At 54.1% G+C, this 121,058-nt stretch overlaps 8 protein-coding genes across 10 annotated transcripts; 4 read left to right on the top strand and 4 right to left on the bottom strand.

The window, feature by feature from the left end:
• Positions 1-998: 998 nt before the first annotated feature.
• Positions 999-2,943, top strand: LOC311161584 (fibrinogen-like protein 1-like protein; the record flags this gene model as incomplete). Its single annotated transcript, XM_084219260.1, has 3 exons — positions 999-1,056; positions 1,475-1,600; positions 2,165-2,943. The coding sequence occupies 3 exons, from the start codon at positions 999-1,001 to the stop codon at positions 2,791-2,793; spliced, it is 813 nt and encodes a 270-aa protein (XP_084075386.1). The 3' UTR covers positions 2,794-2,943.
• Positions 2,944-4,867: 1,924 nt separating this feature from the next.
• LOC311161360 (fibrinogen-like protein 1-like protein) lies at positions 4,868-8,551 on the bottom strand (the record flags this gene model as incomplete). The annotated part of the gene is given in 4 exon segments (XM_084218868.1): positions 4,868-5,866; positions 7,858-7,977; positions 8,430-8,532; positions 8,534-8,551. Coding segments are annotated over 4 exon segments (882 nt in total). The 3' UTR covers positions 4,868-5,225.
• Positions 8,552-11,879: 3,328 nt separating this feature from the next.
• Positions 11,880-18,211, top strand: LOC311161607 (fibrinogen-like protein 1-like protein). Its single transcript, XM_084219299.1, has 4 exons — positions 11,880-11,921; positions 13,177-13,320; positions 15,625-15,687; positions 17,207-18,211. The coding sequence occupies exons 1-4, from the start codon at positions 11,918-11,920 to the stop codon at positions 17,839-17,841; spliced, it is 846 nt and encodes a 281-aa protein (XP_084075425.1). The 5' UTR covers positions 11,880-11,917; the 3' UTR covers positions 17,842-18,211.
• A 1,450-nt stretch (positions 18,212-19,661) lies between these two features.
• Positions 19,662-22,032, top strand: VPS37D (VPS37D subunit of ESCRT-I; the record flags this gene model as incomplete). 2 transcript variants are annotated; one of them, XM_084219348.1, is made up of 5 exons in its annotated part: positions 19,687-19,815; positions 20,644-20,815; positions 21,324-21,406; positions 21,544-21,693; positions 21,766-22,032. In XM_084219348.1, the coding sequence occupies exons 1-5, from the start codon at positions 19,693-19,695 to the stop codon at positions 22,030-22,032; spliced, it is 795 nt and encodes a 264-aa protein (XP_084075474.1). In that variant the 5' UTR covers positions 19,687-19,692. The 2 variants fall into 2 exon arrangements, with proteins under 2 accessions (XP_084075475.1, XP_084075474.1); XM_084219349.1 differs by having other exon boundaries at positions 19,662-19,815; positions 21,544-22,032.
• A 4,486-nt stretch (positions 22,033-26,518) lies between these two features.
• Positions 26,519-29,376, bottom strand: DNAJC30 (DnaJ heat shock protein family (Hsp40) member C30). The gene has a single exon (XM_084218898.1). The coding sequence runs from the start codon at positions 29,271-29,273 to the stop codon at positions 28,653-28,655; it is 621 nt and encodes a 206-aa protein (XP_084075024.1). The 5' UTR covers positions 29,274-29,376; the 3' UTR covers positions 26,519-28,652.
• Positions 29,280-35,481, top strand: BUD23 (BUD23 rRNA methyltransferase and ribosome maturation factor). Of its 2 annotated transcripts, XM_084218896.1 has the most exons (12): positions 29,280-29,458; positions 29,692-29,729; positions 29,926-30,021; positions 30,210-30,292; positions 30,373-30,469; positions 31,480-31,576; positions 31,953-32,003; positions 32,957-33,042; positions 33,275-33,320; positions 33,857-33,915; positions 34,895-34,984; positions 35,116-35,481. In XM_084218896.1, the coding sequence occupies exons 1-12, from the start codon at positions 29,411-29,413 to the stop codon at positions 35,168-35,170; spliced, it is 846 nt and encodes a 281-aa protein (XP_084075022.1). In that variant the 5' UTR covers positions 29,280-29,410; the 3' UTR covers positions 35,171-35,481. The 2 variants fall into 2 exon arrangements, with proteins under 2 accessions (XP_084075022.1, XP_084075023.1); XM_084218897.1 differs by lacking the exon at positions 29,926-30,021.
• A 3,328-nt stretch (positions 35,482-38,809) lies between these two features.
• Positions 38,810-98,054, bottom strand: STX1A (syntaxin 1A; the record flags this gene model as incomplete). Its single annotated transcript, XM_084219121.1, has 10 exons — positions 38,810-38,887; positions 39,986-40,096; positions 41,570-41,707; positions 41,983-42,056; positions 45,755-45,863; positions 49,295-49,368; positions 52,434-52,508; positions 81,142-81,241; positions 82,382-82,459; positions 98,025-98,054. 10 exons carry the CDS (start codon positions 98,052-98,054, stop codon positions 38,810-38,812), a joined length of 867 nt encoding a protein of 288 aa, XP_084075247.1.
• A 9,116-nt stretch (positions 98,055-107,170) lies between these two features.
• MKS1 (MKS transition zone complex subunit 1) lies at positions 107,171-119,024 on the bottom strand. Its single transcript, XM_084219332.1, has 17 exons — positions 118,920-119,024; positions 118,634-118,847; positions 117,688-117,843; positions 117,195-117,292; positions 116,870-116,998; positions 116,441-116,545; positions 115,621-115,729; positions 114,715-114,771; positions 113,760-113,802; positions 113,218-113,280; positions 112,119-112,189; positions 111,401-111,464; positions 109,810-109,917; positions 109,149-109,282; positions 108,381-108,463; positions 108,193-108,290; positions 107,171-107,764 (listed from the first exon to the last, which is right to left on the bottom strand). The coding sequence occupies exons 1-17, from the start codon at positions 119,015-119,017 to the stop codon at positions 107,658-107,660; spliced, it is 1,737 nt and encodes a 578-aa protein (XP_084075458.1). The 5' UTR covers positions 119,018-119,024; the 3' UTR covers positions 107,171-107,657.
• Between the last annotated feature and the right edge of the window lie 2,034 nt (positions 119,025-121,058).

The following is a 121,058-nucleotide window of genomic DNA, read 5'->3' on the forward strand; positions in this document are numbered from 1 at the left end:
CTGGATTCAGTCTAGGGCACTGTAGCACATGGATCCACCCCAGAGAACCAAAATTTCTGCAATTGCTTTTTTTGTGCCAGTCTTAAAATAGAAATACAGAGTTCTGAAAACCTGGATTATGCTTGTGATAGAAATATTGGGTCCTTGGGCTTGCAGACATTAAAACTGGGTACTGGGCAGCATTTCCTTTTCCTGGGTGGGCATTCCAGCTGGAGCTGCAGAGCTCTCAGTGGTGGTGATGGTGCAGGGTGGGGGAGAAGGGCAGTAGCTTGACAGACTTGCTTTAGAGCTGCCTTAAATTGGCAAGAATCAATGGGAGTGGTTCAGAAACACAAAGGATGGGTCCCTTGGCTGCCCCTGACTCCAGCAAGGGCCAACACTGGAACAATGTCTGTAGCAATGTCTCCTGCTTCCCCCAGATACAGACCCCTCCAACACAACCTTCTGCCTGTGTCATGCACCCCAGAACGCACCAGCTGCTTCAAACACTGCCCCACAGCAGCTCCCCTCTCTGAGGATCTTGGGGTTGCTCTGCTGCCCCACCCAAAGCCAGGCTGGGCTGGAGTGAAGCAGATTAAACAAGAGCCCCTTGACCTGGCAGCACCAGCTGCAGTGGTGGGAGGCAGGGACAGACCTGTTTGCTCTCCACCTGGCTGGTGACTGTGGCATTCAAGTGTTTGCTGAGCAATACTCTTCAAAGTTTGCAAATATGCTGTTCCTTGGGGAAATTCCATCCAAGTCACTCAGCACTCACAGAAGAGACCATTCCAAGGATTCTTGCTGGCGCGGGAATTCTTTTCTTTGCAATCCAGAACCACAGGCACCTCCACCTCAGCTGGTGTTTTCTGCAGGCACAAAGGAAACCAACCTGATCTCTTCCAGCAGAAAAGGGAGGCAGGACCCACTCAGCCCGCCCAGAGCAGAGGGCACTACAAATCCTTCTGTGTGCCCGGCCAGTGCAGAGCTCTGCGCTCCAGAGGGCATTTCCACAGGGAGCAATGGGTGAGTACAGGGCTGGGAAGTGGGCACTCCTTGCCAGCAATGGGGAGAGCAAAGGTAGGGCAGCTCAGCAACAGGGAGAGGCTCCATGCTCTGGTTCTTGCACACTGATGGGGAGCAGTGGCACCGGTGCCCTTTAGGGGCACTGGCCACCTCTGAGCACCAGCTGCTCATGCCCTGTCTTCTGGCTCAGCCCAGCCAGGCCCCTGCTCCAGGGAGCAGGAGTGAAACTTGCCTCAGGCAGTTGTTGGCTGCTTTGACTCTGCCCAAAACTACCCCGTGTTTGACTTGTCCACTGCAGATCAAGGGGGGAAGGGAAGGTTGTGACCCTTTTTGCAAGCTTTGCAGCTTGCAGGGAGCAGCCTGATGCTGCCCAGCATGCTCAGTGCCCTCCTGCACCTCACAGGCTTGTGTTAGCTGTGGTGTTGGTGCCATGGGAGGGATGGTCACTTTTCTTCTTATCCCTTTCTACCAGCTCAGTGTCTTCTGCTCCTTGCTTCCCTGCTCGTCTTGGCTTCACCAGGCCATTCTGTGCACACACAAAGCCTCAACACCTTCAAGAAATCTCCCTCCAACACTTCGAGTGTTCTGAAGAGAACCAGTAGGTAACATCCCTTGGGCACCTGGTGTTGTGTGCATGTGTTCAGCCAGCTCTGGGTAGGGCAGGACAGTGCACTGTCCCTCGTCCTGGCCCTGCTCCAGGATGGAGGATGGTGAAGGTGTGCCCAGCACAGGCTGCAGGGCTCTCTGTGTGTTTGTGTGTCACTGTGCAGGCTGGGAAGGGTGGCTTTGTGCTTGACGGGATTATTTTTTCCCCATTCCCTTAGTCACAGGCAGGGGCTGGGTCCTCTTCACCTTCCTCCCAGCATGGCCCTGCTGTAGTGGCACAGCCCCTTTTTCAGGAGACCCAAGGGAGCCCATTGGTGCCCATATTCAGTCTCTTGGACTGATATCAGCATAGCTCAGTCAGTCTGGGGCCTTTCAATGGGGCTGACTTGTGTTGGTCTTCCCTATGGGAAAGGAACAGAGGGTTGAGGCCAACCCCTCTCTGGGCTGGGAGAGCTGGTTATCCCTCATGTGCCCTGGCCAGATGAATCTCCCTCCTGCCCAGGGTCTTGTCCTGATGCCCAGGCTTTTGTTCTATCCCCCTCTGTCCTAACCCCAGCTTGGCCCAGGGACTGCAGCGAGGTTGTGGTGGGCAGCCCCAGTGGTGTGTACATCATCCAGCCCACGGGCCTGCACCCCATCATGGTGTACTGTGAGATGAGCGGGGCAGACGGGGGCTGGACCGTCATCCAGAGGAACCGGCGGGACACGGACATCACCTGGGCCGAGTCCTGGAGCACCTACAAGCACGGCTTTGGGAATGTGCACGCTGAGTTCTGGCTGGGCACCGAGTACATCCACCAGATCACCAGGCAGAAGATCTACCAGGTCAGGTTTGTCATCTGGGACGCTGCAAACAACATGAAGTTTGCTGACTACAACCTGTTCAGCCTGGATGATGAGTCCCAGGGCTACCGGCTCAGGCTGGGAGCGCACTCGGGGACAGCAGAGGATGCCATGGATTCAGACAATCCCAGGAAAGTGCACAACAATATGAAGTTCTCCACAAAGGATCGGGATCAGGACACTTACAGAGGGAACTGTGCCTCACGCTATGGGGGTGGGTGGTGGTACTCAGCGTGTTACTCTGTGCAGCTGAATGTCAAGGGGGGGCTGACGTGGGGCAAGCTGTGCAAGGGGAACTGCAGAGCCTCAGCCATCCTCATCAAACCAACTCCATACCCCTAGACCTCCTTCCCCCTTCTGTCCACATGCAGCACATGGCCCAGCCAGTGCCCTGCTGGGGCCCATTTGATGATGAGGCCTTGGGGGTAAATAGGATTGTTCCTCTAGATCAAGAACTGCTTTGTTTTCCTCCTGTCCTGAAAAGTAGCAAAGCTCCTGGCTCTGTTTCTGGCCATTCACCTGTGGTGGGTTTTGGGGGCAATATTATTAGAGCTCATCTTTATAAACACTGCAGTATCCAAGCATATTCCTTCTGGAGAGAAGTCTGTGCTCAAAAGCCTAAAATCCTCCTGATTAGCATGGCCTTAAGCTCTTTTTGCTTTGTGGGTACAGATGTTTTCAGCAGAAAAGCATCCACCATCACTAGCTAACCTGACCTAAGCTATACTGACCCCAGGGCAGACCATGTCCACAACAAACCCCTGCTGCAGTCCGTATTCATCCTGCAGAATAAAATCACTTTCAGACCTGCACAGTGTCCTTCATTTATTTGGGAACTCCTTGCAACTGCTGCCTGTTTCCTGCCAGAAACACACGTGAGGCTTCTGGTGCAATAAGAAAAAGTTTTCAAAGGAAAATTTTTTCATGCAACTCAAGTGAGGAATTAGAGACAAAACTTTCACCCCCCCAGAAGAGGGCTGCATTCCAAAGAGGGGATCTTCCACAAAGGGAAAGTAGCATGACACAGCCAACAGCAAGCAGAGGGTATGAGGGAATCACCAGGTCAGTTGCACCCTGCCAGCCATGACCTGGAAAGCCAGGCCAGTGTCATCCTGCCTCATTAACCCTGTGAACACTGGGAGGGAACTGGGAGAGTGGAACAGTACTGCAAGGCCACACAGCACCACGTGGCTGGTCTGTCTGGGCTGGTGTGAGAGCTGAGACAGCCTGACAGGGCAGGGATCCCAGAATTTCACGATTCTGGATCAGCTTGGGTCTGTATTGGAGTGCTCTGGTGTGGTGATAACCTTGTGCACTGGGCAGCTGAGCAGTGGACATGGTACCCGTGCTGTGATGCTGAGCAGAGGGAGGATGTTTGGCTGTTGCACTGTTGTCTAGCAGTGCTGAACAGAGCAGATGTCTCACTGGCTGCACTCATAGATTCACAGAATATTCTGAGTTGGAAGGGACCCACAAGAATCATTGAGTGCAACTATTCTCTTTCCAACAGAGACCCAGGAATGCAGCTCAGCATTGCTCAGGGCTGCCTGCTGGGTGGAATGTTGTTTACCAGGAGCCCCAAGCCTTTGTCCAGCCTCTCCCCTTGTGTTAGGTTGTGCATCCAGGCTGGAGCACCAATGCCTTTCTAAACCAGCAGCCATATCTCTTAGTCCAGAAGTGCTACTGTCAGCTCAGCTCCAGCTGGGAAGCCTTTCTCAGCCAGCAGCACCCTCACATCTCCATCTTCACATGAAGCAGTGCTGCCCACCTGCAGGTGCCTCCAAGGCTGCCAGAGAATGCTCCTTGGGAACTCGACAGCTCCTCAGGAACTGCCATAGCTCTGCAGGGTGCCCTGGGACCTTGCTCACAGACTTTGGCTCCAGAGTCCCCATGTTATTCAGCATTCCAAGCCACAAACCTTCCTTGAGCTCAGCTCTCCTTCCACAGAGGGAGGAGAGGAGCTGTGGGTTCTTTTATGCCCCAAGTTTAAAATTCCCTGCATCACAAGGAACTTCATAGACACATTCCCTGTGTGCAGCAGGGAATGATGGGACTGACTGACCCACATCACTCACACCCTCAGGGAGTCCACTGCCCTCTCCACACTCCAGGTTGTGGTGGTTTCTTCTCTTTCCCAGCACAGAGAAACCACCCAGCCATGAACAGGGCCAAACTGTGAGTGAGGGTTGTGCATGATCAGGGCTTTGCTGGCCCTGTTGCCTAATTGTAGCCTTACAGCCACAGTCCAGGTTGGAACAAACCATTGAAAGGAATATTGCCAAACACAATTACTTTCCCCCAAGTCTGCCACCCTGAACAGTGGGCAGAGTGATCCCCCCACACCTGTGTGCAGGTAGACATGAGGCAGCACAGTCTGGCTCCAGGGTTTATTGCAGCTGATTCCTCCCACCATGGATAGCAGAGCTGTGGGGTGTGTGGGGCTCAGGGAGGGAGCAGGGCCTGGGCAAAGCAGGGGTCACCAACTGCAGGGGAAGGGAGCTGGCACCACGTCCCCCTCCCCAGGATGGGAGCGGGTGCACCCACCCCAAACCAGTGCCTGTGCCCCAGTGCCAGCCAGCATCATGGCACTGGACAAAGCTGCCCGTGTGCCCAGCGCTCCGGGCAATGGCTCCTGAGCCCCAGAGCTGCTGTGTTTTGGCTGGTGAGGGAACAGGAGCTGCGGGCAGAGCAGGATGTGCACTGGGACTGGCATGGGAATGGGGCACCGAGCTGGGGATGGTGGCACCCCCACACTCCCAGGGAGCTGGGCATGGTCAACACACATCTGTGGGTTTGACCAGGATGAGGGAGGATGCACAGTCACCTTTATCACAGAATCCTGGCCAGACAATGTAGTTTTTGGCATTGAGCAGGACGTTCTGGCACCTGTTGTACCACCACCCCCCGTAGCTCTTGGCGCAGTTCCCGCTGTACTGGTCCTGGTCCTTGTCGACTGTGCTGAACTTCATGTTGTCATGAATGCCCCCCTTCTTGGGGTGGTAGAGGGTCAGGTAGTCATCCCCATCTCCAGAGTGCCTGCCCAGCCTCAGGGGGTACCCGCTGGCCTCATTCTCCACTCGGAAGATGTCGTACTCGGCGTAGTGGGTGACGTTGGCTTTGTCCCGCACCACGAAGCGCACCTTGTAGGTGCCCTGCTGCGTCAGCAGGTGCAGGTACTCGGTGCCCAGCCAGTAATCGCTGTGCACGTTCCCAAAGCCATACTTGTAGGTGGTCCAGGATTGCTTCCACGTGAGCTCGGTGTCGTGGGAGTTCCTCTGCACCACGGTCCAGCCCTTGCCCTCGGTGTCCATGTCGCACCAGACCACGCGCGGCGGGGAGCGGGCGGGCTGGATCACGTACACGCCGCTGGGGCTGCCCTTACGGAGGCGGCTGCAGTCCGGGGGGAACCCTGAGGCTGCAGCAGCAAACACGGGGTGGGGGGAGAGAGAAGGTCTGCTGTTGTGTTATGATTTCAGGGTTTACCTCGGAACCTGGGGTCCCTACCCTGATAATTCCCTGCCAGGTGTGTCAGTCCCCTCTCCTTCCCCCTCCCAGCACTGTCTGTCAGTCCTGGCATTCCAGGAGGGCACTGAGTGATTGGCAGGTTCAAAGGATGCCCTCTACCCCCGGGGGGCACTGGGTCATCCAGGTGTCCTTTGTCCCTTAAGACCTCCTTCTGTGTCCCTGGCTGGTGGGATTCCTACCCCTTCCCTCCCCTCTGCCCGGGGTTAAAGGAACAGCACCCACGGGGTCAGGAGTTCTGCTGGAGCTGCTGTGGGTTCAGAGGCTGTGGGCCAGAATAAAGCTCTGGATCCAAACCCTCCATCAGAACCCACTCCTTTCCTTCCCCATCGCCTTAAAGCTTCTCCCCCAGAGGTAACCCCGAGGGGCAGACCCTGTTATGGGGGGAGGCTCCATCCCAGCACCACCAGAGCTCCTGCACGCCTGGACTTGTCTGCAAGCACCCAGCTGCAGCACCCAGCCAGCCAAAAGTGTCTGTGGGGTGAAACACCACACACCCGTGGCCAAAAGTGTCTGTGGGGTGAAACACCACACAGCCATGGCCAAAAGTGTCCCTGGGGTGAAACACCACACAGCCATGGCCAAAAGTGTCTGTGGGGTGAAACACCACACACCCAGCCAGCCAAAAGTGTCCCTGGGGTGAAACACCACACACCCATGGCCAAAAGTGTCTCTGGGATGAAACACCACACACCCAGCCAGCCAAAAGTGTCTGTGGGGTGAAACACCACACACCCATGGCCAAAAGTGTCTGTGGGGTGAAACACCACACAGCCATGGCCAAAAGTGTCTGTGGGGTGAAACACCACACACCCAGCCAGCCAAAAGTGTCCCTGGGGTGAAAACCCCAGTGCTGCTGTTTGGTTCAGCACCAAGGCCAGACAAGCTCAGGCATGTCCTGTCCAGCTATACTGGTGATATTCAAATAGTCTGTGAGTCTGTCAGGACAACAAGGAGCTTCTGAAGATCGGTGAGGACTCAGGATAAAAAGGAGTGGTTCTGTCTGTGGCTTTTCCACTGGCTCATTCTCAGGGAACCTGAAGGTTCTATAAGAACCTTCAGCCTCTGTAAGAGCTCTGGAACCTATTTCTCGTGATTTGCTGCTTCATTTGGAGCCTCTTGCCAAAGAAAGAAGGGTGAAAAAATCTCAAGGATTGCCAATTATGTCCTCAGAGTATGTCTGGCCCATATACCCTTGATATACTGAGCTGCAGCTCTTGCAGGAATCAGAAGTATCCAGATGCTCCACTGGATGAGGATATATAATGAAAATTTATGTTTTCCCTGGGGCTCATGGCATTGGATAAGAAGGCTTAGTTGTGCCTTTGTCTTATAGGGGTCTCTTCCCCCAGCTTGTTATAATTTGTCTGATCTCTCATGACTTACTAGCCAAACCAATTTGCTCTCCAATTTGTTTTTTGCTTTGTATCTGATGGGAGACAATTTGCTGTGGGTAATTCCAATTCAACCTATGAAACTCTGGGCTCTTGCAGGTACTGTAACCTTCCCTTAAAGGGAGGAAGAGGATGTTTCTGATCCAACAACAGCTAAACAAAAAGCCAGATAGCTAGGATGGTCTCTCCTGGAACTGAGCCTCTTAAACAGTTGAACATGGCACAGCAATCCTTCCAAGCTGTGGTGTTTTGGCACAGAAATCCTTCCAAGCTGGGCTGTTCTGGCAAAACCCTCTTGGTTTCAGCATGGTCCCACCAAGGGGGTGAAGGTGACTTGGCAGGAGCCAGGCTGTAAAAGCCGTGTCCCAGGGGCTGTGTGTGAGGAATTGCTGTGCTGTGCATCCCTTTGGGTGTTTGCTCACCTTCCCAGGCACAGAGCAGCCCTGAGTGTCCTGCTGTGCCCCTCTGTGCCCCCCCTACCCCTACTCACCGCTCCGGGGGCTGGCAGAGGGCGCGGCGGGGCCAGCGCTGGCGCAGAGCAGAAGCATTGCCACCACGGTGGGCAGCAGGACCAGGTCCCGCTGCAGCCAGGGTGTCCCAGCCTGGAGCCCTGGGGAGGAAAGTGCCCATCACCACGGCTCCTACTGCACTGCTCCCGAGCAGGCAGGAGGAAAGGGCCTGAAACCCAACCCCTGCGTGCTGACCGACAGCACCCCCTGCACCCTGCGCTTACTCAGCTCCTGGGGCAGGATCCCTGAGCAGCCACACGTGCCACATGCACTGCTCAAGCAGGGAAAGGACCAAGGTGAAGCTCAGGTCTCCACATTAACCTCCCTGGACAGGATGTTGGAACACATGGCACAGGCAGCCTGGGGCAGGCACAGGCCGGCACCAAGCGTGTGTGTTGTTTGGTGCTTTGCTCTGGCAGCCCTCCTGCTCCCAGGGAAACTCACAGCTGCTGTCCTGCTCATCATTCTCCGTGCCTGTGCATACTCACCCCGTGAGGTCTCATCTGAGCCCAGCAGCACCCTGGAGTGAGGTGTAGCTGAGCAGGAAACTCACCCATCGCGACACACCCGGCACAGCTGCGCGGAGCAGGAGCCCAGTGGAGAGCCTCCCATGCAGAGCTGTCCACGCTGCCTTTATAGGCACTGCACACACCCACGTGTGCTCACACTCATCATTTCTAGAGGCACAAGGAGGCACTTGCAGATTGTGGCTCAGGCAGTTTCCAGATCCCATGACGGCACAGCGGAGGGGAGGGAGACGTGTGCTTCCAGCCAGAGAGTACAGAATAACCCCCTCCATGCTGAGGAGTTTCAGTTATTGACTGTCCCTACATAAACACTACATGTGAATTGCACACTTGGAGCAAAATCCAGAGAGCTGGGATCAAAGGGAAGTGGAGAGACCCAGCTTCTTAAGGATATTACAGAAACCAGCAAAGGAGGAGAGGTCTGTGTGACCAGTCCCGAGCACGACCTTGGAAAGCTGAGGACAGGTCCTCAGGAGAGCTGCCCCCTCTCTAATTCTCCACTGGCAGGTTTTAGGATCAGTCATGGGGCTGGAGGCAGTGTCCTGCAGCCAGAGCTACAGTGTCCCCTGGCACCCCAGTCTGCATGCTCTGAGCCAGGGCTCCAGTTAACAAACAGGGCTCTGTGGGTTCCCAGTCTCACCTGTCTTTGGCCTGGTGAGTCCCTACAGATCCACCTTCAGTGCCAGAAATGTTGACCAGGAGTTTCTCTGTCTTCTGGATCAAAATGCTCTCTGGACAAATGCTTTGGGAGGGCTATTCTTCCTGCCAGAGGGTCCAGGAAGCTCCATAACCTTTCCAAGTCAAATTTAAGAAGATAAAGATGTGGCCCTTCTACCTTATTCTTCTGTGCTGGTTTCTGATCAGACTTTTTTTTCATGGCACAGCTTCACACCTGCTCTTCACAGCAGTTCAGGGTCAAGCTGAGGTTCCCACCAAACTTTCCATGCTGTGGGAATCAGTCAGTGCCACTTACAGGCCTTGATGGACAGTGGCACCCAGACCTCTCCAAGATAATGGATCCCTGGGCAGGGATTCCTGGATTGACAGCATGAGAGAAAAATAGCCTCAAGTTGCACCAGGGGAGGTTTAGATTAGATATTTGGCAAAATTTCTTCATGGAAAAGGTTGTCAAGGGTACAGGCTGCCCAGGGCAGTGGTAGAGTCACCATCCCTGGAAACATTCAAAAACCTGTGGAGGTGACACTTGAGGACGTGGTTTGTTGGTGAACACAGTGATGCTGGGTTGACAGTTGGACTCACTGATCATAGAGGTCTTTTCCAAGCAACTTAATGAATCCATGATTCTGTGGTCAGGTTCCCTCTGAGAACCCCTCAATGTCACCTCTGCTAGCTTGGTGAGAGGCTGGGAGCCAAGGAGGAGATTGAGATGAGATGAGATGAGATGAGATGAGATGAGATGAGATGAGATGAGATGAGATGAGATGAGATGAGATGAGATGAGATGAGATGGTGGTGTCTGTCCTGCCAAGTCCAAGCACAGTGGAAAGGGCTGAGTGTGGGCTCCATGTGAGGCAAACACAGCTGGATCCAGGATCCTTGATGAAGGGACACAGGGCAGAGGGCAGGGCTGGAAATGTGCTATGGCAGAGATGTGAGCAGTCCATCCAGGAAATAAACCATCCACAGAGTAAGTCTGAGATCCAGAAAAAATGGACAGAGAGAGGTCTGGAATCCCCCTTTGTGCTTCCTGTGTGCTCAGATGAGGACTGGAGCTCTAGAGCTGAGTTTAAACTCAGTTTAAACCTCATGGGCCCAGGGGGAGCTCCTGGGTGGGACAGGCCACCAGCCTCAAGGGCCACAGGAGCTGTTAACCCTGAAAGGGCAAATCCCCCCAGCTGGGCTGGCTGTGGAGGCCCAGCACTAAGATGTGAGGGCTGGGGAGGAGGTCTGCAGAGAGCTGGAGACACAGGGTATCCAAAATCAGGAGGACCTCTGGGTGCCTCTGGTTTGGCCTCAGCACCAAAACAGTGAAAGTTAAATGGGCTGTTTAGGGTCACAGCTGGGTCAGTTGTGAATGTCAGGGAATGGAGGTCCCACAACTTCTTTTCCTTTTTTATTTTTGTCTTTGAACACACTCAGGATGATTTTTTTAAATCTAATTTCCCTTCCCCTTGTGTCTGTTGGTTCTCTTCATTCCCTGTGCACCTCTAAGAAGAGTCACAGAATCACAAGGTGATGGAACAATTCAGGTTGGGAGGGACTTCTGGAGGCCCTCTGGTCCAAGCCATGCTCAAGCAAGTCCTTGTCCAGTCAAGTCTTGAGCACCTCTAAGAAGAGAAATCCCACAAAAGCAAACATTGACCAAGGCCAGGTTGGACAGGGCTTGGAGCAGCTTGGTCCAGTGGAAGGTGTCCCTGCCCGTGGCAGAAGGATGGAACAAAATGGTCTTTGAAGAAAGACCCAACACAAACCTTTCCAGGATTCTGTGTTTCTATGAAATACACTGAACAGGAGCTGGGGCCCAGGATAGAGCGGGGTGTTTGGAGAAATCCTCTCTGTGACTTTTCCCCTGCCTCCTTTGCTCATCCTGATCTTCACATGGGCTGCAGCCTCCTGTAAAAGCTGCTGGAGAAGCCCTGCTGAGGGTCCCTGCCTGTCCTTGCACAGGCACAGCAGGGTCCACGCCCAGGTGACCACCCTGCAGGGACACAGTGTGTGACAGCAGCCCTGCCTGTCCAGCCTGGGGTGGCTGCTGGGCTGCAGGAGCTCCCCTGACTGAGAACACTGCAGGCATCCATCCCAGGGAAAAGGGAGCTCTGGCATTTTCTGTAGACATCCAGGGTGTAAGTGCTCCTAGAGCAGGGAGGGGCTCAAAGTGAGACCATTTGACATCAGTGGCACTTGAGGATGCCCAGAACTCCCTTGTGATTGCTGCAAGGGCCACCATGGTGCCACCACCACAGCACCTGTTGCACAAGGGGCAGTGGGGCAGTGGCAGGGCAGGGGGGTCGGGGGCCACTGGAGTGGAACCTTGTGAAGTTCAGGGCTCAGTTTCCCAGGAACACTGGAGTGCCTCTTCCCTGAAGGGTCTGTGGGGTTCCCAGGGGCTGTTGAGCTCAATGTCAGCTCTGAAGAGAGCGATTTGCCCCTGATGTTTGATTTCCATCCGGGAGGTGAAAGTCACCTGGGTGTTTACTCACCAGTTGAGCTCTGAGGAGATGCCCCAAGAACGTCATTCCCTGGGGAAACACTGCACACTGAACTGTGGTTATTTTAAATCATTTGCTTATTGGCACCAAATTATTTGCTTTGCCTCTGCAGAAAGCTCTTCACCTGTGTGACTTCATTGCCTGAGGACTGATCACTTGATGGTGGAGAGCAAATAAGCCCTAAGGCACTGGTCCTGCTGCCAACCAGAGGACAAGTGCTGAGGTTTGGGTCTCCTGCCTCCACCCCCTCACCTGCCCAACCCTATAACTTTCAGGCTGGACACCCCTCCAGCCAGGCCAAAACCACCCAGCTGTGTGCTCCACAGGGTCCCCACAGAGACAGCATGGGTGAGTGTGGGTGGGATGGGATGGGATGGGATGGGATGGGATGGGATGGGATGGGATGGGATGGGATGGGATGGGATGGGATGGCTCTTCTGTGTGTGGCTGCAGCTCACAGGGTATCCCAGCACTTTGCTGCGGGGTCTGTCCTCCCCACACCCTGGATATCCTGATGCTGAGTCCTTGTCTGTGCCTGCTGTGCCCTGGGCTGGGAGCTGGGGCAGGAGCCTGCATGCTCTGCTGTATCCAGGTTGTACCAGTGTAGCCCTGGAGCAGCACACAGACCATTTTACAAGTTTTGTATTTACCATTCTTTGCAATTTTCAGTTCTCCAAGTTAAATACTCTAGAGTAGAAAAGGGATTTTTTAGATTTTCCTGCTGAATGTGTGATATTGAACAGGTATCCAGATCTGGAGGGCAGATGCTCAATGGCACATTGCTGTCCCCAGCAGAACACCCACAAGAGGCTGATCCTCCTTTGCATCTCCTTCCTATGCAGACTTTTCATGACCAGTCCCAGGGGAAGGGCTGGCAGTGGGGGAGCATTTCTTCCCTGGGGGCCTCAAGGAAAAATGTCTTTAAACATGTCCCTAACACAAATATATCAACACCCCCAATGTTATGTAGGAACTGAGAAGTGAATCAGGTGGAGTGAAGTGTGTTTAAAAGACTTGCTGTAAAACTGTAACCAGCACAATAGATTGGGACATCTCTGAGCATTCCCAGAATGGGGGGTTTGTCTCTAGGGTGGCTGCAATTCCACACAGGGGTTCCAGGCTGGCATCCATGATCATTTTCCTTCTCAGGCATCCCAGAGAATGGTGCCAAACCCAGGTACCCCTTGGAAATGCAATAGGTGTTGGCTCTGCTTGGTTTTGGGCAGTGAGGGGTTCACATCAGTAATCTGCCAGGTGAGCTGTGTGTGTTTTATCAGGAACAGAATTCCCCACAGGCAGGCAGCTCCACAATGTCCCACTCTTTAGGAATCAGGACAAACTTTCTGTTATTTCACACAGCTTGAATACTGCAGAAAGTGTGCTGGTCTTTCCTAGTGCTCTGAACCAGAGCAGACCAGACCAGCTGCCCACCCATGGAAATATTGAAGCAGCCACAAAACCAACATAACCACAGAAAGGGCATCATTTACCCCAGACCCACTGTAACCCTGGAGTTTTATTTTCCTGTTTTACTCTGCATGGGGTTAGTGGCTTTCCAATAGAAGAGTTCTGATCTCTTTCTTCCAATCTCTTCCCATTTCAGCTACCCAGTGCCTTTGTCTCTTGGTTTTGACCTGCTTGCTGGCCCTGGCAGCATCCTTTCCTGATGTTGACATAAGGAACTTGTACCTCCTCAATGGCACCATGGATGACATCATGAATGCTCCCCCAGAGTCCTCCCAGCTCGGTAAGTATGGCCCTGCAGCAGGGAGAGGCAAGCAAGGTCCTGATGAGTCAGATCCTACAGAGCCTTCATCCTCACCAGCCTGCCCTCACCTCTGTCACACCAAGGAAGGACTAAATACCCATCTGAGAGTGTCCTACAGGAACAAGAGTAACTTTAGGGTCCCCCTCTGCTTGCTGCCTGTCTCATCTCCTGCATGGCATGATGTTCTTCTGTCCATAAGGGACAGAAGAACAGCCCAAAGCTCAGAGCTCACAGGAGAAAGACAAATTGGCAGCAAGACCAAGCCCAGAGTCTTGTGGGCCATGTGCTCTTGCTTGGAGAAGAAGGGCTAAAGATGTTCCCTGTGTGTTTTGAGGACAAGGAGAACAGTTCTCATCTCTGGAAATCATCAGTGGAGAACTGAATTCAAGGGAGACCTCAATAGAAAGAGGAAATAAATGAAGTTAATGCAAAGAGTTTAAGCAGTGGCACTGGCACAGGGCAATCAGCCAGGCAATGGCACAGAGCAATCTACAGGTGCCAGGAGCACTGAGGAGGCCTTGAAAAAATGCTCAGGGAAAAAACAGGGGCTGGGGTGGGATGTGTAATGACAGAAAGAGCTGGTTCCCTTCCAAGGGAAGAGGAAATGTGCTTGGCAGAGAAGCTCAAGGTCCAAGTGTTTGGTTTCAGATCACCTGTCAGGAAACTGCCAGCACAGGGAGCACTGTGACTGAGACAAGAGTTCAGCAAGAGCTACAAGTCTGAGCAGAGAAAGAATGTGTGCTCTGGGCTCCACAATACTCTCAGGAACATGGTGTGATTTTGGGGTTGTCTCGTGCAGGGAGTTGGAGTTGATGACCCTTGTGGTTTCCTTCCAGCCTGGGATATTCTATGGCTTTGCTGATGTTTTCTACAGCACTGAAAACATCAGCAGCATGGATGCAAACCAGAATAGACAGGCCAGCATTCCAGAGTCTTGACTTGGAGAGGCTTCCAAAGGGATGGGGTATGAAGGCAGAAAGGAGCAGAGGCAGACTGCTTCACAACACAGCCAGGAGTGAACACTCCATGTGCCTGTAGTAAAAGTAAATGGTAGGAAAGTCCTCCAGACCATGTCCCATGAGTGTTTCCCACTCCACACAGGCTCAGGTTGCAAAGAAGGTCAAAGGGAGTCAAAAAGAGAGTCAATATCAAAACTGAGAAAGTCAGAAGTCTGGCAGGAAGAATGTGTCAGGAATGGGCTTACACAGAGTGCAAGAGGCTCAAGTCAAACACTTCACAAGGGAGGAGGTGAGACAGTGCCAGCTGAGACTGCAGGCAGGGAGCAGGTATTTGAGGATGCCCCAGCAGCAGCTGCAGGGTGAATTGTCTGTTTTAGAGAGGGGACAGGAATGGCTTTTGTGATTCCATAAGCCTGTGACTGATTCTTCTGTTTTACAGCCATCAGTGGATACAGAGATGTCCTTGCAGAAGAATTGCATTAACTCATTCTAAACCCTCCTCTCTTCCAGCAACACCCTTCAAATTCCCCTTTTTCGACACCTGTCCTGACTCCCAGCACCTGAGCCAGTTTTCCTGTGTCTGCTCTCACATTTCTTCCCCCCTCTTTAATCCCTCTTCTTCCCAAGTCCCTAACTGCTGCTGCTGCACCCTAACAACCATCTTCCCAGTGCTGCCACCACCATTAGGGGTTTTCCCCTACACAGTATGCCCAAATCCTTTCCACCAAAAAAGCATCAGCCTCACTCTAACACCATGTAAATTTCCCCAAATAACCAACTTGCTGATGTCTGAAATTGGTGAATTCCTCTGGAATTAACACCAGTAACAGAAAAATATCATCTGGAGAAGACTGAACTCTCCTAGCAGGCTTTTGACATGTCTACTCCCCACACTCACTCTGTCACGGACATATTTTCTGAAAAATCCTTTTGCCAGGATTTTTCTCCTGAGAAGCTGAGCAGCCTCAGAAAAGAAATGTAAACAATAACTGTCTGATGGCTGTGGGATGTGGTCTGGAGATGGTTTACCAACAGGTGCATCTTTGATTGGTTCCATGTGGATTGTTTTTACTTGATGATCAGTCATGGTCCAGCTGTGTCAGGACTCTGGTCAGTAACAGGATTTTATTATCATTTTTTTCTAACCTTCTGATGCCTCCTTTCTCTTTTCTTTACTATAGTTTTAGTATATAATTTTTTTTAGTATAATATATATCATAATAAATCAGCCTTCTGAAGCATGGAGTCAAGATTCCCATCTCTTCCCTCGTCCTGGGGACCCTCAAGCCTCACCACACTCACTCTGTCTCCTGTGTTAATTCAGGTGATGGTGATGGACACGTCCGGCAGGCCAGGGACCTCGCCCACCACCCGCCCGTGAGCCACGGTGAGTCTCTGCCTCTGCTGGGGGTTCCTCCACCCCTGGGCTCACCCAGAGCTCTCATAACTCTCCCATGTCTTACACCTGCACTGGCTCCTGCCAGGAATATGTTGATTTTGTGATGGGCTGCAGCTACAACCTCAGGGGACTCTGCTGCCAGCTGTGTCCTGGGCTCAGTACTTGGTGAGGTGCTTTTGCATGGGGAGTTTTCCAGATGAAGGTCCAAACTGGAAAGTGATGCTTCATCACTGGGAAGTGGTGATTAGGCATTTTCCTATTTTCACTACACAGCTGGATGTGACAGAATTACTGAGCTGGCTGGGTCACATTAGCCCCTAAGGCCAAAGATAACTCCTACCTGGGTGGGGACAGCTGGTGACAGAGCTACTGGAAGTGGAGCAAATTCCTTCCCAGCAGTGTGTAGGTGCACTCAGCTGTTTGTTGTATGAGGTGCAGACACTCTGGGGCATGGAAAAGCCATAATCAAATCCTACAAGGCAGGAAGTCTCCAAAGAGCTGCTTGGGTAAGGCCAGAGAACAACAATGGCTTTGCCCTGTTGAGGTCCCAAGGGCTGATTTATTTGTTAGAGATATGGATGTCGTGGCCACCCTCTCTCTGGGACAAAGCACCAAACCTCTGTGCTGTACCAGCAGCACTTTGTCCCCCAGATTTGCATTTGTCTGTGGTGGTGCATCATCTGCATGACACAGAAATCACTGAGGCTCAGCCCAGCCCGGATGGGGCTCCTTGGGTGACAGAGATCCTGGCTTGGTCTCACCAGACATTTTCACAGTGTGTCCCCATCAGTTTGAGTCCTGTCTTTGGAAGATGTGAAGCTCAACTCTTGTGGTATTCACAAACTCTTTGAACAGAGAGACATCATTCTCTCTCCCAGGATTGTTCCTGGTGAAGTGAGAAAGCTCAGAGAGAGAAGGGAATCAAAACAATTCTTATCTCTACTTGCTGCTCCTGCTGTTTGGCACATGTGGGATGTGTTATGGAGATTGTTCACCAAAAGGGACTTGTTAATTGGACTTTGCTGATGGTTGTTTTGATTGATGACCAACTGGATCAAAGCTGTGTCATAACTGAAGGGGTCACAGGTTTTTCTTTAGTATAGTATAGTGTAATATAGAGTATAGTAGTGAATGTAGTAGAATATAGTAGTAGTAATGTAGTAGAATATAATATAGCTTAATAAAGCATAATATAATATAGCTTAAGAAAACATAGTATAATACAATATAGCTTAATAAAGCAATTTTCAGCCTTCTGAATCATTGCAGTCAGAGCACGTTGCTCCTGTGTTGAGGGTGCCCTGATTTGATAAACTCTTACATTGATCATGGCAAGATTTTGGTTTACTCCTGTGAGCACACGGCAGGAGTGCAGCCTAGGAACGTGTGTGCAGAAGGATTCAGACACAAAAGGATTCAGACACAAAAGGATTCAGACACAAAAGGATTCAGACACAAAACACCGCCCCACTTTCCGGGGGATTTAACACCCAGCTCTTGTTTCCAGCCTCAGGGTGGCCCAAGGACTGCAGCGAGATCCCCCGTGGAAGCCACAGCGGCGTGTACATCATCCAGCCCAAGGGGCTGCACCACCTGGTGGTGTACTGCGAGATGAACGTGACCCACGGCGGCTGGACCGTCATCCAGAGGAACCAGAGGGACACCCCCGTCACCTGGGCCGAGGCCTGGAGCACCTACAAGTTCGGCTTCGGGAACGTGCGCACCGAGTACTGGCTGGGCACCGAGTACATCCACCAGATTGCCAAGCAGAAGGTCTACCAGGTCAGGTTTGTCATCCAGGACTCTGCAGACAACCTCAGCTTCGCAGACTACAACCTGTTCAGCGTGGAGGACGAGGACCACGGCTACCGGCTGAGGCTGGGCTCCTACAACGGCACAGCTGGGGATGCCATGACCTCAGACAACCCCAACAACATGCATGACAACATGAAATTCTCCACAAAGGACCAGGATCAGGACACTTACAGTAAGAACTGTGCCTACAGCTACGAGGGAGGGTGGTGGTACTCATCGTGCTACTCCGTGCGGCTGAATTACAAGGGGGGCCTGACGTGGGGCAACCTGTGCAAGGGGAACTGCAAATCCTCTCTTATCCTCATTAAACCAGCTTCATATTGTTAGTGCTTCCTCCTCCTCCTGTCCACAGTGGACACTCTGCAAGGGCTCTGCACGGCCAAAGAGTGTGAGCCTCTCTGGAGAGAGCGAGGAGCACAAGGGTAGCAGGGCTTTAATGAAATGCCACTTTACAGTCCCCCTCTCCAATTGCAGACTCCCCTCTGCTCAGCTCCATTCCCCTGTGCTTGCCAATGATTCCTTGTTGTCATGTTCATAATCAAGAATTAAAAAAACACTGATGAAATTTTTGTGGATTCCACGTGTACCTTCCCTGTAGGAGGAAAACACACAGCCCTGGAGTTACATCAGAGTTTCCTTGCTGTCTCCAGAGCTCACAGAAAGCAATTTCCATGTACTCTGAGCCTCTCTGCAGTGTTTGATAAGGCATCCAATAAACATGCTTGCTTGAGCTCATTCTTCAGTAATTACATCTCTTCTGTACCGCTGATCTTCTCCCCTGAGACCCAAGAAATCCCATGTCAGGTGCCAGGACTGGGGTCTTGAGGCTTATCATAGAATCACAGCCTTGTTTGGGTAGGAAAGGACCTTAAAACCCATCTCATTCCAAAGCCCCTGCCATGGGTAGGGACACCTTCCACTAAACCAGGTTACTCAGCCTGGAGAGAGAAAGCCTTGAGTGTTTCTCATGGATTTAAGGAAATTAAACCCAGTTACACTGTGATAAAGGCCCTGTGATCTGCACAGCATAGGGAGGGGATCCACAGAGCAGCTCCAGCATGGATTTGTGTTGGCTGGAAGAGCAGCTCTCCTGTGCCAGGGTCAGAAGCTGGAAGAGCAAGGAGACATGGCTGTTAGAGGGGTCCTGGAATTTTTCTTCTAGGCTCCTGAATCCCTGCAAACATTTAGTGACCCTGTGGCAGCAGTTCCTGGTCCCAGTGGGGCAACCTTCCTCAGGGGACAAAGAGGCTGCACAGACCCGCTGTGACAGGGTGCCCCAGGGACAGGGTGTCCCCAAGGACAGGGTGTCCCAGTGACTGACAGGGTGCCCCAGGGACAGGGTGCCCCAGGGACAGGGTGCCCCAGGGACTGACAGGGTGCCCCAGGGACTGACAGGGTGCCTTAGGGACAGAGTGTCTTAGGGACAGGGTGCCCCAGGGACAGGGTGCCCCGGTGCCCCAGGGACAGGGCATCCCACGGCTCCGACCTCTCCTGAGCCAGTGGGCAAGAGGACACCAGGCTGTCCCAGGCTGTCCCAGGGCGTGAGGAGTGAAACCGCGGTGGCGACAGGAGGGACTCGGTGTGCGGGATGTGCCCAGAGGGCTGCGGGTGCACAGCGGGGAGCACAGGGTGCTCATAGCGGGTGCAGGATGCCCAGAGCGGGGTGCAGGATCCGTGCAGCGGGAGCAGGGTGCGCACAGCCGGGAGCAGGGCGCTCTCAGAGGGTCCGGGTTGCGCGCAGTGGCTTCAGCGAGAGCAGCGCCCGTGTCCCCGGCCAGGGACGGCACGGTGCCGTGCGAGAGCGGTGCGGGAGCGATGAGGTGCGGGAGCAGTGCGGGTGCGGTGTAGGTGCGGGAGCGATGAGGTGCGGGTGCAGTGCGGTGCAGGAGCGGTGCGGTGCAGGAGCGGTGCGGTGCGGGAGCGAGGACGTGCGGGAGCGGTGCGGGAGCGAGGAGGTGCGGGAGCGGTGCGGTGCAGGAGCGGTGCGGTGCAGGAGCAGTGCGGTGCGGTGCAGGAGCGGTGCGGTGCGGGAGCGGTGCGGGCTCGCTCCGCGCTCCACTGCGGCTCCTTTAAGACCGGCGGGGGCGGCGGGCGCGAGGCGGCGCGCGCGGCTCCCGGCGGCGGGGGCGGGGGTCCCGGTGCCGGTGCCGGTGCCGATCCCGATCCCGGAGCCGGCCCATGTCCCGGCCCGCGGCGCCGCCCGGCTCCCCGCGCCGCCTCGGGGCGCTCAGCACGGCGCAGCTCCGGGCTCTGCTGCAGGACGAGCCGCGGCTGCAGCGCGCCGCCCGCCTCAGCAGGAAGGTACGGCCGGGGCCGGGGGGCCGGGGGCCGGTGTCCCGCCGCCGGCGGGGTCGAGCCGTGCGCCACTCGCTCCTCCGGGGCTGTCCCGGTGCGCAGGGCGGAGACGCCCGCGGCCCGGAGCTGGCACTGCGGGGCCGGGAACCTCCCGGCGGCTCCGGCTCCGTCGCTCGCTGCCCTCATCTTGACGCCCGTAATCCCGGGGGCTCCGGAGGAGCCGCAGAGCCACCGGCGGGGCGGGGGAGCCTCCGCCCGGGCGTCCCGACCGCGGCTGCGCGGAGCTCCCGGTGCGAAACCTCGGGCCACCAAACCCATGGCCACCAAGCCATGGCCACCAACCCATGGCCACCAAGCCCCGTCCGCTGCCCCCGCATCCCGAGATGTGCCGAGGCCCCGGCCCTTCGCCCGCCCTCCCGCCTGGTCTCGCTTTCCGCAGCCGGGATGAGCCCCGCGCTCTCCCGGCTCCGCTGCGGGAACGGGCGCGGGTTATTGTGGAATCGCTCTCGGCCCGATTCCAGCCTCTTCCCTGCGTGGCCGCGAGTGCAGACGGTGTGTGCGCAGCGAGGGGAGGGTGCGTGTCCCTTCCGTGACATCCGCGTCCTCTGCCGAGCGCTTTCCCTGCACAGGGGCCGGGCAGCCGGCGCTGAGGTTGCCGCGGTCGGGTTCAGCCAGCCTGCGTAGCCCGGCTGCAGCCGCTGCATTCCCCCGGGATGCGCCCCCTTTCCAGGCAAAGCAGAGGGATGGAGGCAGTGCCGAAAAAGAGGGTTCACCCCCGGATGGACACTGCCCCCCGCCCAGCAAGGTGCTGGATCTGACTGCTTCTGCCCACAGTTCCAGAGTCTCCAGCTGGAGCGGGAAATGTGTTTGGCTTCAAATTGCACCCAGGCCAGGGTGAATCTGTCCTTGCGCCCACGGCTGGAGGATGGGAAGGCTTCCCTGGCCATCAAGTACCAGGAGCTGCAGGAGATCCGAGAGGCGTGTTGGGACAAGCAGCAGCGCCTGGGTGAGTGGGGTGCAGCCTCTGAGCTGAGCCACATCCAGAGCAACCCCTGTTAATATGAGGGTCCACGTGGGCTCAGCATTCCTGACCCTACCCCAGGGAGATGGCTCAGCCATGAGCAGGAGTGGTGGGGGATGATGCTTCCTGTGACACAGCAAATCCTTAGGTGGGACCAGCCATGGAATCACAGAACCACTTGGGTTGGAAGGCAGCTTAAAGATCATCTCATTCCATCCTCTGCTGTGGGCAGGGACACCTTCCCTAGACCAGGCTGCTCCAAACCCAGTCCAGCCTGGCCCTGAAAAATTACAAGGATGAGGCATCCACAGCTTCTCTGGGCAGCCAGGGTGGGATGGAAGCTCTGGTGTGCAGGTGGCTCCAGGGGTGTGTTTGGGGGGAGTTCAGTGCAGGGAGTGGGGGGAGTGGATGCTTGAGGATGGGAAATTCAGCAACCCCAGCAGCAGAGGTATCCAGGGGAAGGTTGGCAGCCCCATCCCCTTGTGACACACAGAGGTTTACCTGGAGAAGTGGAGCCCACAGAGCGCCCTGGGCCAGCTCCAAGCCAAGCTTGATGCCTCCGAAGCAGAGTCAGAGGTGAGTTAGCTGAGACCCCTGTGCTGCTGTCCCTTCCTTACCAGGGCCACGGGGTGCTCTCCATGCCCTCCCATGTGCCAGCGCCTGCACCCAGGGTCCCAGGGGTGCTCCTTCTAGTCCCACTGCCCATCCCACAGGCCCAGATAAAGCAGTTCCTGTCCCAGGAGCTGCCCCTCGAGTCCTTTCTGGAGTCCTTCTGCCAGAGCCGCACACGCTCCCACGTCTGCCGGACACAGCTGGAGAAACTGCAGGAGCTGCTGCAGAAGGAGCAGGTGCAGAAGGACCAGGTGGGCAGGGACCCTGTGGGGTGCCCAGGTGCCCCAGCTAGCATGGCACCAGCCCGCCTTGCCCCCTTGCAGAGCGGAGCAGCCCCCAAAGCCTTCGATCTGTCCTACGGCTTTGTGCCTGCCGTCCTCATCCCCTCGGAGGCTGCCGTGCCCTTTCCCGTGCCGGCTGCACCTCCCAAGCACCATCTCCCAGCCCTGGCACAGCAGCCAGCATCTCCCTGCTCCGAAGTGCCCGGCCTGGGCTCTCCCCTGCGCCTCGTAGGACACGTGCCCGTGCTCAGCGCCCAGCCCGGCCGCGGGCAGCCGCAGCCCCGGGAGCAGGAGCCGCCGCACCGGTAGCAGGGCACGGTGCGGATGGCCCCGCTCCCGCCCCCCGGGCTGGGCAGCAGCACCGAGGGCAGGAGCAGGAGGGGTGGGGGGTCTGTGGGGCAGGCACACGGGGGGTCACAGAGGGATGGAGGTGCGTGGTTGGGGCAGGGGGTCCTGCATTCGGGAGGTGCTGGGGGGAGGGCTCTGCATCCACAGCAGGAGGAACGGGGGTGGGTGGCTGGTAGGGGTGTCAGTGGGCTTAGCTGGGAGGGATAGCAGGGAAAAGGCACAGGAGTACTGGGTGTGCCACATGCTTCCTAAATAAAGCCTCTTTCCATGCTCTGTGTGTGCTCTTTCCGTGCTCTGCCCTTTGCTCTGGCTATGAACAGCAGGATGAGACAGGAAAGGGTTACCAGGGGGCACTTGCCAGGCTTGGAGGTGACTGTCAGCCAAGAAGGGCTCTTGAGGACCCCCAGACCCTTCCTTTGCATTTGGCTCAGGACCTCACTTCCCTGGGGAAGCTGAGAGCTCCTGCAAGGAGCAAGGGGTGCAGAGCCTGCCATCAGTGTGTGTTTCCCTCAAGAGAGGTGCCAAGGACCAGTTTGGCCCTCCCTGCACATGGGGAAGGTGCCCAGGGTGCCTCGTGCCAGCAGCAAAGCCCTCACCCATGGAGGGTTATTCCCCATGGCCAGCTGGCCTTGCTCACAGCTTGGCAGCCACATCAGCCTGCACTGGTGCCCACCTTCCTCATCCCCCCAGGGGCCACTGTGCCCTTGGTCATTCCTCACCCACCTCCCCCATTCCAGCAGCCCTCACTGCAGTGACAGGAGGCCTGAGCTCCCAGCCTGTTCCATCCCAGGCCCTTCTGCTCCTTTGCTCAGTATCCCACAGTGGATGGTGAGTGCAGGGGGTGCTGCTCCTCATGCCCCAGGGCACAGCCTGCTTCCTCCAGCTGCAGCCTCCTGGTGCTTGTTTCCTGCTGTGGCACGTCCACTGTGCTGGATTTAGCTTTTGGCTTGGTTTCAGACTCTTCTTGTGCTCTCAGAGCCTGTCTGGCTCTTTTTCCCAACTGCCTGCCCAACTTGCATCTTGCCCCTGCTCTGTAGACTGCTTGGAAATCATCCCAAACAGCAGAAGGCCCTGGCTCAGGCTACAAACTACCCCAAAATAGAGGTCATTAGCTTGTAGTATCTGATCACCCTCCCCCACTGAGGCTACCTGGCCTTATGCCAGCCCTTAGCTCTCATTTATGGCTAATATTCCATTATTACCAGTTAAAGCAGGTTTAAAACTGGGATAAATAGGGGATCAGCCACTGTGCCTTTATTGGCATGTGAGGAGGTGGTAGTACTGGAATATCTGGAGTTTCACAAAGCACCTGCTGCTTTCCTAAGTCCCACTTTGGGCTCAGCCTGGCAATGAAAGGCCTGTTTGCCAGCCAGGCTCTGTGTTCACCTGCCTGCTCAGCCACAGGCAGTGCTGGTGGGCTGTCACTGAGGCATCAGATGGTGCATGAGCAGCAAAGCCACCCAAAAACTAGCCAGACCTCCCCAGTGCATCTACCCAGGCAGTGCCTGCCCTGCACAGCTCCCCTGGGCTGGGCAGCCCCAGGCTGGATGGGTCTGCCACCAGCTCCAGGACAAATGTCCCTGGTCCCTGGCAGCTCCTGAGTCACCCCAGTGGCCCCATGAGTGAGGACTCTCAGGGTGAGCAGCTGCCCCTGCAGCCTGGGCAAGGTGAGTGTGTCCATGAGAGCTGCAGCACTAGAAGTGACAGTCTGAGCACCAGGGGAAGCTCTGCTGCCATGGTCTGTCTGTCAGTCCACAGGAGCCCTGCAGCACCCCAGGAAGTTCAGGAAGCACTGGGCAGGCCCTGGCAACCCCATGGTCCTGCTGGGCTGGCCACCACCCCACTTCAGGGGGGACAACCTTGGGATCCTTAGGGAAGCTGCCAAGCCAGGTGAGCCCTGCCCTGGGGAGGCTCCTGCCACCCTGCAGCTGGTCCTGTCCAGTTTGGGGCACACACTGGCTGGCCCCAGTGGGGGGCTGGCAGGGGGTGCACCCTGTATCCCTACCTGCCCACTGCCACCAACAGCTCCAGGCCCTGCACAGGGACATTGGCTCACAGGCAGGGGCTGACAGTGGACAGGGTGACCCCCTGTGCCTGCCCTGTGCCCCTCCCTGCCTGTCCCTGCCCTGCAGGATGGAGTCAAGGAGGGTAAAGGTGCTGCTGCTCACCCTGGGGAGGAGGAGGAGGAGAGGGTGCCACTGGCTGTGCACCTGCCTTCATTTCTGCTGGGCCAGCCCAGCCCCCTGCCAGCTGGGGTGCAGCCAGAGCTGGGCAGGGAGCTGGGGGTGCCCCCATCCCTGGCTCCAGGCTGGATAAGGAGCAGCCCCAGCCCGGGAGAGCCAGAACAGCTGGGAGGAGAGGGGTGCCCCCCACTCCCCTGGGGAATGCCCTGAGCCACAACCCCAGGCAAAGGGGTGCCAAAGGGCTACAAACCTGGGCTAGGACCAGCCAGGGAGAGGGTGCCAGTGTGCCCCAGCTGGGGCCCCCGGAGCAGGCACAGGGCTGTTAATTGCCTATTAACAATTAACTCTATTAACCAAGCAGTGGCCTCAGGGGATGCTGCTGAAGGGAGGGGGAGCTGCCCCCACCCTCGGGTGCTGCCAACCGTAGCAGCCCTTCCCTGGGAGGGCAGAGCCACCAGCAGCAGCCCCGGGGTGCAGAGCTCTGCCCACTCAGGTGAGGCTGGGGCTGTCCCAGGGGCTGCCCCTCACCCCCATCCCTGCCAGGGAGCCCCTTCTGGGGGGAGGAGGCTGATGGCCACCGCTCACTGCTGCTCCCCAGCCTGCAGCTCCCTGCTCCTGCCCCTCACAATCAAAGATCTGCCAGCAGCCAGGTTTGACCCCTTCCTTTCCAAAGAGCAGGCCAGCTCCAGGAGGAGGCCCTGAGACCCCACACTCCCAGCACCCCAAACCTGCAGTTATGGGGGTCAGCCCATGAAAAGGGGCTGGGGCAGGAGTGGGGAGAGGGCTCTGCACTGAGCTTGGAGGGTCTCAGCACTGGGCCCATCAGGCTCCATCCAGCTGGTTTAAGTTCCCCTAGAGCCTTAGATTTCCTTAGCTTGCCACAGCATCCAATTCCCATCTGTTAACTACTCAGATTTTGGTGCTTCCCTTTGATGTCTGCTGCCAGGGATTTAGGGTGGGAATGAGCAACACCAAAACAAGACCTGAGGTGAGAAGGTGCAGGGTAGAGCAGTTCAGGCCTGGATGGGTGGGCATGGGATGATGGCTGAGACGCCACCAGCAACTCACCCTTGGACAACTGTCATCCTTTTGGTGACACACAGCTGGCAAAACCCGGTGCAAAGGACAAGAGAGCAAAGGACAAGCATCCAGCATGGACACAGACATCACTTGCAGGCAAGTGAAATGTGGAGCCACAGGGCAAAGAAGGGAGGGGTAGGATGTGCTGTAATATCTGTAAAAATAGCCCCAGTGGGCTAGAGACTGAGGAGGAAGAAATCCCTGCTGGGAACATCACACTCCTCCCAGCAAAGGCCTCGGGATGCTCATGGTGAAGTCCCCAGCTGAAACTGCCACCTCACCTGGGCCAGGAGGGGCTGTGGACAGCTCAGCTGCTGCTGCTGTCTGCTCCTGAGCTGTGCTGCAGGGACTGGACACATCCCCAAAGCAGGAAAAGGACCTGGGAGTTCACAGCTGTTCCCTGCTATGACCCTGCCGATGGCTGCCTCGCCCCAGCTGCAGGAAGGGGGGCTCCTGTTCTCACAGGAACAACCCTCTGTGTCTCAGTGTCCCCAGGGATGCATCCTGACTCCTGAGATGTAAAGGGCACAGGGAATTACTGAGCTTTATCCTCCTTTATCCCTCCTTCCATCTTTATCATATCCTTTATTTTCCAACCCTGTACACCTCACACCCCTGGCACCCTCACAGGCTGTGCTCAGTTCTCCTGGTATCTCTCCATCAAGGAAACAACTGGGAAGAACAAGAATACCATGACACTGTTGACACAAGGAGAAAAAGGGGCAGAACAGTGCTGTGCTGGGAGCTGGGAGGCAGGCTGGGCACTTGGACCAGCTCCAGCCACTTGCTGCCCAAGCTCCTGAAATCCTTCCCAGAGCAGAGAGCAGTCGGGCCTGACGAGGGCAAGGGTGACACTGCAGAGTTTAGGGCACCCTCCTCTGTGCAGGCAGCAGGGGATGGCAGAGCACAGGGGATGTCACCAAGGCACAGCCACCCCTGGGTGTCAGGCACACAGAACAGAACCTGCAGAGAGGCCACCCTGCCCTGCTGACTGCAGGCTGCCTGCCCACCCTTCCCAGCAAGGCAGACAGAGCTCCCCTCCCTGCCCTTTCTTCACTGGCTGAAGTCAGGATGTGAAACACCTGCCTGCCCCTCACCCCTGCTTTCCAGCAAGTGCAAGGAATATTTACCACCCAGGCCCACCAAAAGAAAGATGTGTCATTTTGTCACCAATTTATGGCTGGATGTCTTTAATCTTCAAGATACAGCACAGAGACCTGAGGAGGAAGAGAAGGGCCAGCAGCAGGAACTCCAAACCCCCAGTTTGGGTGGGAGCCACAGCAGTGCTCCCTAGTGCCATGGACACTGCTGGCTCTTCCAGCCTGCAATGTAATGCTTCTTGCCAAATCCTGCCCAAAAGCTACCTCTGATCTTCTGAGTGATTTGTTTACAGAATGAAGATGAGCATGAAAATGCATCAGCAGGTGCCAGAGCCACAACTCCAGAGAGTTCCCCTCTGTAGCAGGGCACACCAGGCTCCTGTGTCCCACTGTGACATCCCAGTGCTGTGATCCCAGGTGAAGGGACAGACTGGCACCCAGGGAGGATCCTGGAAAGCTCAATCTGCCCCTGGGCTGAGCTTAGCCCAAGCATGCAGCAGCCTCTAGTGAGCAGCTGGAGGTGGCACAAGGCTGCTGAGAGCAGGCAGAGAGTAACCTGAGCAATCCTGCACAAGCAGGAGAGCTGCCAAGGACCAGTTTGGCCCTCCCTGCACATGGGGAAGGTGCCCAGGGTGCCTCGTGCCAGCAGCAAAGCCCTCACCCCATGCAGGGTTATTCCCCATGGCCAGCTGGCCTTGCTCACAGCTTGGCAGCCACATCAGCCTGCACTGGTGCCCACCTTCCTCATCCCCCCAGGGGCCACTGTGCCCTTGGTCATTCCTCACCCACCTCCCCCATTCCAGCAGCCCTCACTGCAGTGACAGGAGGCCTGAGCTCCCAGCCTGTTCCACCCCAGGCCCTTCTGCTCCTTTGCTCAGTATCCCACAGTGGATGGTGAGTGCAGGGGGTGCTGCTCCCCATGCCCCAGGGCACAGCCTGCTTCCTCCAGCTGCAGCCTCCTGGTGCTTGTTTCCTGCTGTGGCATGTCCACTGTGCTGGATTTAGCTTTTGGCTTGGTTTCAGACTCTCCTTGTGCTCTCAGAGCCTGTCTGGCTCTGTGGAATTCTTTTCCTCTTGCCCAGCCTGCATCCTGCCCCTGATGTGCAGACTGCAGACAGGGTGTCCCTGCTGTGCCACTGCCCCAGGCCCTGAGCAGGATCACAGAAATGCACAGTGCAGACACAGGGAATTCACTTGTAACATTCTTGTGCTGGGACAAAACACACCCCAGGCTCTGGCTGATGGGGGAACAAGGGCTCCTGCTCACCCCACACAGTCCTTGGCACACTCAGGCCATGGCCAGGAAGCTTCTCTCCCTCCAGGCAGCAGCAGCAGCATAGCACAGGTGAACCTTCACCCAAGGAGAGAGAAAAGGTTCTGAGAGACACAATCTTCAGTTCTTAAAACACTTCAGTATTTAAACAGGCAAATACTCTTGTGCAAATGATGCTCAGACACGTGTAAGACACAGAGAATAGCACTGGGTGCTCACAGGTGCACCACATCCAAAATCCTCAGAGGGAGGGGTGGTGTGGAAGTCCTGGCAGGCCCCAGACAGGAGAGAGGACTGCAGACACCAAAGTGCTGTCACACACTGACCAGGCAATGTCCCACACTGACCAGGCCATGGGCTCAGGTTGCATTTTCAGGTCTGATTTCAGACTCCTGTACCTGCCATTCTCACAGGGTGACACAGCTGGAACACGAGGAGCTCCAGAGATGTGGTACCAGCAGCTGTGACAGCACAGGCCTGGCAGCAGCAGGAACCAGAGGCAGAGCAGGAGCAGCCCTGAACACACACAGCACCCAGCACCTCTGACAGCCTCTAACCTCTGCAGGCACCCAGCTGTGCCAAGGAGGGGGCACATCCCAGTCCAGAGTCCAGGACTGTGCAGGTAGTGTTGGCTGAGGGGGCACGTCAAGAGCCTGCAGAGCTCCTGCTCCACCCCTGCAAGGTCACCCTGAGTGGCCTGGCCCAGGCTGTGTCCCCAAAGGGCATCCAGAGGGCACATCCTGTGCCAGCCAGGGCACTGTGTGTCTGAAGGTCACAGCCCGTGAAGCCTGCTGGCCGTTCCCCGTGCCTGAAGGTCACAGCGGCAGGGTGCAATGTCACAGCCCGAACAGCAGATGCAGGGTGGGGCAGGGCACACCCCCAGCCCGCTGCCAGCCCCTGGTGACACCGCGCAGCTGCGGGGGCACCCCGGGGGCCGCCCCGCCGTCACTTGAGGCCGTAGATGAGCGCAACCCCCAGGAAGAAGAAGAGCCCGATGGAGAGATCCGAGAGAGCCCGGAGGCGTCCCTGTGCCGCGAACTCCTCCCGCCGGAGGCGCAGCTGCTCCCGCCGCGCCCGCAGCAGCTGCTCCCGCTGCAGCTGCTCCCCGTAGTGCGCGCGGTAGAAGGCGTCGAAGTCGAAGGGAGTCCGGACGGGCCCCGGGCGGGCGGCGGGGGGCGGCGGCGGGGCGGCGGCAGGCGGGCGGCCCGAGGGCCGGGGCGCGTCGCGCAGCTCGGCGGCGCTCAGCAGCCCGCGGTCGTACTTGCGGCGGAGCGCGGCGCTGCCCAGCACCCGGTACGCCTCGCTGACGGCGGCGAAGCGAGCGGCCGCGGCCGCGCTGCCGGCGTTGCGGTCGGGGTGGTAGCGGAAGGACTGCTCGTAGTACGCCGTCTTGATCTGCGCCGCCGTCGCCGTGGACGGGACGCCCAGCACCTCGTAGAGATCGCGGCGCGGCCGCGCGGCTCCAGCACCGCCCGTCTGCGCGGCCCGGGAGGGCGGCGGGGCACAGCCGGGCCGCGGGGCCGCGGGGAGGAGCGGCCGCAGCCGCCCGAGCACCGCCGGGCCCATGGCGGCCTCAGCGCCCGCCCGCCGCCATGACGAGCGCCACGGCGCGGAGCAGTGACGTTACAGACACGGACGCGGAAAAGTGACGTTGCAGACACAGCGCGGGCGCTGAGCAGTGACGTCACGCACGCAGCCGCAGCATGGCGGGCAGCGGCCGCCGGCCCGAGCACCGCGGGCCGCCCGAGCTGGTGAGCGGCGATAGAGGGGACCCGGGGGGCGCCTGGGGGCAACCGGGAACCGGGCATGCCTGGGGGGACCGGGTACGCCTGGGGGGAACCGGGCATGCCTGGGGGGCCTGGGTACGCCTGGGGGGAACCGGGAACCAGGCATGCCTGGGGGGACCGGGTACGCCTGGGGGGACCCGGGCACCGGGCATGCCTGGGGGCCGGCCCTCACCGCGCCCGCCGCTCTCTCGTTGCAGTTCTACGATGAGGCCGAGGCGCGGAAGTACACCCAGAAGTACGGCGGGACCGGCCTGCGGGTGTCGTGTGGCGGCATCGGGGGTGGGGGTTGGTCCTGGGCCCTGCCGGGAGGCCGGGGGCTCCGGCAGCGGCGGCAGTGAGGGGCAGGGTGGGATCCTGCCGTGGGCGGTGCGGGGTCCGGTCTCGCAGTGCCCCGGGATGTCGCCCGTGGCCCACGCTGTGCTGTGCCGCAGCTCCCGCGTGGTGGAGATCCAGTCGCAGATGTCGGAGCGGGCTGTGGAGCTGCTGGGGCTGCCCGAGGACCGTGCGTGCCTCCTCCTGGACGTGGGGTGAGCGGGGCTCTGCCCGGGCTGTGGCACAGCTGGGGCTGGAGGGTGCACGGGGAGGGGGTGGCCATGTCTCGGTGCCTCTTGTGGGCTGAATAGGAGGGAGGGGCTGCTGTAAGGTTGGGTGTGTGTGGCCAGCAGAGCCTCAGAGCAGCCCCGTGAGCCCAGCACTTTGCCCTTTCCCCCTCTAGCTGCGGCTCAGGGCTGAGTGGGGATTACATCTCTGAGGAGGGTCACTACTGGATTGGCATGGACATCAGCCCTGCCATGCTGGGTGAGCACAACCTCCCCTGAGACCCTCAGAGGCCCCAGGGGTGGGAGCTGGTTGCCTGAGCTGTGCTGTGTTCTGTGCAGATGTGGCTGTGGAGAGGGAGGTGGAAGGAGACCTTCTCCTTGCAGATGTGGGGCATGGCATTCCCTTCAGGCCTGGCATGTTTGATGGCTGTATCAGGTGAGTCTGTGCCTGTAGCTGAGCTCTCCTGACACCCCCAGAACTGCACAGCACCCGTGGTGCACACCTGGCAAACCACAGCTGAGAGGGACTGGCCTTGGCAGCCACTCTCTTTGCTCTGGTCACCTTGGCTCTACCACTCCAGGACACACCTCCAAAACTCTGGATGTAGAAACAGCTTGTGACAGCTGCTTCCCAGGTGATGCCTGTCCTTTTGTGCTGCTGAGCTAGGAATTTTGTTGAAGGGAAGAAAATAAAGCTGGGGATATTGTCAGGGTGGCTGAGACCTGCTCCAAGGAGGAGAACAAAGTATGAAGTGGCATAGCTTAGAGAGGTCAGTCCCTGGATCAAGGTTTGATGGTTTGATTTGGGATGAAGGGGACAGAGGAACTTACCTGCTCAGAGAACAGCTGGGAAGAGGCAAGGGCTGTCCTTTGCTGAGCCCAAAGCTCTGCTTTAAATTGCTCTCTGGGAAGGGACACACTGAGCTCTCCAGTGCTGCTCAGGAACTGTGATGCTTGGAGCAGGAGTAATGGCTTCAAGCTGAAAGGGGGAACAGTTAGGTGACATACAGAGAGGAAATTCTTCCCTGTGAGGGCGGTGAGGCCTCCTGGTTGCCCAGAGCATCTGTGGCTGCCCCATCCCTGGAAGTGTCCAAGGCCAGGCTGGACAGGGCTTGGAGCAGGCTGGGACAGTGGGAGGTGTTCCTGCCCATGGCAAGGGCTGCAACAAGCTGAGCTTTAGGGTCCTTTCCAGCCCAAAGCATTCTGTCATTCTAGATTTGAGCACTTGGACTAAAGGGGATGCTTGGTGATGCTTCTGTCCTTTAACTTATGCACCTTGTTAAGTTTTGTGAGTCTCCAGAGGGGTTTGTGTAGCTGTGAAACAGAAAGCAGAGCAACACAATTAAATAATTTCCCTGAGGCCCAGCAGGAATTCAGCTCAAAGGGAGGTGGCAAGCTCTGTGAAGGAACCAGTGGCTGTCCTGAGGGTCTCATTTTCCCTCTCAGTATTTCTGCAGTGCAGTGGCTCTGTAATGCTGACAAGAAGTCGCACAGCCCCCCCAAACGCCTCTACAGATTCTTCTCCACTCTTTACACAGCCCTGGTAAGTGCTACCCTCTACCAGCCACGTCTCTGCTGCTCCTATGGCTGTGCCTTTTAGGAGATACCTCAAGTCAGGTGGTTTTAAGTAAATGCTCTGAGGCAGAGTGGCAGGAGCAGCCACTGCCTGCCTTCCTGCCTGCTGCTGCTTCTCATCAAGGTTGGGCTTGATGGTGTTGGTCTTTTCCAAACCTAGCAGTGCATGATTCTGGGATAGCTGGTGTTCCCCCTGTGCCTCACTGGCTCTGTGGGCTGAGCAGCTCTCCTGGGAGCCTTGTCCTGGAGGTTTTGGGGAGGAGGGAGCTGTCTGGGGCTGGGATGGGTGCCCAGAAGTGTCACCTGCACTGGGGCAGGTGTGTGATCAGCTCTGTCTCCTGCAGGCCCGAGGATCCCGAGCTGTGCTGCAGCTGTACCCCGAGAACTCAGAGCAGGTACAGCCCATCACTCGGCTGGGAGGGGTGCAGGCAGAGAAATCATTTACTCTTTGGGGCTCTGAATGCATCATGTTCTTACAAGGCAGTGTCTCTGTGCCCCCTGCCACTTCTAAAGCTCTTCAGAAGCCCATAAAAATAACCTGTGAGGAGGATTCCTTGCACAGGTTCTGTTGTTTCACAGATTTATAGGAATGTGCTCTTTGTTGACAGAGTGACAAAACTATTTTTGGTCCCTTTAAAAAGGAAATAAGCTTAGAAGTTTTTCTTCTTAATTAAGTGGAAAAACATTTCATAAGATTTAAAAGACTTCACCTCAAACTTTAAAATAGCTAATTAGACAAAAGCCAAAAAGTCCTGCCTAAGCAATTTACTAGAAAAAGAACAAAGAAACTAATGGCTTTTGTGAAGTGTTTTACCATGGACAGGAGGGCCTCTTGCACCTAGCTCGGTTTTTCTCTGTAAAAAGTTTTGTTATTTTGCCTTTTATTAAAACCTTTTTGTTTCCAACACTACCACAAAAGCCATCCTGCTGATTCTATGCCTTCTAAGATAGCTGAGCTATCTTAGGTGTGAAGTAGATCTCCAAAAGCTTATGAGACCTGGCTCAAGGAAATGCACATTTCATAGATTGTCTTGGGCTGAGCCTTAAAATGAAAGTGGGGGGACAGGATGTGAGTGTGGGTTTGAAGACTGGCTTAACTCAGGTCTGGAAAATCCACCCCAGTGTCCCTCTCCTGGAGAGTCTGCTGTGCCAGCTAACTCAGCTAGACTGAGGAGCAGGGAGAGCCAGCAAAGGCAGGGAGTTGGTGTGTGGATGGGAGTGCAGAGCTCAGCAGCAGGAGGAGCAGTCCCTCTGGGGAATGCCCAGCCTGGTGTGGTGCTCCCAGGGGTCTCTTGGGCTTTCCTGGGGGATGGCTGCTCATTAACTTTGCACCTGATGCTTTTCCCAGCTGGAGCTCATCACTGCCCAAGCCATGAGAGCTGGATTTACAGGGGGAATGGTGGTGGATTACCCCAACAGTGCCAAAGCCAAGAAGTGAGTCCTGGATCTCTGTCTGTGTTTGGGGTGAAGCCTGGGCTTGGCAGTGATGATTTTTTTTTTCCTTTTGTTTTTCCCTTCCCCTGAGCTGTTCTCTCTCCCATTATATAGTTCTGGACAAGGGTTAAAGCTTACATCTGACTCTGTTATAAACCATCCCAGTCTTGCCAGGGGATGGAGACTTTCCTGCTGAATCCCATATTCATGCTCTTTATTCTTGTTCCTTCAGGTTCTTCCTCTGTCTCTTTGTTGGGACATCTGGCACATTACCAAAGGTGAGGGCCTCCATGGGGCAGCAGAGCTGCTGTCCTGGATGATGTAGAGGAGCTGTGGGCAGTGTGGGAGCCAAACAGCTCTGTGAGTGCAGATGTGACTTCATTATACATTTTCTGGCAGTCACCAAGCCCTGCTCTCAGATCACCACAGACTGGTTGGGGTTGGAAGGGACCTTACAGCTCTTCTCGTTCCACCCCCTGCCATGGCAGGGACACCTTCCACTGTCCCAGGCTGCTCCAAGCCCTGTCCAGCCTGGCCTTGGGCACTGCCAGGGATCCAGGGGCAGCCACAGCTGCTCTGGGCACCTGTGCCAGGGCCTCACTGCCCTCAGAGGGGAAAATTTCTTCCCATATCAAATCTAACCCTTCCCTCTTTAAACTGTTCTTCTGACATCTGCCTTTTTTTGCCATGATTTCTGGAAGAGCAGTTTGTCCCTCTGCTCTGGTCCTTCCCCTGCAGATCCCTGCATTCCCCTTGGTTTTGATGGGCTGTGCCTGGCCCAGAGGAGACACAACTTCCCAATTTTGCTTTCCAGGGCCTCGGTACCGAGTGTGCCAGTGAAGAGCCACACCAGGCAAAGTTCACCAATGAGAGGTATCCTGTGGGGGTGAGGCTGCAGGTTCTCCCTGCAGAGAGCCTCTGAGGGCTGAGCTTTACTGGGCACCACACTGCTGCAATGGGAGGGGAAGGACAGGGAGGACTCAGCAGCCCAGGAGAGAGCTGCTTTATCTTCCCAAGGGACATGGGGAACAAAACTAGTTAGTTCCCAGGGCTCTTCCATGGGGCTGTAGGTGCTTACCCTAGAGCTGTAGCTGAGCAGTCAGTCAGGTGTGCTTTCTGTCCAGCACTGGGCTCTCCAGCTGATGCCAGGGTGTTGCAGAGGCAATGTTTACAGGGCTCATGGTGGAGCCATGGAGGCAGGCTGCAGTGCCTGAGTCCTGGCATTCCCTTTTTTCTCCTGTCTGGGTTTTAGCTGTGGCCTGGGGGTTTCTGCTGCTGGCCCTGTCTCTTCCCACAGCAGTGGTGCAGGGAGGAGCCCCTCTTGCAGCCGTTGGGAGAGACAGAACAAAAACCAGAGGAAAGTTGTCATGGCTGCCAGGAGCTTGTGGCTGCCATGTTTTCCTGCCTCTTACATTGCTGTTCTCTGCTTGCTCAGTCTAAGGGCTGTCTGGTCTTGGAGGGCAGTAGCAGAGCTGGGAACGTTGTAGGAAGCCTGACTTTGTCTGACTTGTTTGGAGTAGAGCAGACAAGGGGGAGGTGGCTGTGCATGAGCCTGTAATGCCCTGAGACCCCAGAGTGCAGCATGGTGCTGGTGTGACACGGGGTATGGCCTGGGGGAGTTCATGGGTCAGGAGCCCTCAGCTCCAAGCCAGAGCTGGAATCAGCCTCCTCCTCCTCCAGTGTGCCTGGAGTTTGGGCACCTGCCCCAGTGCTGCCTGAGCCTCTTGCCCAGGGGTGGTGGGAGGGAAACTCACTACTTCTGTGACCCAGTTCTGGGTGACAATCCTCTGGGGCAGAGAAATGTGTCCCCACAGCTCAGTTCCTCTCCAGCTGCTGTCCCCTCTCCCCACAGGACACGGTTCAGGAATGTCAAGGGCAAGTCTGTGAAGAAAAGCCGGGACTGGATCCTGGAGAAGAAGGAGCGCAGACGCCGCCAGGGCAAGTGAGTCCAGCTGAGTCCTGCCTCAGAGGCTGTCAGTGCTGTCACCTGCCCAGCCTCCTGCCACCAACCTGCTCCCTTCCCCTGCAGGTGCCCTGCAGGTGGTGCTGAGCTGTTCCCTGCTTTTCCCACAGGGAAGTGCGGGCAGACACCAAATACACGGGGCGGAAGCGCCGTCCTCGCTTCTGAACTGCTCTGGACGCTGCTGCTGTGGAAGGTGGCACATGGGTGCCTCCAGAGAGCCTCCTGTGGATGGCACAGATGGCACCCTATGCCTGGGGACTCGCTGGGACTGGTCACTGTGGCTCTTAAAGGTACAAACTGGCTCAGGTGCTGCCGAACAGCAAAGCTTCCAGCCCTGTTTCCCTGGTGAAGGTGCAGACAGTGCTCTGGCATTGCTGCTGGGCAGTGCTCTACAGTGCCATCACTTACCTTCCTGAGTGCAGTGAGCCAGCTGAGCTCCAGGTAAGCCAGGATGTGATATCCAGTTCCTCACTAAAGAGTCAAAGAATTGGAAGTGTTTGCTGGTGTCCTGCGTCCTGCCCTTGGTGCTGGGAATATTGAGGTGGGAATAGGGTACCTCGTTCCCTGCCAGAGGATCCACACTGTCCACGTGTAGCTCCATGAGGACAAAGTTGCTCCTGACTCAAGTGTTATTCCAGTAGCTGTTTACTCCTGTTGGTGCTTGGCACCAAGCCCACCCTGTTTGCTTTAGTGCTTCCAGGATGCCGGGGCTGACTGGACCCCCCCCATCACCTCTTCCCTTCCCTTGAAACGAGGAGAGGTACCACCGAGAGCTTTACAGTTACAAATGTTTATTCTACATAAAAATTCCACAAAATGGGAAGCTGTTTTGCACCCAAAGCCTTGGGAGAAGAAAGGAATGCTAGCAGGAAGGGAAAGAGGGAAGGAGAAGAGAGGCAACATACAGTGTCATCCAGCCCAGTGAGACAGAGCAAGCCAGGGTCAAGATCCACATAGAAAACAAGGACACTTAGCTCACAGTACAGCAACAGTAGAACTCCACAGGGGGCTCGGAAAGCCTTCAAGTACATTAATTACAAAAAAAAAAAAAAAAAAAAGAAACCCAAACAAAAAAACCAATCCCCAGTTCGAGTGCAAGCTGTGCGTGCCCCACACTGCTCATGGAATACTGCATCAACACGCTCCCGGCGTGGGGAGGGCAGGTGGCACCTGGAACAGAGGTGGTGGAACCCAAAGGACAAGCGGGTGCAGGGTGGGGGCTGGAAAGAAAAGGTGAAACATCTTCCCAAAGCACAACCACACTTGGTGATTTGGTCTGTACATGCAACGACAGGTAGGTGAAAAGGAACTCAATGGGGCTTCCCGTAGTGCAGGGGTAATTATTGCACCAAAACACCCTCCCCTCACAGCGAGGACAGTGTGAGCCTGCCTGTGGGGCAGCAGTGGCAGCCTGCTCCTCGTCTCCCTGCCTTTGGAGCCCAGCACTGCTGCTGCCCACAGGATCCCAGCAAAGTGCCAGCGGCCCTGACTGGCCCCATCTGACTCCTGCTGCTGTGGGGGCTGCTGGCAGTGGTGGTGCCAACAAGGAGCAAGGGCCAAGAAGCCCCCTTGAGGCAGTTCCTGCCCTTGTGCCTTGACAGGGGTGCCACAGCCCTGATGTCAGGTGAGCTTGTGCCACTAGAGCCGCTGCCTGGAAGAAAAAAAGTCACCTTGTGCTAGCAGTTGGCATGGCTGCAGGGCAGGAGCCTGGGAGGAGGGTTTTCCTGCCTGCCCAGTGTTATTGCTTCCTGGAGGGGCCCTGGGGCTCTTGCTGGCCTGGCAGAGTAAGCATGGACGGCAGTGGCAGGGAGCTGCTGAGGGACAGAAGCATGGCCACTCCCTTTTCCTGCAGCCAGACGTGTCCCCCTGGCGCAGAGACCCTGCCTTGCCTGCCTCCTCGCCCTGCCTGCACGGTCCTGGTGCCCCAAGCCCTTCAGTGCCTGCAGGCTGCAGTGCTGGAGCTCACATCAGTGCTGTGGGACTGTGAAAGAAGGGGGCTCTGCTCTGGGCTGTTCCCATGGCTGTACCCCGAGGGGCTTGGACTGGGCAGTGTGGGGAACCAGGCTGGACCCACGTCCCAAGGGAGCTGCGTGCAGCAAGGGGCTGTGTGTGGGGACCTCAGGTGACAGGGGCAGAGAAGCCGTGTCGGGGCTGCTGCTGGGCAGGGCTGGCCCTGGGGCAGGCAGCACTCTGTGGCTGCAGCCTCTGCCTCTCCCCTGCACCCAGGGGCACCACACACAGCCAGTGCCTGAGCCACAGCACCCTGCCAGCTTGTGGAGCAGCCCTGTCCTGGTGCTGGTGGGAGCTGGAAGGTGACGCTGCCCAAGGCTGGAATGCTGGCTGCCATCAAGTGTCCCTTTTCTGCTACCAGCACCTGACAGCCAGCCCCTGTCCCAGAGTGGCAGTGAGTCCTACCTTGAGACACCTCTGTGGTGCTTTGGCATGGGCACAGGCCTGCCAGAGCCCTGGGGTCTCCAGAGGAAGGTGAGGGCAGAGCCCTGTCCCTAGCCTGAGGGAAACAGGCATTGGCAGTACCGGACCCCCCTGAGCTGTCAGTGCAGCTGCAGCTGTGTCATAGGCATGGCACAGGGCACCCAGGCTGTCCCACAGCTCCCCACTGAGCAGGTGCCTCACTGGATGGCTGGGCAGGAGGGCACGGTGCCAGGAGCAGCAGTGCCAGGAGGTGGCAAACAGGCAGCCAGGCACTGGCCTGTTCAGAGCCAGACTGGATACAGGAGGAGGCAGGCTGCTACTCCTGGCTTGCAGGGGCTGGATGCAGCAAGGGCTGCTCCTGGCACCACCACAGGAGAGAGCCCAACTGCTTCTAACCCCCAGCCATGGGTACGAAAAAGCAAGGCTGGAGCAGCCCTGCTTGCAGGTGAGTGCTGCCAGGGGCTGTGGACATCGGCAGCAGCCCCAGACCCTGGCAGGCAGAGTCCAGCCTGCAGGCAAGAGGAGCCAGGGCACCGTGTGCCAGGGCTGAGAGCACGGCCATGAGGCTGTGCTGCAGGATGAGCAGCCAGGCAAATTCACTGGCCTTGGACTCTCCGTGCCATCCTGCCCTGTCAGGCCAGCAACCAGGAGCAGCACCGGCCCCCACGTGCCCTATTCCTGTCCCCAGGCTACTGCGATGGCCCCAGGCAGCAGCTCCTTATTCCACACTGCTCCATCAGGCACCCACCAGCCTTTGGCACCCTACTGGGGTGAGGGCTCATGTAGGGAGGGGAGGAGTGGCAGGGATGGAGCCCCAGAGCCAGACACAGTCACCGGCCAGGCAGGGCTGGGCAGAGCACACCCCTGGGGAAGGGCCCCGGAGAGAAGCAGCCCGAGGGAAGGTGTTTGCAAGCACAGATGCGGCTGACAGACATGAGAGTTGGAGGTGATGGGCAAGCTGGGGAGGTTGACTGGGCACTCCCGAGGACCCCTGACCCCCATCATCCCTCCCTCCTCTGTCACTAACACACGCTGCCCATCACAGGATGAGCAGCAGCAGCGCCCACAGGCACTTCTGTCCCCCACCCAGCCGGTCCCAGCCAGCCCCCCAGGCCGGAGCAGTGATGAGAGCTCGGGGTCCCCGCCGGGGTGCCCCTTGCAGCCATCACCACGGCCGGCCCCCCGCCTGCCCCGGGGCCGGAGCTCCCTCCACACAGACGCACCGCACCGCACACACAGCGTCACAAACAACCATGCATTAAACTGAAATGCTGCTGGGAGGCTCCGGGGCTGCGCGGGTCGCTCCGGGTGGCTGCAGCCCCATGGCACGCGCGGCTCCATCCATCGCACACAGACAGTCCTGGGGGGAGGCTAGCCGAAAATGCCGCCGAAGGTGGAGGCGATGACGATGCCCAGGATCACGCAGCAGATTATGATCATGATCTTCTTCTGCTCGGGTGTCCCAGCAGCGGTGGGGAGAGAGGGGAGAGGGGATGGTGAGCGGTGGGGCAGGGTGGACACAGGTGTTCAGAACAGCAGTCTGTCTGTCCTGTTCCCCTTTGCCCGTGGTGGGCTCTGAGCAGCACCTTGGGAGGCAGAAAGGCTCTGGCAGTCCCGGGGAGGGAGGGACAGCCCTGCTCCAGCTTCTGCCCTGGGATGGCAGAGCTGAGCTGGTGGCCTTCCGGTCCTGAAGCTGATATGGGAGCAGGACAGACAGCTGGCACTGTGCTCAGACTCTGCACCAAACCATGACCTTTCCCTCTTTTTATTTTGCAAGGGCTGTGGCTCTCACAGCAGGGGTGCACCTGTCCCTTTTCCTCCCCCAAGTAGCACCCCTGCCCTACAGCTCATTGTCAGCTTTCACACAGTCTGTGCTGGGAGCTCTGCAACCCTCAGGGCCTGGGTTGCTCCCAGGGGTGTGGGGCAAAGAGGTCCCTGGGCACCTCCAAAGCTGTGCCAGGCTGCCAGGGGCAGGCAAGGAGCCAGCCAGCCCTGTGCCTGGGACGGAGGTGTCAGCAGTGCAGGCAGGGGCAGATGGGCCCCAGCCAGAGCCCTGACTTGTAGCATCCCAAGAACTCTCCCCCCTTGGTCAGTCCCCAAGCCCTCAGCCCTGGAAACATTAACTACTTAACACAGAGTCATCCCTCCCAAAGGGAAAAACAGTCTCCCCCATGGACTTGGTGTCACAACTTCCTTGGGTTTCTCCTCCCCCTGTCACTGCCTTGGTACCCCTGGTGGCCACCCCCCTACCCCTGGTGGCCAGGCCCCTCTGCCCAGCCCTTAGCTCTGCCCCCCACCCCTTCCCCTTTATAAACTGCCTGCTCCACGTGGTTCTTCCTCTTTCCCTGGGTTTGTCCTTCAGTGACAGTGTTACTCTGCTGGAATAAAACCTTGCAAAGAGCCTTTCCTGCCTCTATCGCTGAGTTGCTGAGTGGAGGATGGAGTGCACTGCCTGAATGTTAACTCAGCCTGCCTTTCGACAGGAGAGGCTTGCTGGGGACAGGGAGCAGCACCTGCCACTGCAACACCTGCATTTTAGTGACTCACCCGTCTGGCTTTGCTCTGGTACTTCACCGCCTTTTTGGTGTCGGACACAGCCCTCTCCACGTAGTCCACCGAGTGCTCCACGTTGTACTCGATGCGGTCAATCATCTCTCCCTGCAGGGGGACACAGCCCGCGCGGCGGCGCAGACCTGAGCGCCCTCCTGCCCTGCTGCTCCCTGCCTCCGGGGGCACGCTGCCCTGCCCGGCAGCCCTGCACAGAGAGAGCACCGTCAGCCGCCTGCAGGCACTGCCTGAGTCCTGCTCCGGCCCAGAGGAGCTCCGTGCACATCCCAGCACGGAGACGGGCAAGGGTGAGGGACCAGGGAGCTCCCAGCCCAGTCCTGGAGCTGAGCTGCCCATCAAAGCCCCTCCAGGACCTACACCTGCACCACACCACATGCTGCTGAAACAGGAGGCATGGCAGGGAGCAAGGACAGTGCCAGCAGCACCACGGGGGATGCCTAGGAAACACACACCAGGGACCGCCGCTCCCACCCGCACATGCACCGCACCGAGGGCTGGAGGGTCTGGAGCAAGGGCTGAAGAGCCCTCCAGGGACCCCTGCCCTGCTCTGCCCCTGCTGCAGGGGTAGGCTGGGACTGGGGGATCCTCTGGGTGTGGGGACACAGGTTGGGGTGAGCTCCTCCAGCGCTGTTCACCTCCTTTAGCCCCATCCTGACCAGCCAGGTCTGCTGCAGCTGGACAGGGCTGGCAGGAGTGGGAGGTTTGGAGCCCTGTGTCCTCCTGGATGGCATGGAGGGAATTGAGGCCACAGAGCCATGGGCTCATAGCCAGCAATGCTGCAATGCCCATTTCTCACCCTAATGCTGGGGAGCACAGGGCTGCTGAGCACTGAGCCCCACCAACTGCTCCATCTCGTGTAAAACTGCTGCTGCTTCTTCCTCCCTGTGCCATAGGGCAGAGCAGAGCTGCCAGCCCTGCTGCCTGCCTGGTGTCCTTCTATTCCCAGTGCCAGCAGCTCAGAGCAGGGCATGGAATAATGAATCCCCACATCTGTCCCCCCACTGCAGACAGGACAGGCCACCAACACCACGGTGCCCTGGTGACCCTTGGTGTCCTGCCACTGGCCATCCCAGTGCCATGCAAGCAGCAGCCATGCAGGGGCAGCCATGCAGAGCAGAGCATGCAGCACCACGGGGCCTTTACCTGCCACTGACGTCTCCTCAGGCCATGGCAGCATGGCAGGCAAGAAGGGGGGTGAGCAAAGACACAGAGCCCGTGCCTGGCTGAAGGGACTGGTGCCACGGGCTGGCAGCACAGCCCTGGCCCCCCTGAGCTCACCCAGCTGGGCCTGGTGCTCCAGGGAAGGTGAAGGAATCTCCCCCTGCATGGCAGCCCCCCAGAGCCCTCCTTCTGAGTCCCTCCCACCCCACACACACAGCACCCAGCCCTGGGAGCCCAGCTCAGCCCCACTGGGAGCCATGCTGCTCCTGGAGGTGTTATTTCCCCTCAGCACCCACCCACCCAGGCAGGGGAGCACTGTTCTGCAGCCTCCCCAGCCAGCACAGGGAGCCCCATCACCCTCCAAGCCCTCCAGGTGAGCCCTGGGCTGCACCTTTTCCCCACCTGGCTCTCCACCAGCATGGCCATGTCCATGAACATGTCGTGCAGCTCTCGGATGCTGTTCTCCAGCTTGATGATCTCACTGTGCCGTGTCTCAATCTCGTTCAGAGCCTGCTTGGTGATGTTTGAATCCATGATGATCTGCAGAGAAAACAAGGCCACTGAGCACCATGCTCAGACTGGGGGCACCGAGAGAGGGATGAGCAGGAGCTGCAGAGCCCCTCCAACCACCCCAAGGCAGGCAGTTTGCAGCAGGATGCTGGGATTCGGGCTGCTCCAGCAGACCTGAGCCCCCAGACCCCTCTGACACGGGCTGTGTCCATGACTGGCACTGAGGCCACTGTGGCAGCACAGCTAGCAGCCAGCCCTGCTGCTGGGGCCAGCTCACAGCTGTGAGCAGCTGTGGCAGAGCTTACCCCAGAGGAGAAGATGGCCGGGTTGCCGCTCTCCAGCATGTCCTCCAGCTCCTCGCTGGTGGTGGTCCTGCCAGCTGCAACCACACAACACAGGTCAGACAAGGGCCCCCTGAGCCCAACACACATCCCACAGGCTCCTCTCCCATGAGTGGAGCAGAGCAAAGCTCTCAGCCCCAGGAGCACACAGCCTCTCACAGCCTGGGGGAACACTCCTGCCCCAAAATTTGGTGAAACACTGGAAAATCCTGAGCACTGCACCTGTGCCTCCCCAGAGAGAGGTCCAGAGTACATCTGCCTCTTACTTGGCATCTCTAGCAATTAAAGTTTCTTGGGGAGAAGCAAACCCAGCCCTAAGCTGGCAGGGAGAGAAGGGTGAGAGACAGTGCCCAGGTCACTGCAGAGCCACTGCAAACTCTGGGACAGGTGAATGTGAAACCACTGAGGAGACTTCACAGCACACTCCTGGCCCTGTAATGGCCAGCTGGACAGAGTGACCATCCCCAGTGACCAGCTCCCAGGGCATGGGGCAGGAGCAGCCCTGTCAGGGTGTGGGGGAAGCTCCCAGGGAAGCCCCTGGTGCCACAGCTCAGTCCCACAGCCCAGCTGACACTGGGTGGCAGTCTGTCCAACACTGCATGCAGATGGTCTATAAATAGGGAAGGCAGCTCAGGGCTGAAGGAGTCCAATGGTCCATGGCCAAATCAGGGCTCAGCTGGGCTCTCCAGGCTGGCAGCATCCCTGCTCCCAGCAGCAGGGCTGCACAGCACCTGCAGAGCCACAGCTGGGGCTCACACTGAGGACAAGGCACCTTCCCAAGGCTGGGATGCTCTGCCTGCAGCTGGCTTTTCAGCACTAACAGACACAAATCCACACAGTTCATGGAGAGTAATGCTGTCTTGCCCAGCTGTGTGTGAGGTAACAGGTACAGCTGGCTGGCCCACCTGGCTGTCACCCAGCTCAGACAGGTCTGGCACTGCCCAGGCTGGGATCAGGATGAGGATTCAGCCACAGAACCCTGCAGGTCCTCAGAGCTGCTCCTGGGTGGGCAGGGGGATGCTGATGGTCACACAGCACAACCCCTGGCACACACAGACACAGCAGGAGAAGGGGGACAGATCCTGAGCCCCAGGGGGTGGCTACAGCTGGGGGCACTGACTCCACATCACCAGCTCTGCCACTGTCCTGCTTGCAGAGCCAGATGTGGTGGGGATGGAGAAACTTGCTGGTGCTGTGGAGCCTGCCAGAGCACTGAGCAACTGAGAAGTTCTTGCTCTCATACTCTGAAAACATGAGTGATTTACTGGCTTTGCTGTCAGAGCTACCAGCACTATCTTTGGACTCCTCAGCAGGAAAGAGAGCTGAGGATGTTGTAGAGATCTGTGCAGTCACATCCCAGCTGAGCTCTGTCCCAGAGAGCCTGTGCAGGAGCAGCTGGGGCTGAAGGCCCTGCCTGGGACACCCCAGGCCAAGCAGAGCCCATGCCCAGGCAGCACTCCTGGTAAAACCTCTCTAAGCTGCTCCTTGGGATGAGTCTTTTTGCCAGGAAATATCTTCCACTGTCTGATGGGGGAATCCAGCCCTGGCAAAGGGCTGTGCACAGGGCTGTGTCCCTCCCCAGCACAGCTCTGCACCTCTTCTGCAGCAAGGAGAAATGCACTCCTCTCCCACACTCCTCCATCCTGAAGGGAACAAGAGTCCCTTGCTCTCAGGAAGTGGGGCACCTCTCCTAGAGCACACACTGCTCCATGGGGACTCCTCAGCAGCCCTGTCCCTCTGTCAGGCACTGACAACCTGGCAGGATGGACAAGAACAACCATCTATCTCCAGAATTTAGGCAGAGCAGCAGAGCCCTCCCAAAATTCAGTAAGAAAACAAGAGGAAGGTTTCTTTCAGATCTGCATCAATCAAGGACAAGGCTGAGCCCTTCCAAGCCTCCTGTCCCAGAGGGAGGCACAGGGATACCTTAAATTCCTGCTCACATGACAAGCCACTCCTCAGCTGTCACTGCAGGGTGATGGTGGCTGGGGGGTGACTCAGGCACTGGAGCAGTGACACATCCTGCTCTACAGCAACCTGGCAAGCTCTTGTTGAGCCTCGTGTCAGTCAGCCTTCCCAGGCAGCCCTGGCAGTATCAGACATCAGAGTAATCTGAACAAAGATTAAGGTTTGCACAGCCATGTGTCCTTCCAGCCCCCCACAGAAATTCCCACAGCACCCAGATTCCCAGCACATCCCCACAGGTGTTGGGACACCAGGTTGACTCACAGATCTCCTGTCATTATTCGCAGTGAGTTGTTGGAGGAAAGAAAAAACATCCATTTGGTTCTTAGAAAAAGAAAAGGACTGAGTTCAGAGCCTTCCATTCTGAGCACAAACCCCACAACATGTCTGAAACTGAGATTATTTGGAAGAATTTCCTTTAATCTCTGCATGCCCTGCTTCCCCCTTGATTACTCCCCTAATTACTTGGTTCTTCTTTGCTGGGAGATCACCCTTTGCTCTAAAGCATCCAGGTACCACTGGCTGCCCAGAAGAACCATCAGGAGAGGGTTTTTATAGAGAGGCAGGACTGGACTGCTCCCAGGTGATGGGCTCTGGGTGACTCAGAGATCCCAGTGCCACAGCATTGCCACCTGGGTGAGTGTCACCAGCCTCAGGGGTGTCACCCTTGGCCACAACATGATGGCTGCTAAGAGCCATCAGTCCTGGGCCCAGAGGGGCAGCCCTGAGGCTCCTGCTCTCCTGTGCAAGGGAGGCCAACAGGAGCAGGGAGTGCTCCCATCTCAAGAATTCCCTTCTCTGTTTTCATGTTTGGCTTAGTTCATCCATGAAGAAGAGCACCCTGAGGAAGGACAAGCACCCACAAGAAGCAGGAATTCCCATGAGCTTCTTCAAATTAAAAAGTAGCTGCAAACACAGAAGGAATCCCTCCCCTTGTGATCCCTGTGCTCTCTCTGCACCATTTTGGGATGCAATTTGCTGGATGCACTTTGCCACTGGAACTCAACTCCCACCCCACAGGAACCATGTTCCAGCTGCTCCCAGGGGCTCTGCCCAGCTGTGGGAGTGTCCCAGATTGCAAGGCAAGAGGTATTATCCCTATTACCATCTGTGTGGCAGTTGTCTTGTGTCAAGTGAGCAGTTAGCCTTATTTCTCTGAGTGATCACAGCCACTCCTCCTCCAGGGACACATCTGCTGATAAGAGGCCACTGAATGTCCGTGCATGGCTGATAAGAACTGCAGCATCCCATTGGGAGATGTGAGCCCAGGGGGAGGAGCCAAGCATTCCTACCTGGATATAATCTGGAGATTCTGGAACACCAGCACAGCTTCTCCACTGGATTCCCAGAGGAGCAGCAGCTGCCTCTTCCCCTGGATCCTCAGAGGATTCTGCACCCTTCTCCAGGATCCCTGCTCCAGCAGAACCACCCCTGGCCCTGCAGGAGGGCTGAGCCACAATTCCAATGGCCCTGCTGGCAGCACCCTGACCCACAGGGTGTCAGGCTGTGTTCTGGCAGTGTTGGTTTAGTTTATTGCAGTGTTTATTTTATCCTTTTATTTTCTTCCCTATTAAAGAACTGTTATTTCCTGCTCCCATATCTTTGCCTGAGAGCCCCTTAATGTAAAATTCATAGCAATTCAGAGGGAGGGGGTTTACATTTTCCATTTCAGGGGAGGCTCCTGCCTTCCTTAGCAGACACCTGAGACAGGGAGCAGCTCTGGCCCACTGGGAGTGGTGAGGAGGTGGCTCCATGGGGGCAGGTTACTCACTGATCTCCAGCTGCCTCTGGATCCTGCCCTTGCAGCGCTCCCGGTAGTCGGTCTGCGTGGCGTTGTACTCCGACATCACCTCCACGAACTTGCGGGACAGCGTGGAGTGCTGGCAGGGAACACAAGGGGACAGGCAGTGACAGCCTCACTGACATCTTATGAAAAATCCTTTCCTTAGGATCTTTTCTCCTGAGAAGCTGAGAGACATCAGAAATTAAATGTAAACAATGATTGTCTGCTGCTGTGGGATGCAGCAGGTGGGTCTGGGATTGGTCTCATGTGGTTGTTTTTAATTAATGGCCAATCTCAGCCCAGCTGTCCAGGTCACTCACAAGATTTTATTATCATTCCCTTCCTTTCCTTGCTGGCCTTCTGATGAAATCCTTTCTTCTGTTCTTTCAGTATCGTTTTAATATGTGATTTTCTTTTAATATAATATATAATAAAGTAATAACTCAGCCTTCTGAAACACAGAGTCAAAATTCTCATCTCTTCCCTCATCCTGGGACCCCTGTGAACACCCCCACATGAGAGTTCCAGCAGAGGGAGAGCCCTGCCAGCCCTGTGTCTCTCTGGGAGCCCCTCAGGAACCCTGGCCAGCAGACAGCAGGGGACACTCTCTGTGCCCCGAGGGTGCTGAGGGCAGCCAGGCTGGTCGCCTCTGCAGCAGAAGAGACACCAGAGACATCAGCTCATCTCCCTCCCCCAGCACAAACCTCCCACCAACCCCTGGCAGCTCCAGAGGTGCTGGCCCAGAGCAAGGTCACAGCAGCTCCCAAGGATCTCAGCTCAAAATCCAGCAACAAGAGACACTTCTGCTGCTCCAAAGTTGTTTTTCCTAAAACCCACTTCATTCTCATTCAGCTGAAAACTATCAACATATGTTGATCTGGAGCCAAAAATAGCCTGGGTGCTGAGTGACACCCTTCCTGCTCACTAGCACACCATGCTACACCTCTATTGCTTAAGAAATTACTAAACTCAGTGTTTATTTTCTCAGATTGTTATTTTCTGTTCCTATGAGCATCCCACACGTCTACAAAATGCATTTGATTTTTGAAGGAATAGGGAGTTTTGTGCAAAATCAGCTGGAAAAAAAGCATTTCAAATGGCTTTCAGACATTACAGAAACCTACCTGAATATTCACAGCAAATAAAAAGCATTCCAAAATGCACCTTGTGATTGAACTCAATGAACAGAAAATATTAACTCAAGTTGGGAAAAGGATGGTCTGTGGTGTCTCCCTCCTGGGTATTGAGGAGACAAACCCTGCAGGAGCTCAGAGATGGGGAGCAGCCAGGTCAGAAGCCAGAGCTGCACAGTGGAGCAGTGTCACATTGCCAAGAGATCCTCCCCTGCACCAGGGAAATGCCAAGAAATGCCCAGATTGCAGAAAAACTTCCCAACTCCCTGACTGAGGGAGTTTGGGTTTTCCAGCCTGGAGAAGGGAAGGCTCTGGGGAGACCTTAAAGTCACTTCCAGAGCTGAAGGGGCTCCCAGAGAGCTGGAGAGGGACTTTGGACAAGGGCCTGGAGTGACAGCACAAGAGGGAATGGCTTCCCACTGCCAGAGGACATGGTTAGATGGGATATTGGGAAGAGATCCTTCCCCATGAAGGTGCTGAGGCCCTGGCAGAGGGTGCCCAGTGTGGAGGAATGGCTACAGGACAGAGTCACCTTCTCTTGTTAGCTGACCAAGGACTGGGAAAGTACCAAACCCAGCTAATCTGAGTTTCTGCACCTGCAACAACATTGTGTCCTTGAGCACAGCAGTAGTATGATAACAGTAATGAGGATGAGACATGAGAAGCAGAAATGTAAGTTCTCAAGAATGAGGAAGAGCTGATATTGTAGTGTAACCAATAGTTTGTTTAGCTTACAGAATATGCATAGGCTTATTACATGTTGTGTATAAATGTTTGGTGCTTATCAATAAATTTGGAGCTTGCTGATTCCCACATTGAGCATCCCAAGCAGCTGTGGCTGCCCCAGCCCTGGCAGTGCCCAAGGCCAGGCTGGATGGGGCTTGGAGCAGCCTGGTGCAGCAGAAGGTGTCCCTGCCATGGCAGGGGGTTGGACTGGATCCCCTCTGAAGGTCCCTTCCAACCCAAACCCACCCATGGCTCCAGGGTGGAGCAGAGCCCTGAATCCCACCCTCCCCAGCCCAGGATGACACCTGAGCCACAGAGCTCACCCCAGACCAACCCAAACCCTGCTCAAACCCAGCCCTGGGCTGTGCAGCTCCCAGCTGGGGCCACCTCTGGGCTTTCCCCAGACACCAGGGCACAGCACAGCCCATACCAGGGGCCACACACTGACTGCCACTGGCACCTGCACTGGGATGGCATCAGCTCCTGAGGGGCTTGGCACACAGCAGAACCCCTTGGGGTGCCCAGCACTGCTGCCAGCACACAGAAGTGTCTCCAGAGTGGGAAGGGAAGGTTTTTCTTGCACGGATCTGCTGACAGCCTGACACTGCCCAGCTGCAGCACAGCTCTGTCCACTCTGGATCCCTTCTGGAGGGAACAGAAGGGCTGCTCTGCATCAGAACCTGCTGCTCTAGCATCCCTGGGCTCTGCCATGCCCCTGCCCTAGGCACAGGTGAGCCTTTGCCCTCCCCACAGCCTTGGGGTGAGCTGGCACAGACAGCATCTCCCTGGGGCTGGGGGTGCTGGGAGCTGCATCTGCAGAGCTGCTCCACCACCACTGCAGCTGGGAGAGCAGGCTCCCTGCCTGGCTCCCCAGGCTGAGAGGAGAGAAACTACAACAGCCAGAACTCCTCCAGCAGCACTGCAGAGAATGAAGATCTCAGGACTTTTTGTGTGTGCAGAACCCCCTGTGAGAGCCACAGATCTACATCTGGACCCCAGCCCAGGGGATAAAGAGCAGCACTGGCTGCCCCTGTTGCCTTTACCCCATTAATGGTTTGCTAAAACCATTAAACAGAACAAGGCTCTGAGCTGCTTTGTGTTCACCCACATCCCCAGCAGAGAGGACACAGCGCTGCAGTGATGCAAGGACAGATTCCAGGCTGGAGCAAAGGCTGCATCCCCCCAGGTACCCTCTCACCAAAGCAGCACCAGAAAGTAGAAATTACACAGCAGGAGAACAGGGCTTCAGGCAGAGAAATCCACTCCATAGCCAAACACAGGTTGTCATCATCTTACTGCAGGGGTTCCATATCTTGTCTCCTTATCACAAAAGTGTCACATCTTCTTGGTGTTTCTCATGGGCTGCTCCTCCAAGCTCTGCCTCTTTCTTCTTCACAAACCACCCAACTGACTCCAGCTCCCCTCTCACCCAGGCACCCCACTCTTTTCTAGCACTCTTCTCCTCACTGCTCACAGCTGTGCCTGTTAAAGTCAGACCTGTTCCTGACCTTTGATAATTGGCCCAGCTGCAACTCCTCAGGGGTGAGATTACTTTCTACACTATCTGTATTTTCTTAGATTCTATCCCCCTACACTGGCCTCCTCTCCCAGCCCTTCTGGGACCCCTGAGCTGCCCCCTGCACCCTCCCCTCCCTGCTCAGAGGCTCACCTGAGTTTTCCTTATCCGCAGGTCGGCCGATGACCGGTTCAGTCCCTCCTCTTGTTCAATGCTCTGCTCGATGCCTGAAGGGCAGAAGCACACGTTAGTTTGTTGTTGTGATTTCAGGGTTTACCCCAGAACCTCGGGTCCCTACCCTGATGATTCCCTGCTAGGTGTGTCACTCACCTCTCCTTTCCCCTCCCAGCACTGTCTGTCAATCCTGGAATTCCAGGAGGGCACTGAGTGATTGGCAGGTTCAAAGGATGCCCTCTACCCCTGGGGGGCATTGGGTCATCCAGGTGTCCTTTGTCCCTTGAGACCTCCTTCTGTGTCCCTGCCTGGTGGGATTCCTACCCCTTCCCTCCCCTCTCCCCGGGGTTAAAGGAACAGCACCCACATGGTTCAGGAGTTCTGCTGGAGCTGCTGTGGGTTCAGAGGCTGTGGGCCAGAATAAAGCTCTGGATCCAAACCCTCCATCACAACCCACTCCTTTCCTTCCCCATCGCCTTAAAGCTTCTCCCCAGAGGTAACCCCGAGGAGCAGACCCTGTTATGGGGGGAGGCTCCATCCCAGCACCACCAGAGCTCCTGCACACCTGGATTTGTCTCCAAGCATCCAGCCAGCCCAAAGTGTCTGTGGGGTGAAACACCACCCAGCCATGGCCAAAAGTGTCTGTGGGGTGAAACACCACACAGCCATGGCCAAAAGTGTCTCTGGGGTGAAACAACACACAGCCATGGCCAAAAGTGTCTCTGGGGTGAAACACCACAGTGCTGCTGTTTGGTTCAGCACCAAATGCCAGACCAGCTCAGGCACGTCCTGTCTGGCTGTATTGGTGATATTCCAATAGTTTGTGCTCTTTGGAGAACAAGCACACAATCATTCAGGCTGTAAAAGATCATCAACTCCAACCTTCCACTGATTACCTCAAGCCCATGAAACCACTCTGCCAAATGCCACATGTACTCATTTCTGGAACACTTCCAGGGATGGTGACTCCACCACTTTGCCAGAGCACCTGCTCCAGTGCTCAACCAAAGGAAAGAGACTGTTTGGCAAAGGGACTGTGAAGCACTGGATCAAGGAGTGTCACTTTGATTTTTAAAGATTTTTTAAGTTTTCTGATGTTTACATTCTTGTAGCAAACTTTCTCACACACTTTCTGTAAATAACTTATTGTTTGGCATCCTGTTATGGAGGAGAAGAAATTTGATGGACTGTTGGTCATTGGAGAGGTGGCACTCTCACCCTCCAACCCACTGTCACTTTCAGAAAACTATAAATATTAAAATCAAAAAATGAACTTCCCTTTTCTTCACCTTAAAAGCAGCAGTGTGGGCACTCCTGTTGTTTTATGTCCTCTAATAACACAAGGAGCAGCTGGTACTGGGCACTTCCCAAATCCTGACCACCCTGGCAGCAAAGCCTTGCAAAGCACCTGGTGCCTGGCCTCTGGCTGTGATTTAGGGCAGCACTGTCATCCCTGGGCTGGTGAGCCAGGATTTCCACATAAAATCAATGTGGTGCTTAGGTCTGATTGCCAGGATTCAAACAAATTGGAGAGCTGCTTCCACCAGAGAGGCAGGAGGAGAAAATCCAGAGCTGAAGTGTCTCTGCAAAATACCAAACCTCAAAACTCCTCCAGGAAACCAAAAACCAGCAGTTCCTCCTGGACCCACCATGCTGGCAGGAGTGCTGAGCACCCAGGGAGCAGCACAGGGCTCTGCTCTTTTAATTAGGAAGATAATTGACATGAAAGCCTCACTGCCATGGCAGGGAGGAGCTCTGTCATGTGCCACAGTGCTGGCACAGAGCAGGACCAGCAATCCTGCCCCATCCCTGGAAGTGCCCAGGGCCAGGTTAGACAGGGCTTGCAGCAGCCTGGAGCAGTGGGAGGTGTCCCTGCCCATGCCAGGGGGTGAAATGAGATTACCTTCAAGTCCTCTCCCAACTCAAACCATGCCATCATTCCAGGATTCCATGAAACCTGCTCCTCAAGGCCAGCTCAAGCCATGCTAACTCAAAGATTTCATTTCATCAGCAGGCTGGCCAGTGTGCAGGGACACACATCCCCACCTAACCCAGCCATGTGAGCTGGTGGCATCCCTGGAGTCTGGCTGAAAATCCCATTCCCAACACTGATGTCCCTCTCAGAGCCCAGCTGTGCCCAGCACTCTCCATCCTGGAGCAGGTTCCTCCTGCAGCAGGGCTCACCCTCCAGCACAGCTCAGTGGATTTCATCAGTCCCTGGACCTCCCTCTCACAGAGCATCCCCCCCATTCCCATGGAATGGCATTGGCAAACACTGGGCATTTCTGATCACTAATAAAATCACATTTTCCCAAGAAGCTAACAATCAGAATTAGCCCCTGCATGAGTAATGTCTGGCCTGAAGTCAGTTTGCTGTCAGCAGATGTTGTTTTTGATCAGCCCTGACTGTTTTCTGTCATTGATCATGCTGGCCATGAGGCAATGTGGGACACAGCACAAGCACCAGTCATCTGCTGCTCCAGGTAAATATGGCAGCAGAGAGGCTTTTCTGGGGGCAGGAAACAGGAGCCTGCCCTGCAATCCTTCAGGCTTTCAAAGTCCCTTACAAAACACTGAGCAAAACACTTATGGAAAAGGATTTTTGTTTTTTTAAGGCCCAACCCTATCACCAGGGATCCCAGGGCCATGGAATGGATCCCCTGGACTGTAGAATAGATAAGATATTCCTGGCTCTTCTTCCTGGCTCTAGCTGAGATCATGTGTTGGAGGACAGAGGGAACATGGGAACAGAGGCACAGGTCTCCTAGCCCACACAGGGGACATGGCCACACCAGGGGTGACCTAACACAGGGCTCTGGGCAGATCTGAGTCCTCCACGACTGCCAGACTCCCACAAAACCCCGGGATTAGTGAGGGCAAATTCACAAAGGGCAGGTAAAATCATCTGGAGGGTACAGCAGGGAGGGAAGGTGATGCTGATCCCTGGGAGTATTTCCAGCCTGGGACAGGAGTGCTCCAGGCAGAGCACACAGCTCCATGCCAGGCTCTTTAGTTTAGTTCAGTGTAGTTTAGTTTAGTTTAGTTCAGTTCAGTTTAGTTTGGTTCAGTTTAGTTCAGTTTAGTCCAGTTTAATTTAGTTCAGTTGGTCACCACTCACTCTTTAGTTTGGAGCGCACTTTGTTCGCCGTCTTCTTGATGTCAGACATCAGCTCCTCCAGCTCCTCTTTCGTTTCTGGGGAGAGAGCAAAGAGCAAACGTGGATGTGCTGCAGACACCACTGAGATCTGCTGCCCTGCAGAGTGCAGAGACCAGAGCTGTGAGCACTTTAACCCCCTCACTGGAAGGATTTCCAACCCCTGACTGAAAACACTCCCAATTCCCAGACTGGGAGCGCTCCCACAATCCAGACTGGGAGCATTCCCAGAATCCAGACTGGGAAAATTTCCACCCCCAGACTGGGAGCACTCCCACAATCCAGACTGGGAACACTTGCATCCCCAGACTGGGAGCATTCCCACAATCCAGACTGGGAGCACTCCCACAATCCAGACTGGGAAAATTTCTACCCCAAGACTGGGAGCACTCCCACAATCCAGACTGGGAGCACTCCCACAATCCAGACTGGGAGCACTCCCACAATCCAGACTGGGAACACTTGCATCCCCAGACTGGGAGCATTCCCAGAATCCAGACTGGGAAAATTTCCACCCCCAGACTGGGAGCACTCCCACAATCCAGACTGGGAACACTTGCATCCCCAGACTGGGAGCATTCCCACAATCCAGACTGGGAAAATTTCCACCCCCAGACTGGGAGTACTCCCACAATCCAGACTGGGAGCATTCCCAGAATCCAGACTGGGAAAATTTCCATCCCCACACTGGGAGCACTCCCACAATCCAGACTGGGAGCATTCCCAGAATCCAGACTGGGAACACTTGCATCCCCAGGCTGGGAGCATTCCCACAATCCAGACTGGGAGAACTCCCACTGTCCAGACTGAGAACACTTGCATCCCCAGACTGGGAGCACTCCCACAATCCAGACTGAGAGCATTCCCAGAATCCAGACTGGGAAAATTTCCACCCCCAGACTGGGAGCACTCCCACAATCCAGACTGGGAGCACTTCCAACCACCCCATGCTCTATGCTGGACTCTCCTGACACTCCTGAGACCTCCAGCCGCTTCCAGCTCCGGGGCCCCAACACAAGTGCTAAATTGAGCAAGAATAAGGTCAGGTTAGCCATGGGGAGGAAATGTCAGACCATGAGGGGCTGTGGCTGCCCCTGGATCCCTGGCAGTGCCCAAGGCCAGGCTGGGTGAGGCTGGGAATGACCTGGGACAGTGGAAGGTGTCACTGCCATGGCACAGGGTGGGACCTTTCAAATTCCCTTCAAACCCAGACCATCCTGTGACTCTGTGATCACAGAGAGGTTGCTCTCCCAGAAACCAGTGTGTCCTGAAAGAAGCCAGGATTTGCAGCTGTGTTCCTCAGCAATCTGTGCTTCAGGAACTGCCAGAGCCCCTGGGGCAGAGGCACAGCCCCAAGCCCAGATCACTGGGAGCCCCCTGGGCTCTGCCAGCACAGCTCTCCCTGCCTCCACCCCAACACTCCCTCTTGATTTTGATGAGATCCAGACTGAATTAAATAAAACTTCGTTTAATAGAGCTGAGGCATATTGACTGACTCATGTCAATGGTTCTGATGCCAGCTGCCAGTCACAGGCATAATTAGAAAATCCTGATGATGGGAATGTTTTGGGGGAAGGTCCTGTCATTCTGGCAGCTATAAACATTCCCATCCCTGAGCTACAAGCTTCAGCACTATTGGGAAAAGGAGAGAAGGAACACATCTGTGAAGTCCTTCACCCCAGGATATTTGCTGGAGAAGGGGCACAAATGCAGTGGCAGGAATAGGAACAGTTTCAGTTTAAGCTCTCATTTAAGTGCCTAATTTTTTTTCCCATTCTTAAAAAAAAAACTTGTAATAATAAGAACTAAAGAAATAATAAGAAATGGTAATGTGAAGAAACTTCTTGAAAGAATTTATAGGAAATATAAAAACTTCCAATAATAGGAAAGTAATAAAAATAAGAAACTGTTATAATAAGAAATTAATAACTGTAATAATAAGGAACTGAGAATTATTTCTTAATAAAGAAATAAACCAGCCTGGTCTGAATAGCTCCCTGCAGCCATGCAGGCTGGGTAAGCAGACAAGGACCAGGAGTAGAGGAGACAACAGGAGACGAGAGGCTGCCATGGCCACAGGGATGGGCTGGGAGCTGGGATTGTTCACCTGGAAAGAGGAAAGCCAAGGGGATCCCTCCTGCTGCCTGAGACCACCCTGCAGGAGGGGGGAGAGCAGCTGGGGCCAGGTGTCCTGCTGGTCCCTGGAGGTGACATTCAGCTTCCTACAGGAGGAGGACAAGCAGTGCTGGACCAAGCTGGGGCAAGCAAGGCGCAAATTAGATATTGAAAAGAAAAACATCCATGATGGTGGTGAAATACCAGGTGCAGAGAGGCTGAGGGATGTCTGTGGGACGTCTGTGGGATGTCTGTCCTTATGGATGCTCTGCACAAGGCTGGGTGCAAGGCTGAGCACTGGACCTGCTGCAGGGGACTGGCCAAGGTCCTTCCCAGCCACATCCACCTTCAATTCCATTGAACAATTTCTGGCTGGACAGGGCTGGGAGCAGCCTGGGACAGTGGGAGGTGTTCCTGCCATGGCAGGAGGATGAGATGAGAGATGAGATGAGATATGAGATGGTCTTTAAGGTCCATTATGAGTCTGTGACACGCTGCTGTGAAGCTGCCACTGAGGACACACAGGACAAGAGCTGAGCACTCAGGGAGCCAGCAAGGGCCACAGGACCACTCTGGTGGAAGGAGGGGACAGGGGACAGGGCTGGATGCCTTCCCTCAAAACATTTCCAACTGAGCAGCATGAAGAACACTCCTTCTGGCTTGGTTTGAGTCACAGGCCGTGTGAGGATTACTTGGCGGCCTGGCAGGCACAGGCTGCCCAGACAATTATTTTCACATGCACAGTGTCTGTTTAAGTGACTCACTCAGATTATTTAACCATTCACAGCCAGGGACACACAGCCAGGGGAAGCTGAAGTACCACAACACTGCCGTGCCAGGGCCAGCATCCCTTCATGCCAGAGTGGCACTGAGGGGCACATGGGATGTGTCAGAGCATGAGCCAAGCTCCCCACATCCCATAGCTCACCCAGATTGTCCTCTCCATTCCCACTGGCACTGAGCACAGCCAGAGCAGAGATGTCCATGCCCATGGGCACGTGTCTCCAGTCTCTGCTGGGAGGGAGAAGGAGTCTTTGGTCCAAGGTCGAGTCTTACACCCCTGAGGAGCTCCAGGGCTTGCTGTGACCTGCCTGGGAGGGAGCCCAGGCAGTGCAGGGAGCAGGCAGGGGTGCAGGCAGGGGCACCAACTCTTCCTCCTCCCTCTGCCAACAGCTCATGAGGGCCCTGTCTGACAGAGAGCAGACACTCAGCCCAGGCTGGTGACACTGCAGGCAGGCAGGAGCAGGCAGGAGCAGGCAGGAATAGGCAGGAATAGGCAGGAATAGGCAGGAGCAGGCAAGAGCAGGCAGGAGCAGGCAGGAATAGGCAGGAATAGGCAGGTACAGGCAGGAGCAGGCAGGAATAGGCAGGAGCAGACAGGAATAGGCAGGAATAGGCAGGAGCAGGCAGGAATAGGCAGGAGCAGGCAGGAATAGGCAGGAATAGGCAGGAGCAGGCAGGAATAGGCAGGTACAGGCAGGAATAGGCAGGTACAGGCAGGAGCAGGAGGGAGGAACAGCACACAGGAAGGAGCAGGCAGGAGCAGGCAAAAGAGCAGCAGGAGAGCAGGCAGGTGCTGGCAGGCACAGACCTCCACCCTGCACAGGTACTGTCACTCTGTCTCTCTGGACATCATGGGGGCATTGACTTTGCTTACAAGGTGCTCAGCCTTTGACTCTTTGCTGGGACTAAGCTCAGCTCAGCAATATTCAAGTCTTTACTGACAATACCCAACTAAAATCACCAAGAAAAGTGCAATTCCAAGCTAATTCCCAGCTGGGTTACCTGGCAAAGCTGGAAGGATCTTTTTGGCAAAGATTTAGCTCTTTCAATAAAAAAATGAAAGAAGATTCTGGGAACAGTTCCTTGAACAAAATTTTAAAAAATAAATCTTTCTTGTTTATCTAGGAACTTTCATTGATGGAATGTTGGGTATTTTTTAAAGGTGAATGCAAACAGAAGCACAGGCCTGAAAGCCCCACTAGGATCTGATCTCTGGGAGCAAATAATAAGGAATCCTTCCTAGGAAGACTAGGGATTTGGCAGAAACATCTTCCAAAGTGTTTCATGGTCTTAAAGCAACGCAAATGAAATCTGCTTTAAAAGCCACTAAAGATGAGATTGGCTAGAAAGGTCCTGCACCAGAGTCAGGGCAATCCACAGGGCCAGCACAGACTGGGGATGGATGGATGGAGGGATGGATGGATGGATGGATGGATGGATGGATGGATGGATGGATGGATGGATGGATGGATGATGGATGGATGGATGGATGGATGGATGATGATGGATGGATGATGGATGGATGGATGGATGGATGGATGGATGGATGGATGGATGGATGATGGATGGATGGATGGATGGATGGATGGATGGATGGATGGATGGATGATGATGGATGGATGATGGATGGATGGATGGATGGATGGATGGATGGATGGATGGATGGATGATGGATGGATGATGGAGGGATGGATGGATGGATGATGGATGGATGGATGGATGGATGGATGGATGGATGGATGGATGGATGATGAATGGATGATGGATGGATGGATGGATGGATGGATGATGGATGGATGATGGATGGATGGATGGATGATGGATGGATGGATGGATGGATGGATGATGGATGGATGATGGATGGATGGATGGATGGATGGATGGATGGATGGATGGATGGATGGATGGATGGAGAACAGTTCTGTGGAGAAGGACTTTCTAGCTGAAGTCCCATTTGCCAAAAGAAATCTGGGACATCAGTGACCTCTGTGCAGTCCTTCAGTTCCCAAAGGCTGACATTTATTCTTGGAAACAGAGCTCAGAGTTTCACATTTCAACTTATTGATTCAAGCTGTGGAAAACAAGAACAAAAGCATCAGATGCTGACTCAACCCTTTCCTAATTTTCTAGAAATTTTTCAACTCTGACCAACACAACCATTTGCAGCAGGTGTGACAGAACAGGGAGCAGGCAGAGGGGGACAGGAGAGAACTGCTCAACCTCTGCATCCCACCCTCAGGAGGGGCACCCAAATAACACAGCAAAATTCATGCAAGAAAAGGGCTGTGGATGGCTGCTCCCACCTGCTGCAAACGTGCCCATCTGCCAGAGCTTCTCAGCCCTGCAGCACCATCCCCAAAGTTGCTCTCCTGGAGCAGTTAGCTGTCTGATGAGCAAACACTCCTTCCCTGCCCATGGCCTTCTTCTGCCTTCCCTATGGCTCTCCTCCAAGACCTTCCATTCATCCTGTTAGCTCCATGGCAGCACCACAGAAACCAATTCCCCCACTGCCTGCTCCCACTCTGCTTGGAGCCACACACAAACCCCTGGCAGCTCCAGGAGGGACACAGGGCACTTGAGATGCACTGCTGGAGCTCACATGGACCAAATCTGCCCCAGCCCTCCCACAGACACTGAGGGCACAGGTTCCAACTAAAGCTCCTCTGCTCTATTTTTGCAACACTGACTGCACTCATTGTCTTACCTTCTTCAGTTCTCCTGATCGAATCCCACTTTGAATACTCCATTATTTTACTCACAAGCAAGGTCAGTTTAATCAGTCAATAATTACCCAGCTCATTCCCTCTCTCTTTAGAATCAATGCTCTTCTACCTCCCAAACTTCCAGTGCCCTCTTGGTATGCCAGAAATTATTGGAAATCAACACTAATGGCAAAGGCACCATCTTACTCAGCTCCTGGAAAACTTCCCAATCAATACCTTCAGGCAGACTGAATCCAGCAGTGTCTATTTTTGGAATCAACTGTTTAGCAACAAACTGATTTACTGCTGGAATGTTGGAATTTAATCAGCATAAGACACATTGTGTATTTCCCAAAAAAAAAGGCAGTGCTTCCCATTTGTTTGTGTCCTTTCTGCATTATTCTCTGCATTATTTTCTTCTATTAATGCACCAAAATGGTTGAGAGGTTCTGCTCCTCTTTAAGCATCTCAAGAAAACTTCAGCTTGTCCTTCAGGCCATTGCTGGTGGGTTTTCTGGTTCCCTGTGGCTCCCAGCTCCAGTTTCTGTGACACTGGGAGAGGCTGGGAAAACATTCTCCTCCTCAGCAGGCATGGGAGAACACAGGCAAATGTAAATCCATGGCAAGGGAAACTCCAGGAGCAGGAGGTACAGAGAAGTGGTAAGAAACACTGAGGTGTGCACGGAGGATAAAATGCTTTTAATTTATTCTGTGAGCACTTGATATCAAGGAACAAGACAGGACCATCCAGACCATTGAGTGTCCCTGCTACTGAGATCTGCCCTCACAGGGTCCTTCTCCCAGGCTGTGACAAATATATTTCATATTTCATCCAAACAAATCTTTCTTCCAGGTCTGAAGAACACAAGCCAGGCTGAATTTGGGATCACAGACAAGCAATTGCAATTCTGTAGGGTTGAACTGGTCTTGTAAACAGAGATGTCTGGAGCAATTTAATTCTGTTTTGTCCCAAGCTTTAATCACAGCATCATGGACTCACAGGGTGGCTCAGGTAGGAAGTGACCTTCAAAGATCATCCAGTACAACCCACTGCCATGGGCAGGGACACCTTCCACTGGACCAGGTTGCTCCAAGCCCAGTCCAACGTGGCCTTAAACACTTCCAGGGATGGGCAAACCTCAGCTGCTCTGCACAACCTGTGCCAGCCCCTCTTGGTCTGACATTTTTCCCCCATGTCCAACCTGATTCCACCTCAGTTCAACACCACTGTGCTGTGCTGTGTCCCCAGAGCTGGGGACAGCTCCAGGGTGTCTCAGAGCAGAGGGAGAACATCCCCTCCCTCCCCTGCTGCCCTCACTGCTGAGGCTGAGCCCAGGAGACATTTGGCTTCCTGTGCTGCCAGTGCCCATGGCTAGGTCAGGTCCTGTTTGTCACTCCCCAGAATCCCCCAGTCTTTCCCTGCAGGCAGGCTGTTCTCCATCCATCCATCCATCCATCCATCCATCCATCCATCCATCCATCCATCCATCCATCCCTCCATCCATCCCTCCATCCATCCATCCATCCATCCATCCATCCCTCCATCCATCCATCCATCCATCCATCCATCCATCCATCCATCCATCCATCCATCATCCATCCATCCATCCATCATCCATCCATCCATCCATCATCCATCCCTCCATCATCCATCCATCCATCCATCATCCATCCATCATGCATCCATCCATCCATCCATCCATCCCTCCATCCATCATCCATCCATCCATCCATCATCCATCCATCCATCCATCCATCCATCCATCCATCCATCCATCATCCATCCATCCATCATCCATCCATCCATCATCCATCCATCCATCCATCATCCATCCATCCATCCATCCATCCATCCATCCATCCATCCATCCATCATCCATCCATCCATCATCCATCCATCCATCCATCCATCCATCCATCCATCCATCCATCCATCCATCATCCCTCCATCCATCCATCATCCATCCATCCATCCATCCATCCATCCATCCATCCATCCCTCCATCCATCCCTCTATCCATCCATCATCCATCCATCCATCCATCCCTCTATCCATCCATCCATCCATCCATCCATCCATCCATCCATCCATCCATCCATCCATTCCCCACTCTGTGCTGGCCCTGGGGATTGCCCCAGCCCAGGTTCAGGACCTTGTTTTTGGCCCAGCTCCCCTCCACGAGTCTCTCCTGCTTTTGGCAGCTTTATTCCTGTATTTCAGCATCCTGAGGCCTTTCACCCATCCCTCCCCAGCTCCTAGGACATGCCACAGCTCTTCCCAAAATCAGACTCAGCCCAAATTCTGGATTAAATTGTTCCAGATGAGAGAGTCTGTGCCCACGAGGGGCCCTGTGACTGAGCACCCCAAAGGATGGGGCAGGAGGAGGGAGGGCCTGATGGAGGGACTCAGCAGGGAGCAAAATCCTTCACCCCTGCACAAGGTGACACTCAGTGAGCCCACTTGGACAGACAGACACAGGGCTTTGTGCAGAAAGGAAGCCAGCTGGGGAATTGTGGAAAGGTTATTTTTAGAGTTGCATATTTCCATGATAAAGAGCAAGTATTACCTCTGGCTGAAAACTTTTTATAGCACTGGCAGAAAAAAACTGACCAGAAGTAGTCCTAACTCCCAGAGCTTCAGCTGGGAGTGCCCTTGAGATGCTGCAGTTGGTACCCAAAGCAGTGAGTGTGAAATAAAGACTCAAAATGCACCCACAAAGAATGCAGATACCTGAATGTGCTGAATCCAGATTTTTTTCCTTAAAAAACAAAACAAAAAAACAACCAACCGAACAAAACAACCCATCTAAAATAAAATCATTTAAAAAACCAACTAAAAAAAAACCTAAAACAAAAAAGAGCATTATTTATGTTTTTAAACACTGACTGAAGTGCAGGCAACCGTAATTTCATTGAAATTGTCAGGTCCCAGTGATGACAACACACAGGCAGGTCACAGCAGCTAGGAAGGGCCTTAAGGACATCCTGCAGCCACTGTCACCTGCTGTCACTGTCAGCTGCAGCCATCATCCCTGCATAGGGCTTGTCTGGCAGCTTCTTCAGACTCCACTAACTCAAGGAAATGGGATAGCCCAGAATTCCAAGTTGGAAGGAAGGTATAACCCACAGGTTCCCCTGTAAATTTGAGAGATCCAAATGACCCATTGTCAGGGAAAGGTCAAAAAGGGGGAAAAAATCCACCCCACAGTGCTGGATACTTGTTCCAGGATCTTTTCATACAGCCATGGACTTGCAGGGTGGTTTGGGTTGGAAGGGACCTTAAAACCCATCTCATTGCAATCCCCTGCCCTGGCAGGGACACCTTCCACTGTCCCAGGCTGCTCCAAGCCCCATCCAAGCTGGCCTGGAGCACTTCCAAGGATGGGGCAGCCACAGCTGCTCTGGGCACCCTGTGCCAGGGCCCCAGCACCCTCAGGTACAACATTCCCTCCTTCTGTCCAGCCCAACAGTTTCTGCAGGTGACAGCAGCAGCAAGGCAGGGTTTGGTCCATCCATCCCCACCTGCACACACAGCTCCAAGCACTGCAGAGAGCCAGCTCTGAGCCTGCAGGTGAGTTACATGTGCTGGGCCCTCCTCCATGATCCCCATCCCAAGGCTGACCCACTGCCTCCATCTTTTGCTTGTTAATTCACCAAAATCAGAAACAACTTGTTGCTGATGCAGCTCTGGGGAGGGGAACACACCTGCCACTGGCTGGGGCCCTCCCTCCCCCAGCAGGATGAACAGCTGGCAGCCTCTGACCGGTGCCACCAGCACACAGCTCTGACCAGAACCTCCCCATCCATCCATCCATCCATCCATCCATCCATCCATCCATCCATCCATCCATCATCCATCCATCCATCCATCCATCCATCCATCCATCCATCCATCCATCCATCCATCCATCCATCCATTAATCCATCCATCCATCCATCCATCCATCCATCCATCCATCCATCCATCCATCCATCCATCCATCCATCCATCCATCCATCCATCCATCCATCCATCTATCCATCCACCCTGCACCCTCCAGGTGCTGCTGGGGGGCTGTGTGCCATGGGAACTGTGTGCCACAGGGGCTGTGTGCCACGGGAGCTGTGTGCCACGGGAGCCACATGCCACGTGTGCCATGGGGGCTGTGTGCCATGGGAGCTGTGTGCCATGGGAAATGCAGAAGCCATGTGCTGTGGGAGCTACAGGAGCAGTGTGGGACAGGAGCTGTGTGTCACAAGAGCTGTGTGTCACAGGAACTGTGTGCCAGAGGAGCTGCATGCCATGGGAGATATGTGCCATGGGAGCCGTGTGCCAGGAAATGTGTGTGCCATGTGAGCCCTGTGCCATGGGAGCCCTGTGCCATGAAATGTGTGTGCCATGTGAGCCCTGTGCCAGGGCTCCCAGTGCTCTGGAGGCGTGTGGGAGCTGTGAACCATGTGAGCTGCCTCCTGAGCCATGGCAGAGCCCAGCAGAGCCCAGGAGTGCCCAGCAGAGCCTGTCAGTGCCTGTCAGTGCCCAGCAGTGCCCAGCAGAGCCTGTCAGTGCCCAGCAGAGCCTGTCAGTGCCCAGCAGAGCCCAGCAGAGCCTGTCAGTGTCCAGCAGTGCCCAGCAGTGCCTGTCAGTGTCCAGCAGTGCCCAGCAGTGCCCAGCAGAGCTGTCAGTGCCTGTCAGTGCCCAGCAGTGCCCAGCAGAGCCAAGCAGAGCCCAGCAGAGCTGTCAGTGCCCAGCAGTGCCCAGCAGAGCCAAGCAGAGCCCAGCAGAGCTGTCAGTGCCCAGCAGAGCCCAGCAGAGCTGTCAGTGCCCAGCAGAGCCCAGCAGAGCTGTCAGTGCCCAGCAGTGCCCAGCAGAGCCCAGCAGAGCCCAGCAGTGCTGTCAGTGCCCAGCAGTGCCCAGCAGTGCCCAGCAGAGCTGTCAGTGCCCGTCAGTGCCCGGCAGTGCCGACGTGCTCCCCAGCACGCTCTCGCTGCAGCTCCCTCTCCTCCTCTCCTCCTCTCCTCCCCAGCCCGGCAGCGTCACTGCTGTGTCACCGTCACTGCTGTGTCACCGTCACTGCTGTGTCACCGTCACTGCTGTGTCACCGTCACTGCTGTGTCATCATCAGCGCCTCCTCCCCAGCTCAGGAATTCACTGCAGGGAGATCTCAGCAATTCACTGCAAGGAAATCTCCGTCCAGGGGAGGAGGGGACAGGGAATCCCAAAAGCAAGCACACCACCCAACCTTGCCTTCTTCCCGCTCCCCCACCCCAGTTCTCCCCCAGTGTCCTTGCTCCTTGCAGGAGAAGTGACCTCTGACAGGGGGAGGGAGGAGGGGAAAACCCAAGCAGGTCTTTAAGGAGAATGCTGAAATCACATAACTGGAATGGACAGAAAATAACAGAGATGCTACAAATTCCTGCAGAACAATGCAAGGATGGCCTGGGCTGGATGGGAGGAGGGGGAACAGGGGGGATGCGCTGCACAGAACAACTGCCAAGGACTCACTCACCCTGCCCAACTCTTGCACAGGCAATATTTTTGTGTGCTGTCTCCTGTGTTCCCTGTGCTTCCCCCTCAGCCTACTCTCCCACTCCCCCCATCCCACACCCCTGAGCCTCCCCCAAACCCTCCTCCCCCCTCTCATGTTGGATCCTCTTGCTGTCTGTCTCCTTTAATTATGGCTCCATCCTCACACTCTGCAATTCACTCTCCTCTGACAATTCATTCTCCAGATTCTTTCCTTTGCAGGATTTGCCTTCCCCATCCCTCCACTCCTGGGTTCCGTTTTAGGCATCTCATAACCAGAAAGACATTAAAGAGCTGGGGAAGGGTCTGGAGCACCAGGGGAGGTTGAGGGAGCTGGAGGGGCTCAGACTGGAGAAAAGGAGGTTCAGGAGGGACCTTCTTGCTTTCTGCAACTCCCTGACAGGAGGCTGGAGCCAGGTGAGGGCAGGGACACCTTCTGCTGGACCAGGGTGCCCCATCCAACCTGGCCCTGGACACTTCCAGGGATCCAGGGGCAGCCACAGCTCCTCTGGGCAACCTCTGCAGGGCCTCACCTCCCTCACAGGCAAGAATTTCTTCTTAATATCTAATCTAATCTAATCTAATCTAATCTAATCTAATCCAATCTCCCCTCTTTTAGATTAAAACTGTTCTCCCTTGTTCTGTCACTATTTGCATGTAAATAGTCACTCTCTCCCCCTTTTTTTTAAGCCCCCTTTAGGCTGGAAGGGGCTCTAGGTTCTCCCCAGAGCATTCTCATCTCCAGGCTGAACACCCCCAGCTCTCCCAGCCTGTCTCAACAGCAGAGGGGCTCCAGTCCTTTGAATGCTCCACATTTCCCTGTGGAGGACCAGGTCAGAGAGCACATCCCACCCCAGGGACATCTCACATCTCACCCCAGGGATCTCACATCTCACCCCAGGGACATCCAACCCCAGGGACATCTCACTTCTCACCCCAGGAACATCTCACATCTCACCCCAGGAACATCTCACATCTCACTCCAGGGACATCCCACCCCTGGGACATCTCACCCCAGGGACATCTCACATCCCACCCTAGGGACATCTCACATCTCACCCCTGGGACATCTCAGCCCCAGGGACATCTCACATCTCACCCCTGGGACATCTCAGCCCCAGGGACATCTCACATCTCACTCCCAGTGACATCTCACATCCCACCCCTGGGACATCTCAGCCCCAGGGACATCTCACATCTCACCCCAGGGACATCTCACATCCCACCCCAGGAACATCTCAGCCCCAGGAGCTGAGCCCAGCACAGCTCAGGGCAGAGGGGAATCAGGGGATTGTGGTCCTCCTGCTAGTGATGGAGCAAGGCAGCAGCAGCATTCCCCACAGCTGAGGTGCCAGAGCAGCTGACTGCAAGAAGACCCCAGCAGAGCTCAGAAAAGCCTGTTTACATCACAAGAATTTGGATTTTTCACATGACACATTACTTCAATCATATAAATATGCATTTTTCCCCATTTTTCTGCTGCTCACAGCTGATGGGACATCATCCCCAGTTGCTCCATCCATATCAATGACCACCTTCCCACCAGTGTGGGGTTCAGAGGATGGTCCCCAGGGGAAGCCCTTCATCAGCAAAGGTAATGACTTCAGGCTGCTGGGAAAAGCAGCTCAGAGCTTCTCTAGAGTGAGAGCAGAAGCTCCCCAGGGCCTTGGGGCTGTGTCCAGCTCCCTGCTCAGACCTGGAAATGGAGCTGCAATGGCAAACACTGACAAGCCCTTTCATCAGCATTTTCTTCATGTGAAACTGAACAACAGGGCAAACAAAAAAAAGAACGAGACGAAGGGTGGAAATGTCACTTCATCTTCTTTTCAATTAAGAGCAAATGTTACACATCCTTCCCCAGCTGAATCCTGAGAGCAGCTCCATTTGCTGTGGCTCCACCACTGCAGAAGGGGAACAGCAGGAACTAAGCAGGATCTTCTTAAAATTCAGAAGAAAATAAGGTGGGTGATGTTCTGCCTACATTCTCCAACTTGCTTTCCCACCAGGCTGCTTTCCTGTAGCACCAGAAGCTATTAAAAGCCCTTGCAGTAGTCTCAAGAGCACAGAATTATCTTCCAGATTGGGAGCTCCAGATTCCTTTTGGTCATGGTGAGATATATAATCCACACATGGTGCCATTACCCACTCTAAAGCACTGTCTCTGCAAGAACCCAGATGGATGCCAAGAATAAGGCACTTCTTATAGCTGAGGCATTTTTAAAAGATGTTAACATGCCTTGCATAAACGTGTCCTACTTTTCTGACTCGGGCTGAACACACATGAGTCACTCAGCTGCATCCTCCTGAAAGCCCACACCTGTACAGAAAGATCCCACCTCCTCTCTCACACACCCAACCTGATCAGGAAGTGGTGACAAAGACAGCAACATGCTGGTTTTATCACCATCCTTCAAAACTTTTAAGCCCTCAATGGGAAAAAAAAAATGTCACTCCACATCATCACCCAATGCACTGTGGAGTCACCTGCCAGCAGCACCACAGGAGATGCTTTTACAGGTGACTCTGAGCTCAGGACAGATGGCCTTTCATCACAGGACAGGGGGTGGGGACACAGAGATTGGTGCTCCTTCCAAGGGGGCACAGAGGGGACAATGCTCTCTGTCACACAAGGAGGAGGCTCTGCTGCCCTTAATTTAAGAGACTAAAGACCAATAATTGTTGGTACTGGAAACCCTTTGACACAACCTGTCCACCTGTAATATCCAACTGATTATTTTAAAATATTGATGCAACTCAAAAACTTCTCACATTGCAATAAGAAGTCAAACAGTGTTCAAACCATTGCCCACAGGCAGGGAATGAGGGATGGTTTCATGTCAGAAAGGCTGGAACTGACACAGGCTCACTCTGGTATGTGGGAATGTCAGGATTTGGTTATTTTCCATCATAACTTTCCCCTGAAGCTGTTCCCTTCATGGCTACAGTTTGAAGGGCAGAGGAAAACATTTCAAATCTGGTACCAGGCTGGACAGGGCTTGGAGCAGCCTGGGATAGGGGAAGGTGTTCCTGCCCATGGCAGGGGTGGAACAAGATGAGCTTTATGGTCCCTTCCAACCCAACCCAGCCTGTGATGTTATGATTCTGTGGTACCCAGCACTCTGGACCACATCCACCAGGTTCAGACTGTGACCATGGGGGTGACAGCCACAGGAGACCAAAAAAGCAGCCCTTGGGTAATGGGAAATGGCACAAACATCCTTGTGCACACACACTCAGTGGGTGACCTGGAGATGGTGTCCATCAAAACAGACCAAAACAGCACCAAGGGCATCTCACACATCAGCACAATCACAGACCTGCAGCGCTCTGGATTGGAAGGGACCATAAAAGCTCCTCCTGTTCCACCCCCTGCCATGGCAGGGACATCTTCCACAGTCCCAGGCTGCTCCAAGCCCCATCCAACCTCTCCTTGGACACTGCCAGGGATCCAGGGGCAGCCACAGCTGCTCTGGGCACCCTGTGCCAGGGCCTTACCACCCAGAATTTCTCTCCAGTATCTGAAGTGCTCCTACCTGAGGGCTACTTCCAGCCCTGAGCACCCTGGCAGTCAGCAGAACAATGATGGATCACTCTCCTTACAGAAGTGCACAGGGAAGTGGTTCAAAGCAGGCTGCTAATGAAGGATATCTGCACAAGATGGTCTGCACACATCAGTATTTACAGATCACAAGCCAAGTCCTGACCTGCTGGATTCTATACCTCTTGATTAATTATTTACTTCAAAGCTAATTAATCATCCACTAACTCTTGGGGAGCTCTTCTACCAGTAGGGCACGTTCATGGAGTGACTCAATAAATGAAATGCTTCCACCATTTAGAGCTTCACAAGAAGAAAAATCTCCTGTGAGAGAGCCCCAGACATCTGAGAGGCCACGTCCCAGCTGCATTTCCCCTTCTTTATGGACAATTCTTTGGCCTTGCTCTGATCCTGTTATCCATGCCATGAAGCTCAGTGCTTCTCCAGACAGCACTTTTTTATTTTTTTAGTTGCATCCAATGCAACTCTTTTATTTGCATTTTTGCTAATAAACTGATAACTTGATTAGGAAAACACAGTTCTGCTCCACCTCTGTGGGGCCTGGGAACTCATTAACAGTGCTGGGAGATAAGATGCTTAAACCTATTAAGCAGGCTCTGCTGGCATTAAAAACAATTTCAAGATTTGTTGCCTGCTCTCAAAAAACATTTCTCTCTGACAGACCCCAGGGACTGAGGCAGGATCAGCAGAAAGAGCTCTGGGGACACAGGAGGAGACATGTCACCACCAGGGAAGTGACAGGGCCTTCATCCAGCCACACTCTCCTTCAAGAGTGCTTGGCCCTAGTGCTGCCCAGCCAGAGCCTTCATAGCCATCATGCCCAAAACACCAATAATTCATCCCATTTCCCCAACCACAGAGTCCCACAATCAATTAGGCTGGAAAAGCCCTCTGAGATGATGAAGCCCAACTATTCCTCCAGCACTGCCAAGGCCACTGCTACCAACCCATGTCCCCAAGTGCCACATCCACACATCTGTTAAAGCCACCCAGGAGTGGGGACTCCAAGGCTGGACAACCCTCTCCATCATGAAACTTTTCCTCAATAGCCAATCTAAATATCCCCTAGTGCAACCTGAGGCTGTCCCTCATTCCCTGGGAGCAGAGCCCACAGAATCTCAGAATCCCAGAATGATGAGGTTAGAAGAGACCTCCAAGATCATCCAGTCCAACCCATGCCCTGACACCTCAACCAGACCACAGCACCAAGTGCCATGGCCAGGCTTTTTTAAACACACCCAGAGATGGTGATTCTGCCACCTCCCTGGGAACAGCATTCCAGTACTTATTTATTCTTTCAGTGAAAAATTTCTTCCTAAAATTCAACCTACACCTTTTCCTAATATCCAACCTACACCTTTTCCTAATATCCAGCCTATACCTTTTCCTAAAATCCAGCCTATACCTTTTCCTAACATCCAACCTATGCCTTCCCTGACATAGTTTGAGACTGTGTCCTCCCACAGCCCCACTCCCACCTGGCTGTCCCCTCCTGTCAGGGAGCTGTGCAGAGTGAGAAGGTCCCTCCTAAGCCATGTCCTGTCCCTGTCACCAACACAGTGCAGGCTGAAGTGACAGATAGATTAATTTCTCTGTCCCTATCAGCCAGCATCTGTGAACATCCCCTGCTCAGGCTGCTGAGGCTGGAATATCAACCCAAACCCATCTCCCAGGTCTCAGACACAAGCCAGGATTTATGGTGACACCCCCCAGCCCACGTGTCCCCGTGTCACCGTCTCCAGAGGAGACTGCTCCAAACACAGCACATCACCACCAACTGGAGGGGAACTGGAGCATGTTAACAACAGGACAGATCCTGAAAGGGCAGCCCAGCACTGCACTGATGCAGGAACTGCATCCACGAGCCAGCTACCTCGGGTAGAAGGTCTCAGGTGTGAGAAAAATCATTCAGCATCACCACACCCCATGAATCCAGCCCCATCCCCAGGCCAGGATGGATGGATGGATGGATGGATGGATGGATGCTGGATGGATGGATGGATGGATGGATGGATGGATGGATGGATGGATGGATGGATGGAGAACAGTTCTGTGGAGAAGGACTTTCTAGCTGAAGTCCCATTTGCCAAAAGAAAACTGGGACATCAGTGACCTCTGTGCAGTCCTTCAGTTCCCAAAGGCTGACATTTATTCTTGGAAACAGAGCTCAGAGTTTCACATTTCAACTTATTGATTCAAGCTGTGGAAAACAAGAACAAAAGCATCAGATGCTGACTCAACCCTTTCCTAATTTTCTAGAATTTTTTTCAACTCTGGCCAATAAAACACTTTGCAGCAGGTATGACACAACAGGGAGGATGCAGAAGGATGGATGGAGGAATAGAGGGCATGCTGTGGTAGCTAAAAGAGGAGAAATTGAGATTACATATCAGGAAGAAATTCTTCCCAGTGAGGGTGCTGAGGCCCTGGCACAGGGTGCCCAGAGCAGCTGTGGCTGCCCCTGGATCCCTGGCAGTGCCCAAGGCCAGGTTGGACAGGGCTTGGAACAACCTGGGACAGTGGGAGGTGTCCCTGCCATGGCAGGGGGTGGAATGACATTCGCCCCTAAATCCCTTCCAACCCCAACCCTTCTGCAAATCCATGATTTCATGAACTTCCAAACCCAGCACTATGGGAGCTGCTGGCACCTGCAGGGCTGTTCTCTGTCAGAGGACCCTCACCAGGAGCTGCCCATTTGCAGGGCACAGCCAGTGCCAAAGGGCTGCAGAGCAGACTGGCCAGGCTGAGACCATCAGTGATAGTGCCTCAGATAAAAGCTACAAACAATGTCCAAGAGCAGCTGTGAGCAAGAAATGGGAACAGGTGAGAGAAGAAGCCCTGCAGACCCTGAGGCCAGTGCAGAAGGAGAGGCTGGAGCTGCTCCAGGCACCAGAGCAGAGCTTTTCCCTGCAGCCTGTGATGAAAACCATGGTGAGGCAGGGTGTCCCCCTGCAGGCATGGAGGATGCCACACTGGAGCATGTGAATGTGTCCATCAGGAAGCTGTGCCTTCACAGAGAGCCTGCAGCAGGCTGAGTTTGCAAACTGACACTCCAACTGTGGCCCTAGCACCCAGCACCACTGCCCACTCACACCATCCCCAGCCCCTGCCACTCAAGACCCTCAAAGTACCCACACAAGCTGTAATTCACCCCAAACTCTGAGCAAACAGCCTCACCAGGAGCTGAGACAAGCCAGGGAGTGCTCACATTCCTGGTGGGGAAGAAACCAGGAGACAGACCCTGGTCTGGGCTGGGGAACATGCATGAAGCCAAGCCCTACGTCCTCCCACCCCCTCAGTCCCTTTGCCAACAGCTCAAGCTGGCCAGAGGGGATGGAGGCAAGCCAGGAAACAGCAGAGAAGCCTTACAAGACAAAACAAAAATAAATCCCAACTCCTGACTGAGCTTTTGGGCAGCTCATGACATCAAACACTGCCCAGCTCAGGAAACTGAGCAGAAACTTCTGCCCAGGGAGGTGGTGGAGTCCCCATCCCTGGGTGTGTTTAACAAAGCCTGGATGTGGCACTGGGTGCCAGGGTTGAGTTGAGGTGTTGGGACTGGGTTGGACTCTGTGATCTTGAAGGTCTCTTCCAACCTGGTCATTCTATGAATTTGTGAATTCTGAGAATTCTGTGAATTCTGTGAAGCAGGAGGTCCAAGTGGCACTCAAGAAGGTCCCACAGATGTCCAGGCCATGTGTTTGTGTGTGGGTGGCCAGGTTGGCGAACACCAGAGTGCCAGCTCTGCCAGTGGGATTCCAAGCCCTTGGAAGGCAGGCAGGCAGCTCTGGGCAGGCAGCAGGGATCAGCCTGCAGGGGCTGGGCTGGCAGCTGCCCGAGCAGCACCCGCTCCGGATCAGCAGCCCCCAGGCACTTCCAGGAGGCAGAGCCCTTCCAACCAGCTCTCTGCAGGGTTTCCAGTACCAGCAAATGGGCAGCAGTGCCCCCACGGTGATTAATCATCTTCCTGGGCTGCAGGGAATCGTTATTCCCAGCCCTGAGTGCAGCTGGTGCTGCACCCACGCCACGGCAGCCTCGCAGCTGGCGGCAGCCTCGCATCAACCACGGGGGCAGGAGGGGGCAGTGGGCACAGACCCTGAGAGAGTGGGCTGGAGCCTCATGCAGAATGTGGGTGGTGCTGTGAGGCTATAAAATACAGGGATTTTGGGGGGGAGTTCAAGGGGAAATGGGAGATATTTGCTGCCTGAATGTTTTCTCCTAAAACGAGCGCTGCGAGGATTTAGAACGGCAGTCAAACACTTGGCTACTGCAGGGATTCTGTCAAACACACAGCAGCACTGTGTGAACTGCCTCTCAAAAGGAACAGGAGCATCATGGAATCATTTAGGTTGCTCCAAGACCATGGAGTTAACCCAGCACTGCCACCATGAACCATATCCCCAAGAGCCACATCCACACATCCCTTAAATCCCTGCAGGGATGGTGACTCCACCATTGCCCTTCACAGCCTGACCACAATTTCTGTGAATAAATCTTCTTCCATCTTGCTACATCCTTTCAGGCAGTTTAGAGAGCAAGAAGGTCCTTCCTGAGTCTCTTTTTCTCCAGGCTCAGCGCTGTTTTTAGCACAGGGTAGAACACTGGATGCAGAACCACATGCAGCACCACAGCCATGCCAAGGGCCAGCACCACCAGACTGGACATCCTATTGCAGGTGTCTTTGTTCTGTCACTATTCAGCAGGAAAAAGGTCCCAGGTGTCTCCAGGAGTGTCTTGGAGCTGGTCACATCCCCATCCAACCTGTTCTCCCAGCAGTGTCCCACTGGCTATCCTGGCTGTCCACCCCTCCATTCCTCTTCCAGTCTCTCAACAGTTGATGTTGACAAACCCCAGGCAGCCTAACTGACCACAGCACCTGCAGCTTTCACACCACAGGACCCCACCACCGATCCAGAGAACCCTCATTTCCAGACACAAGACAGCTCAAGGGGCCAGAGGAGCCATTTCTGGCAGGCTCCAGCCCTGTCCAACATGAGGTGCCCCACGCTGCAGCCATGGTCTGCCCTCCTTGGACCTCACCAGCCCAGGCAAAGGTGTCCCTGCACCCACCCAGCAATGTCCCCCCTCCACCAGACCCAATCCACCTGTGCTCCTCTGTGCACACCCACTGTGAGAGCTCCCAGGCTCCTTCAGCACTCAGATTTCCTGCTCTGGCCACCACTTCCTCGGACTGCTTGCCTGAACTCTCCATTTTTAATTGATTTCTTCTCCCTCTCCTCCCACCTGAAGCACAGCCACACACACCTCCATGCCACACGTGAGTACAGTCACCCAGGGGGGACAGACAGACACTGCCTTTCCAAATCCAAATGGATTTTCATCAATAATTCCTCCTCAAGCTATTCCCAGCACTTTCCCCCTCACTGTCCCTGACTCTTTCCCCTCTCAATAATTTAGTTGTAGCTTTGTAGAGTCAGTTCTTGGAATGAGCCCATAGCAGGAACTCCTGGTGCACCCACAGTGGGATCTCCATGGGTGATGCTGAGGTCCCAGAGATCCCAGGACTTCTGGCCACCCTCCTCCTCTTCTTCCTCCTCCTGCTGCTGCCTGTGCTGCTGCCCAGCTCCACTGACCAGACCCTGCTGCTCCTGCTCTCAGCATGCCTAGAAAGCAGCAGCCTCCCACACATCAGAATAATCTCAGGAAAGAGTAAAAGGATTTAGGGCTTGCTCAGCTCAGCCCTCCTAAACCCATTTCTGCAGAGAAGGGATTATCCCCAGCACCAGCACCAAGACAACCATTCAGCAGGAGAAGGCAGAGCTCCAGCTGCACAAGGAACTCTGCTGGGGCTGGAGGGGCTTTGCTGCAGGGAACCCTCCCCACCTTGGGGTCCCTGCCCCTCTCTGCCTGCACAGGCAGCCCCCAGGAAGCCACACAGCTGGGTGACACAGCCCACCCAGGGCTGCACAGGGCAGGGCTGGCCCCCTCCCCTCGTGGCTGCTGGGCTGCCACTGCTGATCCTGCTGCTTCCTTCTCCCAGCACTTTCCAGAGCAGCCCCAATATTTCTGTCCTTCACCCTCTGGTCTCCACATCCCCCTGAACACCTGCCCCCACCCTGAGAGCCAAAAGCATGAGGAATCCCAGGCATGTCCATGCCAGGGCAAGGACTGAAGGGATGGGGAGGGATGGGGGGGTAGAAGATGAGTTCCTCTCATCTTCTTCCAGGAAAATGAGAGAAACTCAACCACAGTGTCTGTGACACCCAAAGCTGTGCCACTGATGCCACCAATGCCACAGCCCAGCTCACTGCCTGCAGGGCAGGGCTCCTGGCTGCTACACAGGGGTCTCTGGCTCTTCTTGTCCCCTTGGTGTACAGGGCCCAGCTGGGAAGCACTCCAGATCCAGCAGGAAGAGGCAGCAGCAGCAACAACACAGGTTGCAGGAGTGCCACTAAGTCTAAATTAAACCCAAAATAATTACAGAACAGGTGATTGTGATTATTTTTTAACATGTTGCCATGAATCAGACTCCAGTTAATTGATACTGACTGCAGTCAGGGTGTGATCACCCAGCAGTTCTCAGGGGGATGGAGCACACAATGGGTGCTGGTGATCAGGGGGATTGATGGTCAGGGAGCAGGAGAACTGCACAGGAAAAGGGAAAATCACCTGGGACAACACCTTCAGGGGAAACAAAGGAAACAGCCCCAGGGGCACAGGAAGAGAGGACAGAGGTGTCCCAGGCAGCCTCACTGCAGCACTGGGATGATGCACAGAAAGTCCTTTGGTGGAAAAATCCCAGCTTTACAGAGACAGGGCAGCTGAGAGTGCTGGCTTAGGAAGGCCATTGAATAGAGATGACATTGGTGAGAGAGAGATTGAACTAGAAACAAGTTTCAACAAGTTTCAAACTATGGCCTGGCAAAAAGACCAGGTATTTTAGTGAATTAGAAGTGTGAAAGATGCATTGCAGCAAGACCACATGGGGTAAAAATAAAGGTGATTTGTGTTAGAAATATCAGCAGCATTGGATATTGTAACCAGGAAATTGGTTGGCTTCTGATAGAACGGTGTTGAGTTTTACATCTCTTATGCCTCACCCTTCTACAAGACTGATAATGGAATAAAATCTTTTAAAAAGCCTCTCAGTTGCCCTGTCTCTGCAGAGCTGGGATTTTTCCAACAGTCCATGTGTCCAGTTCCTGTCAGCAGCACCCAAGGGCTGGCAGTGGGTGCCACCACACAGGGCACGAGGTGGCTGCGGGAGCCTCAGGCAGGTGGTGGAAAAGGGAAGGTGAAGAACAGCATGAGCATTCCTGCTTCCATGGCCTGAGCATCCCCAAACTCACAGCCCAGGCATCCCTGGCACCATGGCCTGAGCATTCCTGCTTCCATGGCCTGAGCATCCCCAAACTCACAGCCCAGGCATCCCTGGCACCATGCCCTGAGCATTCCTGCTTCCATGCCCTGAGCATTCCTGCTTCCATGCCCTGAGCATCCCCAAACTCACAGCCCAGGCACCCCTGGCACCATGCCCTGAGCATTCCTGCTTCCATGCCCTGAGCATTCCTGCTTCCATGGCCTGAGCATCCCCACATCCATGCCCTGAGCATCCCCAAACTCACAGCCCAGCCATCCCTGGCACCATGCCCTGAGCACTCCCAGCCCATGCTCGCCCTGTTCTGCCTGCACCCCATGGCACCCACTGGGCCAGTGCCAGGAGGAACTGGGCTGGTTCAGGGCTGAAGGGTGGCATTTTGCCAGCTTGTTCCCAGAGCCCAGGGAGGGCTGACTGGTCACTCCAGGACAGCTGGGCCATGTCACCATGACCTGCAGCCCTCGCTGTGCCCGTGTCCCTCACACACACACTGCCTGTGGCTACCTGAGCACAGCAGCCACCACCCAGACACAGGGAACCCCAGCCCATGCCACACAGACAGATCCCAGCTTCCACAGAAAAAGGGAAGGGCAACCCAGCCTGAAAAGCACAAGAAACACTGACCAGCAGTGAGGTCAAAACCTGGGGCACCCAGCTCTTTAAAAGCAGAGCTGGTGCTGGTCCTGGGAAGGCTGGGGGTGTGCAAAGCCTACACAAAACACCTGAGCTGCTGTGCTGACCTGCCAGGATGAAGCCAGAAGGGCAAACAGCTCTTTAAGCAAAAATATATTTATTCCCGGGCTGACATTGGTGTGTGAATCGATTGCAAACAGACTCAGGCTGGAAATGAGAAGATCACTGGAGGGTATGTCCTAGAGAGGCCCTTCAACAAGGACTACAGACAGGAGAGACAAAACTCCTCCAAGATGGAGCTGGAGCAGTGTCTGCAAGGGTGACAAAGTATCTGTGTGACACAGGGACAGGACAAAGCCACCTGAGGCAACCCAAGCACAGTGTGGCACTGCCAGAAGGGCCATGGGCAGCATTAGCACCACACAGCCAGGGATGGCCAGGCCAAGTGAGGTCTTGGAGACAGTCTGGGGGATCCTGGATCCCCAGAGTGGGCAGAGGAACCCCCTCCCTGCACCAAACACCCCTCCAGTCTCTGCATCACAACTGCAGCAACCATGGGTGAAAAGAGGCTGAGAACACACTCCCTTGGGACTGCCTGCAGAGGGGAAGCAGGGAACAGAGGCAGGATGCTGAGAGCCACAGGGCAGATGGCACCTGCTCTCAGTGTGCCCTTGGGTGCTGCTCTGCTGCCACACCATGCCCTTCCCACCCTGCTGAGGACCAGGACATCCAGCAGCTGCACTGCTGTGTCCTCCAGCCTCAGCCCCACTCCAGGAGCTGCAGGAAGCCACCAGAATCATCCCTGGGCACTCACCATTTAATGGCCATCAAAGCCACTCCACATCCTGACAGCCAGCCAGGCCAGGGGCAAAGTCCTGCATCTGGGTCAGGGCAATTCCCAGTGCCAGCAGAGACTGGGGGAAGGCTGGAGAGATGAAGGGATGGAGGGATGGAGGGATGGATGGATGGATGGATGGATGGATGATGGATGGATGGATGATGGATGGATGGATGGATGGATGATGGATGGATGGATGATGGATGATGGATGGATGATGGATGGATGGATGGATGGATGGATGGATGGATGGATGGATGGATGGATGGATGGATGGATGGATGGATGGATGGATGGAGGGATGGAGAACACCCTGCAGGGAAGGACTGAGGATCCTGGGGAGTGACAAACGGGACCTGACCTAGCCATGGGCGCTGGCAGCAAAGGAAGCCAGATGTCTCCTGGGCTCAGCCTCAGCAGTGAGGGCAGCAGGGGAGGGAGGGGATGTTCCCCCTCTGCTCTGAGACACCCTGGAGCTGTCCTCAGCTCTGGGGACACAGCACAGCACAGTGGTGTTGAACTGAGGTGGAATCAGGTTGGACATGGGGGAAAAATGTCAGACCAAGAGGGGCTGGCACAGGTTGTGCAGAGCAGCTGAGGTTTGCCCATCCCTGGAAGTGTTTAAGGCCACATTGGACTGGGCTTGGAGCAACCTGGTCCAGTGGAAGATGTCCCTGCCCATGGCAGGGGGCTGGAATGAGAAGAGCTTTCGGGTCCCTCCCAATCCAAGCCACTCTGTCAATGTGTCCCTGCTTCAGGCCAGGGGCAGGGGCAGTTCCCAGCTCCACTGAGGCTGCAGATGAAGGGTGACAGCAGAAGATGAATAGGGGGGATATGTTGCTTTTGCCTTCTGTGTCCAGGACACCCCCAGACACCTTTTCCCAGATCCCTTACTCTGCTGGGGCTACACTTGCTTCATCTTCAAAGTTTGATGAAGTCTGGGATGTCTCTGATTTCCCACTGGAGGGAAGCTGGGAGAGGGTGAAGGAGCAAAGACAAGACAGCAGAACCAAGTCACCTTCACCTGTCCTCTCCACAGCTCCTCCCCAAGGAGCATCACAGCCCTGAGTCTGCAGCCTCCAACACAGCACTACTGCAGCTCCTGGTCCTCAAGGAAGCCCTCCCTGCCCTGGTGGGACAGGCACCAAGGGAAAGCAGCCCCAGAAAACCCCTGCATGGTGGTAAGGGGAGCTGAGAGGGCCCAGGAAGCCATGTCTGAGGGGGCAGCTCCAGCAGGAACCAGCCCCAGCCTTGTTCCCCCAGCAGCAGCTCCTTGGAGCACACTGGGCTTCCTGCTGGGACACTCTCCCAAAGGACCTGCTGAGAGGTGAGGTTGTGCTCACAGGAGCCAGCCAGCACCTCAGCACCCAGGCAGTTCCAAACTCTTTTTTTTTTTTTTTTACACAAGCCAGGCTACTTCAAGAGCATCAGACAGAAGTGAGCAGCTACAGCTTGTGTCCTTGCCTTCCTGACACACCTGTCCACCAGAAAATGGTCTGCTAGGAATAACAGGGGCCACTCTCCAAGGAACTCCCAGCAGCCACAAAGACTGAACAAAGTCACCTGGTGTCAAACACCACCACCCTGAGCCTGCACAGCTGAAGGGATGAAGCTGGAAGTCAAGCTCCCATGGAAGTGAACCTCCCCTTCTGTGCTGGTGCAGCTGGAACGGACCTGCTCCCAGGTCTGAAAGGTTTCCTGGGCCTTCCAAAGCCTGCAGAGATGGGCTGAGCTGGCAGGCTGAGAGACACAAGTTGGGATCTGAAGATTTCTGTTCCCAGAGGCAATCCATGGAGCAAACAGCTGTGTTACATAACCCAGCGCTGGAGAGACAGGAGCACGGCCACCGGAGGGACGCCGTGCTCAGAGAGGAATGGCACACAACCCCTCCTGACCACTCCAGGAAAACAACAAATGTGACTTCATTCTTGCTGGCTGGAATGTCACCCCAAGCCCCCTCCTCTGGGATGTGGCCTGGACCAAGGGCCAAGCAGGAGCAGCTGGTGACAGCGCCAGGAGCAGCAGCAGCCGCAGCACTCACCGGGAAGGATGTGGGGAATGGGTTTACCAGGAGCTGTGGCTTCAATCTGGAACAGCACAGTGATGGCCCCAAGCCAAGGAGGAACAGAGCCCACCCAGTCCCACCAGGACACTGCCCACGGGGTGGGGGGACCTTCCTGTGCCCCTCAGCCACATCCCAACCTGCCGCAGCCGCGGGCTGTCACCTCGCTGTCTCTCTCAGTGGCAAAGCCAGCCAGCTCCCCACCCACTGGGCTCCAAATTAAGCCCAGGCAGCAGTGGCAAGGCAGATCCAAAAACAGTCTGTGCAGCCAGAAGAGGGATCAGCAGGAAGGGAGGGATGAGCCCCTCCATGGATCCTGCACCTCCGCACGCCAGGCAGGTCCAGGTCTCACACAGACACTGGACCTCACTTGCTCCTGCAAACAAAGAACACCAAGGGCTTGCATCTGCCCAAGCACAGCCACTTAAAAAGCAGATTCCAGAGGGATTGTGCCCATGGAGTCCCTCTCTTCTACTACTGACCCTGAGAAAGCAGCTGTTCACCAGCAGCCACCATACACCTCTCCATCCCCACCATACACCTCTCCATCCATCCCTCCAACCACTGCCCAAACGTTTCCCAGACTACCAGCCCAGCTCTGCTCCAGTCTAAAGCCCCACTCCAAAGTCCTCCAGCTCCAGGAGGGACTTGCTGGTGGTGTTCAAGGAGTTTGTGTCTCTGATGGAGAAGCTACACCCACACCAAACCAAGCTGCACAGCACATGTGCCTCCAGACAAGGATGAGGAGTCCGTGACATTCTCTTATTTCCTGGAGGAACATTTCCCCTCATCTTGCATCTTCCACATGATGCTGAAGTACTTGGAGATCACTAAGAAATAAGCAAGGTGCTGTTCCAGAGGGGATGAACAGCATCCCAAATCCCTGCAGGGAGCAACATCTTGCCCTGATGGCCATCCCAGGTGTCACTCCTTGCCCTGTTAAACAGCAAACTCCAGTGAGCACATCCCAAAATTAGCCTCTCACAACCTACATTTCAGTGTCCTTTGGCTCCATGCCCCTGTCATGCTGAATTTCCTTGAATTTTCCAACTTGTTTCTGAATTTCCAAATTAATCTTAATAAATTCTCAGCCCTGGGTTACAAATTTGCATTAATGAGCAGGTTCTCTGTGGGTTCAGGAACACAGGAGGCTGGGATGAGGCTGCCAGCACAGACAAGGAGCTGGCAGAGCAGGTTCAGAGGTGGCCACCAGAATGGTCCAAGGGCTGGGACAAGGGGCAGTGGGGTCAGATGGGGCACAGGGAAGAAATGTCAGAGTGTGAGGGTGGTGAGGGCTGACAAAGGCTGCCCAGAGAAGTTTGGCTGCCCCATTCCTGCAAGTGTTCAAGGACACATTGGACTTGGAGCAAGTGGCCCACTGGGGTAGATTTAAGGTCTCCCTACCCAAGGCAGGGATGTGGAACTGGATGATCTTAGAAGGTCCCTTCCAACTCCAAGTGATTCTGAGTCCACTGCTGAGCCCTACCACACCTCCTGAGCACACCACAATGCCACAGAGCACTGATTTCAGATTAATGTGTGGCTCCTCTCCTCCTGTCCAAACAATTCTTGATGAGACAAGCTGAATTCTCTACAATACCAAGGCAAAATAATGCTGTAAAACAAAACCAGAAGCACTTCCAATGTCCTGGATGCTTCTGGAAGTCATGGGAATGTCACCACATCTTGTTCACTGCAGATCTCAGACTTTTAAATAGATTATTATGCTTTTAGGCCATGAGTGCCCTTTGCAGCCCCAAGTGGACCCCATGCCACTGCAGCAGCCAGGAGCACAGAAGCTCTTCCCTGAACACTCCCAGACAGGAACACTGCAACATCTCACAGTGAAAGCACAAGGGCCTGGAGGATGACTGAGCAATAGCCTGAGACATGTGAACTCCCTTGAGAAAATCCCTCAGTTCCAGGCTTGGCCAAGGAAATTTTAGCTGAGGAGCAGCTGCCAGGAGAGGGGAGCCTGAGACAATTTAGGAAGAGCCATTCCCTGCAAGTAATTACAGAATTTACTGATTTGACATGGATGCAGTGCAATGTGTGTGTGGGCACTCTCCTGGGACCTCCAGGCACAATTCCACAGGCAGACATGGAATTGCACAGGGCAAATGAGAAATGGATGGGAAAAGGGTAGATAGATGAGCAGAGAGAGACCTGTCTCACCTTTCCAGCCTCTAAGCACTGGGAGCACAAGCAGTGCTCAGCCCATGGAAGCAACACCTCTGCCAAAAGGAGGGCTGGAGGATCCTGCAGGGTCAGACCTGCAGCACCCAACAGCTCTGTGACACCAGCACCACGATGGAGGGGGGCAAAGGGGAGCCACCAGGGCACAGAGCTACACTGAAGGTGGAGCCTGGGGCAGCTGAGCTGCTCCAGGGGCTGCCCCACAGCAGGTGAGCCTGGGCAGGCTCCAGTCCCACCCTGCAGAGCTCAGCCCTGCTCTCCCTGCCCAGCTCAGCCCTCAAATCTGCCTGTTCCACACTAAAGGCTTTGCAGACACTGGAAAGCCTCTGGTGACCTCACCCCCGCCACAGTCAGCTCCTCTGGGAACAGGGGACCACAGCATGCACAGTTTTAACTCTGCCAGATCTCCCAGACACCCACATGTTGCCATCCTTTGGGTGCTCAAATCCTTAACTCCAGCTCCTGGCAGCAAAGCTTTTCTCTGGGAGAAAAAGCTGGTGAAGAAAGAGGTCTGGAAGGGATGGACTCTTTGACCAACCAGCAACAAATTGTCCCCAGGACAGAGATGCAAGGTCCCAGCTGCCACCTCTGGCTCAAAGAGGAGCTGCAACATTTCTGGGTGCCCAAGCAGGTGACACTTGGTCTGTTCTGCTTTATCCATTCCTCAGGAATTTCCCAGGCAGCCCAGGGCAATTCAACAGCCAACCCCCACAGAAACAGCCACTTGCTCTTCCCATCCTTGCAGAAATCCCCTGGACTCTCACCACCTCTCCAGGTGTTAAAGCCACCACTCACCAGGCCAGTCCAAGCACTCCCTGACCACCCAGCTGTGGCCACCTGCAGACCCAGGGGACTGTGCCTGGCCCCAGCCACCCACCAGGGAAGCCCACAGGACACCCAGGACACCCAGGACACAGGACAGGGGGCTCACAGCTCACTCACTTTCATCAGGGTTGGGGGAAGCCAGAATGGCACTGTGCTTCCTCTTCACTTCTTCCACGTTCTCCGAAATTTTATCAATGAAGCCTCGAATTTCTTCCACCTGTGAAGTGAGACAAGAAGACAGGTGGTCTGTGACAGACCTGGACTTTTAGGAAGTGAAGGGATCATCATCCTATTCCAAAGCAACCATGACAGGTCTGAACCACAGCAAACATTCTCCTGGATAAATATTTTCCAGTTTGGAACTGTAGCACCGCTGTGGAATCAGCCCTTCTCCATCCCACCAGCCAGCTCTGAGTCACAGCAGTGTAACACAGACTGTATGTCCTGTATTCTTTGTGATACACTGAGAAACTTCTGGGATTTATAGAAATCAGCAGCAGATTGATTCCCAGACTCTGTGCCACTGGCAAAGCACTGCTGAGCCTGCAAAGCCAGGCTGGTAGTGGCTCAGTCCCCCATGGCTCCTTGCTCCATAAAAAGCTCCAGAAATGCCCAATTTGATCCTCATCCCCCATTCCAGGGAGGCCACATTCTCCCAAAGATCCATTCTGACATTTCCCCTGCACTTCTGTGCTACAGCATCGCCCAAGAGGGGAAACCTCTCCTGTGTTCTCTGCCTGCCAGGCTGCTCACCCTCTAACTCAGCCTTCTCCTTCGGCTCACACCACTCCCTTGCTCATCTTCCTCCACCTGCACATCAGATTTATCCCAGTTCCCACTCCATTGCCTGCACAGATCCACTTTAACACCCCCCACACACATGCCATGCTAAGGGTGTGCTAAAAATCCGCAAGCAGATCTTACAGCCACCCACATGCCAGAAGAAAACCTCTTGTTTGGGAACGAGAGGCACAAAATTAAATCAATGCCATGCAGAGACTGCTGCTCTGCAGAGGTGCTCTGGGGAAAGGCCTGAGAGCTGGGTGTGAGGCTTCCCTGCTCCCATGGCCTGGGCAACAGCCTGGCTGGGTTCTGGAGGAGCAGGGAAACATCCACAGGGCAGCACAGCCTCAGGTCTGCAGGGAAGCCAGGTTCCTGATGTTCAGCACAACCCTGAGCATCAGCTGAGCAGCACCAGCCAGGGCAGGACCTTCATCCCAGCCCCAGTGGCTGCAGGGAGCCTGGACCACCCACAACCCACCCTGGTGCCAGCAGAAAGGTCTGAACCGGCTTCAAAGCCACACTGGAGGAGCAAAAAAAAAAAAAAAAGAAAAAGCAACACTGGAGGAAGTCTCACCTGCTCAAAGAACTCATCCATGAAACGATCCCGGTCCACACTGACGGTGACTTCATCATCATCATCACTGTCCTTGGCCTGCAACAGCACAGAGAGAGAGAGGCATCAACCAGGGCTTCCTGCAGAGTGCACAGCCCTATTTCAGAGCTCCTGAGAGGAATCTTCCCCTGCTCCAAGGAGCTGGGGCAAACACCAGCCAGAGTGTGCAACACCCCAGGCACTGCCACCCCAAGCCCCCAGGGCTCTGGGAGAGCAGAGGACAGACACATCCAGCAGGGAGGGATGGCCACAACACCACGGCAGCCAGTGCCCAGCACAGGACACATCCAAGGAGGGGGAGCTCCCAGGGCACCCTCAGCCCCGTGTGAGCACTCCAGCAAGGAGCAGGAATGGGAAACACCACAGATTCCACCGTGGGAAACACCAGGGTGCTGTGATGGGAGAGCAGGAGGGATGCTGGGATGGGAAACACAGGGAATGCTGTGATGGGAAAGCACAAGGGATGCTAGACTGGGAAAACATGAGGGCTGGTGCCCTGGGAAAGCACAAGGGATGCTGTGATGGGAAAACACGAGGGATGCTGTGATAGGAAAACACAAGGAATGCTGTGATGGGAATACACAAGGAATGCTGTGATGGGAAACACAGGGAATGCTGTGATGGGAAAACACAGGGGATGCTAGACTGGGAAAACATGAGGGATGGTGCCCTGGGAAAGCACAAGGGATGCTGTGATGGGAAACACAAGGAATGCTGTGATGGGAAAGCACAAGGGATGCTAGACTGGGAAAACATGAGGGCTGGTGCCCTGGGAAAGCACAAGGGATGCTGTGATGGGAAAACACGAGGGATGCTGTGATAGGAAAACACAAGGAATGCTGTGATGGGAAAACACAGGGAATGCTGTGATGGGAAAGCATGAGGGATGCTTTGATAGGAAAACACGAGGGATGCTGCCATGGGAAAGCACGAAGGATGCTGTCACAGGAAACACAAGGAATGATGTGATGGGAAACACAAGGGATGCTGCCACAGGAGAAAGCATGGGCAATGCCATGATGGGAAAACACAAGGAATGCTGTGATGGGAAAACAAGAGGGATGCTGCCATGGGAAACACAAGGAATGATGGACTGGGAAAGCACAAGGAATGCTGGACTGGGAAAACATGAGGGATGCTGCCATGGGAAACACAAGGAATGATGGACTGGGAAAGCACAGGGAATGCTGGACTGGGAAAACATGAGGGATGCTGCCATGGGAAACACAAGGAATGCTGCCACAAGAGAAAGCATGGGCAATGCCATGATGGGAAAACACGAGGGATGCTGTAATGGGAAACATGAGGGATGCTGTCACAGGAAACACAAGGAATGCTGCCACGGGAAAGCTGCAGTAGGAAACACAAGGAAAGCTGCAATAGGAAATGAGAGATGTTGCAATGGAAAAACATGAGGGATGCCATGTCAGGAAAACATAAGGGATGCCATGATGGTAAATAGAAGGGATGCTGTGATGGGAAACACGAGGGATGCTGTGATGGGAAAATAAAAGGAGTGCTGCAGAGTGCAGGAAAGGTGGGAGCAAACAGATAAGACAGCAGAACTAGTAAAGTCACAGCAGGCAAATGAGGGGTTGTCCTTGTCTGCAGAAGCATGTGTGTCATTGTCACCAGAGATGAAAACACCTCCTGTCCCAGCAAGGCGGGGGCTGCAAGCTCTCAAGGGAAGGAAAAATTACAGTTCTGCACATAAGGAGACATTTAAAAGATTATTATCCAAAGCAGTTACACGATGGAGGGAAATGGAAAATTAACAGTTTGGAAAAGTTTCCTCTTACTCCATCTTTACAAGAGAGAAGAAGCCAGTGGAATGGAGATTTAAGACAGGACTGCCTCTGCTCATCTCATGATGATTGCAGTCACACATCACCCCAAGGCCCCTCTGCACCCTGCAGCAAGGCAGCTCCAGAGAGAGCCCTCTTACACTGAAATAAGCCAGATGAAATATCTACCCCACCCCTAAAATTGTCTTTCCACCCTACAAGTCAAGTGACTGACTTGGGTGGTACCATCTGGAGACCTCAGCTTTCAGCCTTGCCACCACTTGTGGCACTTTTTGCCTATGTAACTAATGGAATAAATCACAGGGACTCCATTTTCTTCATGGGGGAAAAATCCCCCTCTTTATTCACATAACTCCTTTTTATACAGTTTTACAGACCTTGTGTGGGACTCCCATTGGTCAGCAGCTTTCTTGTTAATTAATTATTGGTCAGTAACAAGTTGTTACCCTGCATTGATTGGTCACTCAAACTCTCACTGTGTACATGCAGGAAAAGTTATATGTGAGAGATAGTTTTCATTTTTCTATCTAACAGTGTAAAAACAGTTTATACAGGTGCAAGTTGTCTTTCACACAGAAATAGATTATTATGTTAAGGAACTGCTCACACCAGGATTGCTATCACGTGGGAACTTGCAAAGGGCCAGCCTGACAAGGCCAGCCACTGATTTTAGGAGAGAAGGTTTGATTTTATGAAGCCTTTCTTTAAAATTTTTCTACCTTACTACAACAGGTAACTCACTCCCACACAGTTATCCCATTCATGCTTACCCAGAGCCTTTGTGATCAGAGAGCTCCCACAATTCTGGTGAAAATCTCACCCTGACAAGGAAGAGCAGGCATGGTGCTGCTCTTACCCACTGTGCCCTAAAGTCTGCAGTTGTGTCCATTTGTGGCACAGCCACTCAGGCCAGGAGCTGCTGGCACAGTGAGGCTGGGGCATGGCCAAAGCTGCCAGCCTGGGGATGGATTGGTGCATTTAAATCCCTCCAGTGCTGGTGACTCCACCACTGCCCTGCACAGCCTGTTCCTGGGTTTGACAACCCCTTCCATGAAGACATTTTGCCTAATATCCAACCTAAACCTTCCCTGGGGCAACTTGAGGCCATTTCCACTTGTGCTGTCACTTGATAACCTGGGAAAAGAGAGTGGCTCCATCCTCCTGTCAGGGAGGTTAAGAAGGTTCCCCTGAGCCTCCTTTTCTGCAGGCTGAGCTGCCCCAGGTCCCCCAGCCCCTCCTGGTCCTCCAGACCCTTCCCCAGCTCTGTTCCTTCTCTGGACATGCTCCAGCCCCTCAATGCCTTCCTTTTGGAGGGGTCCATGATTTGAGATGCCCCAGCAGTGCCCAGCCCAGGGGACAGTCCCTGTCCTGGTGCCACTGTGTGCTGGGACAGGCTGGGGCTGCACAGTCCCTGCAGCAGGCACTGCCACCAGGCAGGGCCAGCTTTTTCCCCGAAGCTTTTTGCTCCCAAAATTCTGCAGTTGGCTCCCAGCAGGTGCACACCACCTCTCCCATTCCCTCCAGCAGTCACAGCCCAGCATGGAGAGCCAAGAGCTGGATACACAAACGCATCCAACCCCTCCCACACCGCCCTGGAGCCAAAGATTTGGCCACAGGCTCTTTGAAATCCTCCCTGCCTGCCAGTGCCACCAGGCAGCCCAGTCCCTCCCCCTGTCCTGTGTCACCACTGCTCCAGCCTTGCTCCAAACCATCTGAGCACGGTGACAGCTGCCACTGTCCCAACCCCAGTGCCACCTTCAGCCAGCACCAAGCCTGGCTGTAAGCTCAGCTCCACTTGGGGCCAACAACTGCTTCCAGAGCAAAGCCCAATGCAGCCATGATATTTTATGAAAAATCCTCTCCTTGGGATTTTTCCTCCTGAGAAGCTGAGAGGCCTCAGGAACAAAATGTGAACAATGATTGTCTGCTGCTGTGGGATGCAGCAGGTGGGTCTGGGATTGGTCTCATGTGGTTGTTTCCAATTAATGGCCAATCACAGTCCAGCTGTCCTGACTGTCTTGGTCAGTCCAAGCCTTTGTTATTCATTCTTTTTCTATTCTTAGCTAAGCCTTCTGATGAAATCCTTTCTTCTATACTTTTAGCATAGTTTTTATATAATATATATCATAAAATAATAAATCAAGCCTTCTGAACATGGAGTCAACTTTCTCATCTCTTCCTACATCCTGGGACCCCTGTGATCCCTGTCACAGCCCACATGTGCTCCACTGCTCCCAGAGCATCCCCAGCACCCACAGCACATGGGAGGAGGGCTCAGCACCGAGGAGCTCACAAAGAACCACGTCCTAAAGCTAGGAATGCATGGACAGAGCTTTGCTACAGACACACAAGTACTACTCGTGTTCACATTCCACTTACAGATCACACACGCCTGCCAGGTTGGTGCTGTGCTTGACTCTGAGCACCAACAGCTTTGAAGCATCACACACTTTGGTGGGTGGTACTGAGAGCCCACTGGAAGGGCAACAACAACACAGACCCCCACCCACACCCCCCAGAATCCTGGAAAACGCCAACAGACCCTGGGGACACACACTGGGAGTGATGAAAGATGGAGCTGCCAGTGCAAACACCACCCTGGATGTGTGTTACAGGTCAGGGGATCTTTCTTCCCCCACCCTGCTAAGCCTCTCCACATCAGGGACAAGGACATCCACACCACCCACAGATGGAGGGACACCTGTCCTGCCTGCAGCTGCTGCCACCCAACAGGATGGTCACCTACAGGAAGGTGTACAGGAAAAGGGGCTGAGAGCCCCCTGTGAGGATGGATCAGGGGATTCTGGGGAGTCACAAACGGGGCTTGACCCAGCCATGGGCACTGGCAGCACAGAAGGACAAGTGTCTGCTGGGCTCAGCCTCAGCAGTGTGGGCAAGAGGAGAGGATGCTGCCCCTCTGTGCTGCTCTGAGACTCCCTGGAGCTGCCCCCAGCTCTGGGGTCCCAGCACAGAACAATGGCATTGAACTGTGGGTGTTGGACATGGGGAAGAAATGCTGGTCCATGAGGGTGGCATGTCCAGAGCAGCTGTGGTTTCCCCATTCCTGGAAGTGTCCAAGGCCAGGCTGGACAGGGTTTGGAGCAGCCTGGACTAGTGAAAGGTGTCCCAGCCCATGGCAGGGGGTGGAACTGGATGGGAAGCACCAGCCAGCCTCTGCAGCCCTGTACAAAAAACCACACCTTCAACACAACCTCCCCACCAGCCTATCCAGCATTTTTTTTTGCCATATCTCAATCTGCCAGAATTCTGAGCCCCTTTCTGAAGCCTGTGAGCAGAATATTCCCACTGTTAATTTTAAATAAAGACTTGTACAGAAAGCAGGAAGGCCAGGGACTGGCAGCAGAGGAAGAGCAGCAGGAGAGCAGGGTACCTGCCAAGATGTTATTGTCCTTGTCACCTCTTGCTTGTCCCTTCCACATCCAAAACAGGCCTGGCTCATTGCACAAAGGATGTCACATCCCTGCCTGGTCCTGCCATACCCAGAAATCCTGCAGGAAGGGGACTCAAGCCACACACTCATGCTTGAGGGTACACCTCTCCTGGGAGCACAGAGGCTGATGGACAGGCACAGAGATGTTATTTAGGGCAGGCACTGGACAGGGGGAGTGGCACAGAGCCCAGCCAGAAGCCCCATGAAGAGGAAATTACACAGATGGAGCCTGCTGGTCAGGAGGGCACATGTCACTTGTCACTCGGGGCTGGAGAAGGGCACCATCTGTCCCACCCACGTCACTGGAAACACCCTCAGTGCCATCCTGCCTCTCCCCCTCGTGTCAGGGAGATCATCCCACCCCACCACCCCAGCCCTGGGCCACACAGAGCAGCCACATCCAGTAATGGGTGCCTTGGACTGGAGCCAGAGGGGATGCCAGGAGAGCAGCTCCCAGTATGCAGGGCACTGATGGATCAGCTGCTCCCTGCATCTCCCTCCACCCTGGCCCTCACTGCTCTACCCCAAGCTTGAGCTGTTTCCCCATGATTCATTCTAGTACAAAAGTAGGAACGAGGCCAAAACTTTCAAAAAATAAACACAAAACAAAACAAAACAAAAAAAGAAACATGTTTCAAATAGAAACATAACAGTGGCTTCATGCATCCCAACTGTGAGCATCCCAGGTTCCCAAAGCTCCTGTCTCAGTCAGAACTACCTGCAGGTGCTGCTCAGCACAAGCAGCAAACAATTCCCCAGCCTGGGAATTCAGTGTCAGGCACAGCATCCTCCCAGTGCCCCTCACTTCTGCCTCGGGCCCTGTCAGGCAGCACCAAGGACCTGGGGCTTCCAGACTTTCCCCCCACACAGGGTAGGTGAGGATAACCCTTCTTTTGTAAGGTTTTTATTTCTCCAGTCCCCAGAGGCCAGGCAGTAGCACCGTGTGGGTGCTGACCTGGCAGCTGGGATGGCTCTGGGAGCTGCTGCCTCTCCAGTGCAACGAGCAGCAGGAGCTGGATGGGGAGGGCAGGGCAGACAGAGCTCCTCCAGCAGCTTTTGGAGCCTCACAGTGCCCTCCACAAGAGGCCAAAATCCCAAGTGGAGGCAGAGGCAAACTGTGATGCCATCCCTGACAAAAAGGAGTAGCAGATGGGAAGGCATCCAGAGCCCCGGAGCATCCCAGCTCTATTTTGAGGTTTTGTAACCAGCACATGCTAACAAATTCATTCCAGCCCAGCCCATTCCCCTTCCAAGCACCTTCTGAAAGAGCCAAAGGAGCACAGAACACCTGAAAAGACTCAATGCTTGCTCTCCTCCAAACAGCAGAGCAGTGACCACAGGCAGCCCCAGGCTCCTGTCCTCTCCTGTTGGGGAGGATGGATCTGGTGGATCTGCCCATGTCCAGGGAGCTGGTGCAGGCAGCAGAGGCAGGCCAGAGGAGCAATGGGGCTCAGTCCCTGCAGGGCACACCTGAACCCAGACACAGCCCTCTGCCCAGCTCTGCTGGCACATTTTCCTGGGAAACTTCTGTGTCCAAAGAGGCAGCGAGCCCTTGGCTGCCTCCAGCACCACGCTGCCTCCCACCCCAGCAGAGACAAGGCAAGCCTCACAAAAGCACAAGGGAAAGGAAAAGCCACAGCAGCTGCCATCCCCCTTCCAGGACCCCTCAGTGAAGCACAGAAAAGCCTCATCCCTGAGATGAGGAGGCTGCTCCACGGCTTCACTCCCAGGCTGCATCTGTTTGTTTTTATTTACCAACACCTCCGTGCTGCTCTGCCCAGCTGAAGAGATCCCAGCCATCTGGGCTTGACTTGCTTTGTAAAATGATGTTCTTTTGTGCCACAGCAGGGTGCACAGGCTGCTCCTGGGGCTGCCTCTGAGCAGCTGTGGGTCATGTCTGGGATCGTGTCCCCACAGAGTGGCACGTGGGTGGCACTGTCATATTTTCTGAAAAATTTTCTTTGCCCAGGATTCTTCTTCTGGGAAGGTGAGACGCCTCAGAGAAAACAGAAAATAATTATCTGACTTTGCTTCTCCTGTTTTGCTGCTTTGAAATGTGATTGGAGATTGCTTATCCAACATGAGAATTGTTTTAACTTAATGACCAATCCCCATCCAGCTGTGTCAGACTCTGGAGGGTCACAAGTTTTCATTATCATTCTTGTCAAGCCTTCTGCTGTATCCTTTCTCTATTGTTTAGTATAGTTTTAGTACAGCATTCTTTTATATAACATAATATCATAAAATAATAAATTAGCCTTCTAAAGAACATGGAGTCAGACACATCAACTCCTCCCTCGTCCTGGGGACCCTGCAAACTCAACACACCCAACACCCAGCAGCAGCCACCTTGTTCCCTATATCCAAACCCCCAAGGCCAGGACACTGAGAGCTCCCAGGGCAGCTCATCCTGGCATGCAGCTGTGCAAGGAAGGACAAGGTCACAACAACTCAGCAGCACTGCCATCTCAGCCATCTCACAGAGCCCAAAGAACACACAGGAGAAGGTGCAGATGCCCAGATCCCTGGGAACACCCCAGCCTGGCTCTGCAATGCTTGGCAGCACAAGGGCAGCTCAGCACAGCCCCACCTGGACAAGGTGCAGGGCACCCATGGGTCTCCCACCCACCAAACCCTCACCCTGGGGCTGCCCTTCGAGCCTTGTGCAGGCTGACCTAGAACAGAGGCTAGGCAGAGCCAAAGAATAAAGCAGGGATTTCTGAAGAGCCTCAATGGATCCACCTTGGGCAGCACAACCCAAAACGGGCACAAAATGCACACCTGCTCACGGGGTCTCTCACTTTTATCAGTTCTGCTCCATTTGCATCTTGCAGTTCATTGTCCAACTCCAGCTCCAGCCCATGCAGTCCCATCCCTCTTGTTTTTCTCTCTCCAGCCCACATTGTTTGTGCTCTGGGGGCTGAGAGCTGGATCATTTGTCCTTGGTCCCCAGCTGGAGCAGGAATTGTTGTGTCTCCCTGCTCTGTGCAGAGAGCTCACCATTCCTTCATATGAAGCCCAGACCCACATACTAAAGCAGAACAGAATGTGAAAAATATAAAATCTAAACCTGAAGCAACACCCTGACCTCCCCACACTTCAGGGTTTGCTTTAGGCATCTGCAGCAGCCAAAAAAAGCCCTTCAAGCAGGGCAGAAGTCCTGCTCCTGAAGATTTCCAGGGAGGTGCTGCCAAGGCTGAGGATAAGGCCAGCCAGAGGGTGTGTTCCCAGGAGACAGCCCTGAAGAGCTGAACCACCCAAAACCAAGCCTTAAACCACCTATGGTAATGGTCATGGTCATGGTCATGGTCTTGGTCTTGGTTATGGTCATGGTCTTGGTCATGGTCTTGGTCATGGTCATGGTGTCAGCCTCAGCCCTTTGTGCAGGGCATACAGTGCACTGGGATAAACTGGCCATTCCATGAGAGGCCCCAAACTCAGCTGTGCCCCATTCCAGCTGTAAATCCAGCTGGCAGCCTGCCACCAGTGGTGTTCTCCAGGGATCAGCACTGAGGCCACTCCTGTCTAACAGCTTCATCAATGACATGGACAAGGGGATCAGGGGAAGACACCCTGATCAGAAGACACCAAGGTGGGTGAGATGGGGACCTGCTGGAGGGCAGGAGGGATCTGGACAGGCTGGGATCATCACTGTGCTTTGGTGTCTGCCAATGTCACCAAGCCCTGGTGATGCCCACCAGTGACACTGCAGCCTGTCCTAGGAAACTGTCAGAGAAAAAAGAAGAGAAGCCTCAGGCAGAGAAGGTGACAGGGGCAGCACCACAAGTCCCATGGCTGTGGGATCAACACAGCCCACACAATGGTTATCCTGCAAATCCCACCACCCCACCTACACACAGGCACTCATGGAATGTTGATTTGGAATGGACCTTCAAGGATGCTCCAGTCCAACCCCCTCCCTGGTCATGAAAGCTCAATGACACTTCTTTGGTGCTCTGGCCTAGACCCTGCAAAAGAACCTCAGCACCATCCAGGTGAGACACTGATCCTCCAAAAGGCAAAGGTCCTCTGAAAAACCAAAACAGTCATTTCATACAGAAACCCAAAGTCTGACAGAACCTGATGGAAGACCAGCAATGACAGGGAAAAAGGCAGAGCTCATACTGGAAAACCTGCAGCACAGAAGTGGCCACAGTGGCAGCAGTCCCCTAAAAACTCACAGAACAGTGAGCAGAAAACTTCATTTTGAGTTATTTCCCATGAAAAGAAAGCTGGGTCTGCAAGTATTCCCTAGAATCTGAACACAAAGTTCAGTCCCACCCTGCAGCAATATTTGATGCTGCACAGCCAGGTCTGTCCCCTGTGCTGGGGTGCATCCTGAGGTGCCTGAGGAGGCAGCAGGGAGGAGGAACCTTTTCCTGTAGAAAGAACATGCTGGCCTAGGAGCAAATGAACACAATTTGGGCAGGGATTTGGAATTCTACAACCAGTCAGGAGCTTGTCTAGTGGAAGATGTCCCAACCCATGGCAATAGGGTTGGGTGATATGGTTCTTTGAAGGTTCCTTGGCAACTGAGGGGAATCTTTTCTCAATCCTGAGCTCTCCAGGGCTGCTGGAACAGAAGGACTTCCTGCTCTCCTCTGGATGTCCCCAAGCTTTTGGCCAGCAGATGTCCTGGGCTCCACTCACTACTTCTATCACTCCTGCAAGGGGAGAGCAGCTGCATCACTATGGAAAATACTCAGAGTATCACTGAAAAAGGGTGAAAGATGTCTCAGAACATCTCTCATGCGGGACTTGAGCATCCTGAAGTCTGTCTGCTGTGTCAGCCCCATCCCTGGAAGTGTTCAAGGTCATACTGGAAGAAGGCTCAGAGCAATCTGGTCTAGTCAAAGGTGTCCCTGCCCATGGCAGGGGTGTTGGAACCACATGGTCTGTGAAGGTCCTCTCCAAGCCAAGCCACTCTGTGAGCCCATGACACATCAAATGCCACAGCCTGTCCCCTGTTCACACCCATAAGTTTGCTCCCTGATTTGGGGGGCAAAAGCAGTGCCCACATTCTCAACATCAGCCCTGGTTCTGGCCACTGCAGGCAGGGGCACAGGCAGAGGTGCAGAGGTGCAAGCAGCCTGTGACATCTTCCCCCTGCTCTCTCCTTTTCTTTCAGTTCAGCAAAACTTTCTACTCCTTGTGCTTCCACAGTTGCCTCATCCCATGTTTTCCCTAAGCAAAGAGCCTCTTTGGCTTTGTGCCTGCTCTGGTCCTGACACAGCACTGCTCCATCTCCATTTCCCCTGCTGTCCTCTGCTTGCCCTCCCCTCCCCACACTTCTCCTCCAGGATCATTCCATGGTGCAAGGACACTCCCCTGAGGCAGGTGTGCTCAGGTCACCTGGAGCCAGAACAGTGCCACACACTCTGCCTTTCTGGCCTTCCACCTGGGCTCACTCTCCTTCTTTTTTTTGCTAATATACATAATTTTCTGGAAGAAGCAATTTATCACAGTACTTAGCTTAATGAGCCTTACTGTACATGTTCTGCCTGTAGTGATAATTTTGCATATTTCCTGAGAAATCTTGTTAATGGGGAGATACATGGCAAAACAAACATTTGTACAGCTTCCGAGCAGCTCACACACAAAGACACTTTGATTAAAACAGCAGGGATGAGACTGAACCCTTTTGGCTCCATCCTCTCAGACACCCAGTGCACAGCTGACCTCTCTGGCTGCACTTATCATCACTCTTATCACTCTCTGGTGCCCAGACTGACACCAGGTCTCAGTGGGTCAAGAGTATTCCTGTATTTAAGTTGACTTCAGTGGAACCACCAAACCCCCATGCAGTAGACCTGAAGCTCCCCAACACATACCAAGGGACCCTGGGGCTCAGTGTCCCCCCTGAGCTCTGTCTGTCCCTCAAACCCTGTCCATCACCCCACCAGGCCCCTCCTAGACTGGGGACAAGACACACCACACAGGAGCTGACATAGAGTCTGGTCTTTGCCTGCAGCCATGTTTATTTAAAGCACAGAAAAAGGTTTTCCCAGTTTTTGGCTTGCCCTACCATGGTGTGCACCCACTGCTGTGAACAGCATCCTTGTGGCCCGGGGACACCCAGGACCCCTCAGCTGCTGGGGAACACAAGGATATCCCACACAGGAGCATGTAGGAACACAAGAAGATCTCAACATCTCAGACAGGAGCATGTAGGAACACAAGAATATCCCATACAGGAGCATGTAGGAACACAAGAAGATCTCACACAGGAGCATGTAGGAACACAAGAACATCTCACACAGGAGCATGTAGGAACACAAGAACATCTCAACATCTCAGACAGGAGCATGTAGGAACACAAGAACATCTCACACAGGAGCATGTAGGAACACAAGAAGATCTCACACAGGAGCATGTAGGAACACAAGAACATCTCAACATCTCAGACAGGAGCATGTAGGAACACAAGAACATCTCACACAGGAGCATGTAGGAACACAAGAAGATCTCACACAGGAGCATGTAGGAACACAAGAACATCTCAACATCTCAGACAGGAGCATGTAGGAACACAAGAACATCTCAACATCTCAGACAGGAGCATGTAGGAACACAAGAACATTTCAACATCTCACACAGGAGCATGTAGGAACACAAGAAGATCTCACACAGGAGCATGTAGGAACACAAGAAGATCTCACACAGGAGCATGTAGGAACACAAGAACATCTCAACATCTCAGACAGGAGCATGTAGGAACACAAGAATATCCCATACAGGAGCATGAAGGAACACAGGAACATCTCACACAGGAGCATATAGGAGCACAGGAAGATCCCACACAGGAGCATGGAGGAACACAAGAACATCTCAACACCTCACACAGGAGCATATAGGAGCACAGGAAGATCTCACACAGGAGCATGTAGGGGTCATGTACATCACTCCTGTCCCCTTCCTCCTTGCCCAGCCCAGCAGACCCCAGCAGTGAAGCTTCAGCAGCATCTCACCCCTCCTGCTCCAGGAGCCCACGGGAGCAGGCAAAGCAGCTTCCCTGCCGCAGTGCTTGTGGGATCAGGGATGCTCTAAGGGCAGCCATGATGTCTGACCTGCCAGGGCAGCTCTGCTCCTCCCCAGCCCCAAAAACCCAGCATTGAGTGATGCTAGAGCCCGTCAGGCCGAGGCAGAGCAGGCGGAGCTGCGGACACAGCCACCGGCTGTCACCCAGCCTGTGACAGCCCCACTCCCGACTGGCAGGGACACAGGACAGCTGAATTATTCACGTGTGACCCTTCTGGCTGAACAGAAGGGCTCAAAAGCACTCATGGCAACGAAGAGGGTTAAAAAGGGAAAGGAAGATGGCATCTAAATAAGTGAATATATTCATCTGCAAGGTCTGTGGGGACTTCTGCAGCCAGGGGGTTCTGGAAAAGATGGAGACACACAAGACCTGACCTCTGCAAACAGCAACTGTGCTCGACTTCACATTTGTGCCCCCAGGAGAGAATGCCTCACTAGGAACAGGATGGAATTAAGAGGAAGGGATGGAGAGAGGTCAGGCTGTGAGTCCTGGGGCACTGCTGCAGATTTCACTGCCACAGGAAGGGACAGGGTGCATCCACAGAGCCAGACCTGGAGCCCACCTTGCTTCCTCTCCCCTTTTATTTTTAACTCCCATCTCCCACAACTCCCACTGGCAGGAGGCAGTGCTGGGAGCAGGGACTTGGCTGTCAGGAGTGGGGATTCAGCCAGCTGGGAAGGGCAGTGGCACGGCACAAACACACAAACATCACTGGAGAAATGCACACAAAAAACAGCTGGGGAGATAACAACGGGCACAGGGGGAAAGCACACCCCAAAAAATGGGCCCTGCCCATGGCTGGGGGTTGGAACTGCACAGTTCCTTCCAACCTAAACCACTCTGTGATCCCATAACACTGGCACATCTCCCTAGCTTCCTCCCACTCTCCTAACACCATTCATAATTATTTTACCATTTGGACCTGTGTCACATCCTGGAAATCCCAATGCCTCACTCAAACTGAGCTGTCAGCTCCATGGCACGATGGAGCACCACAGGACTCTCCAATCCTGCATGTACACACCATCTCATCAGGGCTGCTTTTGGGGTGTTGGGGAATGGGACTGGCTCCAGACCCGCTCCAGATGGGCAGGAAACACCACTGATAGCCAGAGCTGTGACACCTGCACAGAAGCAGCTGTAAACAAAGCTCTGCTCAGCCTCGTCCAAGGCATCCTGCACAGCCCATCCTCAGCAGCTCTCCTCCTCAACAAGAGGACATGTTTTATCTGTAAGTTAAATTTCCTGTCCCTGGTCCTGAGCAGACCTGGGGGCACTACTCCCACAAGGGCACTGAATAAGCTCCAGAAAGTCTGATCCAAACCAGAGCCGAGGTTCAGAAAAGAGCTGGGATTAGCGTTTTGAATTTCAAGTACCATTTAAAAAATCCCGTTAAGACATGGAGCTCCTCTTCTGCAGAGCAGTGACCGCCCTGCATCCCCTCCTCTGCTCCAACAATGCCAGCTCTTTTTTTATTAATCCTTCTTTTTTATCATCCCTGGCAGAATTGAAACACTGCATTAACATGGGAAGAACCAATCCAGGCTATTAATGAGGCAGCAGAGAGGATACAAGTTCAAACGCTCCTGATTCTGTGTCCACTGCAGCATCTTGCTCCTCCCTGGTGTCTGCCAGCATCAAGGGTGTAAATCCTCACTGCCTCACTCACTGCAGTCCTGCCAGGGGGCACCCACTCATATTCGGGGCAACTGCATGCTCAAAAGCATTCCTCCATCCCCAGGAGTCCCCGGGAAGAATGCTGCACCCTCAGCATGAGGCTGATGAATAAGGAGCAGCAGCGGGAGTGAGGCGAAAACACATTTTATTTTTCTTAAGGCGTATTTAAAGGAACAGAGAAATTTTAAAATACTCCATGGCATCACTTCTCAGCCAGCAACGGCTGCCAAAAGGACATTCACGAGGCTTCTTTTTACTATTATTATTAAAAAGCCTGCTTTCCAATCCCATTTCACAGCCTGTGCTGGTGGTGGAGACAGAGCCCCATGTTTGGGTGTTTTCCAGGCAGAGTGGGGAGGCAGCTCTTGGGGGAGCCTCTTCCTCCCCCAGAATCCACAGCCACCCTTGGGCACATCCAGTGAGCCCTGGGCATTCAGAGCTGCCCTATCACCCCAAGGGCTGCCCATCATCCCCGACAGCCACCCCCTCAGCCCCCTGCATCACCCCAGCCCCATCCCCCTGGCGTTTTTGCATACCAAACCAAACTGCCAGCCAAGTGATCCTGGTGGCAGCTCTGATGCCCGGCCAGACTGGACACAACAGTGGTCCCCACTGCCCCTCGCTCTGTGGCAGAGTCCTCCCCACGGGACAGACCCCCCTGCAATCCCAGGCGGCTCTGCAGCGCCAACCGTGAAGTAATTTTTAAAAAATAATCCACCAAAAAAAAAGCTAAAAAAAAAACCAAACAAGAAAAACCACTAGCGGGAGGACCAGGGGGTGGTACGGGGCGGGGGCTGGAGCAGCGCTCCGGGATTTGGGGCTCGGCCCCAGCGAGGGCAGCAGCACCGCGGCGGCCCCGAGGGTGCCGCAGGGGGCCCGGGCACGGGCAGCGGGGGCACCGGGGGCTCCTTCCACCGATGCTCCATGCGCGCAGCCGCCGCCGCCTCCCACCGCCCGCGCTCCGGGGCTGCGGGGGGCTCGGGGCCTCCGCGGGACTCAGGGCCGGCTACGGCCGCGCACGAAGCCCGAGGCCTCCCCGACAAGGCGGTCACGGCGCTGGGGTCACCGCGGTGCAGCGGCCGCAGGCGCCCCCCGGCCCCGCCGCAGCGGCTGCGCCGGAGGATGAGCACGCAAAACGGGAGCGGGGCGGGCGCGGCACGGTCCCGGGGAGCGCGGCACGGCACGGCACGGCACGGCACGGCACGGCACGGCACGGCACGGCACGGCACGGCACGACCCCGCCGCCCGCGGGCAGCCCCCGCCCGCAGCGCTACAAACACACGTCCGTATCCGCTCCTCCCAGCGGCGATGCTGCTCCGCCGCCGCGGCCCCCCGGTACCGCGCAGATCGCCGCTCGCACCGCCCCAAGCCGGGCAGAACCGGAGCGGTCCGCGGTGTGCGGACGGCGCAGCCCGGGGAACCCCCCCCTCTAATCCCGACATCCCGGCGATGTCCGGGGGGCTCATCCCCTGCTGCCAGCCCCCGCCCAACCCCCTCGCCGCCGCCGTTCAGGGCAGGGCGGCCCCTGCCCAGGGAGGGGGGCCCAGACGGCTCCGGGCGGTCCCCGATGGGGGCCGAGGGCTGTCCGCATCCCCCGCATCCCCCGCACGCCCGGCTGCGCCCCGCACTCACAGCGCGCAGCTCCCCGGTCCGGTCCTTCATCCTTGCCCCGCTGCCGCTGGGAACGGCCAGAGCGCGGGGAGGGGCGGGCGCCGAGCATGCGTGGAGCGCTGCGGAGAGGGGCGGGGGGACACCGGGGGGACCCCGCCATGGCGGGGGGGACCGGCAGGGGGACCCTGGCAGGGGGACACCCACGTCTCGGATCAGACCGCGGGGAGGCGGCACGCGGGGTCTCACATCGCGGGGAGGCGATCGAGGAGGGGATGGCACAGCTGGGAAGGTCACAGCTACAAGGGGATGTCACCGGGGCGGGGTGGCGCCCGGGGGAAAATGAGGTGTCACAGCTGCGGGTCACACCCAGGGGACCTCACACGTGGGGGCGTCTCGTCTACGGGAAGGGGTCTCACTGGGAGGGGTCCACGCGAGAAGGTCGCAGCTGCGGGTCACACCCAAGGGACGTCACACTTAGGGAGGCCACAGGAGGCAGTCACATCTGGGAATAACATGGGAGGGATCACACCTGGGGAGGGCATACCTGTGGGACATCACATTACAGCGCTCTTAAGGATGTGGAGGGATGCACAGCAGGGCAGCCCCAAGAGCCACCCCTGGGTGTCCCTGGGGCGGTGACAGTGGTGCTGGGGCTCCTGCAGACAGCGAGGTCTGGGGGCACCAACAGGACGGGCTGGCTCTGACCCCCAGCCTGGGGGCAAGCAGGGCATGTTGGGGGATCCACCCTGAGGACCCCAAAACCAGGCCCGCAGGGAGCAGAGAAGTGCCAGCAGGGCTCAGACAGGTGCTGCCAGTTTGCCATTTTTGGGGAAACTGGCAGTGTCGGGGAGACACCCGTCTCCCTCCCCGCTGCCAGGGGTAAAAAGGAGCGGGATGTCCCACAGCCGGGGCCGGTTCTTGCAGGTCCTTGGGCCATCGGATCCAGCCGCGGGGGCACGGGTCGCAGTTCCCGCAGTCCGGCAGCGTCCAGCATCCCTGGGGTGCCCAGTGCTGGGGTACTGGGGTACCCTGGTGCAAAGGCGGGGGGGTCTCCCCCGCGGGTGTTACGGCCAAACCCAACGCAGCTCACCCTGCATACAGCCCCACTCACGCCTCACTGACCCGCACACCCCACACACCGCCCCACACACCGAGCACGGCTCCACTCACCCCGCTCACCCTGCACAGCCCCGCTCACTGCGCACTGTCCCACATACCACGCACGGCCCCCTCGCCCCGCACAGCTCCGCTCTACCCCATTCACCCCGCACTGCGCCGCACAGCCCCCGCTCGCCCCACAGAACCCTGCTCCCCCCGCAATGCCCCGGTTACCCGCACAGCCCCGTTTTCCCTGCAGTGCCCCGGTTACCCGCACAGCCCCGTTTTCCCCGCACAGCCCCGGTTACCCGCACAGCCCCGTTTTCCCCGCACAGCCCCGGTTACCCCGCTCCCCCCGCACTGCCCCTCTCTCCCCCCAAAGGTGAACCCGGCCCGGGCTCCGAACGCGCCTCTGGGGCGCGGCGCCCCCTGGCGGCTCCAGCCAGAACCTGCGGCGTCGGTCTCCGGCACCCCCGGTACCCCCGGCACCTCCGGTACCCCCCGGCACCCCCGGTATCCCCGGTACCCCAGGCACCTCCGGTACCCGCGGGGCGAGGTTCGCGCTCCCTTCCCGCTCCTCCGGGAGAGCTCATTCCCCCGGGACAGCACCGCCGGATTACACCAGGGCCACCCCAATATTCCCATATTTTGCCATGTGGGTTCTTCTCCTAATTACTCGTATGCATCCCTTTACCACCTTTGCTTCCTCTCTAAAACATCCCATAAAAAACTCTGTGCCCTTGGGCTTTCCTGGAGACCTTGGACCATCAGGGTCAAGGCTTCCTGCAGGGGAAGGGCCCATCTTGCTCCCAGAGATTTGAAACTCCTGCTCCCATCCATACACGTATTAGTTTGAAAACCAGCTCCTTGCGTGGCAAGTGGAACAGGACTAGGATTTTTGCCACCACTGTCCAGGTGCCTTTAGAGAGCCCTGATGTCAAGGGACACTCAGCTGGGAGTGCAGGAGCAGGATCCCATTGTGCTGAGAGGTCTCATTGGTGGAACTTAAGTACTGAGCTCAGTTTAGGTGCTGGGCACAGCTCAGGTGCCCAGCTCAGGTGACAGCACAGCATTTCTCCTGTTGATGCTGCACTTATTTACTGCAACTTAGCAGGGAAGGGGACACAGACCTTGTTGCTGTGAATCACCCCAGTGCCAGGGATGGTCTCCCTCATGGAAGGATGTACAAAGCCACCATCACACTGCAAGGGAAAGACCTTGTCCAGTATCAGAGCAGCCCTCCTGTGCCCACCATGAGGTTTCATCACCCCTAATACCTCTCAGCACCCTGTGAGGGAAGAGGCTGTTCCCAAGCTGGTTGCAATGTCCCACAGTCTCCGTGTTCTGGCTCCTTGTGTCACATGCTCTCCAAGCTCAGCCTTCTGCAAGGCAGGTGAGAAAGATGAAGGTTCTAGACATAGCTCTGTCCTTGTCACTCCACAGAGCCAGGACACCACGCTCTGGCTGCCTGAGCTGAGAGTAGGGATGAGTCCAGCCATGTTTTTGGCTATTGCCAAGCTGGAGCACCTTCCCATACCGGAGCTAAGGCTGACAGCTCATCCTGCCTGTCCTCTTGTGTCACTGCTGTGGCCCCACACTTGGCTCTCTCCAACCTGCCACAGCTCAGCACACGGGGCAGATCTCTGGCACTAACACCAGGCTGCCAGAGCAGGACAGGTCCACAGCCTCCTCCACCCCAGACTTTGAGCATGACCACCCCACCTCCACGTGAAGGACCTTTTTAGCCAGATTTCATCTCATCAAGAGCCTCATGAATAAGCATTTTCCTCCTCTTCTGAGCTCTGTGGAATGCTATGGAAGCCAACATTACCACTTTGAAAACTTCTCTGCCTGCTACACAACAGCATTTTCCATTTCCAGATCCCACAGCTTCCCACCTCCAGGAAGGCCTGCAGGTCCCCTCTGTCCTGGCTGCCACCACCCACTTGAGGGCTCTGCTGTGTGCAGGATCTGACCCAAAGAGCTGAGACATGGCTGTGTGGTGATCGGTCTGCCAAGAGTCCTGGGCATGCAGGGGCTCATGGAGAGGGTCACACAGCTCCTCACTTGTGCTACAGGCAACAGAGGCTTGCAAATCCAGGGAGGCAGAGACACAGCTCGCTGGAACAGTGCCTGTGCCTGCAGCACTCGGTGTATGGCTGGACTTTCAGGTGTTAGGCAGCCCAAAATGCAGCACAGAAACCCAAAGACACATGAGGAATTATAGAGGTGTTTTGAGCAGAGGCTGCAGAGGATGGCTGGTGCAGCTGCAGCAGATCCAAGATCAATCCTGTCATTCTCAAGGACTTGCGTCTATCAGGAGAGACAGAACCACAACTGCCAGTGGAAGAGTTCAGACACACACAAGGGGGTGCAGAATAAATCCCCAATAGAAACACAGAGAAAAGCAAGAGCTGGGCTCAGGATGAGGCTGACAGTGTGAACGTGATGGAAATCCAGAGTGCAGCCCTGAGCTGCAGCTTGGCTGTGAATCAGAAACCACCTGAAGCTGCTCATTCATTCATTTTCAGTCACTGCTGTCATTTCAGGGACACTATTCACTTTGGAGGGACAAGACAGAAATCCTGGAAGAGCTGCCAGAAGTTATTTGTCGAGGATTAGGCTGGAAAGCTGTTCATGGAGGAACAGACCAGAGTCACAGAGCACATCAGTGCTGAGGGAGCCAGGGAGGCATTCTCCGTGCCAAAAACACAGCCAAGTCCTGTGGCATAGGAGAGACAGGATCTCAGAGGCAAGGAAGGGATGAGGTGGATGGGCCACTCCACACCACCACCCTGCAAGGGAGACTCACCCCTCAACCCACTCAATGCCCATAGGGAGATGCCAGGGAGGGCAGGAGCAGCACAGGGGAAAGTCCATATGACCATAGATCCAGCTGGAGGTTCCCTCTCCCTGCTCAAGGGAAGCAGGTATGTCAGTGGCAATTGCTCTAAATGCTTGTCTCCATGCCAACAGCCATTAAAAGTTGCTTTTGGACAGCTAGCACAGGCTGCAATCCCATGTATCCAAGGATGGGAAGATGCTGCGCCAGGGTCTTTCCAGGGACAGGACTCCTGTCCCCACTGAGCACACAGGGAGATGACGTTGGGAGGAAGGGGAACTGTGCCATGACTTGGAGAAACTGAGGTAGGGCATTCAGAAAGGCATTGGATGGGGGTGGAAAATTGGGAAGAGCCGTGTGCTGTGGCTGAAAAAGTCAAAATAAGCAAAGGAAAAAGAGAGGTGACCAAGGAGAAGGGGAGGCAATTCAGCCTTTTGAACATATCTGTGGTGGAAAAAATCAGACATTATAAGGGCTCATTATTTCCAGCAGCAGTAGGAAAAGTGGACATTCCCTTGTCTACAACTTGTCATATCTCTCATTCCCAATCCCATGTCCAGAGCTCTAACAGCATCATGGCGCTCAGAAGAACATGAACAGAGGGAACAAGATTTCCCAGGGAGTGGCAGAGTGGGACAGGAACACCCCAGAGAAACAAGAACCACCTAAAAGGAATCACAGCCTCCCTTCACCTCCCCATGCCTCCAGCAGCAGCCTGACAACACGCTCAGGGACAAGCTGCCACTGCCAGTGCCCTGCACAGGAAAATTTCCTACAGCCAAAAGAAAACATGTGATAGGGATGATCTGTATTCTCTGTCTTTATGTAAGGAACAAGTTGAAAAACATTTCTCAGGTTTTTCACAGATGAGCATCTGTCATGTGTTATACTGCCTGAAGAAATTTGTGCATTATAACTTGATAGTCAGCCTGACCTTTCTGCATTTCTAAGGTCACATTAAGCCATGGGAAACTCACCTTCCCCACCTTCCCAAAAGCTGATTCTCTCATTCTCAGATCTGGAAAGCTTGAAACAACCTGGAATCGCACACCTCCAAGACAAGTTTCACTTTCACGCATTGTAGAAATCCTGCCAACTGTTGTGAAAGTCAGATGATTTTTAGTACAAGAACTTGTGAATAAATTATAGAGAAGTCTGATTCTGTCAGTCTCTTCTGATATTCTGTGTTACTCTATAAAATGATTTTGACAGATGAGAGAGAAGGGAAGCATCTCCAGCCTGCACAGCACTAGGGTTCACTTAAAAATCTGCTCGAACCAAAGCAGTGAGGGATATTCAATCAAACCAAAGCAATCATTTCAGTGCAGGAACAGGGCACATGGACATTTATTTCTTGACTGATCCAATGAAGTGGGATTTTGCTCAGGTCAGCTTTACTCTGCCGTGCACTGAAATATTGGCATTAACTGCAGAGAACGTGGGCTGCACCTTGGGAGAACAGTGAGCATTAATAAAACAGCAGCAGGGGGTGAGAGGCAAACCAGCCCAGAACCTCCCTTTGCTGCTGGAAGCCTTCCTCTGCTACTCCAACCCTGTGGCTAGAATTAAAACATATTGATCCAACAATCAACCTCCAGTAGGGATTTAATAACGACCACTTAATCCCTGTGGTGCAAATAAAATACTCCTCCCCTCCCCACACAGCAGCCAGGGGCAGGACAGATCTCTGTAGCACATGGTCCTGCTGCAGCTCCTCCTGCCCAGAGCTGGCAGCACACATCCCAAACCCCCTGTGTTGGTGCACATCCCATCATCCTTTCCAAAGACCTGTCCTGGTGCACATTCCCACCATCCTTCCCAAACATCCCTCTTGATGCACACCCCAGGGTCCTTCCCAAGCACCCCTCCTGGTGCACATTCCAATGATGTCCCCAAAATCCCCTCTTGGTGCACATCCCAACAGCCTTCTCCAACATTCCTCCTAGTGCACATCCCAGTGTCCTTCTCAAATACCCTCCTGGTGCACATCCCTACATCCCAGCGTCCTTCACAAAGGAAGGATGCAACTCCTGGTGTACATCCCCAGTCCTGGGATGGGGCCAAGCCTAATGCACCATTTGAGATTTCCTGGCAAGTCTCCAGTTTGGATTTATCACAACCCAAACCTTCTTCCACTGAGACCAAAACCCATTCCTGCAGTCTGACTTTGGTGGGAAGCTGTTCCAATCATGTGAATGACTCATCCCTAGGAATTTTTTTTCTGTTACATTTACACTGGAATTTCTAATGGATGTTGATTTGCATCATCCAGGCTCTGTCAACTGCCCACATCCTTTTCCTCCACCAAGCTCTCATTCCTGCCATTCCCTTTTGTTTGCACAGCTCATTCAATTTGATCCTGGCAGGCCCTGAGGGCCTTTGGGCTGAGTCCTGCCCCCAGGCAGCCCAAAGCACCGGTAAGGCTGCTGGATTCAGCCTTGGACAGACGCCCATTCAGCTGGAAGTTCAGCTGGCTCTCAAAAACCCATCATAGCTCCAATCTGCTCAAAGGAAGAAGACTACAAAGCCCCAGAGAAACCAGCTATGCTGCTGCAGCTGGTGTAGCCAGAGCTGGGGGGCTGCCAGCCATGCACAGACCCCTGAGTCTCAATGCTAGACCCACTCAGGGACCCCCACGAATCTGGAGCAATTCCTGGCCTGTGCCTGCTGCAGGCTCCTCCTGCCCTCCCCTTTCAGTTCAGGGCTCCCCTGTCTCATTAACTCGTGCCCACCCATCCCAAGCTTTTGTGCACCCACAAGTCCTTCCTCTCACTTCTCCTGTTGAGTTTCCCTGTATGGGCACCCCTCTGGTGAGAACTGCAGGGACACTTCCAGCAGTGACCTCCTCATGGCTCCAGAGAGGACACTGGTCTCCCCTCCTGCCTGTCTCCAGGGCCCATCTCCTCTCCTATCTCCCTGTGCACACCTGGTAAATGCACAACCCCAATCCAGTCCTAGAATGATAGATTAATGGAACAGTTTGGGTTGGAAGAGATCCTAAAGCTCACTTCATTCCAATCCCCTGCCATGGGCAGGGACACCTTCCACTAGACCAGATTGCTCCAAGTCCTGTCCAACCTGTCCTTGAACACTTGCAGGGATGGGGCAGCCACAGATGCTCTGGGCAGCCTGTGCCAGGGCCTCTCCACCCTCACAGGAAAGAATTTCTTCCCAATATCTCACCTAACCCAGCCCTCTGTCAGTGGAAAGCCATTCTCCCTTGTCCTGTCATTCCAGGCCCTTGTAAATGGTTTCTCCCCATCTTCTTGTCAGCTCCACTCAGGAACTGGATGGCCACAATTAGGTAACACCAATTAAACAAACATGGCTCTTCTCTTTTCCAGGCTGAACAATCCCAATTCTCACAGCCTTTCCTTAAAGGAAAGGTGTTCCATCACTCTAATCAACTTGGTGATCCCCAGTTCCAGCTGTGCACCCCTCCTCTCCAAGCCAGATTCCTTGGCAGGCTCAGAGCACAAATGCCAGCTGTGACTACAAGATCAGTGACATTTTCATATGCGTACATGTATATGGAAATTTGCTAGTTTAATTTATAAAAGTGCAAATTCAAAGGGCATTTGCTGAGGGGTCTCTTCAAACCAGCTTTTACCAGCACCACTTTATTCTGCCAGGCCAAGGAGGCTGCAAGCATGACAGTCAAGAACTGCAGCCTCTTATTTTGGAAGAATTGCTTGCTTGGTTCTCAAAATTTTGAATTTTAAAATTTTCCTCGTGAGTTTCTCTATCCAGAGTTCTAAGTAGCAAAATAATATAATTATGTACGTCTTAGTGCATATGACACTCAGGACACCAAATCCTGCCATAAAACCTGGGCAATGAGTCAGGAACCTGGCCTCATCAGAAAATTCCACTCTAACAGGATCTGCCATTGGCATAATCTCAATTAAAAAGGCGTTTTGTTACTTTATTGATAAAAAATTTATTCTCGTAACCTTTTAACTCCATCTTGAGAAGCATTTCAGAGAAATGCAGTTCAGCTGTTGGTGAGAAGCACCACGAAAACACCCAGAAGAGTGTGATAAACACACAAGGCCACAACATGAATAATGATTAAAATGAAGAGATAACAAGTGCTACATACTCAGTGAATGCTTTTCCTCCTGGGTCAGTCACCACAGACCATGCCTGAACACAGAGATCAGTTCTGCTGCTCCAGCACCACAAGTGGTACCTGCAGAGTGGTCACATCAGCACCAGGCACATCACCCAGCTCCAGGCCAAGGACACTGCTCTGCTGCACAGGCCACACTTCCAACACATCCTGGTAGCCTCCTCCATCAAAATGAGGGGCAACAGGCAAGGAAGGTGGACAAAAGGCCACATATAATTGCAATTGCCAGATAGATTCAAGCTGCCAGACAGATCTAGGAATTACAGCAAAGGTCAAGGAAAAACAAACTCTGAGAGTTGCTGATTCCTTTTTGGAGTTTGTTTTCTCATTGAAGACTGGGAAGTGAGGAAAATAATGGAGCACCAGGGAATAAGGGGATGTTCCAATAACCACACACATGGCTGCAATCATGAATCTCTTGTTCCCTGTGAAGGAGGAACGTGCAGAGCAAAAGAAGGATGGCCAATTCATATTTCATACCCTGCCTCTGAATCCTAAATTCACAGACAGATTCAAACCTGCATGGTCTGAGCTTGAGATTTCTCTTCCCATCCTTTGTTTGAAACAGAAAACACATGGAAATGTGACTCGTGCACAAATCAGCACAGCACTGTCAGTCTGCAGGGAGCTATGTTCCTCTGAACTTGAGACAGAAATAAAAATAGGGGAAAGAAGAAGAGAAAATAACAGAAGAAACTGGTAAAGAGTGGGTAAACACAAGCCTTCCCAGGAAGCACCACAGTGTTCTGCAATCAGAGATGCAACAACGAACCACCAACAAATAACAACCTCGAACAGCTTGAACAGTTCAAAGTTCAGCTGCTGTGCAAATGTTATCAACTGCTCTCACTGTCTGCAAACCTTCCAACCCCCAAAGCTCTGTGGTGAACTACGGGGAAGGTGTGTTTTCAATTGTGTTCCTGAACAAAGAAACTTCCTGCTCACCACTGCAGAGCCAGACCTCACGGGCACACAAGAAAATGTAGAATGTAATCCTTTTGTCCAGTTCTCCATCTGTCTTCCTTCACTTTAATTTCATGTATTACATGTGGTAGAGAGCTCTCTCTCTAGGAATGAATCAGTCTTAAGGTAGAGGCGGATGGATTAATTTTACTATTGATTGTCCTGTACACAACAGCTAACAACAACTATCAGCATTTCCCAAGAAGTTATCTACTCATTCCATTAATGTCAAAAAGCATCCATGCCCTGGCCTTCAACATCACCCTCTTCTCTAAGAAGAAAACTAAATTTACAATTTTTCTCATTATTTCCTTTTCAATTCCTGAAAAGGTGTTACAGGGTTCACAGGTTCCATGCCAGTATTTCAGAAGAAATGTGAAAAACTGGCTGTATAGTTAGAGCCTGGTAGCAAAGGGCCTTGAAAAACAGGGCTCCTTCCACAGATACTCATGGAAATGCAAATTCTGGGTCTAGAGGTGTTACAAGCTCTCTCCCCCACCCAAGAAAAGCAACAAAGGAAGGGCTTCTGAAGCTTCCAGGCACCAGCACTGGGACTCCTGCTGAGAGGTGCGAGCTTGTGTTGGAGGGAGGATGCTCCAAGCAGCAGAAGAGGTGAGGCTCATGGCTCCAGTGGCTGGGGCCCAGCAGAGGCAGAAGTGCTGATGAGGTCCTGGGGAAGGCTCTCCCGCGCTTCCTGCATCCGGCGCCGTGCCCGCTGGAAAGCCTCTGCAACACAGAGGTGACAGCAGGCCAGAATGCATAAATCAGCCTCAGGGAAGGGGAGGGATGTGTCTTTTCAGGGAGCATCATCTATCCTGGTGCAGGATCCTACTTTGTATGAATAGGTTACACCACCAAAGCACCTGTGCTGCTCCACCTGCTGCTCTCTGATTTCTGTACACAACGGAATCAGAGAGAGCCTGTGCCTTAATGCCACCAGCTCTGCCCAGTCCAGGCTGTGCCCTCACACAGTGGTTATCCCTCCTGCCCGCTCAGAGCTGATGCCTCCTGAAGTTTCCAGCTCAGAGCAGAACATTTAACCCCTGCCATGGACTTTGAGAGCTCACAGGGAGGGGAATCGCTCTCACAGTAATGGAATATCCTGAAATATCCTGCCAAAGCTCACCAAGACAGAATGACACTAAAGGTCCTACCCAAAACATTGTAGACAGAGCTCTGCTGGCTGAAGCCTCCCAGTCGGTCCAGTACACTCTGCATGCGCTGTCTCAGGGCACTGTTCTCCATAAAGGCTCTGCACAGAAGCACACCAGCAGGTCAGGGCTGCCAAAACCAGCACAGGAGATGGAGCTGATGGAGCTCATACTCCCTTTGCTGCACTCACCTGGACTGCTGCAGGCAACAGAGCCGGAAGGTGACGCTCCCTGTGGTCTCTGTCCGGAAACCATAGCGGCTCAAGCGCTTTCCCTGTAGGACAGTACAGGTTAGAGCAACCCCACAGTGAAAATAAGCGTGTTCCACCAGAGCCCAAACTCCTGTGGGCACAGTCCACACTTCCCTGCAAGGCTGGAAAGAAGGGCACATAGTTCCAGGCTGTGTTGAGGGCAGGACCTAAACACTTGCAAGCTGACAGTGCAGTGCTGGGGCAGGGTTTCAACAACTGCTTCAGGGCTTGTTCCCACACAAAGGTGCCACTAACATCACCCTGCTCATTACACCAGCAGCCACTTCTGCAAATTACTCAGGAACATGAAGCTTCTACCTGCCTCACACCCATCAGCTTCTTGTTTCAGGAAGCTGTTCCAGACATAATACAGCCCAAATTCCTCACAGAAACCAAGGAGAAGTCTACAGCTGGTACCAAATGCTGACCTGACAAACACTGTATAAGCAGGGGAAGCCAAGGCTTTGGCCCATGCTCCCCTACTTCTCTAAGCTGCTCACCCCTCAGAAGGCACAGCTCTGCCTCAGTATTTGCTCATTCCTCTACACAGGATTACAAGACTCACAGAGAAGACATTTCTTTAGTGATAGGGACAGGAGCAGCAGCTCATCCTTGCTCAAATCTGGTCCAGGCTGACCACGGGACACTTGAACCCAAGAACAAAATGCACCACATCCTGGCAAGAGGCTACTCTGCAGCTGAGCTCACCTTGAAGGTCGATGGTATCCGGATGTAGGTTAAGTCCTCCAGCTCAGGAGATCCCCCAATGAAAAACCTCCTCATTTCAGCAACAGGTCCCAGACCCACAGGACGCCAGGTAGGGATGGTGAGCATGTGGACACCTGGCCCAGAACAAGAGGACAGCTTAGCTGCTGTGACCTGTGATTTATTCAGTCACAGAGGACAGCAAAGGCAGGTGGATACACACCTGCTGACCCAACCCAGAGCTGTCTAGAAATGGAAACACTGCACAGTATCAGAAATGTTCTAAAAGCGTGTTCCCATTGAGTCAGCCCATTCTAGTCCCACAGCCAATGCTGAAAGTACCCTCTGCCCAACAGCAGCATCTCCCCATAACACACAGGGGTCACTCCCAGATCCCACGTGGGACACAGAGGGTTACTGCCATTGTACAGGTAGATGCACAGCATCACCCCAGAGCTTTATCACACCAGATAAAGTATGGCAGTATCAAAGGATCAAGGGCAACAGCTCCAGATGTGCCTCACATCCTTCTTTGCTGCACCCCAGACAGCTGACTGCTCCCTTGAGTACACCAAGTCTCTGGGACTGGCTAAATCACTTCCCAAGAGGAACCACTCAACTGATTCTCCCAGACAATTAACACAACATCCCAAGGATGCTTTACCTGGACATGTTGGCAGCACCAAGGACCCATATCCTTCCACACGATACCTCTGCCAGAAATCCAGGGACAGGACCTCAAAGTAGAGAACAGGCCACTGAGGGAGACTGTCTGCAAGATGGGGAGCAGGTCACAGATTTGGGAAGGAGACTATTAGTGAGAAAAAGAATGCTAAATGCCTAACTCCACTAGCAGGAAGCCAAACAATCAGGGAATTATTTAGCTTGGAAAAGACCTCCAAGATCATTGAGCCCAACTTGTGACCAATCCCCACCTTGTCACTCAGACTAGAGCGCTGAGTGCCACCTCCAGTTGTACCTTGGACACATCCAGAGATGGGGATGCCCATCACCTCCCTGGGCAGCCCCTTTTAGTGCCTGACACCCATTATGGGAAGAAATCCCTCCTAGTGTCCAGCCTGAACCTCCTCTGGAGCAACCTGAGGTTTCCTCTTGTCCTGCCCCTTGCTCTCTGGGAGTAGATCCCAACCCCCAGCTGGCTGTACCCTCCTGTCAGGGAATTGTAGAGAGTGAGAAGGTCCTCCCCGAGCCTCCTTTTCTTCAGGCTGAGTCTGCCCAGCTCCTTCAGCTATTCCATTTCTACAGACTCTTCCCCCAGTTCTGCTCCCTCTCTGAACACACTCCAGCACCCTTCCACCACAGTCCTTTCTGTATTTCTTCTACAATGACTAACAATTATTTATAGTTGATTAGTTTCCCCTACAAAAGTTGAACCCTCAGATTTGAGGCTGAAAACAGAATTATTGAGGAAAAAAATAGAAAAAATGCTTTAAGAGCAAGTCCAGACTGGGCTGTCAATTACCTTTGAGCAGATGAGATAATCTTTTGTGAAATATCTGAACCCAAACAGCAGAACCTGTTTATCTCTGACCTTTCTCACTGCTATTGGGGGAATATTAACTTGGATTCTCCTACATCTCTCCAAGTATTTCTTTTTTCCACAGTGAAACAAACTCATTTTGTTTCTTCTAGTCTGAAAATTCATTAGTGTCGGTTGAATACCCAGATCCAAAGTGTACATTGGATTCAAGTGGCAAGGCATGCCACAGTGCTGTCCCTAGCAATTGTATCCACAGAGCAATAGGATTGGTGAAGAAGCAGCAGGAACAGGCAGCAGAGAAGCTCAGCTTAAAATAGAGCTGAAGTTTCAAAGTGACATGAACTATCTAGGGATTATACAGGTCACTGAGCACGTCTACAAATGTAAGACTCAGCACAGAGTTTTAGCTGTGTATAAAAAAGCTGCCTGGTTCTCCAGCTGCAGCATCCCAGGGCTCTGTGCAGGCACAGCTACACAGCCCTGCACTCCAGGTTTAAAGAGACAAGCCGAGATCCAAGTAGTTTTCCAACTGGATAAAGCTGCCTACAGCCTAGAAACAGGGCAACATCAATGAATCCATAAAAATGCTAATGGATTCCTGGGCAAACACAGGATGTGTCCAGGGGCTGCGTGGTGACAGGGTGAACTTTTGTTGAACCAAAAACGTTTCCCTCAGGTCTTTCATCTCCAACAGGACAGACAGCATGACAGCTACACCGGGACCAAAGGATTTTAGAGTAACAAGGAAACACACCTTCATCTTCTTGGGTGTAAAACATATCCACAGTGAAGGGGTAGCAGAAGTATGCCACATTATCCTAGGAAAAGAACAGGGCGGAGATCAGATTCCTGGAGAATTCATCAGCAGCATTGCAGAGGGCACAGAGCTGAGAGAAAGGAACTAATGGTAGAAAGCAGGTGATGCTGCCCAAAAAGATCAATTACATCCCACTAACAAACATGTGACTGCAGGATGGACCTGCATACACTCCCTAGTGCCATGTCAATGGAATAGGATGTTGAAAATAATGGAAAAGGGGAGTGACACACCTCAGTCAATTGCATTATTACAGGGCAGCCACAAACTTTACAGGAGCCAAGTCAAGCACAGTACCTCAAACAATGGTATTGCCAAAATGTTGTATGATAACTATTTTTATAATATGAAAACATATAAAATACATTAAAAAGCTGATAAAATTCAAAATCAACATAGAGTCTATGCACATTCCTGCCCCAGGCAAGATGGAACAATGCTTGGTTAACTCAAAGCATTGGAGAACACAAAAATCAAAGCTCAAAACACAAAAATGACAAGTATAATGAGAATAAGGAGAACCCCAAACCTGCTCTGGTCTTGAAAGGAGCCCCCAACTCAAGACATTTGCTGAGTATATCTGTAGTTTGTTACACATGCTCCCCTCCAGAGACTGCCTGTTCAAATTGCTCTGCAGGTCTGAAAGTGAACTTACCCAGCCCACTGCTTTGGTGGCACAGGTCTGTGTCACTCCTGAGAGCTGCTGGAACGGGGAGCTTGACCACTCTGCAGGGGACAGGAGAAGATGAAGGCTTGGGGCGAGGCCAAACTCACAAACCAGAGCAGCTCAAAGGAGACTGTCAGTCCCTGATGAGCCGGGTAACATGAATTCACAGAATCAGTAAGGTTGGAAAAGTCCTCCAATATGATCAAATCCAACCTGTGACTGATCCCTACCTTGCCTACCAGACCAGAGCATTGAATGCCACATCCAGTCATTCCTTGGACACCTTCAAGGATGGAACTGCCCTGGGCAGCTCCCTCCAATGCCTGACCACCCTCTCCATGGAGAAATTCTTCCTCATATCCAACCTGAACCTCCCCTGATGCAACTTGGGGCTGTTTCCTCTTTTCCTGTTACTTGTCTGGGAGCAGAGCCTGACCCCTACCTGGCTCCAACCTCCTGTCAGGGAGTTGTAGAGAGTGAGAAGGTCCCCCCTGAGCCTCCTCTTCCCCAGGCTGAGCCCCCCCAGCTCTCTCAGCTGTTCCTCAAATGACTTTTCCCTGTCCTGTTCCAGGCACTGCTCTTTAGAACATCCTGAACTGTCCATGAAAAGAACCAGCTCAGGTCAAGAGAAAAGCAGAGCCTTATTTAAATGTACTGAGTAGCAGAAGTGGTATCTTGACAGATATATCCAGAGAGGGGAGGCAGAGCCATAGTTTTAGGAGAATTAAACATGTAGCAGGATATGCATGTAGTGCTGGGAGCCTTATTTGTCCATCAAAATTTAATATGTTAATATCAGCACAAAGCATGATGGCAAGCACTGAAATCAGACAAGGTCACTGGGGTGGGGAGCACAGGAAGGCTGTTCTCTGCAAGATAAGGAATGAAGTTTGGACAGACTGGGCACCACCACCTCTATGTCCCACCCTGAGATGAGTTCTGCCATTTTAGCTCTGAAGGCCTCTGACTAGATCCCAGCCTCAATATTAATTTTTGCTGACTCCCAGCAGAGCTGGTCTGATGAACCAGCCAAAGCCTGTTCCACCTCTTCAACTGCTGTGATGTGGCTGGGAATGTGAATACTCACGGTCAGGCAGCTCCACGAAGAAATGCACATAAAGGTTGTCATACTCATAGCCTTGAGCTGAAACTGAGGAGAGAATGAACTTCAGCTATTTGATTCCATACAAATTCTTCCTGCATTCACTGCAGAATTTTGGGAGAGACACCACCAATAACCTCAAGGAAAATTAGTTAGTGCTGGAAGCTGGGAAAAGCCTTCAAAGTAACAGGAGATAACCCACAGAGAAGATTCCTCCTCCAGACTAGCTCTGTCTCTTTTTCACTAACCAGATGAGGGAGTTCACACATTTAATTGGTTTCTTTGAGAAATTAATAGATATTATAGCAATCTGCTCTCCTTTTTTGAGATCTAGGCCTTCTTAGAACAGCTACAGCATTTGTAAATGCCTCTCAAGGGATTAGTCTGCAGGAAACAGTTAGGAGAAGGAGGAAGTAAAGGATTCTATGGCCTCTTGAATCTAGGAATTCAAAAATCCTTGGATCACACCCTCAGTCATCCTAGCACACCCACATTGGCCCCTATTACTGTTTAGAATAAGAACTCACCTATTTCTCCATTCACGAAAAGTCTCAGAGTACCAGGAAGAGGCTGGAAAAATTAGCAGATAAAAAAGATAAAGAGCTCACCAACCACTGGTGCAACCTCACCAATTCCTTCCCAACAGCATCTCACACAGGTATTTCATGGGTTTTTTGGACATGAATGATTTACTGCTCTGGCCAGGGAGGAGGCATGATTTGTTCTATCACTTCCAGAAGTGAACAGTCCCTCTGGAAAGAGGCTCTAAAGAGACCAAACCCCCCAAAGCCCAGCCCACAGGAATTTACTGTTCTGTAAATAGGTCTCTTACAGATGTCAAGGTCAATAGAACACACAGTGAGCAGCCACTTGCAGAAATAACAGTCCTGCTTCTGTCATGTTCCTGCAGTTGACCAAGATGAGGGAGCAGGGGGAAGCACTGAGACACTCTATCAAAGTACTGGAAAGCACAACTTTCACTGTTTTGTATTGTATTTCACTGATTTGTATTCACTGTATTGGCAAATGGTATTTGAGCAAAAAAAAGAGTGCAATTTGGATAATTCAGTGAGAATGGGAACTGCATGAGTCTGAGTCTGAGGGCCTGTCTATTTGCACAAAGTGGCACATAGAGCTGTTTAACACTGAAGAAGTTAACAGCAATCACTGTCCCTGAAGACATAAACCCTCCTTCCTTCTCAAAGTACTAGAATCACAGGCCTTGAGGCACTGCACACAGCCTCAGAGAGACTGCAGTGTTCAGCAGGCCCTGAACAGACAGGATGGATCTCTGCAGACCCCAAATCCACTGCCACTTGTCCCTTCTGACCCAATTTTCTGCTTGAAGCCACAAGGTACAAGCTGCCCACCCCCCTCCAGAGCAAAACAGTCTTTGGAGACTGTGCTACAAGTGCAAACAGTGTGAGCCAGGTCACCAAAGACAACAGAGCTCCAGTCCCTGTCAGTGCCTCTGGAACTCACCATTTCAAAGTCTGAGCCCACAAGCCCACTGAGGTAATCCCTGTGTCGCCCGTACAGCTGGGAACACACACAACAACAACAACAACAACAAAAAGAGTGGCATTTTGATTATATCTGCTGTCATGTACTGCAAAACTTAAAACTATATATAATTTAAACTCAAGTCATTAACAGGCTTAGCATATATGGGGTTGTTACAACAAATATAGAGAATACAATTATCTAATGGAACACTGATGCATAACTGCTAACACTGCACAGAACTTCAGTTTTGGTTCTCCAGGGCCAGTTTTAAGGGAAAAGAAGCTCTGAAGAATCAGGTCTTAAATTATATCTGAAAAACACAGGTACAAACTATACTAAGGAAATGGCCAGGCAGAGATCAGTGTAGTGAAATCATGATTTCCTTGGTGACCACAAAACCAGTAAGGAAATGCACAAGTAAAAATCTAAACCAAAAACTACTTTCATAAACTGTCAGGAGACAAAAAGACAATTCAGAAAAATCAAGATGTGAAATGGGATCCCAATATCCTGGGACATTACAGGTAACAAGACATCATTTAATAAATATACAGGCAGCAAGAAGAAAATTAAGGAAAGGGAAGGAAAATAGTGACAGGTGACACTAGGAAAGCATGGAGTTGGGTGGTTTCTTGCATCAGTTCTCACTCTCTAAAGCACTGCAGCCAGAGGAAGGACAACTACAGACAAAGTCTCTTTAAGGAATAAGGGATGAAGCAGAGTATTTGCTGTAGTTCTCAGACCCCTGACCATGATGAGGCTCAAGACAGTGACATTTTGTCCCTTCAGGTGTGCAGAGCACCAGCAGTTACATCTTCCATGATGATCTGAGCTGCTTCTGTTTCTCAGAACTAGTGAATATGCTCTGTGGCCAGTACTTACTTCTCTGAACACACGCTGCTCACGCTCCTCCTCCTCTGGCTGCACCTGGGCAGATGCATTCTCAATAGTGTATTCCCACACCTCTCGCTTCTCTCCACCCAGCTCGATCCTGCAGAGCCCCAAAACACATGGGAAAAACTCCCCCATTATGCAGAGAATAGGCACAGGTATCAATGGGGCCTTCCTGACCCAGCAGTGTCCCCTCTACCCAGCCTGCGCAGTGAGACAAGGGTGCTCACAGCCCTCTCCTCACTCCCAGGTACCTGCCACCATCATTGCCCCAAAATGGAAGACTTGCTTGCATCCACCACATGCATAATGTAATTTTACAAGGGATGTAGTGATAGAACAAGGAGGGATGACTTCAGACTGACAGAGGGCAGGATTAGATGCATATTAGGAAAAAATTCTTCCCTCTGAGGGTGGGGAGGCCCTGGCACAGATTGCCCAGAGCAGCTGTGGCTGCCCCATCCCTGGAAGTGCCCAAGGCCAGTTTGGACAGGGCTTGGAGCAGCCTGGGCTAGGGAAAGGTGTCCCTGCCATGGCAGGGGGTGGAATAAGATGGGCTTTAAGGTCCCTTTCAACCCAAACCATTCCATGATTCCATGATAACCTGCATCCCCAGAGACTTGCCCCAAAGCCCCCCACAGCACAGCACACACAGTGATACTGAGCATAAGCACACAATAATATTTCCCTAGAAATAAATGAAGTATTTCTCAATTAAAGTGCTGATCCCCTGCCTGAAGGGTGAGCAGGAAGCAGCCATTTCAGCCCCCAGCCCCAGACCCAGGAGAGGTCCCAGCCCTGTTGCACTCACCGGTAGGCTCCTTTGGTGCCAGTGAAGTCAGGTTTCACTGTGATCACCCCATTGCCATCCACCTTGATTGTGCAAAGCACATTTTCGTACTCCCTCTGACCAAGCCTGAAGGAGGACACCAGGAAAACACAGTGTGAACATGGAGAGAGAACATGGACACTCTCTTGCTCTGGAACACCAGAGCTGGTAAAGGAACTTGGGGGTACAGAAGGGAACACATACACACTTTCCTACATTGGTTTAGAAGCCTTTTGGATGTACACACAGCTACCTCCCAACTGAAGAAAGAGACAGAAAGAAATAGCAGCCCACGTTACTGAACTCCTGGAATTCTCCCCCCCAAACTAATGAAAGAAACAGGAGTTTTGAGTAAGGAGGAAAGATGGATTTTCTTTTGGAAAATTACGATCACTTCAGGATTTTACTTACTTCCCGTAAGGTCCCAAGTCCCCCATGATGTACATGGTCTGGACAGGTGTGTTAATTACATGATTGTTCTTTATAAATTCTTCTGAAGGTTCCCAGGTGATGATTTTTGACTTCAGAGAACTTGCTTCTCTGTCAACAAGAGAACAGCATCAGTCACAGCTCACCTCAGCAGCACCAAACCCACCATGATGAGGAGTCAGAGTGCTGGATTACACGTGTGACACAGCACATGCCACCAGTGCCAACGGACCAGGCTGACCCACAGCTGGGGCACCAGCCCCACAAAACCTGCATGAACAAGCTCCAAGCCCAAGTTTGAACTCACACAGGCCTACGGTCCTGTCTTCTCCTCCTCACATTGGCCATCCTCTCAACCAGATACGATGGCACTTCATGATCCGAGTCCGTTACCTTCTGGCAGAGCTGGAAGAACAGACAGGAACTAGCTTCACTGGACATCTCTCCCAAACACAGCTCTCCTTTTGAGGAGAGAACAGATATGCACACAACCACGTACAAGGACAAATTGCTAAATGACTGCAGAATTTGTTCACTGTTCTGGTGGCAAAATGCAGCTCACTCCACCCAGCAAGCTTCCTATAGAGCAGCGCTCCTACAGAGCCAAGTCCCTCTGGCTGTCCTGACCATTCTCTGAACCAAGGACATCCCACCCCAGGTCTGGGGCACATGGGGAAACTGCTTTGCAGCAGTGTGTTCTCCTGCACTCAGGGTATCTACCCGGCTGAGAACCAAGAAATGCTCCCTCTTGCAGTAGGACTGGAAGTTCTGACAGACACAGAGTAACTAAGAGCTGGTACCTCCTCTAGGTTGGTGAATCGGTCGTGGTCGGTGTAGGTGAAGATGCGACAGTTCTTCCGACCTCCAGCCTTCTCCAGTTTCCGGATCTCCTCATGGTACTGCCAGTCCAGGGGAGTCTGGCAGGCTGACTCATTCGTGTACAGATCCACCTCAAACTGACAGCACCACAGGTAAAGCACAACAGCTGCCTCTCACCAGCTTTGGAAAAGCCACAAATATTTTTCAGCTTTTTTCCAAAGCCACACCAGAGACAAGACCTTTTGGGAATCCCAGTAAATAACCAAGCTCCAGAGCAGCTCCAACACTGCTCAGGCATGTGGCAGCCAGCAGCACCACTGATGCCCACCTGCAAAGCCTTGGGCACAGTAGCTCACCCTGAAACAAGGAACCCCACAGTGAGGTGCAGAAAAGGGAGTGTCAGGAAGCTCCCCCAAGCCTGTCCAGTTCTGGACAGGACAGGAGACACATGGAGCTCCTGGAGCAGGTTCAGCAGAGGGTGACAAAGCTCATCAAGGAACACCTTTCTTACGATGAAAAGCTGAGGGAGCTGGGGCTGTTCAGCCTCGAGAGGAGACATTGAGAGGGTACCTCATCCCTGTCAGTGTCTGCAAGGAGGGGTCAGAGCATGGACGAGACTCTGTTCTTTGGGGACCAGCAATGGGACGAGTGGAACGGGCAGGAACTGATGCCCAGAAAGTTCCACCTGAACACAAGGAAGAATTTCTTCCCTGTGCGGTTACCAAGCTCTGATCAGGCTGCCCAGAGAGGGCGTGGAGTCTCCCTCACTAAGGAGGTATTTCGAAGCCACAGCTCAGGACACAAGCCTGAGCAGCGTGCTCTGGGGTCCCTGCCTGAGCAGGGGAGTCGGACTGGATGACCCCAGTGATCCCCTCCGGTCTGACCCATTCCACGAACTCCCTCCCGTCCCCCTCTCCGTGCACCCACCTGGCTGAAGAGCTTCTCCTGCCACGCCACCTCCACCTCCTCCTCCTCGTCCTCCGGGGGTCTCTGGGCGCCTGCGCGAGAGGTCGCGGTAACCCGCAGCGGCACCGCTCCCGCATCGGCGGCGCGGTCGGCCCGGCCCGGGCGCTCGGGGCCGGCCAGCGGCGGCACCCGCGGCAGGAGAGGCCCGGCCGGCGAGACCCGCTGGATACGGACCCTGCGGGGAAGGAGCGGAGCGTCAGGGCTGTGCCGGCCGGCGGAGCTGGGCCGGGGCCGGGCAGGCGCTCACCGTAGGCGCAGGTTGCGGACGGGGTCCCGGGAGCGGTACACGGCGGGGTCCCGGGAGCGGCACACGGCGCTACCCCCGCTCCGCGCCGCGCCCGCCATGGCCGCGCTCCGGGGAAACCGGCATGCGCGGGTGGGCAGCGCCCCCGCGCGGCCGGAGCCTCCCGCACAGCCGGGCCCGCTCCGCGCACGGAGGCCGAAAAGCTCCGCGTGAGAGGAGCCCCAGAGCCTCTCTGTGAGGGGGAAGGGGGGGGTCCCGCACTCCCCTCCAGGTGAGGGAGGGTCCCACACGCTCCTATGTGTGAGGGAGGGTCCCACACATCACTCTGGATAATGGAGGGTCCCACACACCCCTCCATGTGAGGGAGGGTCCCATTCACCATTCACCCTGTCCCCCTCTATAAAAACTTTAAAAGCTTTTGAGATTAGTTTATTTCAAAGCTATTTGTCATTAGAAACAAAAATGCATGAGGGCACCTCTCATACTTTTGGCTGCAGTAGTGGTAGCTTTTGGGGTTTTTTTCTTTCCCTTCTGTTTGGATTCAGTTATTTTACTGCCCTGAAATAGACTCTTCCATTGAAATCTGTGTATTGACAACGGGAATTTATCACAATTCTGTCTGCAAATGGCATTGGAAAACAGCCACTATTAAAAAAAAATAGTGAGGAGGAAATTAATCTTGAGCAAGTTTTCCTTGATAAGGAAAGAGGATGAATGGAGTCTGCTTTTGCTCAGTGGTGCTAAGCAATAAGCAAACAGGCAATGGGCAGAAATCAATGCACATGAAGTTACACCTAGTTACACCTGCACACGAGGCAGAACTTCTTTACTGTGTGAGCCACCAAGCACTGAACAGGTTGCTCAGAAGAGGATGTGGAGTCTCCCTCACTGGAAATAGTCCAGAACAATCTGGATGCAATCCTAAGCAATGTGCTCCAGGACTGTGGATGACCAGGCCTGAACATGTTTTATCTCAAATATTTCCTCTTAAAACAGGAAAGTTCTGATGGGAAGTGAGGATCCCGCAGAGGTGGGGCAGTCCTGTTCTGAGCCAAGTTCCTGCTCTGCCTTGAGAGTCATGCTCAGTCCCCACCCCCAAGTCGCTACCTGGAGAATGGCTGTGCATGCACCAACGAAACAGGTGAAAAATCTAGTTTGCATAAGAGGCGGGCACTCAGGTGAATTATAAAAGGGAGTGGCTCTCCTCTCCTTCCCCCTCCCCACCCTGTCTCGCTCCTTTCTCTCCTTTTGTGTCTTTTCTTTGTCTCTAAAGCCCAGATCTGGACACACCATGTGGCAGTACCAATGCAAGATCTACAGACTGCTGATATTCTTTTTCCTCCCTCTCTCTCTATTTGTGCCTTTATTTCCCCACCCGACAGGGCAGGGAGGATGCCGTGCCTGTTGTCCTGGGCAGGCAGGCACAGTCCTGAGGGTGAGCAAGGTCTGGTCTCCTCACTCAAAGCCAAGGGATCAATGCAGACGTCTTCCACAGCAGACCTGATTACCCTGTGCAGCTGCCAGTCCTGGAGCAATGTGAATCATCTCATCCAAGATGCTGCAAAGCCCAGGCATGGAGAACATCTCCTCCAGAGAGCACTGCAGACCGTGAGTGCTCCTTCAGCAGGGCTGGCTTAGCACTGGGAATGCCCAGTCCAGCCTTGACAGAAGCAGGTGGTGCTGCAAGAGCAGCCCTTCCCTCTGCCTTCTCTGTGGGTCTCCAGAGGGCCTGCATGGGCAGCCCAGAAGGGGACTGAGGTGGTGTTTTCTGTGGGGCTGGGAAGAGCACGGTGGTGGGAGCTCTGGCTTGGCCAGCTGTGGCTGCTGCACATCTGACACACCCACTGGGACTCAGAAGTGTGGTGGGATGGAGGGCCCTGCTCCTCAGTGATATCCTGTGGTTTTTTCCATGCATCTGGTAACCAGAGAGTCTCCAGGGCTCTCTCACCACAAGAGTAAGCCCTCACAGCTGTCAGGGCCAGCACCTTCTATATAACCAGCTATAGCTTAATTATGACAAGTGGAGTAGGTAGCAGAGTGTTTGAGCACTAAATCATTGTCTAAATTTCCACATAAATAATAATTTAAATCATTGTCTACACTACCATTTAAGTAATCTTCAAACCATGGTCAAATCCCTGT

Source organism: Fringilla coelebs, assembly GCF_963513975.1.
Source record: "Fringilla coelebs genome assembly, chromosome: 20".
NCBI classification, from domain to species: Eukaryota; Metazoa; Chordata; class Aves; order Passeriformes; family Fringillidae; genus Fringilla; species Fringilla coelebs.

Bases quoted from the DNA above. Each gene is read 5' to 3' on its own strand.
- DNAJC30 (XM_084218898.1), bottom strand. From the start codon at position 29,273: ATGGGCCCGGCGGTGCTCGGGCGGCTGCGGCCGCTCCTCCCCGCGGCC.
- LOC311161607 (XM_084219299.1), top strand. The intron at 13,321-15,624 runs GTAAGTATGGCC...GTGTTAATTCAG, and splicing joins CCCAGAGTCCTCCCAGCTCG to GTGATGGTGATGGACACGTC. The intron at 15,688-17,206 runs GTGAGTCTCTGC...TCTTGTTTCCAG, and splicing joins CCACCCGCCCGTGAGCCACG to CCTCAGGGTGGCCCAAGGAC.
- BUD23 (XM_084218896.1), top strand. From the start codon at position 29,411: ATGGCGGGCAGCGGCCGCCGGCCCGAGCACCGCGGGCCGCCCGAGCTG. The intron at 30,022-30,209 runs GTGAGCGGGGCT...TTCCCCCTCTAG, and splicing joins TGCCTCCTCCTGGACGTGGG to CTGCGGCTCAGGGCTGAGTG. The intron at 33,916-34,894 runs GTATCCTGTGGG...CTCTCCCCACAG, and splicing joins GCAAAGTTCACCAATGAGAG to GACACGGTTCAGGAATGTCA.
- MKS1 (XM_084219332.1), bottom strand. From the start codon at position 119,017: ATGGCGGGCGCGGCGCGGAGCGGGGGTAGCGCCGTGTGCCGCTCCCGG. The intron at 117,293-117,687 runs GTACCAGCTCTT...CTGTTCTTCCAG, and splicing joins GATTCACCAACCTAGAGGAG to CTCTGCCAGAAGGTAACGGA. The intron at 109,283-109,809 runs GTAAAGCATCCT...GTTCTGGGCCAG, and splicing joins GGTGCTGCCAACATGTCCAG to GTGTCCACATGCTCACCATC.